Consider the following 121896-nt stretch of genomic DNA (forward strand, 5'->3'; position numbering starts at 1 on the left):
CGATTCGGGAAATTATTACTGCTTGATACATACGAAGAAAAGAGGTTCGATCGGCGCCCCAAGATGCTCTTAAAAGTACCTTCAAAATATTCAAAGACTTCTCACACTTCTTCCGCAAATATAAGATACGAGGAAGAAAGGTGAGCTCCCGATCGAGAATCTCTCCCAAAAACCGTACTTCGTTCACCACGGGGATTTGAATATTCCGAATACATATATTTGGATCAAGGTGAAGCTTTCTTTTCCGACAGAAATCGGCACATCGCCTCTTTACCGGACAGATAGTGTGCCCATTGTTATCGCACCAATCTACCAATTTATCCACCTCGGTTTGTAAATACTGTTCAATTGTATTCATGCTACTTCGTTCGCATGAATTCTGCAGATCACGACTCGCAAGTAAATATGAAGGTAAAATTATTAAAATCTGACTGAGATGGGTGATAAAAAGCGCAACACTGAGACGCTTCCTTGTGGAATTCCCTCAGCTTCAATAAAATGATTCGAGTAAAGGCTCTCTACACATACTCTAAATGTCTGATGAGATAAGAAGTACTGTAAAAATATGGGTATGTTTCCCTTAAAACCAAATTTAAAAAGTGTTGAAAATATTCCAGCGCCACGCACGGTCATATGCTTTCTCAATATTAAAGAATGTGGAAACAAGGTTGTTCCTATTGACAAATGCATTGCGGATTTGGGTTTTCAGTAAAACGAGATTATCGAAAGTAGAGCAACCCCTATGGAAACCACTCTGCCTGGGAAGATGTCTCCTTTTTCTCCAATTCATATACGAGACGAGCAATGACAATACGCTCAATAGTCTTTTAAAAGGAACTCGTCAGAGGATTTGATTGTTCCTTATCCAGTTTTAAGATTGGAATCACAATAGCGTAGCGCTTTTTGTACTTCTGTTGTGTCCAGATTTTATTGAACAGAAACAGATTGGAAATTTATGTTTCATTCAAATGGCTGGGCATGTTATATGTCTTTGCATCTGACCCGGGACTTCTATCATTAGCCTGACACAAGGCTATTTCCAATTCAAACATTACATGAAACATACTTCGGTCATTAAAATGCAGCGGGAACTGTCAACTAATTACCAGAAATTGGGGAATGTAAGGTTCTAATGTGTAAATGTTTGTAAAGACACTTGTGTAAATGTTTCGCCAAGAATATTAGCTGCAACTAATAGATAGGAACGCCTCTCCTTTCCTTCAGTTAAAACTGAAATGAGACATTCACTATAAATCCCATTGGCAACCATTTCTTACCACCACAAAGTTTTACTGGAAGTATAGAATGTTACAGAGGAAACAAATTATATCCACGATTCCCTCCAACTACGACAGCGAATGCGAAGAGCGACCTCTGATTCTTTTAAGAGGTACACGGTTTTCTATTGTTGAGTACCTTCTAAATCTATAGCAAAAAATTCCGTTTTCGACTGTCAGTGCAGTCGTTATTCCACCACGGTCTTTGAAACCTTCGTAGACGTGTGGATGATTTTGTTATTGCGTTGTTAGCGGCATTCATTATGGTATTAACGGCATGTTGTACTGCTTCCGAGACGCGATGTATCGACAATTAGAAGAGTGACATCTGCTAACTGCGGAAAAAACTGTCCAATCTGCCCGCTGTAATAGGAAATGCGAGATATAAATAGTCACACTACCACTATCAGCATGGGAGACAATAGGAAAGTTATCACTATTATATAAATTGTTAGCAATTGCTGAAGTTCAGGAGAACTTTGCCAAGTCAAGACAGGAATGCACCTGTGGACTCGTGAAAGTAGGTCATTTCACCATTATTGAACGGGCAGGGGCTATTAGAAATAAACTGCTCGATTTGCTATTTACGACAGTTTGTAGTACTCAAATCCCACAAAGTATAATACCCGTTGAAGTCGCCAAGTAGAATAAAAGGTAAAGGAAGCTGGTCCATTAGGTTGACTAGAACGTGCTGACGAAGGACATCATGAAGAGGTAAGTAAATACAGCAGATTGATTAATGTCCATGCGTGAACTTGTACAGCCACAGCCTTTAGAGAGGTTTGTAAATGCTGAGATAAGCTCGGATAGAGATTTGAATTAATACACTTCCAGAACTGATATCCTGTGCCTGCATCTTTCCAAACATAATTGTAGCCACATAATTTTATGAGAATGTTAGGTGTCAAGAAAGTTTCTTGAACACCGGAGCAGACCATATAAAATTTATTGAAAATGGACTGTCTTTCAATTTGGACAGAATGCCGCGATAATTATCCACTAAAGGGAGCAGTTTTACGTCTACCCATACGACATTGTTTACAATTCAGATCCGTCAGGATTCCGTCACCACGGAGTCCAACGAAGAAAGGCAGCCACCGGCACTGGCCATTCCCAGCCTCGGCGCTTACCTTAGTGCTAGCAGGAACCTATACTCTCAGAGTTATCCCCGGGGACAGTGACCACCCTTAACGCCAAGCCCAAGGAGTGACCCCTTCGCTTGATCCCAGCAGACTAGCCGATTGATACACCGGTAACCACAGTGCACCGCCGTCTAATGGGTCGCCACGCACGGCAAACACGCGGAGATATTTGCTGTCCATGAGAAGCAGGAAGCAAACAGAGCGGTGACAGCTTCTCTTGGAGAGCTCCCTCGCCTACCCTAAAGGTAAAGAATGAAATTTAAAAGCAGAAGATTAAGTTGGAGTATCTGGAAGGCAGACCAAATCACTAAGACACTCCAGGTCGTGAAGCCCGTCACACCTAATTAAGGTGGCCCCCTGAAAGGCAGGGGCATTCTATTAAAATGTGTTATTCGTAAAATCAACATTACACTTTGGCACACTGATGCCCTTCAGCCAAAAATGAAATGCTTGTGTGGTAAACGAGTATGTCCTATACGGACGCAAGTCAGTTTGACATCATCCTCTCGTGTAGGTAGAACCGGCTACAAACCAATGATCGGCTTTGTAGAATGAAATTCGTTGATGACACGCAGTTCCCAAATTTTTTGCCAAGTATAAATATTATTAATAAAAGATTTTTTAACATCTTGGAATGGATACGACTCAAATCCGAAGACGCAGATTTCGCAGCCGAATCGGCCATTTCATTGCCAGTCGACCAGTATACCAGCGTTACGGTTTCCTTGCTACGTTCAAGCTGAAACGTAATTTTACCCCAAAATAAACCTAAATGCGAACCAGATTTCCAAGAAACCGATGGATTGGAGTTCTTTCTATATTTATCACAAATGGTAAGTTAGTTTCGATGAAGGATGACACTTCCCTTTTGTGAGGCATAGGCTCATGAACTGTAAGTGGAACAGAAAGCATTTCCAGTACTCTAAATTGCGATCTATTGCTGGCAGTTTCTCTTCAAACCCTTGTCAATTGCTATTTATAATGAATTAGTCCAAGCAATAACGCAATTTTTTAGATCCAGAATTCAATAAACAATCAAATCTTCAACATGATTTTGAGGGAAAACTGCAAATATTTTATTAACTCCTACCTGACCAATTTTTATTAGATTTTATCAAAATGTATTACGACATCAGGGAATGTTTTTTATTGTCTTGGGTGCTGCGTCTGTCCCAGACATATTACCGTTATATTTGCACTGGTCTTGTATTCGGAATGATCTTTGGCTTTCAGTATTTTATATCCCATACGGTACTGAATATTAGCGCAACTCTGACTAGTTGAATAATAATTTAAGAACTAAGCAGTTTCAGAAAAATATTTTTTACGAGTTAAGAGACGGGCAAGGGGCGGAAATGCAGTCAATTTGTCAGAAGTGACTCCATAATTTCTTATTTATCTCATTTTCAACTTTTTTAATACACTCACTCACCTGCTAAAATTGAAAATCATCCGCCAACTCATCAGAGCCAGGTTATATAAGTTACAATCTTCTCTTTTTCCCGTTTGAGTCAGCAAGCATTAGCAAACTTTTCAAAAGGACACTAAAAATGAAGAATTTATATAATTCAATGCTGAGGGTCAAAATCCTATTAACTTAAAATTTCTTAGTCAGAAAAATTAGATTCTAGGAATACAAACAGCAATAGAATAGTTGAAAAATTGCAAGCATTCGTTTCATTAAAAATTAAGAAAAATTGTTGTATGGTATTAGTTTACAATTTCATTTTCCAATTTTTACTTTAAAAATTTGAAAGTTAAATAAAATTAATATAATATAACATTTCAAAACTTACGAGTTAAACTGCTGTAAAACTGCCCTTAACTCGCAAATAATCAGAAAACATGAATATCCTTAAAGTACGTGGCAGGAATATTTAGACAGAGCAAGTCTAACGATACAAAATACCCTATAGTTACAAAGTGAAGAGGTTGATTAATCCATAATATTACTTATCATGATCTGACTCCATGTAAGGATTTAGAAGCAATCACTCTACATTTTATCAAAAATATAATTTTATTCCCCAATCAACATCGTGCCTTGTCGTTTGGGAGTTACTCTGCATGTATTCTTCCGCTCTCTCCGAGTGTCGGGAATAGTAAGCCCTAATGCGATGTGATGATTAAATGAAACGAAACACGTCACACTTTGACACGCTCTCCGCGAGAATTAGAACGAATGCTGCAAAAGCAATGGTGGAAACTGACGCCATTATCCCCATCCGTGATTCGCATCTAATTAAATAACTATTATGAGATAGGAAGGGATTATCTTACATAGAAGACAAGAACCCCAGTAGCTAACAAAAAATATAGAATATAGTTTTCAAAAATATTGAAGCAAAACAGTAAATACTAAAAGTGTTATGCAGTGCGAAATAGCTCCAATGGCTTCAATAAATCTAAAGAATTTGCATGCTGATTCAACGACTTACTACAAATATAAAATTCCTAAATAAAAAAAAAATAAAAAAAAAAAACCAGGCAAATTTTCAAGCTAATGAATGTTTCCTGTACTTTTTGCATACTTATTATTTAAACCTCTAATCAAGTGAACTCGACATATCAAATTCACAAATGTCGTTTGCTTTTCTAGTGAATCTGGGTTTACATGTTGGACTCTTCATTGCTGATAGTTTATGCCTCACCATATGCTTATTTACTGTCAATTATTGGATATATTGGCCATCAACTAGTTGACAGAGCAGGGTTAATCTCTATAGGGATCCTCTTGGGCAATGAAATTTTGTGGTCACCTTTTCTGTTCCAAATTCGAATATTGAATTTATTTTTCTAAGCATTTTAAGAAAAAAATACTAAACTTTAAATTATAAGTTAATTTCAGTTTTTCTCGAAATTAAGATATCGAATATAAGCTTACAAGTAAACTAAGATAAAAAATTTAAATAATCTTAAAACATTAAATACTCAGCCACAGGGTTTCTAGTTGCTGTTGAATTAGTCTACCAATTAAAAATGAATATTTCCTATATAAAACACAAGAAATACAGTTTTGAAATTTGAACACTATTCCATTTCAGCCTGAATAATTGATTTTAGAATTCTTTAAAATCTTTAATTCTTTAAATTTTTTAAATCCCATTTTAAAAAAAGGCGATATCTTGGACCTCCAAGCCACTGTTGTTTTGCCTATGCAATTTTCTGGCGATGTACGATATAACTATGAATTTCCTAGCCCTATTGACTAATATTGTCTAATACTTCATCCATTGCCGGAGCTATTTTGAATATATTTGAAAATATTCACTTTTGAATATTGCATAAAAAGAAATGCTATAAATTAGATTAAAAATAAAAAATGGCGCAACTTCCAATACTCGCAAGTATAATTATTAATATATAAGAAAATAAAATTCATTTTATATTCTAAAAAATCGGTTCAATATGCAACTAATAGTGGAAGACTTTTTGTACCAGCTTTAAAGATATTAACATCAATATTTTAATAATTAAATAGAAATTAATAAATTGAACAGAATTCAATTGCAAAACATTAAAATAAAACTTCCTACCTTGTTACTATCAGCAATTCAAACAAACACAAAAGCTCCTTTCCCAGTGTTCATTGAATAATAAAATATTCTATGGCGCCCAAATGCACATATATTAAGAATATTATGAGTATCAAACAATGGCGAATGAGAAAAAAGATAAATCGGCAAACGCAGGTGGCAGAAGAAATTCTCAATTGAAAGTACAAACCCTGTTAATGCATAGATAACGACTTCATCCGTCCGCCGTTCAGTTCTTCCAAAAATTTCTAGAAAATAATAATTCGCAAGTCATAGAGATTAAAAATATTACAGAGCTCAACATTCGGGTTCGAATATAAAATGATTATATGCTACAACATCTTGGAGATTTCGAATGGCATGGAAAAAAATTGAAAATATTTAAAAAATATTTCATTTATAAAATTCAAAGAAATAGATTACTTTTAAATATCTTTTCCAGATACTGGAAAATGTAGAGGGCAATGTGGCATGGTGATAAAGTGCCTGGTTTCAGTATTCGAGGATTCCAAATCTGAACTAATTTCTGTTGTTTATAATGGCACTTGCCATTTTAAGCCAAGGGAGCGTCTTTTGTTTCAGTAGCGCCAACTAGGGCCAAGAGTACGTCTTAGCTACTCGCGCATCACACTCGCTTGCACAACCCCTTTTTACAGGGGGGCACATTCACACATCTTACAGATAGAACAGATAAAGAACAACCATGCCCGAACCGGGTCTCGGACCCAGGACGCCCAGATCACGGGGAAGACGCGCTACCCCTATGCCAAGACGCCGGCGAATTAATTTCTTGAGAATTGTATGTAACCCTGATAGATGCTGAATAGGATTCCGAGATTCAAATGTCATTCTACTGGTGAAGTGCAGAAACACAGAAACAGTGCCATCATCGTCATCTTACCATAGTTGAAAATGAGAAGTCCAGTTCCAAAATCTTAAAAATGGGATGTTTATTTAACTAATACATAATTGTCTTTCATTCAACATTAATAAAGTTAATAATTATATGTTATTATAACTGTTGTGGTGAATTGCATATAAGCCAGTAACAGCGCTTCTACCCGAACAGCTGTTTTGGCATAATCGGATCGTTATTGGACTGCTAACCAAAAGGTCCCATACCTCTTCATTGGTGACCTCGGACGCTGAACCTTCAACCTTCGTACAGCTGTTGTGGCTCCATCTACCCGCAACTAAAGTCGCCAGGCTCATTTGGCGCAGCAAAGTCGCCAAACTCACTTGGCGCAGCAAAGTCGTCAGACTCACGTGACGCAGCAACCCTAAGTCGCCAGACACACTTGACGCATTAGCACCCACAAACGCTCGCCATAACGCTTGGCGCTAATCAACTGGGTAGGCCCATTAAAACAACAGCTACTACTACTAAATACGTCACCACTCAACGCCATATCGTTCGTCTCTCATTCGACTCACTGGAGGGAGAGTACTGTGGTGAATTGCATATAAGCCAATAACAGCGCTTCTATCTGAACAGCTGTTTTGGCATAATCGGATCGTTACTGGACTGCTAACCGAAAGGTCCCAGGTTCTATCCTCCTGCGTCCCTCACCTCTTCACTGTCATCTGGCTTTTCTTTTCTTTTAGACATCCTAAAAGACTCTTTCACATCAGCACAGAAGTAAATGAAGAATTTTTTGAAAGGACCAGATGCAGAATGCCTTATTCCAACTAATCTGTAATGCTTGTCTTGAAATATGTAAATCGGATATTATTTGAAATCTTAAAAGACCAGGTATGTAGTTCTACATTTTTAATGATTGCCATGCTGTTCTTTATTTATCACTTTTTTGCTTTCTTGAGGATCATTTGAATCTTGATTTTATGATTAGTAGATCCTGTCTTGGTGTTCATTGAAAATGTTCTACTTGCACAGAAATTTAACGAGGTTTTATGAAGGCATAGAGTTTTTTAGTTTAGTTTAGTTATATTAACGTCCCGTTTGAAGCAACACTAGGGCTATTTTGGGACGGACCTCGTCATATTGAACCACGGTCAGATGACGAGGACGACACCTGAGCTGGCACCCCCCTCTCCACACCACACCACATCAGCGGGAGGACGTTTGTTCAGGACGGATTTAACGTGCAACAGACCCCCTTACACGACGGTTCTTCGGTGGAATCGGGTCTCGAACCTGAAACCCTCCGGTTCCGAAGCCGAGACCTTACCACCAGGCCACCGCGGCCCCGTTTTATGAAGGCATAGAAGTTTGAGGTGTGGAATGGATATGAAACAGGAATCAAAAGAATGTAAATTCTATCTTTCTTTGTGTTTCTAATCAACATTATATAAAAAATAGAAGAGTTAATTTTTCTAAAATCATTATGATATTATTCATAGTAAAACTAAAAAAAATGATAAAATAATATCATATTTTCTCACTTCTGATTGGAATAAACGTAGAAAAATTGCAGACGCAACGCAAAATATGTCTAAAAACAGTTTGGTCAAAAATTAAAATATTAGCAGAGACTTAATGATGTAGATAAAATGCTAACACACTATAAAAGTAAATAGGATAGAATCTTAATAAAGAAATGCATTGCATCTTCCTTTTGAAGGTTAAAAAAAACTAAAGAAACAATAAGAGAAAAAGAAAAATACAGTACTGAAAAGATATGATGAAAGGATGCAAGTCTGTTACAAGTTTATTATTTCATTGGAATAACGCATCAACTTTTTTTCATAATTTCTACGCTTTCAAAAATGCTTTACTTCAATAAATAAATGGTTTAAAGAAATTAAAAAAATAAATGCAAGAATTTAGCTTATGTAGATAAAGTAAGTAAACCATTTTGCTGTTGTTGCTCTTGTTTCTAAGGGCACTTGACATGGACAAGCCAAGGTGCGTCTCTTGTTTTAGTAGCGCCAACTAAGATCAAGAATACGTCTTAGCTACTGAAGCAACACAACTCTTTTTTACAGGGGGAGTATATTCACACATCTCACAGGTAGAACAGATGAAGAATAACCATGCACAAACCGGGACTCGAACCCAGGACGTCCCGATCCCGGGGAAGATACGCTACCCCTGTGCCAGGACACCGGCAATCGTTTTACTTAAATTAATAAATGAAGAATTAATTACAATTAATAACTTTAATTACTAATAATAATTATAACGTCACCATGCTGATCTGCTCAATTATAGGCTGCATTTTCGTTGTGACGTCGGATCTTTCAACATTTAGCTAAGTCTGGAGGTCAGTAGAAAATGCTTTTTCCCAGTTTAAAGAAATACAGATAGAATCGGGAAAACATATCCATTTCATTTTTACTTGACTCTTCTTTAATATTGTTACGAAATTTCCGGGGTTCGTTTGGATAGTGGGAGTTATATGGTGTGGAGAACACTCAATCAGCAGGCGGCAGTAGAAAATGAAACAACGACGTTTATTTGCACGAAGACACACAGGGCAACACAAAGACGACAACTATATACAGCACACAATTATCTTCAGCCGAGACGTGCAGACAACAGCACACAACAGACTCTAATGCAGACCGTAGCGCACAACTTAATTCAGCACTCACTTGACTCCGTCGCTGCTCCGCTAATCTCTGGAAAGCCAGTTCTTACTGTCGATTCCGATTACTCTTCGACTCCACTGGTCCATAACTACGACTCCGATCTGGTTCACAACGACGACTACTCTTCGACTCCACTGGTACGCAACTCAATTCAAGACCCTGGATTCACGACGATAACTACTCTTTCGCTTCCGACTATTCTTGCACTCCACTGGCTCGCGACTCAATTCCCCGTCACTCCCCGGCAGCTGCAGCTCCTTTTATAGCTCTCAGGAGGTGGGGCTAGAAGCCTCTCAACCAATAAGGAACGTTTTAGGCGTATGTCGGTTCATACTGGAAGGATCGGGAAAATTCTTGCTGTTTCGGGTATAATTTTTTTGGCGCCAAAGTCACCAAATTCGTCGCCAAGTCGCCAAATGTTTGCCAAGTTTGTCGCCAAGCTCCGGGACCTCCTATGGAACCCACTATGCTGGGAAGCAGCATCACAGGTTCGTAACAATATCATTTAGTGACTCACTATTAATGAATTATTTGAGAGTTTTTACTTAAATTAATTTTTGAACAAAAGTTTAGAACTTTCTAATTTAATAATTTTTGTGGACTTCAGTTAGAGAATATATTGAATGATTCAAGCTTCCAAAAATAAAAATGATGCAAAATGTTTATAATGCTCTTAATAAGGTTATTTTTTTATTTATTTTTTTAACGAAAACACACCAGAATTAGTTAATGCCAATAAAATTCATTTTTGCTTTCTTGTAAATGCAATTTTTAAAAAGAACAAATCACCAAAAAAATTTGGGTTTTTTTTTTCTCAATCTCCATGATTAAATCTCTGAATAACATATTGTTGGAATTATGTTCGTGAATACGATATTTGCAAAAGGCTTTGAACTGGAATGTCTTAACCTTAAATTTGCAGATTTGTACCAAAGTTTGAATAAAATCTATTTACACGGATTATTTTTTCCCAGTCTGAAGTCAAATGAACAGGATAATTTTTAGAACACATAACACCACACTGGTAAAATTTAGATATATCTTTAACATCTAAAGTATAGATCCATATCAAAATGTTGAACCAAATCCACCAGTGAGTTCACCATGTGGCGGTCTTTATGTTCGCATGCATGTAAATACTGTAACAGAAAAATGCAACGATGTAGATAAATGAAATTTGGTATTAATCTTGTTTCTAAAATTGTAATTACAATTTCGGATTGTCTTTTTACTCTACTGGGCTTCCGAAAATAAAAATCTGCATCTTAGCTTTCACAGCCTTGTTCAAGAGTGTATTAAACCATTTTTTCAAATGTATAAGTATCAAACTATTTTTTACAAATGTATCAGTATCAAACCATTTTTGCAAATGTATCAGTATCAAACTATTTTTTTACAAATGTATCAGTATCACACTGTTTTTACAAATGTATCAGTATCAAACTATTTTTTTTACGAATGTATCAGTATCAAACTATTTCTTTTACAAATGTATCAGTATCAAACTATTTTTACAAATGTATCAGTGTCAAACTATTTTTACGAATTGATCAGTGTATAACCATTAAGCATATCAGAAGAATAAAAGACCCACTTTTGTTTTTTATGCATCTGATATAAATGTCTAATACCTAATTTTTACAAATGTATCAGTATCAAACTATTTTTTCAAATGTATCAGTATCAGACCATTTTTACAAATGTATCAGTATGAAACTATTTTTTCAAATGTATCAGTATCAAACTATTTCTTTTATAAATGTATCAGTATCAAACTATTTCTTTTACAAATATATCAGTATCAAACTATTTTTTTTACAAATGTATCAGTGTCAAACTATTTTTTTTTCTTCAAATGTATCAGTATCGAACTATTTTTTTTAATGTATCAGTATTAAACTATTTTTTTTAAATGTATCAGTATATAACCATTATGTATATCAGAAGCATAAAAGACCCACTTTTGTTTTTTTATGCATCTGATATAAATGTCTCATACCTTAACTCATAGAAAAAAAAATTGCTGAAATTGAATATAAAGTTAGAGCATTTGTTCAACAAGCTATAAACTTTCCATTATTAACAAAATCTGATAAATTAAGAAACGTTATTGGTGAAAAAAAATTGAAAATGTTTTGGAAAATTTCTAAAGAAACCTTTTATTTACATATTTAATAAAATTAGCATAACCTTTATACTTAAGATTTATTTACTTATATTCCTTACCTTTGTCAAGAAATTGGAATGTTAATGAAGAGCAATATAACTTTTTTCTTACACTGCGTATTGCTTAATTAAATAATTTAAGATAGGTGATGAAAATTTTAATAAGATTTTTCGAACAAAACTTGTAAAAAAACATTTTTAATAACTTCATTGTTGGTGAAATATATTCAGTAATTCTTAATACTATTTATACTTATATCTGTATAAAATGGTAAACTTACGTAGTTAATAATCAACTGAATTTATATCATTGAAAGTTTTATTATAAAAAAATACTATATTAAGCTTGTTTATTTTTCCTCAGAAGTTGCTTAAAAAAGTACTTATAAAGTGTTTATTTTTTAAGATAGTTTGAACACCCTGATTTTGCTAAATTTATCAATATTTACCATCTCTGTTTATAATTACTATTTTTTTTATAAATTAAGAAGCACATAATTATTACTAATCATATATTACATTTTTAGATATTTATTTAAGCATCATTTAATAATATTTTATATTTTGAGATAGTATAGTGGTACTTCCTGGAGCTGGAAAAGTTCTTTTTATATATTTTTTTAAAGAAATAAAATAAACAAATTAGGAACCTAGATTTAAGTCATTAGCTAATAATTAACCAATCATATTAATTTAAAAATCAAACTAATTTTATATAATAAGCTGAAGGAATATATAGAGTGTTCATTAATTATTGTCAGGGTTTCCGTACCTCATAACTTTCGAATAAAAAATATTACGCAAAAACCGATTACGTATTCGTAAATGACAACTCAAAGAATTTTATTAATGATATTAAAGTGTAAAGCTTGCACAATTTGCACTTTGTAGGCATTCAGCTGAAGGCGATTATGTATTCGTAAATTCACTGAACAAATTTTGACTTTTGATAATCGTGCGGGTTCTCCGAGCCCCATATTCTACAGTTATGTTTATTCACTTTTTCTGACACATGAAAAGTGGATTCGTCACTGAAGAACCATTTCCGAAGGTAATTTTCATCATCCTCAATTCGAGTCAAAATTTGTTCAGCGAATTTACGAATACATAATCGCCTTCAGCTGAATGCCTACAAAGTGCAAATTGTGCAAGCTTTACACTTTAATATCATTAATAAAATTCTTTGAGTTATAATTTACGAATACGTAATCGGTTTTTGCGTAATATTTTTTATTCGAAAGTTATGAGGTACGGAAACCCCGACAATAATTAATGAACACCCTGTATATTAATAGCATTAATTTACAAATCACATTAATTACAATCTATTATTAAAGTTATATAATAAGCTTAGTGATTTTTTTCTTCTTTAAATGCATTTTAATCGATTTTTTTTGTATACCATTATAAGAAAAAAAAAATAGCCTTTTAAAGGTTTCGTTTCAAATTAAATGCTCTTTTTGCCTATCATACAAATTACTGTTCAAAGGAATCCCTCATATTGAAATTAAATAGGTAACAATAAAAAAAATGACACCAGTAAATAGGTGCTTTATTAATATTTTAATTCCTATTTGAAACATTTAATTAATAAAAAAATATAAATTATGACTAAACCGGCTTGAGGGAGTTGAAATTAGTTGCTTTCTAAAACAGTGCATAAATATGATCTTATTAAATTATTAAAGCATAATTTATAATAGTTTTGAGAAATAAATAAAACCAGTGGGAGTAGTTTTATTCCTTATATACTCAAAACATGCTCACATATTCTCTATTAAATGTATAATAGAAATTTAAACAAAATGTAAGAATTCAACGCAATTACAAAAATACAAAAAAAAAGTTTATTAACTAAAGTTGCTAAAAAGATGGATAAAACAAAATTGCAAACAAAAAGTACAAATTCTTGTTTTCAACACAAAACAAAGTGTCTAAATAATCATTGTGTGGATTGTGCTAAAATGTCTATTATAGGAGACCTGCAGCGTGGCCGAGCTGATAAAACAGTGACTCCGGATTTTCCAGCAGTTCGTCTGGACTTCCATCTTCCTCAATGCTGCCTTTGTCCATCACAAGGATCCTGGGGAAGACAGGAAAGTAAATTTAAATATTCTGCAGGTGTCAGAGAAAACATACTCAAAAAAAGGTGAATATATCAACATAAATGGTTTCATTTGCTTTAATTGTTTTTCAGCGGAAATTTTTTTTAAAAGGGTAGAAAACCTCTGAGAAAAGAAAAAAAAAATTATTTACATTTTTTTACTCCACATACAAACTTATATGAGTTGTGATAAACCTCCTTTCATGTAGATAGAAAATAACTGGAGGAGCATAACTCTACCAGCGGCAGGTTTTTCTCAAAAATTTCTCATATACTCCTTTAAAAAAAATGTTAAGCCCTCCCTCCCCCCTCCCATGAAAACTATGTACTTGAGGAAGGCTGTGCATTAGGGTGGAACTGAAAAAACAATTTTTGATTTGTAATAGTGCGGAAAAATTGCCTTTTGGTGTAGATAAAATAACTTATAAATATAAAAAATGTTGAAGTAGGTGTTGAGGTGTTTCAAAGACGTTAAAATTTCATAAAATTGAAAATTTTTACTACATTTTAAAGTTTTTTTTAAAGAAATAATCAACTTTTGAATTTTAATTTGTAGTAGCGCGGAAAAGTTGCTTTTTGGTGTATATAAAATAAATAGAAATTATAAAAAAATATGAGAGTATATCTTGAGTTGTCGCTTCCTTGTCACATGTATGCTGTGACAAGGAAGATCTGTGAGACTGCAACCAGAATTTTTAAAAATTCTCTTTGAACCTAAAAGCTAACTTTTCACTACTATTGCTAAACTAAAATATAGGAAAATTTTTTAAAGGACCTTTTTAAAAATTTCTATTTTTTCAATTTTTTTTTTCTTTTTTTTGCAAATTTTAAGCTCTTTGCAGCACCTCAAAATAATGTAATATTGCAAGTAAATTTTTAAATATTGTTTTTGAACCTAAAAGGCAACTTTTCCGCACTATTACTAAACTGAAATCTAAAAAAAAAAGTCATTTTCGTTCCACCTTACTGTGTATATCAAGAGCACATAGGTTTTTATTTTCCTAGACTGAGATAAGGAGGAAGTGCAACAACACACGGAGGATGCTAATCTTTTCCTCTCTGACCCTTATATAGAATGACAGATAGAATATATACAAATGTTAAAACATCTGTCAAAAGACATCTGTACTTCATGACAGTATATTTTTTATTTTCCAATGTAATACGAAATCTAATATTTTTCCCTTGCATCAGATCTCGTACTCTACAGCTGACCACTGTTCGAGTTTTTAAGATCTGTCCCAAAATAGTCTCTCGACAAATTTATATAAGAAAATAATTTGAAGAATCTAAACGAGTTTCGTTTATATTATAAAAATTTAAAATAGTTCAATCTTTTAATTGCTTTTAAAAAGGAATTTGGATTTAGTGTCTTTATTAAATCAAATTAAGAAACATGTGAAGATTCTAAATAATTATCAAAAATGTATTTTATTATACTACTGTTTAGTCTGTAATATATATTAGGCAACATTACTATAATTACTATGGAATTAGTAAACATTTTTTCTTCACTCTCAAATGGCTCTACTGAAATGGAATCAATATTTAACCCTTTGTTGTTGAATGTCTTCTTTCAGCCGCCATTCGAAAGGATGCGTCATTTTGACATTTGATTTATTTATTTAATTTTAATTGTAAAAATACCTACAGAATATTAAAATGATGTAGATTCATTTTTCAGGGAAACTCAACCTAAAGCAGTTGCATGTATTTATTTTTTTTGGTCCTTGTATTAAATGAATAATTATGCATCGAATTATCTTTCCGACTGCAAACGGTTAATTAAAATTTATCGGTTAGTTAAAATTTTAAAGTACTTTAATCCATAAGGTATTCTTATATATCAATGGGAACAATTTTAATGAATTAAAAATGAATGACAATTTTATAAAATTCCATCTTTTTAAATGCATAAAATAAAGACAATCATTGAAAAGTAATATTTGCCTGAAAACAGCCTCGCATTCTGCTAAAAACATTCTGCATACAATTCAATTTGAAGTTCAGGTTGTTTCAACTCACCTGTCATAATCCAGAACTGTGTACAATCTGTGAGCTATTGTGAAGACAGTACAGTCCCAGAATTCCTGTCTTATGGTCCTCTGAATGAGCTTATCGGTTTCTAAATCTACTGCCGCTGTGGCTTCGTCCAAAACGAGGATTTTGGTCTTTTTCAGTAGAGCACGAGCAAGGCACAGTTGCTGTCTCTGGCCAACACTGCAGAGAATATGTTTATATAAATAAGGAGATATAATTCGAAAATAAGGAAACTGTGCGTGTAAAGTGAAGAAAAGAATTATTTTTAAAATACAAAACAATGCAGGTTGTAACATTCCCCGTTTCCCAGGACTGATAAGACATTGTGTTGTACTGATTCATTCTGCCGTCGCTGTTATTTACTAAACTCCTCGAGATATCCAGGTGGCCAGATAGATTCACCTGGGTGGTCTCGCATCTGTTCATTAGCGACTACAATGAAAGACCACATATGGAATTCCTCGTCCCAGAGGTATTGATAGTACCTTTAAAGAGAAAGAGGTGTCCAAACATCTGGATGATAGATGTTTCTCTTTGTGAAAGGACCCTCCCACGACCCACTGGCGCCGCTGAGAGAGCATATAGCTGAACCCCTATAGACCGAAAGAGAGCTCAAATGACCAATGTAAATAAACAGGTGATATTGTCGCCGAAATAAAGTGCGGAGATTTTTTTTAGGGAGAGAAGAAACGAATGGCAGGAACTGTTGGACTACGCCCACGAGTTCGTAGTCTGAGAAACTATCCCTGAAATGGTCGTGTTGACGAGATGAAGAACTGAGTTTCAAGAAAAACCTTCGACTTTGACTGTTGTATCTCCTCTTACAGGTGTAAATAACTATTTATTTAACCAAGATTAGAACAAGTTGTTCTTTTGTATATATAGGGCTGTAAAATAAAGAATTGTCTGGAAATTCTGCTTCGTTATTTGATCAGTCTAGATCAGGACATTACACTATAAACATTTAGAATGTTTTGTGCCTCGCAATATAGTGGAGAAAGTGAGTATGGGACATCTTTTTTTTCTATGGAATAAAAACAAAATTTGATACAAATCTATAATTGTAGAAACCCAAATATTAAATTTCATTAATCTAAGTTGTTGTTATTTCGAATTGCTGCGTTTGCTTACCCACGAAAGCAAAGACTGAAAGACATCTGCTGCAAAATGTGATTGAGATACAAAATTGTAATAGTGACAATATATTGTTGTTTGTTTGTTTCTTATGGCACTTGCCACTGACAAGCCCGCTGTTACGAAGACAGCGATTTAAGCCTGAGGGGGACGTCTCTTATTTTTTATAGCAGCGCCAACTAGGGCCAAGAGTCCGACTTTGCTACTCACGCATCACTCATTCGCTTGCACAACCCCTTTTTACAGGAGGGCACATTCACACATCTCACAGATAGAACATCAGAAGAACAACCATGCCCAAACTGGGACTCGAACCCGGGACGCCCAGATCACGGGGAAGACGCGCTACCCCTATGCCAGGACGCCGGCGTGACAATATATGGGAACATTATGGTGACCTGTACAGAACATATAGGAAAACTGAGTATGGATTTTGATCATTCCACAGATTGTAGTTCTATTTAAACATTGTACTCAATGTTGTTGACAAAACTGCCTACGATATTTCGTTTTTAGTTTCTGGTATATGTCATATAGATAAAGTATAGTAATTGTTACAAATTTGAACTCGTGATTTTGACGAATCTCCGCACTTTATACCTCCCCGTGCTCGAAAAACACATTTTTGGAAAATGTCCATCCGTCTGTCTATATGTGACAAATGTAACTAAAAGAGGCTTCGAACTAGACAGCTGAAATTTGGTATAAGATTTTTAAGATCTGTTCAGGGGAAGTTCCGATTGTCCGGCTGCTGAAATAAGTTAACACTATAACTACAAAACGAAGAGAGCTAGATGGATAAGATTCGGTATACGGATTTAACATTCACAGTGTAGATAGATGCCTTTCAGATTTTGAGCAAAATCTAACATTGTGTGGATTGTCTGTCGGTCTGTAGCTTCAGAAGCATGTAATCGCAATCATTTAAAAACGCATTGATTTAAATATATGAAATTTTGTGACTACAAGCGAGGTTTTGTGTCAAATCTGTGTTTCAATCGGTTGAGAAAAACGTATCTAAAGCATAATTTCGATTTTCGGATACTTTTAACGGCATATCAGGGATTTATCGCCAAAACACTCGCCAAGGATGATCCAAATAATCGGCAAAATGGGCTCATTTCACGCCAAAAGTTAATATTTCGTAACCCTGGTTCGCCAGTGTTGTGGAATGCGTTGTCTGACATGATGAGTTTATTAGAATATACGAAAACATTTTGGAAGGACTACTCCCGCTGATTCTGAATTCTTATCTTCCTAAGTTACATCTTTCACATATTTATAAATTTACAAACAGACAGATGATAAATTTTTTATCTATAATTTGATAAAAATCTTAGATTCTAGAAATAAATCGATGTGTCACTGACCATTCATTTATTTATTTGAACATTGAGTCTTTGTAGTTTCGTTTAGTTATATTAAAGTCCCAATTTTAGGACTATTTTGGGACGAACCTTGTAATTTTCAACCGCAATCAGATGACGAGGATGACACCTGAGCTCCAAACTTCCACACCACAGCAATGGGAGGACGTTTGGCCCCGATCGATTTAATGTGCACCAGACCCGCTTACATGATGGGTATTCGGTGGAATCGGATCTCGAACCTGGGTTGAGTCTTTCTGCAGATTTTATGCAAGAAATAAAAAAAAAGTTCTCAAACCTTAAATTTTCGCCCCCTTCCGAAATTTGGTGATCCAACCCAGCTTCTAAGGAGAGCACAAAATTCTTCAAGTGTGATTGTTCAATCGCCTTCCATAAGTCTTCATCCGAGTGAACTTCGAGAGGATCCAGATTGCGTCTGAGAGTTCCACTGAACACCACGGGATCCTGAAAGAATAGAATGCTAATTCATAATCATAACCATAATAAAATATTGTTAATATTTTATTATGTTATGATCATGACGTATTATTGTTACATTACATATATATTATGATCATGTATTATTGTTAATATTTTATTAATAATAATTTGTCTCTCATATTTTTTTTCTATTTTTTCAAAACTGGTTTACAATGTGGATTCGTCGTAAATGAGAGCAGGTGTATCTTAAATATCAAATCGAGATCAGAAAACCATCCAATAAGAATAGAATTAAAATTTAACCTATTCTTATGAATCTAATAAAAAAAATAGAAAAGAATTTCTTCTTTAAACTACAACGTCAAAAATAAGTGCTAAACGAGTGGTAAAATAACTCTTAAGCAAGTTAGGATTTTTATAGCAGTAATCAATTTCATTTAATTATTAATGCAACTTTAGTACTTTTCTTCTGTGTAATATTTACTGCGGTTTAATATCTTTAAAGAATTATTTTAATCGCCTCTTGATTTAGTTTCGTTTCGATTTTCCATATTTACGATTGAAAAAATTTTTTTTTTCTTTTCGCGACAATTATAAAAGCATGTTACAAAAGTTTTATTATTAGTTAACTAATTCTAACATTTTAATATTTTCTTATTTCTTTCTAATAAATATTATAGAATCTCTTAATGAATGTTTTATGAAATACAGTATTACTTGGTGCAACTTAAACAAAATTAAAATTGATCCGTAACTGGAGAAAGGAGTGAAAGTGACTCCGCGTTGTTCATTAGCTCTGATTATCGCGTGGTATTTTGTCCTCGAAATACAATCATTTCCTTAGTATCTTCAAGTTGTTCGTTTCAGCAGTATGTTGGCAACAGTCTAAGTAAGAACACGCGCGTATAACCGAGTTATACTTTTTTCAAAGTGTTTGTTGTTATTTATGGAGTCACTGACTACATGGCTCCGAAACTGCTTTTAATTTGAATAATGTAAAAATAATAAAGAGATATTCTTGAAATAATATTTTAAAATATTATATTCTACATTTTTGTTTGTTAAATTCTAACAGTTATTAACATTAGTGTAATTCCTAATATCTAAACGAAGTAAAAACTTGTTAAAATTTTGGTTTTTCCTATAACATCTTTCCCTCATTTAATATTATTGCATTTAACATTTTTAATATTAATATTTTTGGTAACTACATGATTTCTAGAACGTATTGTGTTTCCAAAATAAATTCCAATGCTGTTTACAAAAGACAAAAAAAGAAAAATAACAATGTAGTCATTTTGACTCCATTGTTATTTTCTTTCTTTCTTTCTTTTTTTTTTTTTTTTTTTTTTTTTGTCTTTTCATTTCATCATTTTGACTCCATACGTGACGCATGATGAAATTCATGTCTCCAGTTACGGGTTAATCGATTAATTGATAAATCACTTTTTAAAATACTAAAATAATGTGTTCTCACTCGGAACCTAAAGCTCTGCACATTTTTTAGAACTCTAATATATTAAGAAGGAAATGAAAAACATTTCCAAATTAACCCTTTCTAAGGCCGTGGGAAGTATGCTTCCCACCAAATTTATCAATCTTCGTATGAAATTATGTAGGCTGGCATGAGTTCTGACAAATCTTTTTAGAAAGACAGAAACTTAGATGCTTCAGTTCTTTATCTCACACAAAATGTTGTGTCTTGGTTTGTCACTTAATTATTAATTAACCAAATTAATTAAATTAAATTTATCTAATAAGGTAAATGAATCCCTTTTCTTATTATAATTTCAAGACTAAAAATATTTTAACATAATATGACTAGAAAAAAATGGCCCTTTAAAGGGTTAAAACTTGAAACAAAGCTAGAAACACAAAAACATTATAGTTAGTTTTATGGATGTGATACGTACCTGGGGAATGATAGTTATCTTTGACCTAAGGTCGTGAAGTCCAAGCATCGCAATATCAACGCCGTCGATCAGAATGACGCCACTTTCGGGTTCCACTATGCGGAAAAGAGCCAAAGCCAAAGAACTCTTTCCAGCTCCGGTTCTCCCCACTAACCCTACCTGAAAAACATTTCAGATGCGTACCATCCATTTCGTCGCTTTATCAATAATAAATCACATTCTGATTAGTTAGCAGTTACGATAATGTCATCATGTCATATTATTTAATAAATGTTTTTGCATCCGTTCTGTTTAGATTGGCGAAACATCGCCAGATCTGGCGATTTAAAAAAAATTTTCTGTCAACCGACATTCATCCTGAAATTATATGTGGATAGAAAGGAGATTAAAAAACAATTTCTAGTTTCCATCCTGTTCAATGAAACTGAAAAAGTATCTTTTTTTGAATATTTTTTTAAAAAAAACCTATTTTATAAAAGAATAGTTCTGCCTTTCCTTCATTTTAATTTTTAATACAACAATAATTTAGAATTTTGTAGGAATTGAAGACTAACGTTGTTGTTGTTAGCGAACGTTTCTTGTCTTAGTACCGCCAACTAGGGCCAAGAATACGTCTTAGCTACTCACGCATCACATGCGCTTGCACAGCCCCTTTTTACAGGGGGGGGGGCATTCATACATCTCGCAGATAAAACAGATGAAGGACAACCATGCCTGAACCGGGACTCGAACACAAGACGCCCAGATCACGGGAAAGACGCTTCCCCTATGCCAGGACGCCGGCTGAAGACTAATGTTCTATAACTTTGTAAAAATGTATTGTATTTCATTTTAGTAATAAACTGGTAAATTGATTTGTTATAAAATACAGATAATATGACAGAATTGAAGAAAAAGTTCTATCAGTTAATGAAACAATGAGTTTGGTCAAGCCAGAGATGAAATGCGCAGTTACAGAACTAAATTTTTAAAATTCTGTGTTATCCCGGAAGGATGCTCAAAGTTATGAAAAATGACCCCTCTGAAAAAAAAAAAAAAAGCTTTTCCTTGTTGTTGTTGTTCCTTATGGCACTTGCCATGGACAAGCCCGCTGTTCGAAGGCAGCCGATTTAAGCTTAAGGGGCAGCGCTTCTTGTTTTTATCGTAGATCCAACTAGGGCCAAGAGTACGACTTGACTACACACACGTCACAACTCTTTTTACGAGGCGGACTTCACTCTAGCATTTCATTCACTCATACACAGATTGTAATTTCGACCTGAATCAGAGAATGATCACCCCTGATTCAGCGAATCCAACGCTCTACCAACCAGGTTATCCCGGCCCTTTATCTGCAACTAAAATAAGTGAAGCCTACCTTTTGTCCTGGAGGAATACTGATATTTATATCTCGGAGTACTAGCTCTGTTCCAGCTCTGTACCTCATGTTATATTCTCGAAATATCACTTCTCCTCTGGATGGCCAATCATCCCTCGAGAACCGGACGCACTCCGTTTCCCAAGAAGCCTGAAAAGAAATTACTCGTTAGCCTGAAAAGAAATTACTCGTTTTCTATACGAAGTATAGAAAAATTATTGTAACCTTCAAAAAATCTGAATTCGAGATTTTGACGTATCGAGAGTTAGACCTAATTCCACGAATTCGGAAAACACATTTTTGGCATTCTGTTTTTTATCCATCTGTCTGTCTGTGACAAATTTTGTGACTACAATTGTGGTTTTGTGCCAATTTTTGGTTTCATTTGGTTGAGAAAAATGCGTTTAAAACAGAAATTCGATTCTCAGATACAATGAATCGCATGCCATGCGCCAAAAATCTCGCCAAGGATCGTACGCTAGATTCAACAAAAATGCTAAATTTTCGCCAAAGTGTAATAATTCATAACTATGGTTTGCCAATGCCACGCAAGGTGTTTTGTCGGATATCAGAATGCTAGAAAGTTTTGGTAAGAACACTCTTGCTAAATCTATACGGTTCTAAGAAATCATTCTTTCTGAGGGGTGGGTGTACATAGCGCCTATTTGTAAAGACTGTCACGCGCACACACACAAGAAAAATGATTATATAGAATCATTGAAATTTATAACTGTATCTTCAAAATTTTGGGCAATATAAAGGAGCTCTTTAGGGCATGACTAGTTAATGAAGCCACTTAAAACTTTACCTAACAAAATTTAGAATGAACAGCATGCGATCTCTAATAGAAAAAGGTTTTATTTATCATAAAATTTAAATTTAAGAACCGTTTTCTCTTAAAAATGTCACAATTATACACGCGGCTCGAAACACTGAAGCCATATTTAAATTTTGCATCCCTCCTCCCCCAAAAAAACAATGGAAGATCGGGGAATAGTGTCAAATTTAATATCAAATTTAAAAATTCGAATCAAGCTAGTATATATTTTAGCTTATTGAAAATATTTCTTCTAATCATGTCTCGGTTCATGCCTAATCAATTAGAAACAAATCTTAATCAAAACAATCGTTTAATATTGGAATTTCGGGAAATGAATCCAAGGGACAACGCAGTCACACGTTAAAATATTTCTCTAATGCATAATGAATATTTAATGAAAATTATTTTACATAATGCACTTTTTTTTTTACGCAATAAATTTCAAACCAGAATAACATATTTCAGCAGATCGCATGACCTTGAACTGTCACCGAATTTTATACTAATGTCTATGAAAAATAATTTCAATTCAAAAAACAGATTTTTAAGAATCAGTCAAGAATTTCTTATTAGAAAATTTCAAAATCTTTCAATAAAGAGAAATTAATTGTTTTGGGGATGAAAATAAATTACGAAAAGAATGGATTGAATTGTTCGAACGATTTCTCTCCTCTATTTTTTCTGCAGCCTTTCGTATAAGTAACATATTTTAGCCTATATTAGATGTTCACCTACTTTGCATTGAACTTTTCTTATTTAGAAAAGGACTCCAATATTGCGATCTTTATTACCAGTAACTACGCATACTCAGACCGCTCGATCGCTTGTGTATTATTTTCTCTTTTTTTTAGTCTGCACCTGGCCCTTTCACTTATATATAAATTAATGAGTTGCAACAATAGGATTTGGGCATTTTGTGGAAATTCTGTGTTTCAGACACGACAAAAACAGTTTTACTCTCTCATATATGAAGCCTAAAATGGTAATATACTGTAATCGTGAAAATATTCAACCACAAGTTTTTGACGAATTTCCACATTTCATATCTGTTTCCGAAACACACATTTTTTGAGATGTCTATTTGTGAATGGGATAAATCAAAAAGCTTTGAGCTAGACGAAATTTAGCACCAAAAAAATTCTTATTTTATCAAATTTTGAACAAAATTCATTAAGTAAAAGTCTTGTCTCTTTGATTGTCCGAATGCAACAGAACATAACTATAAAAGGAGTTAGACGGATACAATTTAGTACATATATTTACTATCTAAAGTGTAGATATATATCGATATGTATTTACTATGTAATGTGTAGATATGTATCGTATCGATATGTATTTACTATGAAATGTGTAGATATGTATCGTATCGATATGTATTTACTATCTAAAGTGTAGGTATGTATCGTATCGATATGTATTTACTATGAAATGTGTAAATATGTATCGTATTGATATGTATTTACTATGAAATGTGTAGATATGTATTTACTATGTAATGTGCAGATATGTATCGTATCGATATGTATTTACTATGTAATGTGCAGATATGTATCGTATCGATATGTATTTACTATGAAATGTGTAGATATGTATCGTATCGATATGTATTTACTATCTAAAGTGTAGATATGTATCGTATCGATATGTATTTACTATTAAATGTGTAGTTATGTATCGTATCGATATGTATTTACTATCTAAAGTGTAAATATGTATCGTATCGATATGTATTTACTATCTAAAGTGTAGATATGTATCGTATCGATATGTATTTACTATCTAAAGTGTAGATATGTATCGTATCGATATGTATTTACAATGAAATGTGTAGATATGTATCGTATCGATATGTATTTACTATCTAAAGTGTAGATATGTATCGTATCGATATGTATTTACTATGTAATGTGTAAATATGTATCGTATTGATATGTATTTACTATGAAATGTGCAGATATGTATCGTATCGATATGTATTTACTATGTAATGTGTAAATATGTATCGTATTGATATGTATTTACTATGTAATGTGTAGATATGCATCGTATCGATATGTATTTACTATCTAAAGTGTAGATATGTATTGTATCGATATGTATTTACTATGTAATGTGTAGATATGCATCGTATCGATATGTATGTACTATGTAATGTGTAGATATGTATCGTATCGATATGTATTTACTATGAAATGTGTAGATATATATCGTATCGATAAGTATTTACAATGAAATGTGTAGATATGTATCGTATCGATATGTATTTACTATCTAAAGTGTAGATATGTATCGTATCGATATGTATTTACTATGTAATGTGTAAATATGTATCGTATTGATATGTATTTACTATGAAATGTGCAGATATGTATCGTATCGATATGTATTTACTATGTAATGTGTAAATATGTATCGTATTGATATGTATTTACTATGTAATGTGTAGATATGTATCGTATCGATATGTATTTACTATCTAAAGTGTAGATATGTATTGTATCGATATGTATTTACTATGTAATGTGTAGATATGCATCGTATCGATATGTATGTACTATGTAATGTGTAGATATGTATCGTATCGATATGTATTTACTATGAAATGTGTAGATATATATCGTATCGATATGTATTTACTATCTAAAGTGTAGATATATATCGTATCGATATGTATTTACTATCTAAAGTGTAGATATGTATCGTATCGATATGTATTTACTATCTAAAGTGTAGATATGTATCGTATCGATATGTATTTACTATCTAAAGTGTAGATATGTATCGTATCGATATGTATTTACTATGTAATGTGTAGATATGCATCGTAATAAAACACTGCCCATCTGTAAATATATACTTTCAGAAATACGTAAACGTAACTACTCAGAAATGACTTAAATGTAGCATATGATTTTGTGACTATAATTCTGTTTCTGTAGTACTAATAATTACAGGATACACTAGGACTGTAGTTTAAATTGTTACAAAATAATTCGGTTACAAAATTCGGTTTTTCTGTTACTTTTATGGGCATTGAAAATGCACATTCAGTTTTTTAATACTTTCGTTGGTGTCGAAAATACACATTCGATTTCCAGGCACTTTAGTATCAATCACATTCCTACGATTCATCGCCAAGGAACTTTCCTTTACTAGGCGTTGTTCGGTAATGGCATATGGTTAATATACACAAATACATTTATTAGAGAATATGCGAGAAAGTTTCAGGGAGACTGTTTATATGTCTGTCTGCCTGTTTGTGAGAAGCTTCAATGAATATCGTTTCTCTTAGTTCAATAGTTTCTGCGAACAAGAGTTTCGCTTTGTATACTTCCTGCATGAGAAAGCAAAAAGATATGATTGAAAAAAACACAAGTGAAGTAATTATTCTGTAAACCATTTTTAAAGTTTTTAAAATATTTTTAGATACAATGTCAAATAGATTCATATTAGATTAAATGACTAAAAACTGTATTTTTTCCGTTTCAAATTTCAAAACTCATTTTAATATATTCTGTTCTTTTATAGTCTTCTATAAATACTACGAAATATTAAAATTGTACACATTTTACGAAGATTTAGGGTTCAATTAATATAATAATAAAATCATATTAATTATTCAATGATTAATTTCATTTACAGAATATATCCAATTAGCAAAATCTAACAACAGACCTCGGATTGTAGATCAGAGTACTCGTGTATTCTTTCGACGGATATCATCTGACTTTCCACCTGCGTGAAGACCCGCACGAAAGTTGCCAGGTTCTCTGTCACCTGAAAAAGAAGAAAACATTGTGTCAAAATTGTTACATTTCCAAATAAATGTCGATAGCTCAATCTTTTATTTATCAATCTAAAAATCGAATTTAACATGGATTTTTCAATCTAATTCTTTTTTTATGTTTTGCGTGAAATAATCATTATTTCAAACTATTTTTTACACTCGTAATATTTCTTTGTTGAACTGGATTTTAGAAGTTTTATTTATTTTGTTCAATAAATATTTTTCTATATGCATATAAATATTTAATACCACACATTGTAACTGAGACTGTAACTATTTGGTAATAGCGAGGACCGAACTTGTAACCTTATGGTTCGTAGCCGCGTAACATGACCACTAGACAAAAGTGATCACTCCGGTCCAGGAGCTGTTATCTGGCTTATAAAGCTTCACTATAAGACAATTCAAGGTACACCATGGTGACCTAACAAACGTAATTGCGAATGCTATTAAACATCTTGTAGAAAAGGTTTAATAATTACTTATGAATGTTATATGAGAGAACATTTTAATTCCAAATTATATAAAATTATTTTGAAAATGTATTTACATCGAATAGCAATATACAAAGCAAATCTGAATTAAATTATTCCATGTTGAATTGAGTTGTAACTGGTAAGGCGCATACTCTTCTATTTCCACACTGTTTTATATTAAGTAGTGACAGAATGTCCCTTTACCTACAGCAAATGTCCAATTCAAAATCTAAAACTAAATTCAGGACATCTTGGAATATTTTATGCATGGTGTTATAATCTATTACATGAGCATGAATTGATTTCAATTTTATTTGTTGTTTCTTATGGCACTTGCCATGGACAAGCCCCGTTATTCGAAGACAACTGATTTAAGCCTGAGGGAGGAGCGCCTCTTGTTTCTATAGTAGTGCCATCTAGGGCCAAAAGAACGACTTAGCTACACACACGCCACAACCCTTTTTACGGGGTGGACTTCATTTACGCATTTCATTCACTCATCCACCTAAATCAGAGAACGATCACCCCTGATCCAGTACCCCCAGTGATGTTACTCTCGACATGGAACTTTGTGACCACGACGGATTTATACGCGCGCCAGTCACCAAGCAAGCGGGGAATCTTCGGCCGGCGGGGTTCGAACTCGCAACCTAAGGGATGCGAATCCAACGCTCTACCAACCAGGCTATCCCGGCCTTCAATGTTACTTAATGTACACCATTTAACTTTTGTAAAATTCTACATTTGATACGAAAGCTGTTTAATTTCATGGGTATATTTTGGGTTAATGGAAATTTATAAAACATCATATACCTGTAGTATTCCCAGTTATATACTTATTTTTTCATTTGGTAGTTTGATTTACCTGCAACAGTTCAAATGTTTTTATTTTGAAAATGAATATTGATAATGATGATATAAAATGAGTTTTCATCACACTTATTAAACATTTATGCTCATCGGAGTGTAATCATGCTACGGATTACACTAATTAAAATCTTAAAACTTAAGAGTTACTGAACGACCTAAAAACAGAACATTTCCGTTTTAACGGAGACCGAAAAGCGCAAAGGAAAAATTTCGCTAAATTAAAAAAAATATACTCAAGTATCAAGTTATATAATCGCATGCTATATAGTTTGACGATTTAAATCGCGAAATTAATTATTTTGAGGGGCTTTTTGGTCGCCGGTACAAGTGACAAGAACCCTAAAAATTTACGATCTTTCCATAAGCTCTAATCTAATCTTTTTATATACAAATTTTGGAATTGAAGTTTACCATTCTCTCAACTCTCTAATTTAAGATCGATTAATTCACTAATGTGGTGAATTAATCGATTTATGTTGATAGATATCCAAGCTTAATATGTGACATTTTTTTATCTGTCTATTTCGTTTAGCCCTTATCACTGCAACCATCTAATCTAATCTTTTTATAGACAAATTTTGGAATTGAAGTTTACCATTCTCTCAACTCTATAATTTAAGATCGATTAATTCACTAATGTGGTGAATTAATCGATTTATGTTGATAGATATCCAAGCTTAATATGTGACATTTTTTTATCTGTATATTTCGTTTAGCCCTTATCACTGCAACCATCTAATCTAATCTTTTTGTATACAAATTTTGGAATTGAAGTTTACCATTCTCTCAATTCTATAATTTAAGATCGATTAATTCACTAATGTGGTGAATTAATCGATTTATGTTGATAGATATCCAAGCTTAATATGTGACATTTTTTTATCTGTCTATTTCGTTTAGCCCTTATCACTGCAACCATCTAATCTAATATTTTTGTATACAAATTTTGGAATTGAAGTTTACCATTCTCTCAACTCTATAATTTAAGATCGATTAATTCACTAATGTGGTGAATTAATCGATTTATGTTGATAGATATCCAAGCTTAATATGTGACATTTTTTTATCTGTCTATTTCGTTTAGCCCTTATCACTGCAACCATCTAATCTAATCTTTTTGTATACAAATTTTGGAATTGAAGTTTACCATTCTCTCAACTCTATAATTTAAGATCGATTAATTCACTAATGTGGTGAATTAATCGATTTATGTTGATAGATATCCAAGCTTAATACATGACATTTTTTTATCTGTCCATTTCGTTTAGCCCTTACCACTGCAACCATCTAATCTAATCCTTTTATATACAAATTTTGGAATTGAAGTTTACCATTCTCTCAACTCTCTAATTTAAGATCGATTAATTCACTAATGTGGTGAATTAATCGATTTATGTTGATAGATATCCAAGCTTAATATGTGACATTTTTTTATCTGTATATTTCGTTTAGCCCTTATCACTGCAACCATCTAATCTAATCTTTTTGTATACAAATTTTGGAATTGAAGTTTACCATTCTCTCAATTCTATAATTTAAGATCGATTAATTCACTAATGTGGTGAATTAATCGATTTATGTTGATAGATATCCAAGCTTAATATGTGACATTTTTTTATCTGTCTATTTCGTTTAGCCCTTATCACTGCAACCATCTAATCTAATCTTTTTGTATACAAATTTTGGAATTGAAGTTTACCATTCTCTCAACTCTATAATTTAAGATCGATTAATTCACTAATGTGGTGAATTAATCGATTTATGTTGATAGATATCCAAGCTTAATATGTGACATTTTTTTATCTGTCTATTTCGTTTAGCCCTTATCACTGCAACCATCTAATCTAATCTTTTTGTATACAAATTTTGGAATTGAAGTTTACCATTCTCTCAACTCTATAATTTAAGATCGATTAATTCACTAATGTGGTGAATTAATCGATTTATGTTGATAGATATCCAAGCTTAATACATGACATTTTTTTATCTGTCCATTTCGTTTAGCCCTTACCACTGCAACCATCTAATCTAATCCTTTTATATACAAATTTTGGAATTGAAGTTTACCATTCTCTCAACTCTCTAATTTAAGATCGATTAATTCACTAATGTGGTGAATTAATCGATTTATGTTGATAGATATCCAAGCTTAATATGTGACATTTTTTTATCTGTCTATTTCGTTTAGCCCTTATCACTGCAACCATCTAATCTAATCTTTTTGTATACAAATTTTGGAATTGAAGTTTACCATTCTCTCAACTCTATAATTTAAGATCCATTAATTCACTAATGTGGTGAATTAATCGATTTATGTTGATAGATATCCAAGCTTAATACATGACATTTTTTTATTTGTCCATTTCGTTTAGCCCTTACCACTGCAACCATCTAATCTAATCCTTTTATATACAAATTTTGGAATTGAAGTTTACCATTCTCTCAACTCTCTAATTTAAGATCGATTAATTCACTAATGTGGTGAATTAATCGATTTATGTTGATAGATATCCAAGCTTAATATGTGACATTTTTTTATCTGTCTATTTCGTTTAGCCCTTATCACTGCAACCATCTAATCTAATCTTTTTGTATACAAATTTTGGAATTGAAGTTTACCATTCTCTCAACTCTATAATTTAAGATCGATTAATTCACTAATGTGGTGAATTAATCGATTTATGTTGATAGATATCCAAGCTTAATACATGACATTTTTTTATCTGTCCATTTCGTTTAGCCCTTACCACTGCAACCATCTAATCTAATCCTTTTATATACAAATTTTGGAATTGAAGTTTACCATTCTCTCAACTCTCTAATTTAAGATCGATTAATTCACTAATGTGGTGAATTAATCGATTTATGTTGATAGATATCCAAGCTTAATACGTGACATTTTTTTATCTGTCTATTTCGTTTAGCCCTTACCACTGCAACCATCTAATCTAATCTTTTTATAGACAAATTTTGGAATTGAAGTTTACCATTCTCTCAACTCTATAATTTAAGATCGATTAATTCACTAATGTGGTGAATTAATCGATTTATGTTGATAGATATCCAAGCTTAATACGTGACATTTTTTTATCTGTCTATTTCGTTTAGCCCTTACCACTGCAACCATGTATCGAAAAAACAGAGGAAACAAATTTGAATGCTTAATGCATACCATTTATTTGACTTTTATAGCCCCTTTTAAGTTTAACTCGCTTCTTCTCTTCTTAAATCAAGTAGTGATTAAAACTCACAAGGTTAAGAATGGAAATTTTTTTGGAGAATCATTAAGAATTCAGAAACATGACTTACACTTAGAGCATAAGATAGAATCAACCCCACGATTGCGGGAGTGAAAGATCTTCTTTCAATCACAGCGAGCAAAGCCGTAATGAATACAACCGTGTTCCCCAAAAATTGAAGACGTATAGAAAGCCACCTAAAATATAGAAACAAAATCAAACAGACATATAACATAAATTCTTAGATATTTCAGGTTAAATGTAGTTCATATATATTCAAATTTCCAGATAACTGCTTATTAACACCAGTGTTAATGCATTGATTGAAATTTCAGTTATGCGACAGTCGTTGAATTCATTTAGAAACTTTGTATAATTCTTTAATTCAACCAAATTTTCTATACTAACAGTTTTTTCATGTAATCGTTATCTTCTGTCATTCATTAAATACAATTTGCAGCAATAATTTATCTTTAAAGTTGATTGTAATTTTAGAAAAAACACTTAAAAAACATTTGGCCAATCGAGTCTATAACAAATAGAAGGTTACATGTAATGGCAAAAAGGTAAGGTATAAAGTATTGCCTCTTGCATATTTTGTCTCCACGGATCTTTAAATAATTTCCCTACCGATGAACGTTTTCACTATTAAATTCAATTCGCTGGTATAAATCTATTTCCTGTTTGCATATCCCTCTTTACATTATATTTTCTTTACTGTGGATAATTTCATGGTCTTTGCCATTCTTTTACTCTAAATGATAGAGTTTTATTGCATGCAAACAAAGGTTTTTACTAATTTCGACATCATTTCAAGCTAAATTAAAAAATTCTATTAGCTTAATTTTTAATAAAAAATATAATAGAGAATGTTTAACCCTTTCTAGGGTCGTGGGAAGTATGCTTCCCACCAAATTTATCAATCTTTGTATGAAATTTTGGGTTGGCATAAGTTCTAACAAATTTTTTTAGAAAGACAGAAACTTAGATGCTTCAGTTCTTTATCTCACACAAAATGACGTGTCTTGATTTGTTACTTAATTATTAATGAACCAAATTAATTAATGAATCAAATTAAATTTCTTTAATAAGCTAAATGAATCCCTTTTCTTATTCTAATTCCAAGCCTAAAAATATTTTAACATAATATGACTAGAAAAAAATGGCCCTTTAAAGGGTTAATATCATTTAAGCTACAGAAGAGACTTTTTTATAATTTAAATCACTTTTTAAACTGCCTTCATCATATTTTATTCAATGCTTTAATGACTGTTTATAATGTGTATTCTTTGGTTTAATAATAATGTAAAAAGTCATTAAAAATCAAATATGGTTGTGGATAATCGATCTCTGAATGCTCCTTTTCTAGATATATTCCACATTTCTTTCAAATAAGATAAAATTAGCACCATTTGTTTTATTAAAAAACTGTGTGTCTCAAAATTTACGTTCGGAATTCGCTGAGACAAATTTCACATTTCAAAAATCACAAACTGGCATTTAAATAACTTGTATCCCTCTTCTCTGGCATTTCTCACACAGAAATGCAAGTAAAGTAAACCGTCAATACCAAAATAAGAGCACTTTTTAAGGCATCCATTTAAATGTGAAATTTGTATCTATAAAAAACATTTAAATGACTAATAATCTGATAATTTTCGAAGAAAATGAATCGAAAGAAGAAAGAAGGATTTTCTTATCTTTTAAAACATCTACAGTGCACATATAGGATATATCGGATGCAATTTGTTATATCTACTTTTGCGTCAAGAGAGTATTCTTTTATTACAACGATACCAACCAAATTTTAAAAGTTTATTATTTACAAGTCATATGAGGTTACCAGCTGGTTTGCCAGGAATTTTAGTTATATTTAATTTCGGATAAATCGTTTTCATAGAATTTGAAATCCATGATTACGCCAAATTGTCTGTCATTAACAACCTGTTATTTTAATAGCTTTACTGAGTTTTATTTGTTATGTTCATAAACCTTTCTGCCGGCGTCCTGGCAAAGGGGTAGCGCGTCTTCCCCGTGATCTGGGCGTCCTGGGTTCCCCGTGATCTGAGTCCCGATTCGGAAATGGTTGTTCTTCATCTGTTCTGTCTGTGAGATATGAGAATGTGTCCCCCTGTAAAAAGGGGTTGTGCAAGCGAATGTGATGCATAAGTAGCTAAGACGTACTCTTGGCCCTAGTTGGCGCTACTAAAACAAGAGGCGCTCCCTTGGCTTAAAATCGCTGACTTAGTCAGTGAGCTTGTTCATGGCAAGTGCCATTACAAAACAAAAATAATAAACCTTTCTTTCTTTCATCATCATAGAGCTATTATAACGTAAATATATATTATATAATTATCTAATATATAAACGTTCGTCTGTTTTCTAAATTTCGCGATATTGTAACTTCATATTTTTATCCGTCTTATAAACTACACAGATATTAAATAAAATTCTTCTTCTTTGACTTTCAACAACGAGACAGCGTTTTGAATTTCAAAGCAATAATGTAAAATATTGTTGGAAACTAAGCAGAGATATGTTTAAAAGAAATTGCCAAAATTCACTAAAATTTCGCACGACTATTAAACTGGCATCATTAAAAAACATTTTTTTTCAAATTTAAATAATGTAAAAAATATTTTTGTGTTGTAATATTTTTGGAAGTTACCGTGGAAAAACACCATCATTTCGCGTAATTTTAATTAATTATAATTTCAAAAAAAAAATTGCTCTTAAGTATATATTTGCACTTTCCAAGGTATACATGTGCCAAATTTGGTAGCTGTTAGTCAAACGTTTTATAGCCTGTAGAGCGGTAACACACAAACGCACAAGTAAACACATTCATCTTTACAATTGTTAAGGTCGCGGTGGCCTGGTGGTAAGGACTCGACTTGGGAGCCGTAGGGTTTCAGATTCGAGACCCCATTCCACCGAAGAACCGTCGTGTAAGGGGGTCTGTTTCACGTTAAATCCGTCATGCCAAACGTCCTCCCGCTGGTGTGGTGTGAAGAGATGGGTGCCAGCTCAGGTGTCGTCCTCGTTCTCTGACTACCAGGTCAAATTACCAGGTATGTCCCAAAATAGACGTAGTGTTGCTTTACAACGAGACGTTAATATAACTAAACTAAATTATAATTGTTCTTGATTTTACTAGAGTATAAATATCAAATATGTGGCATCGAAATTTTAAATCCAATTCCAAATGATATAAAAAGAAAAAAAAATTTAGAATTTTATATTTTAAATTAAATTTTTGCCGAGAATATTTCTTTCATATCATATCTCATTTCTGAACTGATGATATGCCACTACTGAATGATTTCTTCCTATCTTACCTATTGAGCAAGGTGGACGAGTAAAACGCACGACAGTTTGTGTCGATTTGCTTGTCCTGTCTATCGATGAAGTCGTACTGAGCTGCGAAAGCCCGTATGGTGCTCGCCCCCTGCACCGACTCGGAGAAAAAGCTGAGCATCGGGGACAAGGTCACAGACTGAAGCCTCCTCACCTGACGGGAACAGGCCATGTAGAAACACTGAAAAAAAAATTCAATGTTAAGTATAAGTTCATTTCTACGCGAGACTGTTTTGACAGCGACTGCAAAGTAAGAAGTCGGATTTATATATTTCTCAGCATTATTTCCTTTTTAAACATATTGTTATGAATCTGTGATGGTGCTTCCCAGCATAGTTGGTTCCATCATCAGAAAGACTGTTTTACAGTCATCTGTATTAGACGGAGTCCAGGTGTCGCGTCGGAGGTACTAGAACTTGGCGACCATTTGGCGACTTCGCGACGAATTTGGCGACTATGGCGCCAAAATGGATTATAACGAAACATCGAGTATTTTCTCGTACCGTCCATTGAGAACCGAGATGCTCCTCGGTTCTCAGGAGGTTCCTGATTGGTTGAGAGGCTTCTAGCCCCGCCTCCTGAGACCTATAAAAGAAGGCAATCTGCAGCTGCCGGTAGTAGTCGGAATCGACGGTAAACAACGGGTCTTCTGGAGATTAGCAGAGCAGCGATGGAATCAAGCTAGTGCTGAACTAAGCTGTGAGCTACTATCTGCAGTAGAGTCTTGTTGTGTGCAAGTCTCGACTGAAGTTAATTGTCTTCTCTATGCTGTATATAATTGTCATCTTTGTGCTGTCCTGTGTGTCGTAGTGTCAATAAACGTGTTGTGTGTTCGTCTACTGAAAGGACTGATCATTGTGTTGTGTTATCTTCTTACCATACACAACCACTAAATACACACGAGAAAACGAACCCGACGGATTGATAGTGATGGAGTGAAATCCGTAACAATATTATAACCAGCTGATGTAGTCTCCCCAAAACATTATCGCATATTCTCTAATAAAAGTGTTCTCCCTTCACTTTTCCGCAAAACATTGTGGATTTTGGTTACGGCAGAGAACGCCTTGCATGGTACTGGCGTATAAGAGTTATGAAATATGATCCTTGGCAATGCTTTTGGAGATTACTCCCTGGCATATGGTTAATTGTATCTGAAAATCGAATTTGTATTTTAGAAGCGTTCTTCTCGGCTAATTGAAACCAAAATTTGGCACAGAATTACAATTGTAGGCACAAAATCACATACAAAATTTGCTATGGTTAATTCATTGGGGTTTTCAGTTTCGTGTTTAAATGCTTTTAAAAGTACAAACCAAAGCCAGTCAAAGGATTAGACGGATTTAATTCAAAATTCTACATATCTTTACTTCATATGTTAAATATGTGTATCAAGGTTTATTTATATGCCTTTTCATGTTTTATAATTATCGAATTGACTTAGAACAGCTGGACAGATAGACGTATTCTAAATGGATTTCAATCAAAATTTGATAGAAAGCTTGTAATTGATGTAAAGTGTATATGCTAATTCCGCTATACGTCTAGCTCAAAGCGGTTTTAAATTATCCGTTAACAAATAGACAAAAATTAATTCTAAAAATGTACTTATCGGAAAAAAATGGTCTTAATCGTGAAAATTCGACAAAATTTCGAAATTGAATTAGTTTAGGATTCCAATAGTTCCTCTTTACGTACTTTGTAAACGAGAAAAAAAAATTATTATAATAAACTATATTACCAAATTGTTTTTTAAATTTATTTTGTTCCATTTTATCAACTTCTATGGATGCTTCCGGCATGTTGGTTGGATCTCGCCACCCTGTAGGGTGCACAAATAGGTGGGGGATCTGACTCCTCCCATAGATGACGGGACGTACTTCCTTCGGGGAGGGTTGTACCGTGGCCGGTGATGGTCCTTAGAACTCAACCACAGTTCCCGCCAGCTTTCCTTTTCGGCGGTCTGATCATTCAGCCTTATGGTTTAAATCCGTGTGCCTTCGTGGCGGGTCGGAGGGTCAGTTGGTTGACTTATCAACTTCTTTGTGATGCCTAGAAAAATTGCTACTGAATACTGACAAGTAGAGCTGACGGAACTTCGTCACCGCAATATATCGTCCAACACATATCGATATTTTTCGATATATCGTGATATTATTTATTTATAGCAAATATAAGTTAAAAATAGCATCTCTTAAGATATTGAATAATCAGAACGACTCCAAATAAAAGGAAGTTTCAATTTATATAATAAAAATAATTAGAAAATAATTTTGTTTAAATCCCTTTAATAAAATGTGCCAATGTCAAAGCAATATCTGCATGTTACAATTTATAATATTACGTTTAAAACCAGCATTTTTATCTATTAGAATATGGCAGTATTTATAGAATTACTAACAAAAATTCTGTATGAAGGTCAATAAGAATGAAGAGCAACAAAAATAAGCACTAACCGGTAACCAAAATGAAATCGAAAACGAATATTGAATTATTGTATCGCGAATTATCGTGAGCCGCTACGCAAAAGCGATTTCTTTATGCGAGTACGCTTAAGTGTGAAAATGTGAGCTGCGAATAAAATTGTGAATTTAATCGGAATGAATCCTTTTTGCTTTTATTCCTGAAAGTGAATATTTAGCGGTTAAATAAAGGACAATCAACAAAGTTCTGATAACCGCAATTATTTTTCTGTAATGATATTGAAACATTCCTTGTTTCCTAGTACTGATAAGACATTTACGGTCAGCTGTGTTGTCGCTGTTACTTACTAAACTCCTCTAGATAGCCAGACGTGTATCTTTTCACCTGGGTGGTCTCGGATCTGTTCATTAGCGACAACAGTGAAAGATCACATGTGGAATTCCTCGTCCAAGAGGTATTGATAGTTCCTTCAAAGAGAAAGGGGTGTCCAAACATCTGGATGCTAGATGTTTCTCATTATGAAAGGACCTTCCCACGACCCACTGGCGCCGCTGAGAGAGCATATTGCTGAACCCCGTTGGCCGAAAGAGAGCTTAAATGACCAATGTAAATTAAGAGACGGAGATTGTCACCGAAATAAAGCGCGGAGATTTTTTTTTTTTTTTTAGAGAGGAGAAGAGACGAATTGCAGGAACTGTTGGACTACGCCCACGAGTTCGGAGTCTGAGAAACTACCCCTAGAATGGTCGTGTTCATGAGATAAAGAACTGAGTTTGAAGAAAAACCTTCGATTTTGGCTGTTGTGTTTCCTACTACAGGTGTAAATAACTATTTAGTTAACTAAGATTAGAACAAGTTGTTCTTTGTATATACAAGCCTGTAAAATAAAGAATTGTCTGGAAATTCTGCTTCGTTATTTGATCAGTCTAGATCAGGACATTACAAAATCATTCAGTTAGAGAACAGAAAGCAGTTTATTCCAAAATAACATGCTTAAAATGTACTTCTATATATATTAGAATATGACAGTATTTATAAAAAACATTAGCAAAAATTCTGTATGAAAAAAAATGAAGAACAATAAAAATAAGCACTAACCGGTAACCAAAACGCAAATTAATTGTGAATAACGATTTATTGTATCACGATTTATCGTGAACTATTTATTATTCATGATCATGATTTTGCTAGATCGATATTTTTCGTAAACTGGCATCGAAAAATCGATTTTTTTCTCTATAAATCGAAAATCGAATCAACCCTACTGATAAGATGGGAAAGCTCCATATGCAGTCAAAAGTGGTCAGTGATTTGTTTTTTTTTTTTTTTTTCAAAATGGCCTAAAATTAGTTTGAAAGGAAAGATCCTAAAATTCCACCAATTCACCCATTTAAAAATACATTTCGAGATATTATTCTTCCAGAATTAAAAATTTTGTATTTCATTTACAAATTTACAAGCCCTATAACTAATAGTGTTTATTTTGTGCCAATTTTTCCAAAATTTTCCCTCCATTTTTCTTTTATCTTTTGCAATTGTACGATAGCAAATCTTACAAAAAAAATTATAAAACGATTACCTAATTACCTATCAATTTTACGAAAATTACCTAAAACTAGTTTGATAGGAAAGACCCTAAAATTCCACCAATTCACCCATTTAAAAATACATTTCTGAGATATTCTTCTTCGAGAATTTAAAGTTTTGTATTTCATTTACAAATTTACAAGTCCTATAACTAATAATGTTTATTTTGTGCCAATTTTTCCAGAATTTTCCCTCCATTTTTCTTTTTTATTTTTTGCAATTGTACGATAGCAAATCTTACAAAAAATTATCAAACAATTACCTAATTACCTATCAATTTTAAGAAAATTACCTAAAACTAGTTTGATAGGAAAGACTCTAAAATTCCATCAATTCACACATTTAAAAATACATTTCGAGATATTATTCTTCTAGAATTTAAAATTTTGTATTTCATTTATAAATTTACAAGCCCTATAACTAATAGTGTTTATTTTGTGCCAATTTTTCCAGAATTTTCCCTCCATTTTTATTTTATTTTTTGAAATTTTACGATAGCAAATCTTACAAAAAAAAATATCAAACGATTGCACCAACTTACTTGAACGAAGATGTAGATGACGCAGAGGGGTATCATGACGACCATGAAAATCGGAAGCGTTGACATGATGACCACTAGCGAACCAATGATGGCGACAATAATGGTGGTGACGCTCTGTAGTTTGTTGGGGATGTCTATATCTACGGAGTTGATGTCTTTTCCAAATCTGGAATTTTAAACAAAATCAGCAGGTCTATCCAATTTAGAATTAAAAAAGGGAAAGACGAGAATATGATATTATATTTATAATAAAGAAATCGGGATGTTTAGAAATTTAGTCAAAGCAAGCTCGTGCCATCGCAATCATCACAGCCTATAACTCAAGCCCATCCAGAAGCACACGGAAAAATCTGAATGACTGAACGCCGCGGCAGCATAGGCGGGAACAATGGTTAAAATGTTCTAAAGAAATACTTGATTAAAAGGAATTGAAATATTAATTCATTTTTTTTCTAGGTATTGTATTTATTTACATTCCACATCGGAGTATTAGAATCATCTGAAGAAATACTTGGCTAAAAGGAATTGAAATATAAATTCGTTTTTTCAAGGTTTGACATTTAGTTCGCTTCCACATTAGAATATTAGAATCTTCTAAAAAATGCTTAATTAAAAGGAATTGAAATACGAATTGATCTTTACAAGGTTTCGTATTTATTTCCATTCCACATCAGAGTATTAGAATCATCTGAAGAAATACTTGATTAAAAGGAATTGAAATATAAATTCGTTTTTTCAAGGTTTGACATTTATTTCGCTTCCACATTAGAATTATTAGAATCTTCTAAAAAATGCTCGATTAAAAGGAATTGAAATACCAATTGATCTTTTCAAGGTTTCCTATTTATTTCCATTCCACATCGGAGTATTAGAATCATCTGAAGAAATACTTGATTAACAGAAATTGAAATATAAATTCGTTTTTTCAATGTTTGACATTTATTTCGTTTCCACATTAGAATATTAGAATCTTCTAAAAATTGCTTGATTAAAAGGAATTGAAATATGAATTGATCTTTTCAAGGTTTCGTATTGATTTCCATTCCACATCGGAGTATTAGAATCGTCTGAAGAAATACGTGATTAAAAGGAATTGAAATATAAATTTGTTTTTTTCAAGGTTTGACATTTATTTCGCTCCCACATTAGAATATTAGAATTTTCTAAAAAATGCTTGATTAAAAGGAATTAAAATACGAATTTATCTTTTCAAGGTTTCGTATTTATTTCCATTCCACATCAGAGTATTAGAATCATCTAAAGAAATACTTGGCTAAAAGGAATTGATATATAAATTTGTTTTTTCAAGGTTTGACATTCAGTTCCCTCCCACATTAGAATATTAGAATCTTCTAAAAAATGCTTAATTAAAAAGAAGTGAAATACGAATTGGTCTTTTCAAGGTTTCGTATTGATTTCCATTCCACATCGGAGTATTAGAATCACCCTGAAGAAATACTTGATTAAAAGAAATTGAAATATAAATTCATCTTTCCAAGATTTGGTATTTATTATTTCTGTTTCACATCGGAGTATTATAATCTTCTAAAGAAATATTTCATTAAAAGGATTGGCCCAGCACCAACTTGCAGATAGAAAAGTGAAATTTTTAAACATGTCACTAAACCGCCTAAATCTGAGACTATCTGAATTTTCATTTTATTCAGACGTATCACCTCTTATAATATTTTTACTATGTTGCGCCAAAAGATAAAATAACAGGGAAGTTTATCTAACTTCGTTTATTTTCTTTTTAAAAAATAGTATTTACAAATCTATTTTCCTATTCTCTAAAAAGAAAGTCATTTCACTTCGCGCGATGCTGAAGGTGCTCATGATATCTGAAATTTTATTCCACTCCATTTGTTTGGAATGTGAGATCTGTTTTGATGAAACCGACTTGGACACACCCGTTTCAGCCATAAACACCTGTTGTTTGGTGAACGGTGTCCAACTTGCACCACATTTCAAGTCGTTTTTACCGTCATCCATCTTTTAACAGCGTTATTTCGGAACGTTACACTGAAACATCCTTGACTTGGTAAGGAAAAATCCGGAACATTTTCAAATTTTTAAAAGAAATTGGGTGTTTACATTCTCATCTAATTTTATAATTTTTATATATAACTTTTAATTATACTGTTTGAAAATTTTATTTTTTGTAATACTTAATATCTATACTGTTACACTTTTTCTATATTTAGTTTAAAATCTTTTTACTTTCTTATTTCATGTTTACCGTATGTTAGGCGTAGTATAGCCAAACCTGACTCTTGTGCCATAAATCTTAAACTCAAACTGTTTTATGGTTTCACGCAGTACAGCTGCTATATTTAGTTTGGCAGGGTGTCCACCAGAGCGACGATTGTGTTTTCATGCAGTGATCGTTAAACATAATTCCTTGTAACATTACCCGTTTAACAGTACTGATAAGACATTTATAGCCCGTTGTGTCGTCGCTGTTACTTACTAAACTCCTCGAGATAGCCAGATGGTGGATCTTTTCACCTGGGTGGTTTCGAGTCTGTTCATTAGCGACTACAATGAAAGACCACATGTGGGAATTCCTCGTCCAAGAGATATTGCGAGTACCTTCAAAGAGAAAGGGGTGTCCAAACATCTGGATGCTAAATGTTTCTCATTGTAAAAGGACTATGATAACTCCATGTTCCAGAATAGTCAGTTATGAAAGATGTATCACTAAAAGGACCTTCCCACGACCGACTGGCGCCGCTGAGGGAGCATATTGCTAACCCCGATTGGCCCAAAGAGAGCTCAAATGACCAATGTAAATTAAGAGGTGGAGATTGTCGCTGAAATAAAGTGCGGAGATTTTTTTTTAGGAAAAGGAGAAGAAACGAATTGCAGGCAGACTATTGGACTACGCCCACGAGTTCGGAGTCCGAGAACTACCCCTGGAGTGATCGTGTTGACTAACAACCTGTTAGTTCCCTGTGGTGTTGTTTCTCCGTACTGATGGAGAACTGAGTTTCAAGATAAACCTTCGACTTCGACTGTTGTGTCTCCCCCTATAGGTGTAAATAACTATTTATTTAACCAAGATTAGAACAAATTGTTCTTTTGTATATATAGGGCTGTAAAATAAAGAATTGTCTGGAAATTCTGCTTCGTTATTTGATCAGTCTAGATCAAGACATTACACACTGTTAGTATGACTTAGTTCTGTGATAACTGGCTGTAATTAAAAAAAAGCGACCAGTAAACAAAAACATCTAACATTCAAACCATTTTTCAATAAAATGAATCGTTTCTTCTCTAGCAAATAAGAACAAATGAACAACCGTTAGATTTTTTGTATTTATGTTAAAAGGAAACGAACATTTTATTAAACAGATGTCAGTGAATATTGTTAAACTTAACATGAATATTCCACCATGCATTCGAAGACTTTTTTGTTTTGTTTGTTTGTTTATTTCGAATAGGAATAAGAAAAAAAAACATAGCATCAGATATGATTTTTTAAACAATTAGTTGCATCAGTTTTGTGTATAAGCTCTTATTATTTTCTTTAAAAAAACTATTACATTTTATTACATTACAATATCTAAAATAATTAGGAAAATCATTGTATCAATCATCCAGCTCCACCCACTGGTCCGATTTACGCTATTTTTATATTATATGAAAATTTATTAACCAGTAATGTGTCATCAATGATCGCTTGTTCACCTCTATCCTCCACCGTTTTTCAGAATAGCACATCATAAAATGTCGACACAGTTCCCGGTTTCAACAACTGACAACAATTATTTTCAATACTTTACGTTCATAGTAGGGATGACGAATATTTTAAGAGCGGTTATTACGTAACCAATATCAAAAAGTCACAAATACAAGTGATCAATACTTTTCAAAGAGGGGTGTGATTCAAATCCTTCATACGATCTTCGATCTTACTGATGATATTTCGATTACAAGTTTTGGATCACGATAGAAAGTAACAATCGATACGATATCACTGAAATTTGCAGGGAGCGGTGACTTCACTGGAAAGTAACAATCGATACGATCTGTCCAATGGAAGCTCTCGAAAGAAATCTGTGATTGGATTGAAAAGTGAACGGACCGGTTATTAGAATTATCGTATCGTATCATTGAAATGCATATCACTGAAATTGATCGGAGCGGTAATTTCACCGGAAAGTGCGAGGCTTCACTGCAAAGTGCGAAGTCACCGCTCCACTTTACGGGAGTGACCGATATTTTTATTTAATGATGCACTATTCCATACAGATCATTTTTAATTGCTCGTGACATGATTGACTTTGATTACATGTATTCTGTTTACTGCTGGCGCCATCTATTGGTAGAATATAGGACTAAAGTAAACATTTTAAAGAAATGACATATATTTTTAACTCAACTTTTCCAGAAAATGGTTCGCTCTAATAAATAAATTAAATAGTTTTGAGAAAAAAAAAATTAAGAAGTAAGCTTAAACAGATAAATGAATTCAATCACACATTACTTAAATTAGTAAATTAAGTATTAATTACAATGAATAAATTTTATATTTAATATTAAGAAATAATTTTTAATTAATAATATGATTGAAATAACAGATATTTGGAACGCATATTTAAAAATAACAATAGCAATATTATTTGTTATTCAAAAAATCGAGGATTATGCATCTCTAGTTCATAGCTAATAAATTAGAAAGCTCAATATTTATTGTGAAAATATAATCAAAGATAGTACTCTCATTTGATGCTATAGAGTATAATCCGTAAAAATCAGTTGACATTTTTAAATTACTGTCATTATATGAAATAAAAGAAATAGAGGTGCACATTCTATATTTTGAAAATATATGTTTCTATCAAAACAAATCATACAATAAAAAGCTGAAATTGAAATGAGTAAATATTGTTACGAATCTGTAATGCTGCTTCCCAGCATAGTTGGTTCCACCATCGGAAAGAATGTTTTACAGTCATCTGTATTGGACGGAGTCCGGTGTCGCGTCGGAGGGTCCCGGAGCTTGGCAACAAACTTGGCGACCATTTGGCGACTTCGCGACGAATTTGGCGACTTTGGAGCCAAAATAGATTATACCCGAAACATCGAGAATTTTCCCGAACCGTCCAGTAGGAACCGAGTTACGCCTCGAACGTTCCTGATTGGTTGAGAAGCTTCTAGCGCCGACTCCTGATGCCTATAAAAGGAAGCAGTCCTGCCGCTGCCGAGCAGTGGTGAACGGACGGTGAATGGAGTCGTGGACCAGTGGAGTCGAAGAGTAGTCGGAATGGACAGAAAGAAATGGCCTTCCAGAGATTAGCGGAGCAGCGACGGAGTCAAGTGACTGCTGAATTAAGTTGTGCGCTACGGTCTGCATTAGAGTCTGTTGTCTGCACGTCTCGGCTGAGGATAATTGTGTGCTGTATATAGTTGTCGCCTTTGTGCTGTCCTGTGTGTTTTCGTGTAAATAAACGTCGTTGTTTCATTTTCTACTGCCGCCTGATGATGGAGCGTTCTTCACACCATATAACCCCCACTATCCAAACGAACCCAGGAAATTTCGTAACAATATTTATAGACAAAAACAGTCGTTTGCTAAAGGTTCTTAGTAAAGATATTAAACAAACGACCAGCAAAAATTTAGTTACCTATTTAGTATCCTACCCATCGGTGTCGTGTCAAAAAATACTGATGGCGATCTCAAGACACTCCACAACATTGTCCTGTGGAAGCGAATGGAAGCACGCGTGGAAGCTACCGCAAGAATAACCGTTGCAATAAGAGTGGAGAGTCCTGGAAGAGAAAAATCGATTACTTTGCTGCACAAATAACTTTTTAAAAATATTATTAATAATATTACTTTTTTTTTATTTGAGAAAAGCTCTTGATTAGTACTTTTTCATTCGAATAACACTTTCCACAATCAGACGTGTTTTCAAATAATGAATGGTAACTACTTTTAGCGACCAACTTGTTCGCCCAAAATACTTACTGTCTATTCTTTCGGTTAAACTATTTAAAATGTCATATTATTTAAACTGCCGGCGTCATTGCATAGGGGTAGCGCCTCTTCCCCGTGATCTGGGCATCCCGGGTTCGAATCCCAGTTCGGGCATGATTGTACTTCATCTGTGTTCTATCTGTGAGGTGTCTGAATGTGCCCTCTGTAAAAAGGGGTTGTGCAAGCGAATGCGTGTGTGTCATCTTCATATGAGCTAGAAGTGAGATTTCTGCCCTCGGGTGCTCAGGGATCTTTACCCTCAGAAGCAACTGCACCCCCTTTCCGTGGTAACGCGGACGCGATACCACCATGTTATTTAAACTTGTTTAATGCATTACCGTTTCGTTGTACATTTTGATCATAGAATTCTGCGTCTTTTATTTTTTTTAATTCTTATGCTAGAAGGCCCTTTTAATATTTTATAATATTTTCTATCTAATCATACGTCTGGCGCAGTATGGCCATTTCTGGCTCGTGCCTTTAAAGCCGATAAACCAAACTAAGATTGTACTGTAGTTAATAGTTTTACTAGTTAGTTTAATATTTAATAGGGGGCCGCGGTGGCCTGGTGGTAAGGTCTCGGCTTTGGAACCGGAGGGTTTCAGGTTCGAGACCCGACTCCACCGAAGAACCGTCGTGTAAGGAGGTCTGTTGCACGTTAAGCCCGTCATGAACAAACCTCCTCCCGCTGGTGTGGTGTAGCGTGGAGAGGGGGATGCCAGCTCAGGTGTTGTCCTCGTCATCTGACTGCGGTTCAAAATGACGAGGTCCGTCCCAAAATAACCCTAGTGTTGCTTCAAACGGGACGTTAATATAACCAAACCAAACTTAATAATTTTTACATTAATAGTTTATATTAATATCGATTAAATTTCATCTTGTTAATTAGTAAGACTTAAATATCTGAATTAAACGGAATCAGTTAAACCAAATTCCTACTAAGACAAATTAAAATGTGTGTATGTTGCCATTAAACTGTGTGGTAAAATCCTAGATGGACCCACCTCTTGGTGACTTCTTTGAAATCTCGCCAAGTTGACTACTGATTGAATAGTTGTTATTATTATTCTTTTTCAATTAAAAAACGATACTTGAAGGCCAGAAATAATAATAAATATAATAAATAAATAAAAAATAAGTATAATAAATAAATAAAATAAAAAATAAATAATAATAAAAATAAAATAAATAAAAAATATAATAAAAAATAAAATTAAATAAAAAAATCCGCCTAGGTAGCCACATTGGCGACGTTATCGTCACATGTTTGGCGAGAATTCAAAAAGACGCCAAGAGGTGGGCTGTGCTAGGATCCACCAAACTGTGTAATTAAGTTATTTCACAGAATTCTTCATCATTTTGGTTTGATGGATAGCACGGTTTATTTGGCGATTTTCAAATTACGCCATGCTCCATCATAAATAAAGCACCCATCTCATATTTATCTTTTACGTGACGTTAGAATCGAGGGCCCTTAAATATTTCATAAGCATCTTTCTTCATAAAATAGCTTATCATGTTGTACGAAATAAAATATTTTATGCTTTGACGATGCAAGTTATAGTGATTGTCTATTTGGGAACGATTAAGCCTCATTTCGAGTTGGATTACACTTTCTATTAGACTCCAGAATCTTGATTTCATCTACAGTTCTTCTCTATTATTGAGTGGAACCTTTGGTGAATCATTTATCATTTTTAATCATATTTTACCGCTCTCTTATTTAAATAAGCGAAGGATCGAATTAAATCCAGCTGTAAAAAATGGTTCTATGAAGTAGCCTGAAATATTCCTATGAGGTTTCTTTACATTTGAGTACTGCCATTTTATCAAAAATAATCAGATCGATTTCCGTACTACGTACGTTAGGGCATTATATGCAAATAGATATTTAGTAACAGATAAAATAACATGCAGGATGCAAGTATCTGTATCAGAATTCACAAATACTTTCCAATATTCAGAGTAATTTTATTTCCAATAAACAAATTTAGCCCTTAATGTCAAATTTAGCTCTTAATGAACATATGTTAAAAACAGTCAACAGAAACAGCAAAACTTCCCTTTAACGACGATCATATGAATGAATGTTCTTTCGATGTTCGCATGTTCTTTCGATCAAGATTATGAAATTTCCAATCATACAGAGCGTTCCGTAAAGATAGCATACAATGTAGAAAGTGAGTTTCATCACTTCGTTACGCATAAAATTTAATCACGGAGAAATAAATTATAATTTATAGTGGTGAAAAAATGGTGATTTGCGTCTCAGTTGCTTTACATTCGAGTCATCAAAATATTAATCAGTTCAAAACAAATATTTCACATCAAATTACTATAAAGTACTCCAGCCGGCGTCCAGGCATAGGGGTAGCCTGTCTTCCTCGTGATCTGGGCGTCCCGGGTTCGAGTTCCGGTTTGGGCATGGCTGTTCTTCCGTTGTTTTATCTGTGAGATGTGTGAATGTGCCCTCCTGTAAAAAGGGATTGTTGAAGCGAATAAGTGATGCTTGAGTAGCTAAGTCGTACTATTGGCACTCGTTGGCGCTACTATGAAAACAAGAGACGCTCCCCCTCAGGCTTAAATCGGCTATTTTCGAACAGCGGGTTTGTTCGTGGCAAGTACCGTAAGAAACAACAACATAAAGTACTCAAAGATTGGAAGTAGGTACTTGTACAGCCAGGTACTCCAGTAATTACAATACACAATGATTTAATGTTTATAAAAGAAGGTACTCAAAAAGATTGTTTCGGACATCGAGTCATGCATACGTTTGCTACAACATCATCTAATAGTATAGTGTCTTCAGATTTCAAATCAAAATGTAGACGAACAATTACGTAATTGCTTTAGTGACTAAATGCTGATATATTAATTTGTGCAAGTTTTGAGGTTCGAACTCGCAACGTTAAGGTTCATAGCCGAGTAACATGACCACTAGACAAAAGCGTACACTCTCTTTCGGAGGTTGTTATCTCTGGCTTATGAAGTTAATACCACAATACTTCCCCACCAGTGAGTCGGTGAAGTTTATCGCACCAGTTATGGCGAGTGACAAACGTGATTATCGCGCCAAGCGTTATGGGGGGCGACGGCGAGCGTGCGTTACTGGTAACTGCCGGTAGATGGAGCCACGATAGCTGAAAGAAGGATGCGGCTGTTCAGGAACAGGGTCACCAATGTGCAAGTTTTGAGGTTCGAACTCGCAACGTTAAGGTTCATAGCCGAGTAACATGACCACTAGACAAAAGTGTACACTCTTTTCAGGAGGTTGTTATCTGGCTTATGAAGTTACCACCACAAATTCTTTCGGATAATCCAAATATGAAAATTCCACAAGATTCAAATCTGATGAACATGGAGAAAATATAACTAATGTTATTTATAGTCATAAGGTCTTAAAGTATTGTAATCTTCAAAAATTCAAACTCGAGATTGTGACGAATTTCCACATTTAGATTTCCCGGAGTAAAAAAAAAACACACACACACATTTTTACTATTATGCATGCAAGTTTGTTTATTTGTTTTATACCCGTCAACCGACCAGGGAAAGTTACAGTGATGAAAATGTCTGTCTGTGACAAAGATAACAGAAGAACATTTTCAACTAGATGGATGAAATATATAAATATAGTCTTTACTCCAAATTTATAGATTTCTATCAATACAGCAAAATTTGTTTTGAGGAAAAATGTCTGTCCGGCTGCTCAAATATGAGTTAACGTGATAACTACAAAACGAAGAGAGTGAGACGGAAAAAATTCAAGATGCAAATTTGAAATCTATAGTGTAAACACGTATCACATTTTCAGCCAATTCTAACAAGGGGCTGAATCTCTTGTAATGTCTTGATCTAGAGTGATCAAATAACGAAGCAGAATTTCCAGTCAATTCTTTATTTTACAGCCCTATATATATAAAAAGAACAACTTGTTCTAATCTTGGTTAAATAAATATTTATTTACACCTGTAGTAGGAGGCAAAACAGTCAAAGTCGAAGGCTTATCCTGAAACTCAGTTGGTTCTCGGATTCCGAACTTGTGGGCGTAGTCCAACAATCCGCTTGCAATTCGTTTCTTCTCTTCTCCTAAAAAAAATTCTCCGCCCTTTATTTCGGCAGACAATTCCCGCCTCTTAATTTACATTGGTCATTTGAGCTCTCTTTCGGCCAATCGGGGTTTAGCAATATGTTCTCTCAGCGGTGCCAGTCGGTCGTGGGAAGGACCTTTCATAACTGACTATTGACTGGAACACGGAGCTATCATAGTCCTTTTACAATGAGAAACATTTAGCATCCAGATGTTTGGACACCCCTGAGTAGTACATGAACACGCCCTTTCATTGTAGTCGCTAATGAACAGATGCGAGACCGCCCAGGTGAAAACATCCACCATCTGGCTATCTTAGTAAGTAACAGCGACGACACAGCTGGCTGTAAATGTCTTATCAGTACTGGGAAACGGGGAATGTTACAATCTGTCTGTCTGCCTGTACTTTCAGAAGCATGTAAACGCGATGACAAATATATCAAATTAGGTATGTGATCTTACAACGGCAACTGTAGTACTGTGTCAAATGTGTTGTTTAAATCGGTTGGGAAAAATCTTTTAAAAGAAATATCAATTTTCATATAATATTAACCGCATGCAAGGTATTAATAATGGAAAAACTAGCCAAACAGCAGACAATTGATTCAGTAAAAATGCTAAATTCACGCCAAAGGTTAATATTTCGTAATTATTGTACACCAATGCCATTCAAAGCGTTCTCTGGAAGAAATCCTGGGCCGCGGTGGCCTGGTGGTAAGGTCTCGGCTTCGGAAACGGAGGGTTTCAGGTTCGAGACCATCGATAACCGTCATGTAAGCAGGTCTGGTGCACGTTAAACGTCCTGGCCAAACGTCCACCCGCTGGTGTGGCGTGGTGTGGAGAAGGGAGTGCCAGCTCAAGTGTCGTCCTCGTCATCTGACCGCGGTGCATCTGATCTGGTGCACGCTAAATGTCCTGGCCAAACGTCCACCCGCTGGTGTGGCGTGGTGTGGAGAAGGGAGTGCCAGCTCAAGTGTCGTCCTCGTCATCTGACCGCGGTTCAAAATAACGAGGTCCGTCCCAAAATAGCCCTAGTGTTGCTTTAAAACAGGACGTTAATATAACTAAACTGGGACAAAACCGTTATTAGAGAGTATGCAAGAAAGTTTTTGGGAGACCATTTCCGCTGTTTTAATTAGTGTTTTGTTGTGCCTATGTTTATACAACTTTTATTTTTATTTACATATTTCTTTTATTCTTTCTACAGCTTCATATGGCTCGCTTTCATGCAGTTTATTTTCAGGTCTCTGAATGTGGCGCCAAATGTTTTCTTTGGTATTTTCTTCGAAAGTGTTATATTGAAGAGACATGATTCAGTTTTCATTTTCTGCATGAGAAATGCAATCCATTTTTACATTTTCTTCTAACGAAAATGTATGAAGTTCTCGAAGAACATTTGCACAAATTCTTGTAAGAGAATGTCGTCTGAAACTATTAGAATTAAAATTTGAATATGTTGCCGAATTATTTTTACTCTTGGCATTCCAGTATTATGACATTACAAAACAAACTATTATACAAATATGTAATGGGGAAAAAAAACACTTTTATAGTCAAAATTTGTTAAGTATTTAAAAAAAAATCTGTCAGCCATCTTTATTTGCACAAAAAATCAACAACAATGTCGCGAATCTTTAGGAGATTATAAAGCATTCAGAATACTGAGAAACAATGTGTAGATATCATGCAATATTTATTGATAATAGAGACACAATATATTTACCTTGACCTAGTCCTAAAAGACCATAGATACCTATTCTTATATTTCGAAGTGGTATGTCTTGTGATCCATCTGGTAAAGGTGCGTCACTGCTCCATTGACTCAGCCATACGTTGGAAGCGATCTGCAAAGATGTTAGCAAATAGGTAGAACCTAACATGGCAAATCCTAAATAAAAACAGTGTATTATTTTGGACTTACCTCAAAGCATTTGAATGCTGTGAATCCTAACATGAAGAAGAAGGCCAAATGTAGTGTAGCATATTTGAAATAGATCCAAAATATACCAGCTTTCACCTACATCAAAATAAAAATGGTGTTTTATCATTTAAAGTTGAAATCTTATTATCTAGATTAGAAATCGTATAGATTTTTGAAATGAAAGAGCAAAATCTAGCTCCTAATAATTTTTAATTATTCTAAAACTTTATATAAAAAATCGTCTGCGATTCAAAAATTCTCTAAACTTTAAATGAAATTCTCGTAGTGCCATCTCTTGGCATGTATCTGATTTACATTCATTTCCTTCTTTCGGACGTTGTTTCTTCTACCATGCACTTTACAGGGCTTGCCTACGAGCATTCGATTAAATTTATTAACGACTATTTTTACAATTACCGCAAATTACAGAGACACAATCGATCTTGATGATTTCCTAATAGTCGAGGTTGTAGCAAATCAATAACAATTTAAAGCTGGATTTTAAAACTAATACCAATAATTTGCCTTCTAAATTTATGTTTAAAACATTCGCATAATAATTTAAATTATTCTAAAACTTTAAACAAAGAATCATCTGAAGTCTCCAAATTCTATAAATTTAAATTAAACCTCGTAGTGCCATCTATAGCCATGTTTCTGATCTATAATCAATTTCTCCTTTTGTACACTATTTCCTCCACCATATTCTTTGAACAGTTTGCCTACTAACATTCGATTAAATTTATTAGCGAATTTTTAAACTACTGCAAATTTCGGTGACTAAACCGATCTCGTTGATTTTAAGCAATAGAAATAATAAACTTTCAACTCCTGAAAAAGTTCCTAATTGTCGACTTGTAGCAAGTCTATAGCAATTTAAAGCTAATACCAATAATTTGTCTTCTAAATTTATGTTTAAAAAATTCACTTAATAATTTTAAATTATTCTAAAACTTTATCTAAATAATCTGATGTCCCAAAATTTTTTGAATTTTAAATAAACTTCTCGTAGTGCCATCTGTCGGCATATATCTGATCTACATTCAATTTCCCCTTTTGAGCGCTGTTTCCTCTACTATATTCTTTAGACAGTTTGCTTACCAACAACCAATTAAATATATTAGCGATGTTTTATAATTACCGCTAATTTTCTCTGACAAAATCGATCTCGTTAATTTTAAGCAATAGAAATGAGAAACTTTCAATTCCTGAAAAAGTTCCTAATTGTCGACTTGTAGCAACTCTATAGCAATTTAAAGCTAATACCAATAATTTGTCTTCTAAATTTATGTTTAAAAAATTCACTTAATAATTTTAAATTATTCTAAAACTTTATCTAAATAATCTGATGTCCGAAATTTTTTGAATTTTAAATAAACTTCTCGTAGTGCCATCTGTCGGCATGTTTCTGATCTACATTCAATTTCCCCTTTTGAGAGCTGTTTCCTCTACTATATTCTTTAGACAGTTTGCTTACCAACAACCGATTAAATATATTAGCGATGTTTTATAATTACCGCTAATTTTCTCTGACAAAATCGATTTCGTTAATTTTAAGCAATAGAAATGATAAACTTTCAATTCAACAATTAAACAAAAAGTTTCTAATTGTTGAATCGATAATAATTGAAAGCTAATAATGTATTTTCTAAATTTAAGTATAAAAAAATTCTAAAATGGAAAAAATGGTATATTTTTGCGTCATCAGTTAAAATGAAATGCGGAAAACTCCTCTTTATCTTCTTACACTAGAAATTTTACTAGATCTGTTGCAAATATGCTCTTGTAAAAATTTATGAACATACTATGGAGGTTTAATTTTTTTTTCAAAATATTTCAGACATATAAAAGCTTTCTCAAAAATTCATTGATTAATGACTTTTTTTTTTTTTTTTGGAGAAGGGGAGGGGTCTTTTGCATAATTCTTGCATAATTTTCCTTTTTAACATATTTCTTAGGTGCTAAGCAAAACACTAAAAATTAACTGCATGTTTAAATTTTAAACTTCGAAAAATTATTTCATATCAGATTCGTGCATTATATAGGAAGTCCAATTATATCGTTATTCACAAATTAATTCCTAAACCGTGAATTATACATTAGGTTGAAAAATGTTTTAAATGACATAAACAATTTTATTTTTTGATGTTTGGATCAATTAATGTATAGCTGAAAAAATCATGAAATCAATTTTTTTTATATAATGCTTTGGCTTTTTTAAGTTATATTTAGTGAAATAGTCTAGTCTTATTACTATTTTTAATTAAAATTTTATACTTTTGCGATCGAAATTGAAGGAGTTAAGAAGCCTTGAATTTCATTATTTCATGTCGCCTCGAGCAAAGGCTTCTCTTTGAATGATTAATTGTCTAAAATAATTATATCTAGTGCTTCATAACTCGGTCAGTTATAATCGCAAAATAGTCTAATCTTTTTACTAAAAAAATTGTAATGTACTAAGAATATTTTAATAATTATAACTAATAGAACTTCAGAATTGTTTAAAAATTTAGAATCGTAATTTTTTTCAACGATACATTTCTTGATTTAAGACATGAAATAACTTTTTTTCCTTTATTTGCAGCGTTTTTCCAACTGGAACTCTACGTCAATCTCGAAAAGTTTAATAATTAGCTATTGGGCTATGACAAAAGAGCAAACTCTACACAATTTATTTTCATTATAAAAAAAAGTGAGTTATTTTAATTCATAATTGAAGCTTTCAGCTATTATTAAATTTAATAAATTTAATCAGCTATTATTAAGTTTCTAAGAGCACTTCTATCATATGACTGTTTAAACAATTAAAATCAATTATTAGAATCATTACCAGATATATGAAATCGGGCTTAATATTATTTTTAAAATAGGCCTTATTACTTAACCCTTTAAAGGGCCATTATTTTTCTAGTCATATTATGTTAAAATATTTTTAGGCTTGAAATTAGAATAAGAAATAGGATTCATTAGTTTATTAGATAACTTTAATTTGATTCATTAATTAATTGGGTTAATTAATAATTAGGTAACAAATCAAGACACATCATTTTGATTAAGATAAAGAACTCAAGCATCTAAATTTCTGTCTTTCTAAAAAAATTTGTGACAACTGATGCCAACTTAAAAAATTTCATACAAAGATTGATAAATTTTGTGGGAAGCATACTTCCCACCGCCCAAAAAAGGGTTAATATATTTAATACAATTTGACCATCAATTTGATAATATCAGTTATTGGAAAACAGGTATTTATTTGAAAATCAATAGCTATATATTTTTTTTATTTTATTTTATTGTTTTATTTATTGTTTTATTTATTTTTTATTTATTTTTATTTATTTATTTATTTATTTTTGCTTTATCATAATTTTGAAAATTATTTGTTCTTTTAAAAGATTTTTAAACTCATTTCAATATAAGATTTCACAGGCAGCGTAGCTTTCAAATGTTCAACCATTTACTTTTTAATATAGTTGGCTTAAATTAATAAAGATAATAAATTATTTGATTCAATATCAAAAATTTAATATCCTCTATACAAATAAGTTCAAAATATGATGGGAAAAGACAATTGTTCAGATCGATACGGAACATTCAACTTACCCTGCCGACTTCCATTTTCTCAGTTTCTATGAACTTCACTTTCTTTTTCTCCGGTTCTTCCATCGAGCTAGTTCTGGACAGAGTCCTGGAAAGTGTCCTCGACAAACGGGCTCCCATTCGCTGCATTTGAGCTTTTAGTTCTTCTGTTGATAACTTTTTGGCCTCAATCTCCTTCGAATCTTTTGCACTGGAAAATACGATGCCATTGAGATATCTTTGTATTGAATATGTATTAATATTATATATATTGTTACGAAATTTCCGGGGTTCGTTTGGATAGTGGGGGTTATATGGTGTGAAGAACGCTCAATCAGCAGGCGGCAGTAGAAAATGAAACAACGACGTTTATTTACACGAAAACACACAGGACGGCACAAAGACGGCAACTATATACAGCACAGAAGACGATTATCTTCAGCCGAGACCTGCAGCATACAACAGCATACACAGCAGCAGCATACAACAGACTCTACTGCAGACAGTAGCACACAGCTTAGTTCTGCACTAGCTTTACTCCGTCGCTGCTCCGCTTACCTCTGGAAGGCCAGTTCTTTACCGTCGGTTCCGACTACTCTTCGACACCACCGGTCCACGACTGCTCTTCGAATACTCAATTCACCACCACCACCCGGCAGCTTCAGATACCTTTTATAGGTCTTAGGAGACGGGGCTAGAAGCCTCTCAACCAATCAGGAACGTTCGAGGCGTATCTCCGTTCCTACTGGACGGATCGGGAAAATGGTGTTTCGGGTCAAATCTATTTTGGCGCCAAAGTCGCCAAATTCGTCGCCAAGCTCTGGGACCTCTTATGGAACCAGCTATGCTGGGAAGCAGCATCACAGATTCGTAACAATATTAATTTTTTGAATCATGCTAAATTTTTGTAGGTAGTCATAGCTTAAATTTTCAACGTAGGGAAATATATGTGTTCAATAATAAGCAGATTTATTCCAAAATAATTCAGAAATATTATCCTGATGTGATTAATTTTCGCCAATACACTTATTTACTTCAAAATAATCCTGATCATAATGCTGATATGATTTGTAATTGATATATTTTAAAAAAATAAGCACCAAAAACTTTTAATCCATAATATATTTAGCAAAAACCCGTTTACAAATTTTAAATATGGCCGTAAGATCCATATAAATAAGCATCACATCCATCAGAAACAAGAAGTGACTAGTGGTCAAGTAAATTTAAGTGATGTTTCCAGTCATCAGTGACTAAGCAATTGTAAATTGTGTTCAAAACGTGATAATTTTTCATTTCTCGTTAAATTTGACTTTGAATAATGACGTAATCTCTCTCTAGTGCTTCGTTTTCATAGCGGCCGGAGTAATTTTCAGCTCTCTAACCCACCATCATTACTTCACTGGTGGTGCCACTTGTAGTTTTAATTATTAAGCTTTAACAAATACTAACATGGGCAATTCCCCTTTTCAAATTTTACAAATGGGAAGATTTAATTTTTAGCAACAAATAACAAATATTTCTGAATTTTTTTAAAATTTTCATATCTGAAATGAATATTGTTACAAAACTTTTTCTACTACAAATACCGCTAATCAATTGTAATAACGCAGTGCACTTAATCGCTAATTCAGCAGCTTGCTTGCTGTCTAATCCTCTCCAAAATCTTATTTTGTCGGCGTCTCCGACTCCTCTCACACACGACTTCAGACGATACACACACTTCTCTGCAGCTTCAAAGTGCCCGTCTTTTATAGTTCCGGGAGGCGGGGCTGGAATCTTCTGACTAATCAGGGCGTCTCTGGATGTATCTCCGTTCCAACTGGATGGATCGTGAAACTTCTCGAACTTTCCAGTATGATCCATTTTGTCGCCAAATTCGTCGCTAAGTCGCCAAATGACCGCCAAGCTCTCAGGTCATTGACGCACAGGACATATCTTACAAAGGGTTTTACGGTTTTTCCCAGGATGACACTATTCGTACCGGGTAGCAAAATTACAGATTTGAAACAATATGCAGTCACATGCTGATACTCACAATTCTGAAATATTCGTTATCAGTTTCAAAAAAATTAAGTTTTCTTTTGTCTTTGCATATGGAATACCAACCTTTCTTCTTCTTCTTCTTCTTCTTCTTCTTCCTCGCCAGTTTTGCTCTCTTCTACCTTTTTCAAATTCTCTTCCACTAATCTTGCGAACTCTCCTTTCTGATCTAGAAGCTCAGAATAAGTACCCGATTCCAGTATCTTGCCATCAGACAGGAAATAAATTCTGTCCACCTCTTGTAAAATTCCAAAGTCGTTGGTGGCTAGAATTCTAGTCTAGAAAAAGAGATTAGATAGCATTAATAAAAGCAATTAATTCAAAATGCTGTCACATTTTTTATTACAATACAGGTTGACAACGAACTCCTGCAACAATAAAAATGCTGTTAAACACATTTGTACAATGGAATCTTCTCTTTATTTGGTCTTTTGATTTAGTCTCAATTCATTCCTTTATGTTTTAGTGCTTAAAAATTCTCTACGGCGTCTTAAATTTTCTATACTGCAGCCAACTTCTAACTGATCTTTTCATTTTAAGATAAAATAGAAAATATTTCAATAAAACCAGCTAAAATGCTGGATTTTATGTTACAGGACTCGACATTTTCTCAATCTTATTTAGAATAATAAATAGAAAACTGACTTATGAGAGTAAATAAAGTTTCTTTAATTATTGACAGGGAAAAAATACTGCAGCTTAGTCTTTGTTAGAAGAGACATCCAAGCCTCTTGGGAGCCAGCCGTAGTTTCAAAGAATGGGCGTTTGGGGCCTTTCACGATTAATAGAATTAAAGAGGTAATGCTGTAATATGAAATTAATCTCTTACCTTATTTTGGAGCACTCCGTCTGGTCCTATGACGTGATGGAAAATGTGCGCCCCGACATGTGAATCTACTGCACTCAGTGGGTCATCCAGTAAGTAAATGTCGGCGTCCTGGTAAACAGCCCTGGCTATACTCACTCTCTGCTTCTGTCCACCACTCAGATTTACACCCTAATACAAAATAAATAAATAGCTAATAAAAATATAAATTCTAAATAAGCAAATAACCAAAACAAAATTCTTACTGTCTTTGCCAGTCTTATAAATTTCCAACACAGTTCCAAAGACTGTCGTATTCTAATTTAAAAATAAATCAAAAGAAATAACTCTGGCATTAAGTAAAAACGGAATATGTACATTTTTCTTCAATTTCGTGGTTCATGAAAAGGAGGAAAAGGGATGTTTTGGAGCTTCTGTCTTTCAAGGGTTGCATACAAATCAAGTATCACCAAATCGCATTTTTCTTCGTTGAATTTTTGTCAAATACGCACAAATAAATGGCTTTTGCGTATTTGATATTTTGCTTCGGAGCAGACATAGAAATAAGTAATTCCTTTCGAATAAATTTAATTAGCATTAATTTCAGTTTTCATCAAATTTGTATCTTCAAATCTTATCAAACATAAAAGGTATAGTTTTGAATAGTTTTTCGTATTAATTGTTAAACAGCTAAGAAAGCAATTTCAAAATTGTTAAAAGTATTTATCTTTCTTGCGTACAAATACAATATTGTATTCCAAATACAATCTGCGAAAAATTCCGTCCTATGAAGTATACATTATGATACCTCTACATTGATCTGAGTTAAGGTTTTAGCATATTTTTAACTAACCATTTGCATGTGGACGCGCTTTTCCACGTTTTTAAACGTTTAGAGGGCAAATTCAGTTTTGAAGTGTGTTAGTCAATTTGATAACATAGAATAAATAAAACAGAAATAATTACTCTTGATAAACAGAAATTATTCCTAAATGGTAAAAGTGCATGTAATTTTTAATATAAAGTGTCTTTGGGCAAATTACCTATTTCTTTGTTTGCCCGTTTACATGAAAACAATTGCTCAAAAACACAACAAAAAAGATAAATTAAATTTAGAATGGGACCTTGATATAAATATTGTAGATTCTGTAACGTTTCCCCCTTTTCCTCACATGATAATTTGCATTCCGACCAGATGTAACGTCACCCGTTTTCCCACACATAGTGAAGTGCATATGGACCTCCAAGATGTGGATTCTTCACTAGGAGAGTCATTGTGTCTGGTGATTTGTTACTATCCAGGTGTAGGAACATAGATGTGTGCCCAGTTGTTTCAAACAGATCCATCATGTCTTCAGGGGAGAATAAATCCAGATGCTAAACTTTTTTCCCTTATGAACTCCTTAAGTCACCAAGAAATGATCAATCACCAGCAACCACCGTCATTAAGTGTCAACTCAGGTGCACTTCACCTGGCGTTACTTCGGTTCGCCAGAAAGATGGATCTTTAACAAATACTCCCTCGATCGAGTGGAGGCTATTAAAGAAGTATTGCCGAGCAGCTATTGGATGATGGAAAACTCAAGTTCACCAATGGAAAAACCAGTGGCGGATATCTGATGGAAATAAAATGCTGTATTTTTGCATTTTTTTATATCAGAGAAGAAGAGAGAAAAGGTTTGAATTGGAATTTGGTGAAACGTCTGTGTGGGGAGAAGTTCACGATTTTTTGAGAAGCTCCGAGTGATTCTGTTTTATGTGTTAGGATCCACCCGATAAACATCGGTGGATTTCTGGAGTGGCCCTGGAGTAGCCGTTCAGAGCTAATAGCCTGTTAGCGGTTTTTTGATAACTTATTCTCCTATTTGATCGAGGAACTACTTCTTGATTGAACTGTTATTTGATTTTTGTAAATAATATTAACCTAGATAAGAACAAGTTTTTTTTTGTACATATATAAGGCTGTAAATAAAAGAATTATTTTGTTACGTTACTCCCTTATTTGATCGGGATTAATCAAGATATTACAATTCTTTTCAAAATTTAGAACCTAAGCAGTCAAAGGGAAAAAATCTATCTAAAATGCACAATCGATTCTGCTTGCAAAATCTGTAAATCGCACGTACAACCGTGCAATAATTATCAGTAAAAATCGAGGTAAGAACTTCTTTTTGATTTCTCACACTAGGCAGAAATATGTTCAAAAGATCCTTTAAAAAATGAATAATAAGAAAACTACAGAAGGAGATAAAAAAAAGTGAGAACTTACTTTCTCGCCGATTTCAGTATAATCTCCTCCTGGGAGCACGTTGAGGTCGGGTCTGAGACAGCACCTGCTGATGGTGGCTTCGTAGCGCGATTTGTCCATTGGCTTCACGAACAAGATGTTTTCACGGAGGGTTGAGTTCTGAATCCACGGTTGCTGAGGAACGTAAGCTAGACGACCTCCCTAGGATTTAAGAAACCGTTCGTGACATCATTAATTCTTGGGGAAAACAAGACCTGTCTAATGACATTAAACAAAAATGTTCCTTCTTATAAAGAAAACGAAAGAGAAGAAATGAAGAGAGTGAATTTAACTTTGTATATGAAGAAAATGTTGTCCAAATGCTAAACCTAGGAACCTCGAGAGCTGAAGGTGCTTGAAGAGACATCTTTAAATTCAAAGGGAAAAAAGAAACTTTTTGAATTTCGATCTGTCTCTTACGAATAACGATAACGTCTCTTATGCGCAGTAGGACAATTTGAATGCTATTGAGGGCAAACTAAACTGAATATTTTCTACATGCTGATTCATTTTACGCCATATTTATGATACATTTGCTCTTGATTTTTGAAAAATAAGACTTGTCTAATGATACTAAACAAAAGTATTCTCATCTTTAGAGAAAATGAAATGAAAGAAATTAAGAGAGCGATTTTAAATTTGGACATGAAGAAACTGTTGGATAAGTGCTAAATATAGACTGCTGAGGATGCTGTCCGAGTCACCTTTACATTCAAAGAAAATAAACAATTTTTTTTTGAATTTCGATCTGTTACTTAGTAATGCGCAATAAGCGAATCTTAATGCTATTGAGAGCAAATTGACGCGCAACCCGAATCTAACTATTTTCTACATGTTCATATGTTTTGTGTCCTTTCTTCTTTAATTTTCATTTTTATTTTTTTGTCAGATTCATTGCTTATCTCATTTAAGAGCGAAAAAATAATTAAATAAAATTAAAAACAAGAGAGCAAAATTTTAAGATAACATTAAGGAAGAATGTAATTCTTCTGCCATGATGAAAGATACACCATTGTTCCAGTTATATATATATATATATATATATATATATATATATATATATATATATATATATATATATATATATATATATATATATATATATATATAAGATTTCATGTAGGCGATCTCTCTTTATATATATATATATATATATATACTAGCCGCCTTTGGCGACCAGCCGGTTCGCCAATTTTAATGTTCGTTAAAATTTTGATAATTAAATATTTTATGCAATTTCTACTTTAATAGCTTCTTCATCAAAATATTTTAAAATTTCAAATTTTGATTATCATATAATTCATTCATAATATTATAAAGGCCTTCAGTCATAACGTAATATGTATCTCTCTCATTTTCTGTTAGCACCCGTAGAATTTATGCTTTAAATTAAAGTGGAAAGAATTAATCTGCAATTAATATAATAATACTTTTTTACTGAAACAAAGCATTTTTTTTATAATCTGATTACTGAAAATAGAGTCACTAAGCGTTTAAACTTTATGGGCACTAAAGAATATCCTTTTTAATTTATGTAATATCTCAAGAGGTGGTCAACAAAATTTTCTTAGATTCATTATGAGCAGATCGATTCATTAACAATGTTTAAATTTAAATGCATCAAACACTAAGAAAATGAAACGAATCGTTTAAAATAAACGTTTGAAAACAGGTTTTAAAAAAACTACTTAAAAAACGATGTACTTAAAACTATAAACATATACAAAAAATATATAACTAACATAAATACAATTTACTTACAAAAGCATGCAACTAACCCAAAAATAATTTAAATCATCCATTGATAACGGTTGTCATGGCAACAATCAGAACAGAATGCGCATGCGTGAATTTTCTTCGCCGGTTACGTAACGCAAATACGTGATTTTTTCTACGCCAGTTGGGGTAACGCTATGCGGATTAGAAATTTTTAATTTCCTTTATTCTGTTTTATTTTAATTCAAAAGTACTTCAGAATGAATCTGAAAGATCGATTCATTAACAATGTTTAATTTTAAAGGCATCAAACATTAAGAAAATAAACAGAATCGATTGAAATAATCCGCCGAAAAATTTTAACCCTAGCCTCATTACTGTTGGGAGAAAAAAAAAACTGAAGCCTTTCTCGTTTGGCGCTGGGGATGATGGAAGATTTTTTTGGCGGAAAAGTTGGCGGTGGGGAAAATGGAAGATTTTTTTGGCGGGAAAGTTAGTTTTTAATTATTAATTAAAATTCTAATTAAAAATTCGAAAAAAGGAACCCCAGGTGCACATTCCCAACCTCCAATGTATACATGTACCAAATTTGGTAGCTGTATGTCAAACGGTCTGGCCTGTAGAGCGCCAACACACACACACACACACACATTGAGCTTTATTATAAGTATAGATATATATATATACTAAAACTGTAGTGTATGACAGAATAAATTACGATTTCCTGTTTGTCTCTTAAATTCTTTCTTGCTATATTATACAACATTTGAATTCCTCTAAAATTTTTCTACATAAATCCTTCAATCAGAAGCATAGCCACTTGTAATTTGTTCTTAAGTTGTAGTAATTCATTCATTTCTATGTCATATCTGGTTTAAAAATTGAAACGTATCCATTACTGTTTTGTTTCGGCGTTTCCTTGGCAACCATGGCATATATATAAAATGTTATGTATAAAATAATTATATATATAAACAATTCGAGCAGTTACTACGCCACTGCCTGTTCTTCATTCAATATTCAACATCGGACGACTCACCTTCATGATCCGCACAGCACCCTCAGTGGCGTGCATTTCCCCCAGAATGGCAGAGAAGAGGGCGCTCTTTCCAGCTCCCACTCGCCCTACGACGGCTACCAAACTTCCGCGGGGCACCGAAAGAGTGATGTCACGCAGGAAAGGAGGCTCACCATTGGTCCAACAGAAAGTACCACCGTCGATCTCAATTGCGTTGCCTATGAAAGGGAAAAACACGTTATAAACGCATTGACAATGATGTCACGCAAGAAAGGAGGCTCACCATTGGTCCAACCGTCGATTTCAACTGCGTTGCCTAAGAAAGAAAAAAAAACACGTTATAAACGCACTGACAATGATGTCACGCAAGAAAGGAGGCTCACCATTGGTCCAACCGTCGATTTCAACTGCGTTACCTAAGAAACGGAAAAACACGTTATAAACGCAATAACAATGGTGTCACGCAAGAAAGGAGGCTCATCATTAGTTCAACCGTCGATTTCAACTGCGTTGTCTAACAAAGGGAAAAACACGTTATACACGCACTCTGACAATAATGTCACGCAAGAAAGGAGGCTCACCATTAGTCCAACCGTCGATTTCAAATACGCTGCTTAAGAAAGAGTAAAACACGTTATAAACGCACTGACAATGATGTCACGCAAGAAAGGAGGCTCACCATTGGTCCAACCGTTGCCTAAGAAAGGGAAAAACACGTTATAACTTGAGTTCTGAATAGGAATTCAATGGAAACCAGCATTTTTCATAATAAGCGTTTTTTTTAACATTAATTAAAACAAAAAAGTCTTCAAAGATTCTTTTATTTTTATACAAAAAAAAGTGGGAAATTTTTTAAAAAAAAATTTCCTCTTAGAAAATGTTGAAACATAAGGAGTAATAACAATATCTTCTGCGTAATGGAATTATACTCAAAGTTATATATTTTAATTTCCTAATAGTACTAGTTTCAATCGCCATACTTTTATGAATTAATTTTAGTAGTAATAGAAAGTTCATTTTCATTTTAAATAGATTAATAAAAGCTGGTTATCTTAAAATTTTCAATTTCCATTTTATTTTTTGGCCTATAACCAATTTGAAAATTCCATATTATGATTAGAAACGTTTTAATTTTTTCTCTGATTTAATACCACGTGGTGTCTCTCAAAATTATTTAAAGGTAGTTAATTAATTGTATTAAAATTTTAATATTTTAAAACATTAAAACAATGGGTTGTGCAAATATGCAATGCTTTCACAAATTCAGTTAATGCATTGTATGGAATATTGTACCAAAATACAAGTTTCCAAACTTGTAAGCTTTATATCAGAAAATCAGGGGAAACAATGGTTAAAAAATTTCATCGTTAGAACATGAAACAATTCTAGTTGTATAAAAGCTCATGAGGAAACATGGAAATGAAATAGATCATGTCTGTGTTATAACATGACTGAAATCCCCACATCTTATACATCAAAATATTCGTTTTGACATATTCTACCCGAATCTCTAAATATTAGTAGTTGCATACCTTTTGGGACACCCTGTATAAACTACCCTCTGGACATATATACTATATTTTTTTTGCCCTTTCATCATAATTTTCTTCAAAAAGGAATATCAATCCACACAAATTTGACTTTCATGGCGCTTTCTAAGATTGCTACCCAGACATTTATATTTCCCTCCCCCCTCCCCCCAGAGGAATGACAAGGACAACACATGATGACGATTGAGGCCGTTCATAGCGCTGCTAAGAAAATACATTATAACATTTTCTTGAATGGTTACCGATTGGTTCAACACTGGAGGGTGAATACATGCAAACTTCCTGATGTCTGCAGTGGAAAATTGCAATTTTCAGATAAACTAAGTTTTGAGTAATTTCTTGTTTCTGAAACCCATTCTAATTCATTTAACTAAGGGTTTGGGGTAGCGCCGATATTCTGTTTTTATGAGTGCATTTTCTCACAATTATCGGCTTGAATCTGCGTATTTGCTATCTACCAACAAAATGATTTGGTATTATGTCCCAATACAAAAAACATTGAAAGTAAGCTGAAAAGAATAATATTACACATTATGAAGATAAAACATATACATTATATACTTACAGATTGCAGTGTCATCATCTACAGGTCTCTCTTCCAGTTCCTCGCTGAGAAGGAAAGCAGTCACTCTCTTGAATGCGACTCGACTCTGAAATGAATGTTTCGTTAAAATCATACATTTTAACACTACGGATATAACGCCACCCCCCAATATGTATATAAAAGTGATTCCGAATTCATATAAGGGCCGCGGTGGCCTGGTGGTAAGGGCTCAGTTTCAGAACCGGAGAGCTTCAGGTTGGAGACCCGATCCCGATTCTACCGAAGAACCGTCGTGTATGCTGGTCTAGTGCACGCTAAATCCGTCTGGACCATACGTCTTTTCCCTGGTTGGTGTGGAAATTTGGAGAGGGGATGCCAGATCAGGTGTCGTCCTTGTCATCTGACCACTAATCAAAATTACGAAGTAAATCCGAAAATAGCCCTAGTGTTGCTTTAAAACGGGTTATATAACTAAGCTAAACCAAGCTTGGAATTCTTGGTAACTTTAAAGACTGGGGAGGGATATTGTAACAATCGTTTATTGTCTAGGAATGAAGTAATGACAATGCGTTGATAAAAACTAATCTTTTTCACGCCTTCATAACATGCTCGTGAAGGTTAAATTTTATTTACATTTTGTGAGAAATAAATTTTTGCAAAATATGATTACAACATTTTTTAAAAAAAACATTAAAATAGAAGCTAAATTTACAAATTAAAACACTGATGCATTGGAAAGGTTATTTTTTAACCTTAAGGTGTTTTAACCTTAAGTTCTGTGCTGCAATATTTTTGGAAGCTAACTAAAAAAAAATGTTGTTTGTGGGAAAAGATACTGATTTTGATGTTATTTTACATCTTTAATTTTTTTTTCTCAAATTCTAATCCTTGATAGAATTTTCTTACTAAAAACTCATGAATTAAAATCTGATGTACAATTTTTGCTAAAATTTCCTACAATAACTTCTCAATGCGTTCTGCAGTTCCTGAACTAGAGAATAAATAATCTTTTCATTTAGAAATATTTTATAATTGATTTTATGCTTCACACCGTGAAAAAAAAATTTAAATCTTGTATCAAACTTTAATATTTAAAGAATGAATAGAAATACAGCTTATTTTTTAATTCCGGGACAACCTGCAAAATAGTAATCAAACTTTTTAATAAACTTCGAAATTAGAAGATTTTTGTTTCATATTTCTTTTTAGCCAAAGAAACGCACTTTTTCCAATTTTTAAAAACTTCTCACATCTTAACTGGTATATTTTGGTTTCATAGACATTTTTCAATCTTTTTTATGCAAATATTCAAAAATATAACTATTTTCGAATGTTTTTTCATAAAATTCTTCCCAAACATAACTATCTTCCTTATATTTCATATTTTTAGCGTGAGATGGCGCTACGAGCGGCTATTAGAAAGAGAAACTTCAAGGTCCGATACGACTACATTCAATCGGTTTCCTGCTGAGATGACAACAATGCAACAATAATGCATTGTATAATTGAATTTGCTAAAAATGAATCTATTATCATTGTTCAAAGATCATTTCGTCACATTTTTTTTCTTTCTTTTTTTGCATCTCTATCATCTGAAATTGTTGAACTGAAAATGAGGGGAATTTGCCTCCATTTAAACTTTAATACTAGTTTCCTTTCATTAGTGTTTCTGATGGTGCTCTCAATGAACATTTATAACTTTATGCTATTAGTAAATGTACAACGTTATTTTTTATTTCTTTTTCCCAAAATGCGTGCATTTTTGTAGATTTGTAAGTATAGCTCTTCAAACTTGGGATGTTTATCTGAAATCATTCCATATTTTTAAGCTTGGAATTCTGAAATAAATACAATTCGTACTATTTTAGGAAATTTACTTTTTATTTTGCTATGGTATTCTTATATTTTTTGCCATTTCGAATGACATTTGTTCTTTAACTTTGAAAAAGGCCGTGATTAAGATTCACTACATTTAGTAGCACACTGGCCGTATCAAAACTGTTCATAAACAAACGGCGGTCTCGACAAAACTTTCTCGCATTATCTCCAAAAGAAGGTGTTTTAAAGGTTTGGCATTTTTACTGGATCTATTGTGTTATCCTTGGCGCGTTTTTTTTTGGCGATTGATCCTTGACATGCGGTTAAAAATATCCGAAAATGGATTTTGTGTTTTAGACACCATTTTTCCAACCAATTGAAACACAAATTTCAAATTTGATACAAAACCACACTTATAGTCTCAAAATCTAGTCTTTTTGTGAATATATATATATATAGTCTTTTTTGAGCAAATTAATACACTTAAGTCATTTTTTTTTAATTATTGTGTTTAGACATTCTTTTATAAGTACAGACGGTCAGTTCCTTGATGGATTTGGCTCACAATTTGACAAATGTCTGTAATATAAATATTAAATCTTGTGTCCTAAATTCTATCCATCTAGCCTTCTTCGTTTGTTGTTATCGTGTTAAATTATATTGGAACACCCGGATAAACAGATTTGCTCAAAATTTTGGTAAGGAATCTACAGATTTGGTGTGCTAAAACTCGGTTTAGTTAAGTTTAGTTATATTAACGTCCCGTTGTAAAGCAACACTAGGGCTATTTTGGGACGGACCTCGTCATCTTGAACCGCGGTCAGATGACGAGGACGACACCTGAGCTGGCACCCTCCTCCTCACACCAGCGAGAGGACGTTTAGCATGACGGATTTAACGTGCAACAGACCCCCTTACACGACGGTTCTTCGGTGAAATCGGGTCTCGAACCTGAAACCCTATGGCTTACAAGCCGAGACCTTACCACCAGGCCACCGCGGCCGTGCTAAAACTCGGATGATGCTCGGAAAGATGCTAAATTTCATAAACCGTTTTTGAGTTACATTTGTCACAGAAAGACAGACGGACAATTTCCAAAATTGTGTTTATCGAACTCAGGGGTGTCTGAAGTGTGGAGATTCCTCACAATCCCGATTTCGAACTTTTTAACGATTACAATACTTTATACTAAATACAAAACAAAGTAAAAATATAAAAACAGAAAGAAGAAGAATTCATTTTTAAAATTCTGCAGAATATATTTCAGGATTTAGGTAATATATCTGATGGTTATAAAATAATTATTCTTTTGATTTATTAAAAAGAAATATTCAGTGTACGACAGTAAGAAAACGAAACGCCAAGCTAAAAAGTAGTGATACTCCAATCTCTTTTAAAAATAAGCGAGCATTAAATTATATCCATCAGTGCTTATTTTTGAAGTTAAACTTTAATTGTAACTGCCGCAATATTTACAAATTTAATTATAAACATTAAGTTCTTGGCGACTATCCATTCTATGGAGAGAGAGAGTACATATGTTTAAATGAAACGCACAATATTATCACGTATTTATTCTTATGCGTTTAGTTTTTTCTTATCGTTCTCAACATTTTTTCATGGTTCCCTGAGATTTAAATTCTGTTGTTGTTACTTATGGCACTTGCCACGGACAAGCCCGCTGTTCGAAGACAGCCGATTTAAGCTTAAGGGGCAGCGCGTCTTGTTTTTATTGTAGAGCCAACTAGGGCCAAGAGTACGACTTTGCTACTCACGCGTCACAACCCTTTTTACAGGGCGGACTTCATTCTCGCATTACATTCACTTATCCACAGATCGTCATTTAGACCTGAATCAGAGAACGATCACCCCTGATCCAGTACCCACAGTGGTATTACTCTCGACATGGAGGACTTTGTGACCCTGACAGATTTATACGTGCTCCAGCCACCATACACACGGAGAGTCTTCGGCCGGCGGGGTTCGAACTCGCAACCGAAAGGACGCTCTACCAACCAGGCTATCCCGACCTGAATTAAATGTTAATATATGTAAATAGGTTTCCCCGATTTTCATTTTCTTACGGTTTATAAGATTATTCCTCTGGACCCTTGAAGAATGCTAAAGAGATGTTAATATTTAATTTTATATCTCATATTTTTGGTAAAGTAATTTGTATCATTCGAGAAGAGTCAACACATTGTTTCATTTAGTTATGGAACAACAGCAGCAGTGGTAACTAATCCATTAAAACTGCAGGACTGGGACACGGCCTGTAATTATCAATACAACAAAATCATATACTGTTTCCAAATTAAGAATTTATACTATTTATAAATAAAATAATAATTTTCACTTTCTCGTATACGTATTAAAGTGAAAAATATAGTAATCGTCAAAAATTCAAATTTTTGAAATGTCCGTCTGTCTGTGACAAAGATAACTTAAAAAAACGCTTTGAAATAGGAGGTTTAAATTTGATATACGGTCTTAATACTAAACTCGCAGATTTCTATTAAATTTTGTGCAAAATCTGTTCAGAGGAAGTCCGTTTGTCCGGCTGTTCGAATATAACATGATAATGCCAAAACGAAAAGAGCTATATAGATAAGATTTGGTAACACAGACTTAACACATGTAGTGTCGATTTTAAATCTACACTATAGATTTCTAGCCAAAACTAACAACGGATTGACTGTCTGTCGGTCTGTATTTTCAGAAATGTGTAAATGCGATCATTCTAAAACACATTGGCTTGAATATGTCACATTAGTAAGGAATAGTGTTGCTATAAGTGTATTTTTTGTGTCAAATCTTTGTTTCAATCGATTGAGAAAAACATTTCTAAAGCATAAATTCGATTTTCGGATATTATTAACCGCATGCAATGGATTAATCGCCAAAAACCTCGCCAAGGATGATATGATAAATTCAGTAAAAATGCCAAATTCACGAAAAAAAAAGTTAATATTTCGTATCTATTATACGCCAGTACCATGCAAGATGTTCTCTGACGTCACAAGTTTATTAGAGAGTGTGCGAGAAAATATTGAGGAGACCACTTAAAAAACGCAATCTTTTGCTAAACATTTTTTTGCAGAACTGTTAATTTCTGCATTCATGACAACAAAATAGCAACTATGAATGGCAAGAATCAAATGGGCTCTTAATGCAGACACGTAGCAGCGTCAAAATGTTTATCTATTTAAAGTGAGTTGATCTCGAGTCTTAGAGAACTGATAGCGGATAAAGTAGACAAACAATCTCACCTGTACCAGCTGCGCTATCAGCTGCGGTATGGTGGCCATGTTGGTGCGGAGGGTGTTGAAAAGGGTGAGGGAGACAAAGGCGGTGCTGGGGTCTAGAACATTCTTTTCGTCCAAGAGAACGTAAGTCACAAAACAGCTGATAGCAACCTGCAAAACAATTGCATTGAATTGAAAGAAGGAATCGTTATAAATTCAATATATTTATGCGAAATGACTACATATTAACAATTATAAAAAAATAAGAAAAATTAATCGAATCTAATTTAATCACATAAACTGGAATCAAAAACGATTTTCATATTTCTGATAATATCTGATATTAATCCTTTTTCTTTAATGCAAAATAAAATTCATTTCCCTTGTATTTAAGAAAAAAAGAAAAGAAAAAACTTTCATACTTCTGATAGTATCTGATAGTGATCATTTTTCTTTAATGCAAAATAAAATTCATTTCCCTTGTATTTAAGAAAAAAAGAAAAAAAAACTTTCATACTTCTGATAGTATCTGATAGTGATCATTTTTCTTTAATGCAAAATAAAATTCATTTCCCTTGTATTTAAGAAAAAAAGAAAAAAAAACTTTCATACTTCTGATAGTATCTGATAGTGATCATTTTTCTTTAATGCAAAATAAAATTCATTTCCCTTGTATTTAAGAAAAAAAGAAAAAAAAACTTTCATACTTCTGATAGTATCTGATAGTGATCATTTTTCTTTAATGCAAAATAAAATTCATTTCCCTTGTATTTAAGAAAAAAAGAAAAAAAAACTTTCATACTTCTGATAGTATCTGATAGTGATCATTTTTCTTTAATGCAAAATAAAATTCATTTCCCTTGTATTTAAGAAAAAAAGAAAAAAAATTGACTTATTTTACCTTTTTCTCTGCTTAAATCTGCTTTAAATTCATTTAAATCAGATTTACAAACTACTTTAAATGAATTCCTACTACTTATTTTTATCTCGTATAGTTTGACTTGAAAACAATAGTTTATAATACATTTTTATTTGACATGGCTTGCTTCATGTTTGTAAGGACGAAATATTTAATTCATTTTTCCACTTCATGATCTGTTAGTGTTATGTTTTACCACCTATTATGACCTATTGTGTTACTATTGATAAAGACCTATATAATATTTCCAGAATTTAATCAAATCACTATTCCATGAAAATTGGCACCCATAGTAAATTTGAGAGAAAATTCCGTAATATTATTTACAAATTTCTATATATAATATTAATATTATATTTCCTTGCTGATTTCATAATATTTTATGCTAATAAATTAATGAAAAAAGCACAAAGTAGAAAGATATATACATTTTAGTACGCTAATAAACGTACTTTAAAAATAAAAAAAAACGTGTTTTTTTAAGCATATTCATTATAATTTTTGTTCATTTTGTTGGAATATAAAGGTAGGCAAGCAAATGAAGAAGTTATGAAATATAAATGCAGGTAAAGTTTGAGAACAAAGAACGAAAAAAATGATATTGTCATTAAAATAACAAAAATAAAATTAAAGTTATTTATAATTTAATTCAATTTTTTATTAGCATCCTTCAAACTATGCCATTTTCTTGCACATAATCTTTATCTGAATATTTGAACGAAATATCCTTCAACTACGTGTACGCCTCGCTTCTAGCCCTTTTGGCCAAGATCAAAATGTAGTAACTTCGTGTACGTGCAGCTCAAGTACTTCGCATGACGGGCAAAATAAAATGTCAAAAAGTTACTCGATGAACGAGCGATGTTTCGCATAATGTGAGCGATGAGCACCATAACGTCACATACTGAATTGGCTTGTATCATTGTATGTTGAACACTTATTTGAAAAGAACACATTCGCTCTATTGAAGAAGTTTTGGCCGAATAGCGTTGTCGAACGTGATTCCAAGGGGTTTAAATAAGGAGTCTGAGGAGCCTTAATAAATGAGATTTTGTCTCTGGCTAAGAGTTTGAGGCGGACAGCAATGACATCGATGAGCTGGCAGGGAATTACAGTCAGAATTACCGAATAGCTTATGGAGCTACATTTTATGCTACAATAAAAAGCTGTGGGAGAAACTGAATCAGGAGAAGAAGAATTAATAGGTTCAACACGACAACAACTTTCCAGTAAATTAAGGAACACGCTGAAAGTATAGTAAGTTATTGCATCCTATGTTGAGAAACATAATGTTACGAATCTGCCATGCTTCTTCCCAGCATAATTGGTTGCATCATCAGAAAGGTTGTTTTACAGTCATCTGTATTGGACGGAGTCCGGGTGTCCCGTCGGAAATCCCAGAGCTTGGCGACAAACTTGGCGACTTTGGCGCCAAAATAGAGTATACCCGAAACATCGAGAATTTTCCCGATCCGTCCGAGCAGCGATGGAGTCAAGCTAGTGCTGAACTAAGCTGTGCGCTACTGTCTGCAGTAGAGTCTTGTTGTGAGCTGCTGTGTGTACGTTTCGGCTGAAGATAATTGTCTTCTCTATGCTGTATATAGTTGTCGTCTTTGTGCTGTCCTGTGTGTCGTAGTGTCAATAAACGTGTTCTGTGTTCGTCTACTGAAAGGACTGATCATTGTGTTGTGTTCATCTTCATACCATACACAACCACTAAATACACGCGAGTAAACGAACCAGACGGATTGATAATGATAGAGGGAAATCCGTAACAGTAACCTTGATAAGGCTTCACTATGCGCACTAAGAATTCATTTAACGACAATACAGAGTCTCATTTTTCGGCAAAAATTTGCAGCGTAGCCTAAAACAAATGTCTTTAGACAATTTTCTTCTAAAAAATGCAGGAATTTTAAATAATAAATTACATTATTATAAATTTGTTTGAGAATTTTTTTTTCGGAATGGAACTTAATGTTCTATTTTGCATGAATCCTTATAGATTTTTTTTTTTCGTTTAATGAGTGTTGCGCGTTGCAAGTAAGATCCGGAAACGAATTATGCGCATTATGCGAGGTTCCAGTGTATTTTATATTGTCCTTTCTCAATTAAGTGTGTCTTGTATTTGTAAATAATGAAGTTTCCATGTTTTCTCACCAGGAAGGGTGCGCATATCCAAAGGAAGACGACGGATCCGTTGACGAATGCCAACTTTCTCAGAGTTTTGGCTTCCTTTTCTCTCAGTGCACTGATACTTTTCATGAATGGGATCTCCCAAGCAAACAATTTCAACACCTGCAAAATAAACACGAATAGCATTCCTTCATTAGAATTAAACTTGCATTTTTATCTAAAGGCACAGAGATGGAAGAAAAACTACGTTTTAAATCAGTGTCCATGTTAAAAATCTATGTTATCAGTTAAATCAATATTAAAAACCAGCGTCTTGTTTCTTACCTTTATTCTTTTTTTTAAATTTTTTTATTGAATATTTATAAAAACTCCATGCACCACAAAGTATCACACGGGGCTTACAGAAGTAAATATATAACACATAACAAAAAGAAAAAGAAGAAAATTTAACAGTTATGAAGGATTACAGATGTCAACAATAAATTTACAGAAATTTTGAAAAGCACTTCTAGTGGAAATAAGTTGGTGAAACTCTGTAGGCTAATTTAAATTCATGTGCTTAAGAGCCAGTCTCAGGATCTGTCTTTCTTTGACAAACTTGGAACATAAAAGGAGCACATGTTCAACATTTTCCTCCCCACTAATATCACAATCGCAGGAAGATGACGAAAACAAATTAAATTTGTACAAGTAACTTTTAAAGTTACCATGACCAGTTAGAAATTGGGTTATTTTGTAATTAGTATAAAAATGATGGCATGACAGTCTCTTATTAATGGATGGAAAACATTTCTTTGTTAAGCTCCCTTTATTTGAAAGGAGGTATTCTTGATTCCAAGACTCCACCATTTTCTCTCGTAATCTTCTTGTAAAAGGATTTAGGAATATTAACGTCAATGTCGATTTTGCGCTTAGTGGCAGCTTTTGCAAGCCAATCGGCCCGTTCATTTCCATAAATGCCCGTGTGTCCACGAACAAATGCAAAAACTATTGATATATTTTTATCTTTCAGGCTTTTAATTTGCTTTTGGATTTCAACGATTATGTTGTTAGACGAAGAAATACACTTCAGAGAATCCAAGGACGATAGAGAATCGGTACAAATACGATAGTCTGGGATTACACTATTTTGTCTTACCTTTATTCCGCTGAGGATTTCCGCCATCTGACGCAGTCTTGAATCTTTCCATCCCATTTGTCTCTTCTAATAAAGGAAATAAAAACTAGCATAAAGGCAAGATAAATAAATTTTTAAAGATAGAAATATGGATCATTCGAAGTCTATCCAAAGAGATAGTCAGTCTTAAAATGAAAATGTTTATGTCTCAATGCAATGACTCGCTTTAGCGATGATGTATCGATTTAATTTTAAGGTTGCATTTTTTAGAGAAAGCCAAGTTGTTTTTGTAATATAAGGGGGTACAGTGAATCAATACTTCGCACATTCAGCTAATATTCACATTTTTAAAATGAATGGGCAAATGAATTTGTGTAAAACTGTGTGCAAATTTTGCAAAAACACTTCAGTGAAAAAACTTTACATTTTAAATGAGACAACTAACTTATGCAAAAGATTTCAGTACCAGGTCCCATTGCTGTGAATTCTAATTTTCATTTTTTGTCGAAAACTGCGCGGCATTCCCCATAAACCCTCCATTTTTTGGTAGAGGAAGTAAATGTTTTAACCCTTTAAAGGGCCATTTTTTTCTAGTCATATTATTTTTAAATATTTTTAGGCTTGAAATTAGAATAAGAAAAGGGATTCATTAAGCTTATTAGATAAATTTAATTTGATTCATTCATTAATTTGGTTCATTATTAATTAAGTAACAAATCAAGACACATCATTTTGTGTGAGATAAAGAACTGACGCATTTAAGTTTCTGACTTACTAAAAAAATGTGTCAGAACTTATGCCAACCTACATAATTTCATACAAAGGTTGATAAATTTGGTGGGAAGCATACTTCCCACGGTCTTAGAAAGGGTTAACTAAATATCGTTTAAATATCTACGAGATAGTTGGAGATCTAAGTATTATTAAAAAAAAAAAACATTTCATGTAATTTTGAGCAATAATATGAGGAGGCACAGCATTATAGTAAATTTTTTCATGATGGACAGAACAGAAACCGTTGCAAGAAAATGAATCATACAGATGATTAGAAGCAGTTGAATCATTCAAAGGTGGGTCAAATTTTCATATATAATTCTCTAGCTCCTATAACTTAGAAGAGGTTAAACGAATTGCAATAGAAACAAACAAAGTAAATGAAAGGAAAAAAGAACACTTTATGCTAAACATTAAATTCGTAATTATTTTTATGTACTATTTAATTAGAAAACAAACAAAATTTAAAAATAGATTTTTCAGAAAAATGGCCTTAACGTTGGTAGCATATTAACTTAAGTATGGGAAAAGCCTTTCCAATTCTAAACTTAATATTAAGAGTAGATGGCCATATTTAGAAGAGGCGGCTTTCTCTCTGGATTATCTCTATAAATAATAAAGAAAAATGTGTGTCCCTGTATATATGCGTTGAAGATCAAGACTTTTTGACATATAGTTACCAAATTTGGCACTAAAATACCTTTGTGGGTGCAATGTGCATTTTGAAGAGATTGTCTCATTTTTTTTATTTTTTTTTGAAATTTTAATTAATCAAACGTTAGGCATAATTTTGGATTCTTTTCCACGATAATTTCTAAAAATTATTATTGCACAAAACTAAACGTTTTTATCATTTTAAAATTCAAAAGATCTGTCTTTTAATGACAATAATTCAATTGTCACGTTGGCAAATTTTGGTGAGTTATAAAAAATGCATTTTTGCATAATATTTAAAAATAGATATCATTGCTCTGTTGAAGTTCCAGCTGTTTTTATTGTTCCATCAAATACTTAAATGCGCCAATTTCTTCCATTTACTAAAAACTAAGGAAGAAGGATTGTGTTTAATATCTGTGTAGTTTTCATTAGGATTAGATACAAATATAAATTAAAACTTTTCTATAAACGTTTGTTTCAGCTTTTAAAAATGTTCAAGTTTGATTCATTTTTAGTAGATATATCCACTATCCATATTTATCCACTGGAATTTAATTTTGCGCAATGTGATTTGTATATACTCACAAAATATCAAACACCCAACTCCTGCTTTAGGCAAGCGTTTAGAGCATTACGTGAGCATATACAGTCATTCATTAATAATTCATATAATAGATTATCTCACCTGCAGTTTGTGAGACATGGAGGCCAACTTGGCGCTGATTGGCATGATGAGCAGCATGACGCCGACGCCAGCGAGGCAGGCTATTCCAAGATACTGCCACAGAAGAGCTATCACCAAAATGATTCGCATAGGGCAACTCCAGAGAGAATTCAAGCTCCAGATCAGTTCGAAAATCCATTGGCAGTCCACGGCTACCATGTTACAGATTTCGCCAACGGTGAAACGACTCCTCGAACTGCTGCTCAGCCGCAAAACCTGAAAAAAATGAATAGAAATTAGAAATAAATAGAGTTCCTAGTCCGTAACTTTCGTTTAATGAAAATATTTCAAAAGTTGCTATAGAATTATGATGATAGAAACATAAAGAATTTTCTCACGCGATCATTTTTGCTGTGATATTCATTTGCAATAGAAAGAAGTCAAAGTCCACTATTTTTACATAGGGGTGTCCTATATTAGAGAGATGCTTGGAAATTTTAAGGAAACTACAAGATTCAGTTCTTTTTTTTTCGGAACAATTATCGTCAATATCACTTTATCCATTGATCAGCTTTTCATATTATTTTTCTGAAACGATTTATGAAAGGTGATATAAAGTTTCATTTGCGATGTTCAATTATACCTTCCTTTACTGCGAAAATATAATTTATTCGAACTCAGATCTTCTTTCATTCGAATACCAAAGCTTATTGTTTATATAACAAGGCACTCATCTTGGAAAGAAAGCGTTTTCAAACTTTTGTTCATATTCATGGCCAATTTGTGCTTTTTCATACAGGAAGTATTGAAAAAGTGTAGCGAATTGATATGTGCGTGGATAGAACCTGGGACCTTCTGGTTCGTAGCCAAGTAACATGACCACGATACAAAAGCAATTGCTCGGGTAGGGTAGCTGCTAACTGGCTTATAAGCTTTTACCACAGACTCTCCCACCAGTGAGTCGGAGGTCAGACGAACAATATGGCTGTTGAGTGGTGATGTATTAGCTTTTGATTCTAATGCGCCTGTATCCATTTGAGTAGCACCGAGCGTTATAGCGAGCGTGTGTGGTTGCTGATGCTGCGTCAAGTGAGTATGACGACTTTGGGTTGCTGCGGCCTTTTTTTGTGCTGCTGCGTCAAGTGAATCTGACGACTTTGGTTGCGGGTAGATGGCGCCACAACAGCAGTACGAAGGTTGAAGGTTCATCGTCCAAGGTCACTAATGTGGCGAATTTGCGATGAACGAGGATAGAACCTGGGACCTTGTGGTTCGCAGCCCAGTAACATGACCACGATACAAAAGCAATTGCTCTGGTAGCGTAACTGTTAACTGGCTTATAAGCTTTCACCACAAAAGTATTGTAATCGTAAAACAATTCGTATATATGATTTTTATGAATATCCGCATTTTAGACCTTCTGAGTTCGAAAAACACGTTTTTGGAAAATGTCTGTCTGTCTGTCTGTGACAAATTTAACTGAAAAACGCTTTGAACTAGACGATGAAATTTTGGTGTGTGATTTTGGTGTCTTAACAACAAAGTTATTGATTTCTGTCACATTTTGAGCAGTCTTTTCAAAGGAAGTCTGTCTGTCCGACTGTTCGAATATAAATAAACATAACTACAAAACGAAGAGGAGCTAGTTAGATAAAATTCGGTACACAGATTCATTATCCATAGTATAGATATCTATAAAATTATGAGTCAAATCCAACAAGGGTTGACTGTTTGTTGGTACGCATTTTCCGAAGCATATAAACGAGATAACTAAAAAGAGCAATTATTTAAATATATCAGAATTTGAATGTGATTTTATAATGCAATTGAAGTTCTGTGTCAAATTTTGGCTTGAATTGATCCCGAAAAACGCATACAAAACAGAAATTCACATTTATTAAAGGATTTGCCAGAACATTTTGGGGATCAACTCGGGCTGGTTTCAGATCAGTACCTTTAAAATCAATTTTTTAATGGCAAGTGTGCCATTTCTATGAATCCAAAAACTTCCAAAAAATCGATGAACAAAATTGGATCCTATAATACGTCATCTTTGGTAAAACCCAAACAATCAAGAGCAGGGAAGAGGGATACCTGGTCAGCATTGCATGTTTGGCGGTATGTTATGCACGGGGATAGAACCTGGGACCTTGTGGTTCGCAGTCCAGTAACATAACCAGGATACAAAAGCAATTGCTCATGCAGCGTAGTTGTTAACTGGATTATATGCTATTCACCACAGACTCTCCCTCCAGTGAATCGGAGGTGAGACGAACGATATGGCTGTTGAGTGGTGATGCATTAAGTTGTTGTCTAATGGGTTTGTACCTAGTTGAGTAGCGCCAAGCGTTATGGCGAGCGTTTGTTGTTGTTGATGCTGCTGCGCCAAGTGAGTCCGGCGACTTTGGTTGCTGCGTCAAGTGAATCTGACGACTTTGGTTTGCTGTGGGTGGATGGCACCACAACAGCTGTTACGAAGGTTGAAGGTTCATCGTCTGAGGTCACCAATTTAGCGGTATGCAATGCGCGAGGATAGAACCTGGGATCTTGTGGTTCGCAGTCCAGTAACATAACCAGGATACAAAAGCAATTGCTCATGCAGCGTAGTTGGTAACTGGATTATATGCTATTCACCACAGACTCTCCCTCCAGTGAATCGGAGGTGAGACGAACGATATGGCTGTTGAGTGGTGATGCATTAAGTTGTTGTCTAATGGGTTTGTACCTAGTTGAGTAGCGCCAAGCGTTATGGCGAGCGTTTGTTGTTGCTGATGCTGCTGCGCCAAGTGAGTCCGGCGACTTTGGTTGCTGCGTCAAGTGAATCTGACGACTTTGGTTTGCTGTGGGTAGATGGCACCACAACAGCTGTTACGAAGGTTGAAGGTTCATCGTCTGAGGTCACCAATTTAGCGGTATGCAATGCGCGAGGATAGAACCTGGGACCTTGTGGTTCGCAGTCCAGTAACATAACCATTATGCAAAAGCAATTGCTCGTTCACCGTAGTTGTTAACTGGATTATATGCTATTCACCACACATGCAAACATTCAGGAGAGAGTTCTGTTCTCTCTGGTACGTTACCGCATTAGTGTGACCACTAATAAATGCATAGTTATGTCATTGAAAATAATACTAAGAGAGTTACCATTGCAATACAGAGATTATAACTGAACTGTCGAACGGGGTATCTTCTTAGACTTTGAAAACTACCTGAATTACTTGCACGATGACTGATACAATATATGAATTTGGAAAAGAATGATTCATAGTAGCGGAGAAGGAGCAGCTTCAGTTGGTTCGAGAGACTTCGGATACCAGAAGAAAAAGGCCGACTTAGCCTCAAGTGCCTGTTCGCTTTAACTGGGCAAAGAAGAATTGCATTCACGCTTTGGGTAACTCAAACAGAGTATATACTCCTGACATACTTCGCCCATTCCGCCATGAGTCATAGTTATTACTAAATGAAAAAAAATTGAGATGTATAAAAATTATGAGTTTGTGGTGAAAGCTTATAAGCCAGTTAACAGCTACAAAACATGGGCAATTGCTTTTGTATTGTGGTCTTGTTACTCGGCTGCGTACCACAAGGTCCCAGGTTCTATCCTCGCTCATATCAAACCGCTACAAGTTCGTCAGTCCTTAAAAGCACTACAAAGTGACATGAAACTCACCTTCCTGTAGAATGCGGCATCCACTCCCGTGCGCGGAATGATGGAGGCGGTTATGAGGAGATTCTGGTTGTGGACAAACAGCATGGTGGAGAAGCAGGCCGTGAGGAAGAGGACGGAAGCATACACATAGCCATGCCACGAAGGCTCATTGTTCCCAATGAAGGTGATAAGGTAACTGCAAACAAATAGCAATTACTATTCCTTGAAACTACAAGATACTTTGTCTACAAACATCCAAAATTAAAGGCTTATGATGAAAGAGCCTCACACGAATGATAGTGAAAGTGAAACACCGCTTATAAAGCCTATTATCTAAATTTTCTATCAATGGTCCCGCTAATTGGCAATACATGGTTTGAACCGCTTTTTGAAGCAAGACTCATTCAGGCTATAAGACACATTGTAAACGGCAGTGACTAATCCATCAAGTCTTAGAACTTCAAACAGTTGGTCTTTGATTACTTTCAAAAATTCTTTTTTGGAGTAACACCATAAATATCTGACATATATTTACTTTTCGCTGTACTGTAGATTGAATTCTATAAATCTGCATTGAATTCTCTCTCTCTCTATCATATATATATATATATATATATATATATATATATATATATATATATATATATATATATATATTATTTACAAGAAGGCTCGGACATGACACGTCCGCCACAGCGTAGCACAAAAGCAGAGCTAGGGAAGAAGCGAGAAATACATTATCCCTCGTCTTATATAACCTGAGATTTGGATATGGAAAATGTTATTTTACAGTGCTAATATATTATTAAGATTCTGATAGGGATTTCTGACGTATGTCAATCACAAGTAAAGGAAACACAGGGATCTTTTAAAAAGAGTGTGCTTACTTGTTAGAGTTTTGACTCCCTCCGGTGGAGAAAAGGGGAAATTCTGTTCCCCTAACCAGATGTATTCGAGGCGCCGACGCGGCGACATGTACATACTCTCTCTCCCGTCTTTGTGTTGTGATGTGTTTGTGTGGCAGCTTAGAAATGTCCGTGTCCATATATGTGTGAAAATAAACCTATGAAAGTTTCAACTCCTGCTTCGTCATTAATGGAATTGTCATGCACTGACTGAACATTACTGGATAGTTTTTACCCCTTCACGCCGAGTGTGTGAAAGTATCGGCGTTCAGCCGATTCGACAATTTTATAAAGCTTCTCTTGAATTAATTAAATAGAGAAAGTGGAATTGGATCACGAAATAAGAGAATATTTTAGAATGAAGTTACTATAGGCTAAATTGAGATAAAATCTTGGAAATTAATTAAATTAAAATTAGAGTTGAAATATCATAACATATTATATATATATATATATATATATATCTGTCCCTTTCTCTCTCTCTCTCTGTGTGTATGTGTGCGTGTAAACAAGAAAAATTCGAATTTTCCCATTTATTTTATCTACGGAAAGATATGGATGGTACACGGGGAAGAGTGATAAGATGACATATCTATCAAATAGCAACACCAGAGCAAAGTGAGAGAAGTTCTGCCCTCCTTGCTTTTGCAAAGATATTTTGATAGGGATTTGTTCGACGCCTCGAAAGGGTATCTTAGGTATTAGGGACTTTTATCCCTTCCCCCGTGGTGTGACAAATTCCAAATTCAGCAACTTTTTAGAGCGCGTGTTAGAAATAATTAAATTTAAAAAAGTGGGATTTGGATCAAGAAATAAGAACTCATTTTAGAATAAAATAATATGGGTTCAATTTAAAAAAAATCATTATTAATAATAATATGGTAATTAATAATAATAACAGTGGTATAATATATCTTAATTAATTCATCAGGATTTAAAATTACATTAAGAGATATCATTTCATATACATACATAAATTAAGATTCATCGAACCCTTTAATAAATGACAGCAACGTTGTATCTTATTAGAATTTATTCGGCAAATGTTTCCAAATGAATGTTTATAAAAGTGATGGCTCAAATTGAGAAAATACCTCATACTTACGCGTATTTATTTTCATTAATTTAAATTTCAGTTGTATTAAAAAATGCAACACTCCAGATTTATGGTAGCAACAAAATTAAATATTAGGACATGTTGGTGTGCAATACATTCTTTCTTTAAATGCAAAATTCAAAATTCCGAGTTGTATGAACTGTTTCAGGTAATATTATTACTTACGTCTAATGATAATTTAACATACGTGTTTTGTAGGCCTTGTTAAAGATGCATTATTGGAATTAAAGATATATTATTGAATTATATCATGTTTGGCACACATACAGGATAATCTAAAGTAAATTTACAGCTAGTAAATAAAATTAATTGGGATTTTAAGCCTTTCCTACATCACATCTTCATCAATGATCCAGCCAAGAAAATTTTACAAGGGTGAAAATTTTATAAGTCAATGATATAATTATTAAGTATTTTTTTACTATAACGCAATAATTTATTCATGTAATAATATTGGCTTACTTTTGCAAATTTTTTAACATTAGCAGAGCTTCTGAATTTTGAGAATAAGTGAAAATTAGGGAATCCGTTCATTGCAATAGAAATTGATGTTCATAAATCATAATTCAATTGAATTAAAAAAATAATTGATATTTTCAAAAGGTTAAAAAATAAAGTATATTTTTTTAATAATATCATTGCATAATATTATAGTATAATACAAAATATATTCCAGATAATAAGATAATAATTACTAGTAAAGTTAGTTGGCAGACAAATTATGATAATATATTTGAAAAACCAATAAATAATGAATATAACATCTAAATAGTATAATCATATATATTATCATCTATAATATTTTATAGAATGTGATGAGTTTAGAAAAATATTATACTTTATTATAATATTTAAAAATTTCATTTCCTTTTCTAAGAGGTCACGCTAACATATGTAGAAATTCTTTTTGATTGTTGTCGCCAATTTTGTATTTGAGTCACAACATTGTGAACGAATTTTGCACCAGTCAATCAAAAAATACAAAATGAAATAATTTTGAATCAACACAGATAAAAAACATACATTCTTGCTCTAGCCTGTTTTTCACCAATTATGGGTAATTTTTTTTACATAAATATTGAAACATGAAAATATTAAACTTTTCAATATTCTATAATAATTAAAATTTAAATAAATCTTAATAATTGCGACTTTTAGAAATGATCCGCTTCATGAAACCATAATTTTTCTGTAGTATTTTTAGAAAGATTTAACTTAGAAACAAAAGACATATTAGAGGTTGCTAATTATGTACATATGATAGCGGCATTAAATCCAGAAATATATTTTATCCTAATATTTATAAAATATTAAGCAATAAATTAATTAAGTAATGCAAAAATTAATTGAATAATAATTAAGTAATGCAAAGATTAATTGAACTGAAGAACAAATGAACATAATAGAAGACAACAAGAAACAATTTTTAGGAAACTGAAGAGAAATTATAATCGCAAATGTTTATGGAGAGATGCTATGGTCACTACTAAACAATACAAATGTTATAAATGAAATAATGCGTTTAATTCCTATTTTATTTTAATGTATTTTTGTAAAGTAATTTTTTATTTGTGAATATATTTTTACAAATTTGCAACAAATCACAATTTACAATAAATTGATTAAAATATAATATTATATATATATATATATATATATATATATAATTCAAATACAACAAATTGAAAACAATATTCGGCGGATATAAATGTCAAAAATTTTTCTCATTAAATAGGTTTTGATACCTACAAAATTGATTCGAAGGTGGTGGATTTAGAGTAGAGACATCAAAATAAGTCCGAGAACAATGCCTCTGAAAGTGCGTTAACTTTAACTATAACTGACACTGAACTGTAAGCGAGAGAGATGTTTTGTCTTTCGCCTTTATTTTGAGTAAAAAAAATCATTTGGTTGGAACACTGGATTTCTATTATTATTTTAATCTTTTCGTGAGGATGTATACGTTTCATGGTTCATTACATACAATGATTGCAATACAGACGTCATAAATTATATCTTTTGGATGCGTTAACTCATGAATCAGCGATACTTTGTTTCAAAAAAAAAAAAAAAAATAATAATATGCATGCGAGTTTTACAACTGCTCGAAGTTGATGTCTTTTTTCTTTTTTTCCCCCTGGTATACCGCTGTCGCGACCTTGAATGGCTTGCAATTCTTTTTCTGTTCTACAAGGCCAGCGGAAGAATGCGGTTGAAACTGAAGAGCGAAAGTACTTCGTTCATTTTTACATTTTGTACGAATGATTTTCATGTCGCTATTACAGATTGAATATTTTATTTTCTTCATTTTTTTAAATTCATTTGGAGTTTTGCTTCAGGCAGCAGGCATTGAAGCAGTTTATTACTTTCTGGTATTCGGAATATACAAAAAGTGATTCAAATTTCCGAAAAATTTGAACGCGAGCATTAGACGAATCTTCACGCCTCAGACCTCCCTGCTTTCGAAAACCACATTCTCACTTTCTCATATACTAGGGGTGGGCATTAAGTCGATCGTGATCGATCGGTGAATCGTCAAGACATTTGGGGGTGACCGCCTTTATTAAGATCAAAGACGCGCATACTAAGAGAAAGAATTTATGGAACACCGACGACTATTATTATTATTTTATATCTTGCTATTATTATTATGTTTGTAACTATGTAGGTAAGTACATTTTCCGCATTAATTATTAATAAATATTTTTGAACTTTTTTTTAGCTCACCACATCTACGCCACTACGCCACCTTGAAAAAATTAGAAGTAGCCCGAACCCTGGAAAAGTCTGTCCACCCCTATCATATACGAAATATGGAGAAAGTACTTTTATTGAAAAAAAAATGGAACTCGAGATTTTAGCGAATCCCCATGTTTTAACCCCCTTGAGTTTGAAAAGCAAATATTTGAAAAATATCTGTCTGTCTCCGACAAGTATAACTAGAAAACGATTTAAGCTAGACGGATGAAATTTGGTGTATGATCTTTACACCAAATTTGTAGAGTTCAATCAAATTTTGAGCAAAATCTATAGACTGAAGAAGTCTGTCTGTCCGGCTGTTCGAATATAATTAATTTAACGCGATAACTACAATACAAAGAAAGTTACATCAATAATTTTCGGTACATAGATTTAACATCTATAAAATTTTGGCTATTAAATAATGATACCTATTAAAGTTTTAGCCAAATCCAAAAGGGGATTGAATTGCTATCAATCTCTATTTTTAGATATATGTTAATACGGTACTTTTCCGTTAGCTGGGCGCAAGCGAAAAATCGCCAAATAATGTAGAATTCCGCCAATTTCGCGTTTTGTTCACAAACCGTTAGCCGTACGCAAGCGAAAAATCGCCAAATAATATAGAATTCCGCCAAAATCGCGTTTTGTTCAGAGTCTAATGCAATTAATTATTATTTTCAACGTCGTACAACTTTGCACCAGGCCCGCTTCTGTTGATATACAAACATACTTACTCCAGTAAAATGGGTGGTAGCAAAACAACAAAATTATATATGAATTCCATGACAGCCGCGGCTAGCAGATACGGCCACAGAGCCTTGATGATTGCCAGAAGGAGAGAAGGGCCGCGTTGGCAGCACTTTTTCTTCTGGATGACACCAGTCTTATCTTCTTCAATCCTAGAACAAAGAGAGAGAATTATATATATATATAGAGAGAGAGAGAGAGAGAGCTACCAAATTTGGTACATGTATACCTTGGAGGTCGGGAATGTGCACCTGGGGTCCCTTTTTTGAATTTTTAATTAGAATTTTAATTATTAATTAAAAACTAACTTTCCCACCAAAAAATATTTATTTTCCCCACCGCCAAATGAGTAAGGCTTCAGTTGTTTTTTTTTCCCTAACAGTAATGAGGCTAGGCTTAAGATTTTTCGGATGATTATTTCAAACGATTCTGTTTATTTTCTTAATGTTTGATGTATTTAAAATTAAACATTGTTAATGAATCGATCTTTCAGATTCATTCTGAAGTACTTTTAAATTAAAATAAAACAGAATAAAGGAAATTAAAAATATAGCGTTACCCCAACTGACGTAGAAAACCTCACGCATTTGCGTTAACGTAACTGGCGTTGAAAATTCAAGCATGCGCATTGTGTTCTGATTGTTGACATGACAACCATTATCAACGGATGATTTAAATTATTTTTAGGTTAGTTGCATGCTTTTGTAATTAAGTTGTATTTATGTTAGTTATATATTTTTTGTATATGCTTATAGTTTTAAGTACATCGTTTTTTAAGTAGTTTTTTTAAACCTGTTTTCGACCAATTATTTTAAACGATTCGTTTTATTTTCTTAGTGTTTGATGCATTTAAAATGAAACATAGTTAATGATTCGATATGGTCATGATGATTCTGAGAAAGTTTTGTTGACAAATTCTTGAAATATTACATAAATTAAAAAAAGATATTCTTTAGTGCCCATAAAGTTTAAACGCTCAGTGACTGTTTTCAGTAATCATTTTACAAAAAAATACTTTGTTTCGGTAAAAAATATTATTATATTAATTGCAGATTAATCCTTCCCACCTTAATTTAAAGTATAAATTCTACGGGAGCTAACAGAAAATGAGAGAGATACATATTACGTTATGACTGAAGGCGTTTATAATATTATAAGTGAATTATATATCAAAATTTGAAGTTTTAAAATATTTTGATGAAGAAGCTATTAAAGTAGGAAATGCATAAAATATTTAATTATTAAAATTTTAATGAACATTAAAATTGGCGAACCGGCTGGTCATCAAAGGCGGCTAGTATATATATATATATAGCGAGAGAGTGTGTGTCCACTCTAATTGTGGCACTCAGAGCTTTGAGCTACACAGACGAAATTAAATATTTGGTTTTTAATCAAATTTTTAGATTTTTTTGATTAAAAAATAGTTTATAAAATTATCATACAATTCTTTTGCTCTATTTTCTTCTTTGATCCACTGACTTTGCAGTTTTTGATGAACATACGCCGTTCTCATTTTCGGCGTCAACACATCTAGTTTATCCACCTCGAACACATTTCGGTATCCGTGCCATATGATTCTGCAACAAATAAAGAATAAAGTCTTAGATAACAGTAAAATTATTATTTCAATTGAATAATTGAATGTAGAATGTTTATAAATCAATATCCCAATCAAAAACAAATTAACGCCTTGTTGTTTATTGGAAATCGAAAATAACAGTTCAAAATATAAATTCAATACATTTATAAGCGTTCAATGGGAGCCCCTCCAGAAATATGAATGATATGGAAGCAATAAAATAAGTCATCCTACAAATATTTCTGCATATTTGGTGTGAAACTTTCAAAAACTACAGATCAGCGTGTATGACGATACTTTATTTTTTTTTCTGTGGCAGCATCAAACAAACGTTTGGACTCCCTCTACCAACTGACATTGACGTGCTTAAGACATGCATATCTGCAAGTTTAGAAAGCATCACATCATGAAAAGATTACGATATGAATCATCGTATCGCTTGGATATCATTCATATACAGGGAGTCTCAAAAACCTTGACGGCGGCTTTTATTCCTTAAATATTGATCATAGACATATAAATTACAAAGTTGTGTACAAACAAGTGCAAAATGTTATGAAATCGATTAAAACTTTCAGGAAATTAAATTTTAAAAATACAAAATTTAAATTTTTATACGGACCCCGTACAAACAATTCCCAGTGAATAAAATGTGCCCCATTCTTTAATAAGGTCATGTACAAAATTTCAGAATTTTATCATGAAAACTATTAAAGATATGTTAAAACAAAGTTGGTGAAGGGGCAATCGCAAATTAAAATGCAAATGTTTACAGTTTCACTGCAGATGACGCGACGCAGGAATGTATCATAAGGATATAAAATATGCTTTATATCTTTAGTTTTAAAAACAAATTTTAAAATCTATGCTTCCTGAAAAATACTTTAAAATTTTATATCATGAATTACAGAATATAACTTAAATGAACACCAGTCAATGAACTTGTAAAAAAACTTATGTTATCTTTCCTTTAAGTTATTATTTCTACACATTTTTAATATTTTTGAACCAAAAAAATAGAAAAATTATTATTTATTTATTCAATTATTTCTTTCTTTGTTAATTTGTGTACGACCCTTAAAACACGAACATCCAACATGATTTTTCCTGTTTGCGAACTCATATCCAGACATCGAAAAGTGGTTTAAGTCAGCATTTATGTAATTTCATATCTTTGAGACTTTTTGTGATAAAGTGCTGAAATTTTGTACATGATCTTATTAGAGGATGGGGCAAATTTTACTCACTGAGAATTTTTTTGTAAGGGGTCCGTATAAAAATTTAAATTTTGCATTTTTTTGAGTTTAACCCCCTGAAAATTTTAATCGATTTCATAACATTTTGCACCTTTTTTTACGCAACTTTGTAATTTACAGTATATGTCTATGATCAATATTTAAAGAATAAAAGCCGCGATCGAGGTTTTTGAAACACCCTGTATATGGAGATGCTTACAATCAACACTTATTGGTATTGAATTTAAATTTTGAACGGTTATTTCCAAATTCTAAGCAACTAGGTTATATTTTGTTTCCTTTTATTATAAAATTCTTGCAAAGTTGAAATATTCTTTATAAACACCTTATATGACAAAAGATAAATATTTATCGAGGAAGAAACGTAAATGCTTATTCTACGGTCGTAAAATTTAAGCGTTTCATTTCAATTTTAATTTAAATGTTTGTGTTGCCTTTTGCTGAATTTGCGCGAATATTCGCAAATATATTAACTATGCCAATAAGAATTTTCTACTTCCATTTAAACTATTTTATTCTAGATTACATAAATATAGACCCGGATTTAAGTTGTCCCTTTATGTATGGTAGAATTGAAAAGCTATAGTACAGAAGGAGAAGATTGTAGTTTTTCGATTCCACAGTTCCTTTTCGAGTTAATTAACTAATCTAAATAAATTTAGTAATAATTTTCATTACTAAAAGTAACCAGAATAGTTTTCATTATTAAAGTTACGTAATTTTCAAACTTTATCCACCTTTTAATAATTAATGGTATTAATTCTGAGCTTCGCTTAGTTTGATGATGATGTCGTGTCCGCGTTACAACGGAAAAGGGGTGCAGTAGCTTCTGAGGGTAAAGACCCCTGAGCACCCAAGGGCAGAAGTCTGACTTCTAGCTCATGAAACTCACACCCATTCGCTTGCACAACCCCTTTTTACAGGGGGGGCACATTCACACACCTCACAGATAGAACACAGATGAAGAACAACCATGCCCGAACCGGGATTCGAACCCGGGACGCCCAGATCACGAGGAAGACGCGCTACCCCTATGCCAGGACGTCGGCTTCGTTTAGTTTAGTTTACTTATATTAACGTCTTGTTTTTAAAACACCACACATGGCCTATTTGTAGATTAAACTCGTTATTTTGAATCGCGGTCAGATGACGAATACGACACCTAAGTTGGAACCCCATTTCCACACTTCCATGCCGCACCAACGAAAGGATATTTGGTTCCGATGGACTGTACCAGAACCGTTTACACGGCGATTCTTTAGTACAATTAGGTCTCAAAGTAAGAATCTTCCGGTTCCGAAGCTTGAATCTTCGCCGCGGCCATCTCTATATCTATTAACGCTTGGCAATAGCAGAAGAAAATACATTTTAGCTACTCATGGAAGATAGGAGCAAGTATTCTAAAATTAAAAAATGATATTTCAAATGGATAACTTCTGAATGAGAATGTATTCCTTTTGTTACGATTTATAGATCAAACATATTAATTCGGCTTTCAACATAAACTAATGAACGCCGAATTAGTTTTTAAACCATATTAAATAGAGTGTTTATAATAAGTATATTGGAAATAAATCATTTAATGACTACTATTAGGGAAAAAAATGTCATGTCTGCATTATAAAAAATACTCTTTAAACAATTTCAGTCGGTTTTTTTTTCAGTTATTGAAATGAATACTGAATATATATAAAAATATTTTTGGGCGAGGTAAATAAAAGTTTCCTGATTTGACTACCTGCTCATCCAAGAGAAAAACAGCCGAGACAATAATGGTTGATGCTTCATGATAAATTCATCCTGAAAAGAGAAACATAATCTTATCACACAGAATAAATCTCTATGGTTAGAATGGCAAACTTTTAAAGATTCTCCTTTCGACTTTCGTAAATTCAACATAGAAACGGAATTCTAATATTTTGTCAAACATTATTTTCATTATGCATGATGCAAGACTTTTTCTTGGGCATTGTTAATAATACCCATATATTTTTTTTAAATCACCTTTTCCGCAGGTAGGTTGTTACTGGTAATTCTAAGATATCACTGGTAATTCTGAGAAACTTCCCCCCAAAAAATTAAACATAGGATGAGACTTTCACATCGTAAAACAATCCTGAAATTAGTTCTTCACTAATAACTAGAATCACCTTTTCCGCAGACAGGTTGTTACTGATAATTCTAAGATAACTTCAAAAAAAAATTAAACATAGGATGAGACGTTCACATCCTAAAACAATACGGAAATTAGTTCTTCACTAATAACTAGAATCACCTTTTCCGCAGACAGGTTGTTACTGGTAATTCTGAGATAACTTCCAAAATAATTAAACATATGATGAGACTTTCACATCCTACAACAATCCAGAAATTAGTTCTTCACTAATAACTAGAATCACCTTTTTAAATCACCGTTTCAGCAGACAAGTTGTTACTGGTAATTCTAAGGTAACTTCCAAAACAAAAATTAAACATTGGATAAGATTTTCAGATCATAAAAAATCCAGAAATTAGTTCTTCACTAATAACTAGAATCACCTTTTTAAATCACCTTTACAGCAGACAGGTTGTTACTGGTAATTTTAAGATAATTTCCAAAACAAAAATTAAACATAGGATGAGATTTTCACATCATAAAAAAATCCTGCAATTAGTTCTTCACTAATAACTAGAATCACCTTTTTAAATTACCTTTTCCGCAGATAGGTTGTTACTGGTAATTCTAAGATGTCACTGGTAATTCTGAGATAACTTCCAAAAGAAAAATTAAACATTGGATGAGATTTTCACATCCTAAAACAATCCTGAAATTATTTCTTCTGTATTGACTAGAATCACCTTTCAGCAGACAGGTTGTTACTGGTAATTCTGAGATAACTTCCAAAAAAAAAAATTAAACATAGGAATTTTCACATTATAAAAATATCCTGAAATTAGTTCTTCACTAATAATTAAAGGGAGGGTTCTTCCAAAAACTTCTTCAATAGTTCTCTAATAAAAGTGAATTTGTACTATCGACGCGTTTCCCCCCAAACCATTGAAAGCAAAATTTAACAAATAAATACAATTTTAGTCAAAAAATCACATATCAAATTTCATATATTTAAGTCACTGCGTTTTTGATTTATCGCGTTTACATGCCTGTGAAAGCACAGACCGACAGACGGTCAATCCCTCTTTGAAGTTGGCTAAAAGAATGAAAGATGTCTGCACTATCGAATTGGTACCGAATTTCATCCATCTAGCTCTCTTTGTTTTTTAGTTATCGTGTTAACTTATATTCGAGCAGCCGGCTCGAATTTTGTCAGAAGTTCATATATTTGATACAAAAGGACAATACAACAAAAATGTCAAGAGTTAAATCAAAGAATTCTTATCTTTATTACAGGTGGACAGACGGACACACAGACATAATGCCAAAAATTTGGCTTTCAATCTCCGACTTGCTTCACCGAAGTAAATATGTTTTTATCTCGAGGTTGCTAACGACGAGGTAATATTGCCTGACTTTAGTCCTTCTGAGGTAAATGAACATACACGTACATATATGCATACATACATATATATGCATGGATATACATACATATATATATGCAGGGATATGCATACATATATATATGCATGGATATGCATACATATATATATGCATGGATATACATACATATATATATGCATGGATATACATACATATATATATGCATGGATATGCATACATATATATATGCATGGATATGCATACATATATATATATATATATATATATATGCATGGATATACTTACATATATATATATGCATGGATATACATACATATATATATATATATATATATATGCATGGATATACATACATAAATATGCATGTACATACATAAATATGCATGGATATACATACATACATATATATATATATACATGCATACACACACATACATAAATACATATATAAACATGCATACACACACATACATACATATATATACATGCATACACACACATACATATATATATGCATACACACATACATACATATATATACATGCATACACACATACATACATACAAATATATACATGCATACACACATACATACATACATATATATACATGCATACACACATACATACATATATATACATGCATACACACATACATACATACAAATATATACGTGCATACACACATACATACATACATATATATACATGCATACACACATACATACATACATATATATACATGCATACACACACACATACATATATATACATGCATACACACATACATACATACATACATATATATACATGCATACACACACACACACATACATATATATACATGCATACACACATACATACATATAATATTATTTATATATATATATATATATATATATATATATATATATATATATATATATATATATTAGCAGCTTTATACCATTCTAGTGCTATGATTGCCCCAATGTTTTGTATATTTTTTGATCCATCTATTTATATCATAGGAAATAGCAGCAGTGTTAAAGCATGTACCAAACGTTTTAACCGTTGCTTAGTTTTGAAGTTAAACAAAAATATATATGGGACAAGTTTGGTATTTCTAGGTTAAAGGGTTTGTCCTATAGAGACGCCAACACACACACACACACACACACACACGCACACGCACACACCCGCGCACACACACACACACACACACACACACACACACACACACACACACACACACTTCCATCTTTATTATTAACAGAAATATTTTTATTCGAAATAAGCAGTATAGGAATCGAAATAATACAAATCCTTTGATAAAATTACAATGTCTATGAAATTATATATATATATATTTCATTTTTGCTTAGAACTTTGTACTGGTTTGTGGCAACACAATTCACTCATGGTTTTGAAATGAATCTTTCAATGTTTTAAGCTGGTGACTACATTGAAAAGTCAATTTTCTGCGGAAAGAATCTTTTTCTTCCTTTAATATGTTTAATGTAAGAACAGTTTTCGTCATAAAACTGTTTCGATTTTGTTTCCAAGTCCAGTTTTTGGGAAGTGATATTGGGTTTTTTTCCCATTAATGCTATTTTACATCTTTAAATACTATTTTCTGAAATTTTAATGTTTAGTAGAATTTTCTTACGAAAATCATCATAAATTAAAACATAATGAATGTTTTTGTCCAAATTTAGTATAATAATTTCTTACTATATTTTGCAGTTCCTTAACTAGAGAATAAATAATCCATTTATTCAGTAGTATTTTATAGTCGTTTTAATGCTCGACAATACGAAAAAAATTGAAAATTTCATGTTATTTTTCCTGCGAAATCCAAAAATGAAAGATTAAATAGATAAATGGCTTGTTTTTATTTCAGGAATAAGATAATATATTTCTTAAACTATTTGCAAAATTTTAGGTGAACTATTTGATAAACATTTAAATTAAAAGATTTTTGTTTCATAATCTTTTTTGAGTCAAAAAAGTCCTTATTTCCAATTAAAAAAACTTTTAGCATTTAAATGGTACATATCGATTTCATAGATGTTTTCTCGATCCTTTTCATAAAAATTTCAAAAACATAACTATTTTTAGAACGTTTTTGCAAAATGTGCATCCCGAGCGTAGTCACGTATCTTAATGAAAGAAAATATCAATTTTTGACTCTGAAAATAATAAAAGTTTGTAGCATCTGACATTATGATAAGTACTACCTTAGCGTATATTTAAATAGACGTAAAGTAAGTGATAAGACTGATAAATTGAGAGAGATAAGGTTTCGGAGGCCCTTCTAAAACTCAAGTACTACAAAATAGATTAAAAATGGATCTCTGATATACATTTCACGAAAGTTCCAGCAAAACACTTAAAGTAATGGTCTTTAAAACCACAGAAAATGCCTTTGGTTAATTTACAATTAACTTTATTTTTAAAAAAAATACTGAACGAGTAAAAAACTGAATAATATTAAAAAATTCATTTTATTTCCAGTAAAGGTTAATTCCCATTGGATTAATACATCAAAGTATCTGAGGCCAAATTCCTTCATTACAGTATTATTTCGAAAGCAATTTTTGTGTCATCTTAGGTTTTCAGAACATTGTCAACTGTCTATGTGCTTTCTCATATTTTACGCATTCCACAGATATGTCACTATTCCTATGTCTATTAACCCTAGATAGCATAACTTTTTATTTTTTTACAAAAAATATGCGTGTTTTAAATAGTTGCATATAATTTTGAAAAATTGTTAAAAAATGTTTAAATTAATTTTTAGAGAAATTAAAAAGTATGTGCTAAATGGCTGCATTATAAATTAAACAATATCCCAGTGACACAAATCATATTAAAAAAATTCTTCAAACAAATTAATAATAATGAAAGTCCCTTTTTACCAATATATTTTTTACTGTCCAGAACAATAATTTGATAGTATTTTTCATGGTGGAACTATTCATACAACAGCCATCTTAGTATTTTTCCAAGTTTCCAGTTTAAATCTATTTTTTGTAACTCTATAGCTATATATCGGTCGGTCTCTTCTACAAATGTTTCTCAAAAAGCAGTTTCCATTAGAGATGCATAATCCCCGATTTTTTGAATAACAAATAATATTGCTATTGTTATTTTTAAATATGCGTTCCAAATATCTGTTATTTCAATCATATCATTAATTAAAAATTATTACTTAATATTAAATATAAAATTTATTAATTGTAATTAATACTTAATTTACTAATTTAAGTAACGTGTGATTGAATTAATTAAACTTAAAACTATTTATTTATTAGAGTGAACCATTTTCTGGAAAAGATGTTAAAAATATATGTCATTTCTTTAAAATGTTTACTTTAGTCCTATATTCTACCACTAGATGGCTCCAGCAGTAAACAGAGTACATGTAATCAAACTCAATCATGTCACGAGCAATTAAAAATGATCTGTATGGAATAGTGCATCATCAAATACGAATATCGGTCACTCCCGTAAAGTGGAGTGGTGACTTCACACTTCCCAGTGAAGCCTCGCACTTTCCGGCGAAATCACCGCTCCGATACATTTCAGTGATATGCAATTCAATGATACGATACGATAATTCCAATAATCGGTCCGTTCACTTTTCAATCCAATCACAGATTTCTTTCGAGAGCTTCCATTGGACAGATCGTATCGTCACCGCTCCGGCAAATTTCAGTGATATCGTATCGATTGTTACTTTCTATCGTGATCCAAAACCTGTAATCGAAATATCATCAGTAAGATCGTATCAAGGATTTGAATCACACCCCTCTTTGAAAAGTATTGATCGCTGGTATTTGTGACTTTTTGATATTGGTTACGTAATAACCGCTCGTAAAATATTCGTCATCCCTAGTTAAAAGTGGATTTAAAAACACTTATTGTTGCCTTTTGGAACAGTCATGTGAAGCTTATAAATGGAAATAAAAGCATATTGCCAAATGGCTATACGACGTACTGTAGGGTTAAAAAGTGTAAAAGAGGAATAAATAATGAATTTGGTGATTGTCATTTTTCTCCAGCAATACTACTAATAAAATTGAATATGCTTTTGTTTATTTGTGTGAGTGTAGGCACTGTGCACGTCAGACTGTTTCACCAAAAGCTACCAATTGAAATGCGTCAAAATTAAGCATAATACTGACGTTTTTCTGCGATAACTTCAGGAAACTTTATTACACAAAACTCACATTTTAATGTCTTTTTTGTTCACATTTTAAATTTTAAACTCACATCTCCTTGCACATTTTAAATTTTAAAAATTTGTCATTAAAGTCTTTGGCACCAAGTCTTTTTAATGACATCATTTTAACTGTAAATATGCCATATTCAAGAAATTTAAGAACTGTATCTGATAAAGCATGAATGGAGACTTTAAGCTATCTCGTGACACATGCCAATTGCATCTTGACACTTTAATTTCAGAATTTAAAAAAGAAAAATACAGGACGTCATAGTAAATGATTGGACAGTGTGAGGGTATATTTTAGATGATGCGCGCAGAGGCGTATATACAGTGTCATGTTTAATCCAATCCAATCCATTCTTTCATTTCACATAAAATTATATATCAAATTTCTACCCAACGAAATCAGTGATCTACAGGGGGGGGAAATAAAAAATTTCGATATGCAGAAACATATAAGGCAAATATATATCATTTCCTTACTAAAAGCACCATTAATAATTAATTTTTAGGGTTCAAAGAGCCTTTAAAAATAACTTATCACAGAAATTAATTTAAGAAAAGTGCAAATATATCTAATTTGCCGATTTGCAAACAATATGTTACACAATGTAAGTTTGCCTGAAAATAAATGAAACTAATATTTCAATTCGCTTTTAGATAAATCTTTAATGTCTGTTTTTAATGTCTTTCTTAAACTTGGAAATTTTTGTTTAGGGGACATATTCGCTATAAGAAATTTAAAGCTCCACTGAATTGATCAAAATATTTTGCCTAAATAGAACAGAAGCAAAGAATATGACATCACTCCCAAGAAAGTTTTTTTTTAAAGAAAATTTTCTTAAAGAAACTTAAAAGTTTTTCTTTGAGAAAACTTAAAGTTTCTTCGAAGTTTCTTAAGTATTATTTACCATTGTATTCTAAAACCCTCCGAGCTTTTGCGCATTTGTTAAGATGGGTTTAAGGCGGCAAACCAAGGAAAGATGAAAAGTGGAGATGTTTACATTTAGCAATAAATTTAATTCCGGAAATGCGCGCATCCTTCCGCAGTGAGATAGAATCGTCGAAAAGTGATCGTCTCAGGATACTGAAACGAACAATAACTTCTTAAGAAACTTCGTTGCCTTTTCATAAGCAACTTCTCGGTGGTATCTGAATTTCCGTTGCAGAAAGAATCTGTGAAACAGTTTTCTTTTATTTAATTTATACTCTTTTTTTTAGAAACTAAGTGCACTACTTGGCATAAAATATGTATACATAATTTTTACTTGAAAATTTTGCAAAAGTTTCAAATATATGAATTTTTATTTAGAATTATGTTTTAAGAAAAGGTCTTTTAATATGAAAGTTCTATCTTGAAAATGATAAGTTGAGGTGTATGTACACACTTGAAACTTCGAAAATCGTTCAAAATATCGAATATTTTTTTATTGCTTAATAATGTTCTCTGATTCTTTAGCTTTCAAACGATACCAAGATGTTGTCAATATTCGAAATATTTCTCGAATTATAATTATTTTTCTTGAGGTGCTTTCATTAAAAACTCTAGTTATACGGTGTTTTTAAACTCATTTTATGAAGAATGATATTTTTTCACTATGTTCCTTCAATCAAACAATCATAACTCAACAAGAAATGAACCAAATACAGTTATTTATATATCAAAATAATCTGTATGAAAGAGCGGATGTTTTGAGCCTCCATCAAAGTTATATTTATAGAAATAAATTTTTAATAGCTGTTTAAAAGTTAAAATTACAGAAAAAATCTCGCTTTTTCTATTCATCGTTGATGAAAAAATTGTTTAAAAAAAACTATATATTTTTATAACTTGATTGAGGCAGACAACATGAAGACAAATATTAGGCATCATTTCCAACAAGAATTGTGTGTCTGTACAAATTGGAATTTAAGATATCATGTTTCAAAAAATAGGCTAATTAGCTCATTAAATATCATTTAATTAATTAATAATGAGTGTAATATGGCTTTTTCTCACTGAAATGAGTTTAAACAAATATTAATGACCTACTATGAAAAAACTGTATTTTTAAAGTTAAAATTTAAAAAAAAAATCTTCTAGTGTGTAGGTACACCTTAAAGAAATTGAATATTAAAAGTGTAGAAATAATTAGTTACTTTCTTTCAACTAATAAAATATAATTAAAAATTTTCTACCTTTCAAAGAATGTTCTGTTGAATAATTCCTTTCTAGAGTTTTTCAACTTACCGTAACGAACTTTTCTTTAATATTGCTTCGTTTATTTTTGCTTTTTTTATACAAATTATGCAAAGAGAAAATACTGTAATCGTCAACAAATTCGAATTAGATATTTGGAAGAATCTGTACGTTTCAGATCTCCTTGAATCCGGAGAAAACTGGAACTATGTCTATTTATCTGTAAACATTATACATTAAGCGCTTTGTCAAGAAAGACGAAATTTAGTATCTAGCTTGTACTCCGAATATATATGTTCCTGACAAATTTTAAACGAAGTCCATTCGGAGGAAATCTATCTGTCCAGTTTCCTCGTCCAGAGAACACGATAATTGTAAAAAGTAAAAGAATATAAACAAATAGAATTTGACACATCGTTTTATCCACTATATTCATATGAAATATTGAATAAAATCTGTCGAAGATCTAACCTTTCCCAGTTCAAAATACCTGTAATCGCAACAATTCTAAACCTTTAAAACTAGGATAAATAAAATTTTGTTAACAATTTCATCTAAAATAGATTTTTTTAATCAAATTTCAATCAAATATCAAAAAATTGTTAGTCTGTACTTTCGCAAGCAAGTAAATAGGATAATTCAAAAAAGCATTGTCTTAAATTGAATTTGTATGTGATTTCATGGTCACAGTTGTAGTTCTATGTCAAATTTAAATCGGTCTGGAAAAAACATGAAAAATCAAAATTTAATTTTCAGGTACGCTTATATTAACCGCATACCAACTTTTTAACCGTAAAAAAAATTGCTTTCTTGACTCAGCAAATTAACATCGAAGATCAATATTTCGTAATTATTATCCGTCAATTCCATGCAATTAATACACAAATACCGAGTTTCTACATTATATAATAAAGTACATGTCTCATGTGTGGGACTCTGAAAATAAAAATCTGAACATCTGAAGTGCTCACGGATTTGCCTCAAGTCCATAATTTTATGCAATCTGAGTAGGGAGAAATAACATGTTCATTAAAGAGTATGCGAGAAATTTTGGGAGGCCACCACCGTTGATCTGGAAATTAATTCAGGCATATTTATTTTTTAATAGCATATTTCATATATTTTGAACACAAAAATGCTTTAGCCTACCTTCTCGGCGTCCCAAAAGATATTATATTGTGGGTCTGTGAAAAGTGACAACACAGCTTCAGCCACTAGAACAGTAAATGTTATAACTCCAAAAATGAAAAGTGAAGGATCGATGAAGCCATTCAGGGAGACCTGGAAAAGAAAATTGCACGTAAAAATTTATTTTAACCTTGAAATTTTTTCTCAACCTTAAGAATTTTATTTTAAAGTTGAAAAATTTATTTTAACCTTGAAAATTTTACTTTAACCTTGAAAAATTTATTTTATCCTTGATCATTTATTTTAACCTTGAAAAATTTATTTGTACTCGCCAACAAGCAAGCTCAAAACATCACAACCATATTAAAATACGTGAAATATGTTCAGGGTGAATTTTGTTTTCGAAAAACTCTCTAAAATAGTTGCATTTTTGAATTTTTGCATAAAAAAATATTTGAAAATATCCATGAAAGCAATATATACGAGCTAAATGATTTTTTTTTAAAAAATCTCAAAAAGGATTTTTTTACAGGGCCTAAAAGAGATTCAAAATTAGCATAAAGCAAAAATCTTTTAGTTCAGAAGTTTATCAAATGATTTACTTAAAATTTTGCAGATAACTTAAAATATACATTATCTAGATCTCGAGCTAAAAAAATGCTGTATTTCTAACCATATAGCACCTCTTTTTCGCCTTGAGCAGAGAGTGCCCCCTTGTAACGTTTTACAGAAGACAACCAGTTGAATGGCTGACCTGCATCCTGAGGACGACTTTTTCCCTATGCGCAATCTTATGCTAATGCCAAATGCTTTCAGCTGGAAACCGTGGAATACCTCCACCAAACTGTTTTCTTTAACCTAATTTTCTATGTGTGTCTATAATAATAAGTGTTTGTAAATTTTGTAGTGTAGCAGTGTTTGTTGAAATTAAAATAGTGTATTTAAAACCGGGCAATTCCTTAGAAAATCACAACACCCCCACTATAACCATTCTTTAAATATTGGGTTTTGACTGATAAATAACATGAAATTTTCTATTTTATTCTCTAGCTCGATAACTGCAAAACAATATTGAGATATTATTATGCAGAATATAAACAAAAATATTATTAGATTTCAATTTTTGAAGCTTTCCGTAAGAAAATTCTATCTAAGATTAGAATGGGAGAAAATAGCTTTTAGTGATTGTTATGGCGGTAGGCCTAATTCTGGGGTATGCCAGCAAGTAATAAATTCGTCGATAGTGAACAATTAGAAAATAATGGACTTAATCCATATTAATAATAAAAAAATAAATTTATTTCTATTAACTCTTATAATAAAGGATCAACAATTACAAGGAAAGTAATAGCATGTCTACTCTATATGAGTAGGACTGGTGAAGTGGCGTAATTTCTAACACGATATAGGGGGCGACACATTGAAACAGGAAGTAGAAGTTGGTACAGTGATATAAAATAACATTAAAACGTACGTAAATGAAAACATAAAAATTAGTCTAACATCTCCAAAAACAGACACAAGAATCAGACGGGTTTTATAAAGAAAATTGTTCCAATTTTAAAAGTATTAAATAAACAATACAATATTTTTTGGGGAAAAAATCAACTTTTCATTGTTATTTCCTTCCTTGAAACTCATTCATAGTGTTACGAATCTGTAATGCTGCTTCCAAGCATAGTTGGTTCCACCATCGGAAAGAATGTTTTACAGTCATCAGTACTGGGCGGAGTCCGGTGTCGCGTCGGAGGGTCCCGGAGCTTGGCGACAAAGCTTGGCGACGAATTTGGCGACTTTGGCGCCAAAATAGATTATACCCGAAACATCGAGAATTTTCCCGATCCATCCAGTAGGAATGGAGATACGCCTCGAACGTTCCTGATTGGTTGAGAGGCGTCTAACCCCGCCTCCTGAGACCTCTAAAAGGAAGCGGCCGCAGCTGCTAGGGCAGAGTAGTCGGAATCGACGTTAAAGAAATGGCCTTCCAGAGATTAGCGGAGCAGCGATGGAGTCAAGTGAGTGCTGAATTAAGTTGTGCGCTACGGTCTGCATTAGAGTCTGTTGTGTGCTGTTGTCTGCACGTCTCGGCTGAAGATAATTGTGTGTTGTATATAGTTGTCGTCTTTGTGTTGTCCTGTGTGTCTTCGTGTCAATAAACGTCGTTGTTTCATTTTCTACTGCCGCCTGCTGATTGAGTGTTCTCCACACCATATAACTCCCTCTATCCAAATGAACCCCGGAAATTTTGTAACAATAGTTTAAAACTGTGAAAGAAAATGTGAGGGTAAAATAAAAATCAGACTTACGCTGAGGACATCGAGATACGGGGAAGTGAAAAAATTGCAGATAGAAAATAATATCCAGAAGAGGGACAAAGTGTAGGAGTTCAAATCCCCTTCCTTTTTCTGTGCATATTGGAGATAAATGGCCAGGATCTAAGAAACAGAAGAATGTCAGAATTAATAACGTTTAACAATCAACAATCATTACTGCAAGTCACGAGAATTTTTCTGAAGGGTGATTGAAAATTCAACGTACTAACTGCCTAAAAGAGGTGAAAATCATAAAATATCCAGAAACAATTTCCGGATCAACTAGATGTCATTGTTTAGTAGCTCAATTACTGGATTTTCAGTGTTAGTCCTTGCACACGGAGTAAAAATAACAATTGATAAATGTGAAATGGTGGATACACCGATTATGCGGATAGATTATTAAAAGCTGTTGTTAACGTTATTGAAAAAGATAGCATTATACTACCTCGAGGCACATTCCCACCCCCGAAGGTGCCAAATTTTGTATCTGTTGGTCAAAGAGCCTGGTCTGTAGAGTGCCATTACCTAAATACACTAAAAATGACTCATGTTTATATTTCTACATACACTAAATATGACTACTAATACATACTATGACTACTAATAATACTATAAATACACTAAATACATAATATGACTACTAATACTACTAATATATAATATGACTAATACTACTATATGATAGACTATAATATGACTATAGACTATAAGATAACTACTAATAAGATACTACTAATATATAATATGACTAATATATAATGACTAATGACTAATATGACTATGACTAATATATAAAGACTAATGACTAATATGACTATGACTAATATATAATATACATAGACTATAGACTATAATATGACTAATGTATAATATGGCTAATACTACTATTTGATAGACTATAATATGACTATAGAATATAAGATAACTACTAATAAGATACTACTAATATATAATGACTAATATGACTAATATATAATATACATAGACTATAGACTATAATATGACTAATATATATGACTAATACTACTAATATATAATATGACTACTAATACTACTATAAATACACTAAATATATAATATGATTACTAATACTACTAATATATAATATGACTATAGACTATGATATGACTATAGATTATAACTACTAATATATAATATGACTAATATATAATATGCCTATAGACTCTGATATGACTATAGATTATAACTACTAATATATAATATGACTAATATATAATGACTATGACTAATAAATAATGACTAATATAATATGACTAATATATAATAAGACTAATGACTAATATGACTATGACTAATATATAATGACTAATATAATATGATTAATATATAATAAGACTAATGACTAATATGACTATGACTAATATATAATATACATAGACTATAGACTATAATATGACTAATACTACTAATATATAATATGACTACTAATACTACTATAAATACACTAAATATGACTCATATTTGTATTTATAACAATGATATAAGCACATTAAAATTTTAAAGGACATTCGAACTTAAAAAATCAGTCCTAAAATCATAGCATAATGGTGTTAGGCATAATTAATCAATCTTAGTTTTATTTTTAATAAGTGTTCTTACTTGCAGTATAAAAGAAATAATGCGTGTACATAAAAGAAGGAATCCGATAACGCTGCAGTGCGTGCGACTATAAATACAGCGAAAGCCTCGCCACCTAAACTTTCTCATGCGAAAAAAGTTTGTTCTAAACTTTCTCGCATTGTTTTAACCCTTTAACGGGCCATTTTTTTCTAGTCATATTATGTTAAAATATTTTTAGTCTTGCAATTAGAATAAGAAAAGGGATTCATTTAGCTTATTAGATAAATTTAATTTGATTCACTCATTAATTTGGTTAATTAATAATTAAGTAACAAATCAAGACACATCATTTTGTGTAAAATAAAGAACTGAATCATCTAAGTTTCTGACTTACTAAAAAATGTGTCAGAACTGATGCCAACCTACATAATTTCATACAAAGATTGATAAATTTGGTGGGAAGCATACTTCCTACGGCCCTAGAAAGGGTTAACAAAGGTTTTATCCCAATGATCGCCTGGCGTGACATTGGCATACAATAGTTACGAAATATTAAACAAAATATTAATTATTAACGGCGTACAATATTACGAAATATTAATTTTGCATTTTTGACAAGCCAGAAAAAAAAGTAAAACTTCTTCCGCAGATCCCCTTTTTCTGAAACAGTTTTTATGATCAGTAAAAAATGTCTTTAAACTCATCAAGAAAATAATTTATTAAAAATTAAAGGAAAAGGAATTTTGATCGTCTAAGTTTTAAACTAGAGAGAATAAATTTGAATAAGAAACTCAAAATATTTGATAGTAATAAATGAATTAGAACATCGGATGTATTTTGAATACCACATTAGTACTAATGAATTTTAATTAAAAAAATTTTGCAGAAAAAGTAATTTATTTAACAAAAATTTGAAAATTTAATAAATTACATTCGAAGTACAAAACAAATGTCTTTAGAGTGACAACTGCATGTGATATTCGATGGTCCATTTATTTTTCGACAATTTTTAGAAACTACATGCAATTAATGATTGAAAACAATACAAAAAAATTAGTAAACATTTCTACAGTTTAAAATTCGAGCTTTCAATTGCACTGGATTACTACTACGACTATCTGTATGCCAAATTCCATGGCCATAAGTGTGATATTTTTATCTGGACTCTACAAACAATTAAGTGCCTTTGCAGGAGCATAAACACCTTCTCTTGTAAGTATAGATGCATAATATTTCACACTATAACAATGCAAAGATAATTGATTCAAAATCTACTTGATTTTATTTATTGTCTAAATTTATCTTATCTCTCACTCGGCAAACTATTAATATTTACGTTTCATTCAAAACAATAAAAATTTATTTTATTTTATTTTGTTCACTAAATTTGAAAGCGTAAGATTTCTATCGCAAAGATAAACTATATGAATGATGTAGATTGCTGATAATAACTTTATAGATACTTTTAAGGTGTTAAAAATGAAAAAATTATTAAAGTCTAAGTAAAAGCATATATCTAAAATTTTCAACGAGATATTTAGTTATGATATAGAAAAAGGGATAATATCATAAGAAATTGGTAAATTTAAATAAGTAAGAGGATGCTTTTTGAAACTTTTTATACACCAATATTTTAGTACATATTATTTCCAACAGAATCCTTTACAGTTTCAAAATATGATGATGGAAGAAAAATATAATCCGTTTCTTTAGTGTTTTTCCACCAGTGTGCTTAATTATGATCTCTATAGTAAGATAATGTTTAAAAATGTATAATATTAAGTTTAATTTAAAGTAAATATTGTTACGAATCTGTGATGCGGCTTTCCAGCACAGTTGGTTCCATGGAAGGTCCTAGAACTTGGCGACCATTTGGCGACTTGGCGACGAATTTGGCAACTTTGGCGCCAAAATAGATTATACTCGAAACATCTAGAATTTTCCCGACTGTCCAGTAGGAACCGAGTTACATATGAAACGTTCCTGATTGGTTGAGAAGCTTCTAGCCCCGCCTCCTGATGCCTATAAAAGGAAGTAGTCCTGCCGCTGCCGAGCAGCACCTCTGCCATAGCCCAACCCTCCAGCCGATCCAAGACGACCTCGCCGACAGACGGAAGCCTCCCATTGGACGAGAGACGGTTCAAGCAAGAACTACATAAGACGCTGCTCCCTGCCACCAACCTCTTTCAAGACCTTTTCCCACTCCTGTTAAAACCATCATCGCAATGCTCCAAGCCACAGCCGATCGGAGATGGCGCCCTACGGGCGCTGGCGCTCCTAAACAATTCCTTGTGTCCTTGTGCTGCCGAGCAATGGTGAACGGACGGTGAATGGAGTCGTGGACCAGTGGAGTCGAAGAGTAGTCGGAATCGACAGTGAGAACTGGCCTTCCAGAGATTAGCGGAGCAGCGACGGAGTCAAGTGAGTGCTGAATTAAGTTGTGCGCTACGGTCTGCATTAAAGTCTGTTGTGTGCTGTTGTCTGCACGTCTCGGCTGAAGATAATTGTATGCTGTATATAGTTGTCGTCTTTGTGCTGTCCTGTGTGTCTTCGTGTAAATAAACGTCGTTGTTTCATTTTCTACTGCCGCCTGCTGATTGAGTGTTCTCCACACCATATAACTCCCACTATGCAAACGAACCCCGGAAATTTCGTAACAATATAAAAGAAATAATGACATACAAACGTGGAATAATATAGTCGGCAATTCAAAGAAATTATTTGCAGAAAGTGCATCGAATTGAAGAAGAATAGAAATTCTGGAAGATTGATAGCATTCTAATTATATACATTGAGCATTTTACAACTCACAGTAGAGATTAATTTTTCTTTCAAAAATAGAGTATATTTTATGAACTGATTTATTTTTAAGCATTAGTTTAATGTGAGACTACAAGACTTTTAAAATACAATGAAACACACAAATTTATATGAAACTTATTCTAATAATGAATATGAATGTGTGCTTTATCATTTACAGTAAAATTTCTAAATTAGCAAAGAATCAAGTAAAAAAAGTATACTTCATAGACTAATATTGAATTCTGCTCAACACAATATGTATAATATTATTTAAAGATCAAAAACAATTAAAAAGGTAATTGTATACAGTTTTGAATAATTTTATTCCTGCGAAAGATTATTGTTGAATCTATCGAAAAGTATAACATTAAAAATTTAAAGGGATTAATGAACTGTCATGGCTGAAAATGTCCACATTATCATAGATTTAAAATATCACAGCATTTGCAAAAAAAAAAAAAAAAGAAAAAGAAATCCATAAGATTTATATATTAAAAAAAGCTTTATTATAGATTAATATGTTAGCAATTTTTCATTCACTTAAAAGAAAGCTCATAAGAGAATTAAAATACGTATATGTTATGTTAAATGTGATAAATCTGGTTATTATGTATAATTACCACTGATTATTCATAATCACCACTAAACTTGATAAATGGGATAAATCTGGTTATTATGTATAAGTACCACCGATTATTCATAATCACCACTAGATAAATGAGATAAATCTGGTTATTATGTGTAATTACCACCGATTATTCATAATCACCACTAAACTTGATAAATGGGATAAATCTGGTTATTATGTATAATTACCACCGATTATTCATAATCGCCACAAGATAAATGGGATAAATCTGGTTATTATGTATAATTACCACCGATGTTCATAATCACCCCTAAACTTGATAAATGGGATAAATTTGGCTATTATGTATAATTACCACTGATTGTTCATAATCACCACTAAACTTGATAAATGTGATAAATCTCGTTATTATGTATAATTACCACTGATTATTCATAATTACCCCTAAACTTAATAAATGTGATAAATTATTGAACTATGCTCTTATTATTTATCGCATTTCGAACTCAGGGATTTCTTCTTAAGAAAACAATCAGTTTCTTGTAGAGAATCTACTCGGAACTGAAGCTTTTTCACCTCTATTTCTTCTCAGAACCCTTACGTTCAGAGAACTAGCGATGTTGCCTCTGCTAGCGAAGTTGCAGGACATTTTTTTTAAAGTAAAAAATTCTGCCCGATGCCTTTTTGAGTAAAAAGATTTTTTTAGTTCTTCTTTTGTTTCAGAGTTCCGAAGAAGATTCTGCAGCTGTGACCCATAAATAAACAAAAACATGTCTTCTTATATAACACAATCATGATCAATAAAGTTCAGAATTTTAATAAAAAAAAGTTGGTATAATTGTTTTATAGTATTGTTTATTTGATCAATCATCTTGATTGGAAACTTGCTGCTTTTGGCACTCTTGACAAGGTAAAAGAGCACATTAAACTACGATTTAACCAAAATTTCTAATAAATTTGCTATTCTATAAAATAGTTTGGCCGCGGTGGCCTGGTGGTAAGGTCTCGGCTTGAGAGCCGTATGGTTTCAGGTTCGAGACCCGATTCCACCGAAGAACCGTCGTGTAATGGGGTCTGTAGTATGTTAAATACATCAAGCCAAACGTCCTCCTGCTGGTGTGGCGTGGCGTGGAGAGGGGGTGCCAGCTCAGGTGTCGTCCTCGTCATCTGATCGCAGTTCAAAATGACGAGGTCCGTCCCAAAATAGTCCTAGTGTTGCTTTACAATGAGACGTTAATATATCTAAACTAAACTATATATTAGTTAAGCAAAGTGTTGAATTCAACATAACTGTAAAAACATTCAATGAATCAATCGAAAAGTGACATGATAGTTTGTTTACATTTAATTGTTGCTGTCAGAAAATAAGTAATAAATGTGAATTCTGTGCTATATACGTTAGCGTTTTATATATTTAAATTTTATTGACGTTGTTAATAACAATGAATTTCATTGATTGCTTTGTTATGTTTGAAAGTATTCAGTTGCTAATAATCTATTACTTTAATGAAATATGGTAATAATTAGTGGTTTCAGTTTAAAAATGCAACCGAATCAGCAAGTGGTTGCCAAGGCAACTGATCAGTTACATTATGCTGATCAATAAGAGTGGAACTATGTGGTAAATATGCTTTTTTATTTTTTAATATCTATTTCAATAAACTGATATTCAATCAACTTTATGAGTATGTATGTTCCAATAAAAATTTAAAAAGGACTTACAAAAGTAAGAATGCGAAATCCTACAGAGAAATAATTGACCTTCGTAATGTGTTTATATGGTAGACTGTCTTCATATATCAGATATATTGCTTCAGCTATGCTACAGAGGATTAGTGTGGTCGTCAGCGTCTGAAAGAAAAGACGGAATAAAAAAAAAATGTTTCAGAAACCGAAAAATAATAAATAATGACAAATCATATTCTGATTGAAAGCTTTAAAACGCAGTTGCTATAGAAAGGATTTTGATTTAAAAATAGGCAATATTTCCATCATTTGAAATCAATAATTTTCGAATTTGAGAAACGCAATTTCATTCATTTGTTTAGGTACAAATATATCAGCCAGTGATTGATTGAATGGATGATATTATGGCAGAATATTAAGTTCTAAACATTGATAATATAGATGCTAGGTGGAATGCGAAACAAAAATAATTATTATGAAAACATAATTATTATTAAAACATAATTATTATCAGAAACATAATTATTATCAAAAACATAATCATTATCAGAAACATAATAAACTTATCAAGGCAATATCTACCACCTGGGGGAACCTTAGAAATGAGAATAAGAAGCTTACGACATGGTGGTTGGTTCTCGCCATTCTGGTGGATACAGAAATGATGAGGGATTGACTATCCCTTACCAATGACGAGGCGTATTTCCCACGGGAAGGGTTGTACCATGGCTTGTGAAAACCCTTAGGATTCACATACCCGCCAATGCTGCTACTGCGGTCCGGTCATTCAAAGTAATCCGAATGTCTGTATTAGACCGAACAGGGTAGCCAGTGTAGTTATCAAGATTATATGCCTCTGAGGTTTTAGGGACAGAAATTCCTTTATAAATACAATTAATAAAGATAAAAAATGTTTTCTATAATAGTTAGAGAGTTTATATAAAGTTTCAACATCGAATGAATCATTTTCTTCCTATTTCTTATTTCTAACATTTAAAAAATATTTTCCAAAGTATATTATTATCCATTACTTGAAGGCAGAAGTGGAGGAAATTGACTACATCAAAATATTTTGCAAAATATCTGCACTTTTAAAATCATGCATAAAAAAATATTAAACTTTAGAACACAAACTCTGCGAAGCTGGGTAACAGGAAAACAAGTCGAATTCAGAAAAGAATGTTTGAAATGAAATGCTACTCAGATGAAATAGATGGTATTTGAATATACAGAATGACAAGCTAATACCAAGTAGAAATCCCCGAGGTGGCCTGGTGGTAAGATCTCGGCTTGTGAGCCGTAGGGTTTCAGGTTCGAGACCCGATTCCACCGAAGAACCTCGTGTAAGGGGGTCTGTTGCACGTTAAATCCGTCATGCCAAACGTCCTCCTGCTGGTGTGGTGTGGTGTGGAGAGAGGGGTGCCATCTCAGGTGTCGTCCTCGTCATCTGACCGCAGTTCAGAATGACGAGGTCTGTCCCAAAATAGTCCTAGTGTTGCTTTACAACGGGACGTTAATATATAACTAAACTAAACTGAGACGACGATACTTTACACATAGATAGATGGCATCATATATCTCTGAAAGAAATGTATGACGCCACGAAAAAGTTTTGCGTTCATATAAGTTTCTGTGCAAACGATAATACGGCACACGTCTATTTGGATACCGTTCTCATGCAATTATTCTCTGGTTCATGGTGTTTATATTGCCTTCACCCATTCCACACTTAGGGACCCATACATATTGAAAATAAACCTTTATTGTCATTTTAACTTAAAAATGGATATGACTTCCACCTCATAATGTTACCATGCCTCACTACAATTTTATTACATACATTTCTGGACCCACTAATTCGAATCTTTTGGATACGGTCAGGCATATCAGTAAGAAACAAGAAAAAAAGCCGGCGTTCTCGCATAGGGGTAGCGCGTCTTCCCCGTGATCTGAGCGTCCTGGGTTCGAGTCCCGGTTTGGGCATGGTTGTTCTTCTTGTTATATCTGTGAGATGTGTGAATGTGCCCTCCTGTAAAAAGGGGTTGTGCAAGCGAATGCGTGAGTAGCAAAGTCGTGCTCTTGGCCCTAGTTGGCGCTATTATAAAAACAAGAGACGCTCTCCCACCGGCTTAAATCGCTGTCTTAGTTACAGAGGCCTTGTCCATAGCAAGTGCCATAAGAAACAACAACAACAGGAAAAAAAGACATACGAAAAATCTCGAAGTCGCTATTCTGAAAGACTTCCACAAGAAGCTCTCAACACGCTTCTTTGAATAAATCGACAAAAGTGATAACATCGCATTTAAAGAAATTGAAATATACAACCCATCGTTTCCAAAGAATGCTAAGCGACCTCGTCATCTCTTACATGTCTAAGACATCACCTAAACTTTCACTCTGGGCCGAATTTGCCGAAATTCATTTATGTAATTCTTCTTTTCTTCAATTTGCATTTTTCATCTCGATTTTTAATTAATTGCTATCTCACCGGCGTCCTGACATAGGGGTAGCGCGTCTTCCCCGTGATCTGGGCGTCCCCGGTTCGAGTACCGGTCTGGACATGGTTGTTCTTCCGTTGTTCTATGTGTGAGATGTGTGAATGTGCCCTACTGTAAAAAGGGGTTGTGCAAACGAATGAGTGATGCATGAGTAGCTAAGTCGTGCAATTGTCCCTAGTTGGCGCTACTATAAAAACAAGAGACGCTCTCCCTCCGGCTTAAAATCGTTGTCTTCGAACAGCGGACTTTTCAGGGGCAAGTGCTATAAGACAAAACAACAACATTGTTATCTTACAAGTAAATCCTTATTTTATCTTGAACCACCACATATTAAGTAATCTCATTGCCATGTCATTACTCTATTCATCTGTTATCCGGAATAGAATAATGGCAAGACATTCATCTGCTATCTATTCATCTGGAGGTTAAGAACATGGAGTTTAAGCACTCCGTAACACACCTCTAAAAATCAGTGGCCGCGGTAGTCTGGTGGTAAGGTCTCGGTTTCGGAACCGGAAGATTTGAAGTTCAAGACCCGATTCCACCGAAGAACCGTTGTGTAAGCGGGTCTGGTGCACGTTAAAACCGTCGGGGCCAGAAGTCCTCCCGCTGGTTTGGTGTCGAAGTTTGGGGTTGAAGGATGCCAGCTCAGGTGCCATCCTCATCATCTGGCTGTGATTCAAAATTACGAGATACATCCCAATATAGCCCAAGTGTTGCTTTAAAACGGGACATTAATATAACTAACTAAATTAAACCCCTTAAATCGAATCTTTTGGATAAAAAAAAGTTTTACTGTGACCCCTTGAGGCCTCAACTTGGTTCAGTTCCAATGTATAAATTTATACAAATACATAAAAGTTCTTACCAATTTAGCAATAGTGAGCAGTGTCCACGGACTTGGTCCATGCTTAAGTTGAAAATTCTCTGATCTGCCGTATCTTTCACGACAACAATTGAAGATGCTAGCAATCCATAGGAATGCGCAGGGCACGAACACCAACACGGAATGGCGGAAGCAGCTGGTTAGAATTGGAACATCCGAATTCCATAAGGAATCCCAGTTCTGAAAGAAATAATCAAAACTTTATTAAAATAGAATCAGTTAATATAGCAAGCATTACTAATAAAACTGAATTATTTTTTATGATATTTATAATAAAAAGTGAATCAATGAAAAATAAATCATTAAACCTTTTTTCTGTTTTAGAATTTGTCTACAAAGCATGAAATATCTCTGATATAATACATCCGAAACAGATATCCAATCAGTTGTCGAATATTACGTGGTGCGAAAACGATATGTAAGAGAGCAAAAATATATTTAACAATAGTACTCGACACCAAAGCACATGTAAAGAAAAAGGATTTTTTTTAAACCAGTTGGAGGGGTCACCCCAAAACTTTTTAGCAGAGTCCCTAATTATGGCGAACTTTTCAGCATAATCCCTAATTATGGTGAACTTTTTAGCATAGGCCCTCATTATGGTGAACTGGTGTTTTGGTCGCATTTTCTCCCAACAGATTGAAATCAAAATTTGATACAAAACTAGAACAGCATTCCCTAACCGAAATCCATATTTAATATATTAATTTATTGGGTTTTGATTTATCGCATTCACATGCTTTGGAAAGTACTGTCATACAGTCAGTGAATCCCTTGTGGGAATGGGATCAAAATGTGATAAATGATGTGAACCTGTAAACACTATAGTTACTTAATCTGTGTACCGTATTTTATCCGTCTAGCTCTCTTTGTTTTGTAGTTATTGAGTTAGCTTATATTCGGACAAAATTCCTTGAACAGATTTTGCTCAAAAATAGATAAATAAAGATACAATTTTGGGTGAAGACAATATACCAAATTTCACCCATCTAGCTCAAAGCGTTTTTGAGTTATCTTTGTCCCGGACAAACAGACATTTTCTCAAGATGAGGTTTTCAAAATCAGATATGTCAAAAAAAGTCGACATTAGACAAAATTTGGAGTTAGAATTACTTGATGATTACAATACTTTCTTCATACTTCGTACACGAGAAAATAAAAATATATTTTAAAAGTACTTAAATAATTAAAAAACGTAAACTTTTTTATCGTCTGCAATTTTATTTTTAATTAAATTTAGAACATCTCTTGCAATAAACAATTTTCAGATTCTTTAAGGCGGCATCCTGGCAAGGGGTAGCGCATCTTCCCCGTGATCTGGGCTTCCCGGGTTCGAGTCCCGGTTCAGGCATGGTTGTTCTTCATTTGTTCTATCTGTGAGGTGTGTGAATGTGCCCCCACTGTAAAAAGGGGGCTGTGCAAGCGAATGTGTTGCGTGAGTAGCCAAGACGTTCTCTTGGCCCTAGTTGGTGCTACTAAAAAAGAAGAGACACATCCTCGGCTTAAATTCGCTGATTTCGTCAGTGAGCTTGTCCATGCAAGTGCCCTTAGAAACAATAACGGATTCTTCAAAAAATACAGAATTTACTAAATGTGTTTTAAAAACCACAAAAAGCTAATCTTGTTCCCGTAAGTTATAAATAGTTTTGTAAAGATATTACAGAATTAGATAGCACGGTTGAAGCAGCAACTAGGAGGAAATTATGATGTTTCATAATATCTATAAGGCTATCATTTGAAATGTCGACACAAAAGACAGAAACAAATCTTTCTTTATAGTATAAAAACATAACACCAGAATATACTTGTTGAATTTAAATTTAAATATTTAATCAATTGTCAATTAACCTTTTATATATTTTAACACTAGGCTTACCATGAGTTGCCATACACCTATTTCTACCAAAGGGGAATATATTTTTTCCTAATTAAATTCCTTTCGGTATTTAATTAGAACAAATCTAAATTGATCTATCTATTATGAAGTTAAAGTAGAAACAAACTTTTATATTTTCAATAAATTTGTTGAGCTGTGGGTCGATGAAAAGGCAGTTCTTCTGTGTTTATTTTCTAATCTAGGTCTTCAAGATCATCTGTTCTTCTACCACCATCTACCAAAATATTGACTCACACGTCTTCTTACTAATAACATATAATAACTTCTATCTGACTGACTTTCAGTTTCGTCTTCTTGCTTCTTATATACGCACATTTTACTAACACATACTTATTTCTATATTTATACCTATATACGCGTCCCTATTAAGTCGTCACATATTTAAATATAAATGTATGTATTCTCAACAATATTTATTCGAATGGTCAAAATGACCCCTTCGATAAAAGTAGGTATACTATATACATTCCACTGAAACGAAAAAAAGCAAAAGATAATATTTGCGATAATATGTCTTATAAATGTAAGTAAAAATTAATTAAAATATTCTCAAAAAATACGGCAATAATTTTCTTAAGGAAAATTAACGAAAAGCTTTCTCAGAGGGGTCAAAATGACACCTCGGTAAATCTAGTGTTAAATTATTGCAGAGCAAAATTTGCAGAAAATGTGTTTTCAGCGTCTATAACCTATAATGGCTTTCACTTTTATAAATACAGAGTATAAACGAGAGCGCTCATAATATGTTAACACGCACTGAAATGCAAGCTAGTGCTTTGCACACATTGCAAGCTTTAGTGTATTTTAGCTTTAGTGAAGCAAGCTTTAGTGAAGAGTATTTTTCACCTACTCGGAACTAAGAGGCTGCATCGGAATCTTTAAGTCGCTTTAAGATGAAAAATGCATTATTATTTGCTTAAATAAGCACAATGCTCTAGAGAAGCGATACAAATTCCTACAGGTCATGAACCTTTCGCAATCTATCGGAAACAATTTAAAAATTCATTCCAACAACAGGCAAATGTAGATGTAGTGAGAAGGAAGACCCCCCCCCCCTGCATTATGCAAGAAACTGACCCCTCATAGTCTCCTTCAACAGCAAAAAAAAAAAAAAAAAAAAACTAAATGACCCCTTTATGGTGGAAGCAAGCCTTTGTCTAATAAGAAAACAAAAAAATAAAATATCATTTCTCGTTCCTCAAAGCCCAGCCTTCAGGAACTGCCTGGGCCGAGGTGGCCAGATGGTAAGGTCTCGGCCTCTGTCTCGGAGGGTTTCAGGTTCAAGACCCGATTCCACTGAAGAACCATCCTTTAAGAATGTCTGGTGCACGCTAAATCCGTCGGGGCCAAACGTCCTCCCACTGGTGTGGTGCGGAAATTTGGAGAGGGGATGTCAGCTCAGGTGTCGTTCTCGTCAAGTGACCATGGTTCAAAATTACCAGGTCCTTCCCAAAATTGCCCTAGTGTTGCTTTAAAGCTGGCCGTTAATATAACCAAATCAATTCAGGAATTGCCGCGAAAAAGATCCTATGACTCTACCCTTAACCCTTCGCACTCGGAAAACTAATTCGATGCATAATTCTTCACTGGATTCAAGGATTTGTTTATTAATTTCTCCACAATTTTTTATATATATTGTTTACACATAGATTCTAAAATCCAACGTGCTTTTGCGCATGCTTTAGAATGGCTCTGATTCCTCAAAATAGAGGCGAGAAGAAAGATGAAAGAAGATGTTTACATTTAACAATAAAGTAAATTCAGATTACTCGCGGACTTATAATTCATAAACAATGCAGATAATTCGCAATAATGCCGCAAAAAGATACTAATTCACCATAAAATATTTCAGAGCAATTTTTATTTACTGTATGGAGCATAAAAATTTAAGTATAAATTACAATTAATAAATGGAAGATGTCTGTTCTTAAAATTTGGTAAATCACTTTTTTGCAAAATAGTAATAATTTTTTTTATGTAAAAATGCTTTTTTTTTATATTTTATTGAATTTTTGAGAATATTTTGAGTTTAACAACGATGGATAATCGAGAATTTATTCCATTAAAAACATTTTATCTTCAATTAAGCAATTGCTGTCAATACGGAACGTCTTAATAATATTATAAATATTATTTTTAAAATGTCTAGTATTTTTAAAATATATGGTACGGTAATAGTAGTTTAATATCTTTAAAAATATTTTTAATAACGATTCTTTTACTTAAAAATATTATTTGAAATATATTACATGACATATTTTGCAACATTTGAACTAACTCTTAATTTAGCCATATAAACAATCGATACGCAATTCTGAATTAAAATAAAATAATGCGGCCAAAACCGACGTATAAGTGAAACACAAACAGTGTCAAATAATCCAGAAATCAAGGTCAAACAATGACGAATTCCGGAAATGCGCGCATTCTCTCACATCTCACCCCTTAGTGAGATAGGATAGTCTAAAAGTGATAGCTTCAGGATACTGAAACGAACAGTATATAAATTAATCTGTATATTCTTATCACTCAGTAAATATTTTTAACTATCTAAATTAATCCATTAGCTGCTACGATCTTTATTTAGAGATTTGTAAATTTTAAGCAAGTCATTTCACGTCAAAAATATATATGTTAAGCCTGACAGTTTAATTAATTTTTTATCTATGAATCAATATTGTGTGCAGCAGAAAATGTATATTCTGTGCTTCGTTTTGTTTACAAGCGAACAAATTTAAAATTCGTCTGCAAGTTGAATGCGCCAGAATTGTCATATTTGAAGCATTATATTTTTGGACTGGTTTTTTTTTATTACAATGCAATTCCGTACATAAATTTGTAATTTAGAGGTCATGGTAAAGATCATTTATTTAATAAGGCTTTTAGTTTTTTACTGAAATGATTTTATTGATCATTTTATAACGCTAACCCTTTTCGAAACTATTTAATACTTTCCAAACAAAATATAATTTGAATATAATTATACTATTACACAAATTTTTATGCATACATATAATTTATCTGGCTAAAAATTTAAAAAGATAGCAGTTAATGAGTACTATATGAAACGTCAAAATGATCCATGAAATGCGTCTGAGAAAAGACATACGATTACAAACAATTAATACAAGGTCATCATTAAGATTATGAATGGATACATCTGTGTTCTCGAGTCTTCCCATACATTAAAAATTATCTGTCAAATATATATATATATTTTAAGAATTTTAATTTTTACATAGGATATTTACTATATATCCAACAAAAATTTTGTCTTAAATATCAATGTATATTTATTTTCAAAAAACAATTACTTTAGTTCATAAAAATGCGCGTAAATCAAATATAGAAAAAAAAGACTCTTTCGATGATTGTTTTTACAAAAGACATTCTCTGTAGACCGAAAGACTGATTATGAAAAGGTTGCCGATTAGCTAAGGAAAATTTCAGCTCCCATTCTTTTATGAACCAGATAATCATTTTTTAAAAAAAATCTACAGCTAAATTGAATTTACTGCGAATAAACTCTTAAAAAGAAACCTGCAAGTTTGAAAAGGAAATACAGCTTTATAAAAGACACACTAGAGCAGGATGGAAAATAAAGATGCAGCAAAAAATTATGAAATTAAAAAAAAAGGTAATATACTGACAATTTTGAAAAGTCATTGCTAATAATATACATAAAAAAATCAAAATAATTAAAATAAAATTAATTTTTATCGGATCATTCTAATTCTTAATTATTAAATTATAAACAAAATTATTTGATTAGTTCAATTCTTTTATGCTTTCTTTAATCCTAAAAATCTAAATTTTCTGAAATAATTTTGAAAGAATGCAATAAAAAAGTTGCAGTATTTATTGCACGCTGACACTTTAATATATCCAAATTTATAAAAACCGATTTTTCCGAGAAATGTTCGATTTTTAGAGATTCGATATACAATGGATGTTATATAAATTATCTATAAATAAATTTGGTAGAATCCTAATTTAGTATGCCCCTTTATTTCGTCAAGCATGCCAACAATAAAAATTCGTCCATCAAGATGGCTGACTATTTAAACAATACAGAGAAACAGTTACAGTTACTCACCATTTATATTAAAATTACTAGATTTATTGATCACGATTATTTTATCTAAGAACACTTCTTGAACTTTTATAGGGTCACAATTGCTGAATCTCCTCAGAATTATGAAATAACGAGCTTTTGCAAACTGGTTTGCGCCGATCAGAACTTTAAATAATAGAATTTGAATACGAGATGACTTCGGCATCTGAAGTCCCCGGACAGAATTTTTTAACTTAAAAAAAACATCCTAGGGCTTTCTTAGCAGTTGGAGCGGAAATCTGGTAGCTTCGCTAGCAAATTGACATTGGATTTTTTTTTTTGAATAACTCAAAACAAATGGAATAAATCCGGCATGCAAAGCCTTCGGCATCTGAAGAAGGAACATGGCATAGTTTTTTTTTTTTATCTAAAAAATATCCTACGGGTTCGCTAGCCGTGGGAGAGAAACCTAGTAGCTTCGTTAGTTCATTAAACTTACGGATTCTGAGAACAATAAGAACAACACTAGGAAAAAATGAAAACATCCGTTCCTAATAGCTTCGCCTCTAGAGACTGGTGCTTTTTCTTATGAAGAAAGTTGAAGGAATAAATATACTTAGTCGATTCAATTAATTCGCCATTTGGGCAGGAAACGATTTCCGATTTCTACTTTTCAGTGATACAAACGCCATTCTGTCGGCACCATATATATTACGAAATGGAAACATTGAATTCACAAATACAATATCCCTCATAATATTGGCGATCATATTATTTCTGATTGTCTCAATCATCAGACATCGGATTATTGATCACACATAAGCTCAATAAAGCTCGGAAAATGCACGAAAAGAACAACAAATCGCAATTAGAATTTTAAGACGAAAAACTGAGAATAAAGACAAATATTGCTTAGATTAAATTTTTGGGGTAACGGATAGGCGACAAATTCGGAAGCACACTAAACTAGGATTCAACCATAAATTTTACGTGGAAAAAAATCATTGAATTAGTAGATGAATTTGATAGATTTTATAAAATGTTCGATATCGAAATAAATCGGTTTTATATAACACTATTTGGTATTTATAAATACAAAAAATTACGTTCTTTAATCCACAGTTCTTTTTCTAAAGAACTGCATTCCTAATCTTTACCTCTAATGAATATTAGAAAATATTTTTATATGGGAAATTAAAACCTTAAATTCTACGCCTTTTGTTGATTTATATTATTGCATAACTGTGAATAACTGCATTATTTACTTTTCATTATCACCAAAGAAAAAAAAAAGAAGAAGAATGAAAATGGTATTTCAAAACGATCACTTACCCAAAACTCAGAATCGCAAAAATATACCATTCCAGCTGTCACACTCGACTGGTTGTCTTTAATTAGGCAAAACAAAAGAGCGTTAAAAATAACATCACACGTTGGAGTTCAAGGCGACATTGACTGGAAAAGACGAATATGTCCAAACGGATCTACTCGAGCGGTTGGATCTGTCACTGCTCTAGTCCAGATAATGGATAAAGTTTAAGAAGTTTGTTTTTGCGTGTCCCTTGTCGTTCCTCTTTTTGTCATTCACTTCATAGGAGAATCTTGGTAAAGCGAGTTTCCTCTTCAGTTGTACTTATCTCAAAAACTGATAATTTTCGAGTGGAAATTGAGTTGTGCAACAATCGGTTACTTCCTTAAGAAAAAGTTTGTTGCTGGTCACATGGATTTGAATTCTGATATACATACATTTATAACAACAATGTCAAAATTATTGAGCTTATGATTGAAAAGTTGTAATGTCAATCCTAAGGGGACAGTGATCTTTGAAATAAGCAAAAATAAAAAAGTTTTTTTAAAGGAATTCGATATATTTATATTTTAATACATATACATAAAAAATTTCATAACTCTAAGTGAATAATCCAAAAAAAAAAAAAAAGGCCAAATAGAGTCAACTATCCCTAATATTTTAAAAGTTTTGAAAATTCCTATTAAACAGTATTTTCATCTTAAGTACTCTTTAATATTGATATAAATTTTTTGAAATTACTTTATATCTTACCATTGTCATTCTTTTCATTTCATAGATATTATAAAAAAAAAACATTACACAGCTACTTTCTAAATTTTTCAATATTTTTTTTTATTTTAGGTTAATATTCACTATTTTTTATAAAGTAAATATTTAAGTCTGTACTAACAGTTTTAAAATAAAGCTATAGAAAATATTTCCTCTATTAAATATCAGGAAATAGACAAAAATAGAAATTTATTATTTTTTTACATACAAATTTTAAAACTTCTCGCAAAAGGTTTGCTGATATTTTACTTAATATCGTTAATGTTTGTTTTTTTACTTTTAAATTCCAATAAATCATTAATAATAAATATATTTTCGAAGAAGAACCATCTGTCTACATCAGTGGTTCTTAACCTTTTTAAGCCGCGACCCAAATTTGAGAAATATGTTCATGTCGCGACCCCAAAAAAAGTCAAATTTTTTTCATTGCTTTATTTTAGATCGTATTTTTAAAAAATATTCAATCCTACGATGATGATTTTTTTTAACTTACAAATTTTTTATTTATTTTTTTAATAATAAAGATAAACAAAAGTACTTTTCGATCCAAGGAAAATTTAATTAATAATCAAGTGTTTTTAATAATTTTTATTGACCAAATTAAAATATATTTAACTTTTTGAAAATAATTGACATTTTAACTTATTCCTAAAAAAAAGAAATATCAATACATATGTTAAGTCTTTTAAATTTTAAATGCAAGTCATACAGTTTTAATGAGAACCTTGTGCTTGAATACATTTTGAAAGATCTTTAAACCTCGGTTGAATGTTTGTCAAGGAGCACCTTATATCTATTTCAGGATTTAACTTGTTCCGGTAATTGTTTTTGATTACACGCACAGCCGAAAAAACAGCCTCACACATATATGTTGTTGCAAAGGTATCTTAAATTTTTTGGATATTTTTTGATCTTCTTAATCACATTCATTTTCGATTGTTGATATTTATTCAAGTCGTCATTTCTAAAATGTCTGAAATTTGGTGCATTACTAACTTTTTTGGTTCGACTCAGCGCGACCCAAGAAATATGCTTCGCGACTCAATTTTGGGTCGCGACCCATAGGTTAAGAACCGCTGGTCTACATCAAAGTTTCATCGATTATTCTTTCACCGGCAGACGATAATTTTCTGTCTCAAAAAATCAAACAGAAATTAAATTGAAAATGATGCATTAATTATTGACATAACAGCAGAAGTTAAATTAAAAAATATATATATTTGGCAGTTTTGTATAAAAAGTCTTAAGATAGATTAAGATTAAAATTAATTAAAGATACTTTTTTTTTCTTTAATTTCGTTGACAAACTTTTTCGAATATTTCATGGTTAGCTCTTAAAGAAGAATGCATTAATCCTAATTCTAAATGCTCAATTTCTAATGCTGAAAAAATGTGGGTAATCTCTTAAATCTCTTCAAAAACTTGTCTGCTTTTAAAGTATTTGTCAGACATTTAAAATTTAATTCTGGCATCACAGCAATGGAGTAATGAACTATGATTTTTAATCAACTTTAACAAATTAACATCAATATTTAAGTAGAATATTATAATTCTATGTATGTATGTATTCAAAAATAATTAGAATATTATAATTCTAGCCATTTTTCGGTAATCTTTTAATAATCTTCAAAAAGAAGCATCATCATTTCTTTTAGGAAACTACATAGTTTGTTATTAGTAATGCTTTGGTTTTTATTGATTTGTATCAAAATAAAATGACTATCAGCGTATTACATTTAATTATAGATATACATTTTCTGTATTATAATAATGAATAAAATTTCTTTTTAAACAAATGATTTAATTTTTTTTTTAAGAAACAAACATAACTTTCTGAATTAGATTTTTTTCTCCCTAAGTTAAAATGTATAACTTTGAGAAATATGATAATTCTAGCTTAAAAATATGCAACTGCCAGAAATTTATTTTAAATTATTAGTGCAATATGAGATGTTTCACAATATTCAATTCATGTAACCATTTCTGTAAAAATGAAATTAAGCAGAAAAAAAGAAAAGTAAAATACCCTTTCAGAGAGGAAAAACAAGACACATATCCGCATATTCCCCTTTTTCACACGTTTAGAATTTCGCTTTTGCCAAATATTTTTGACAGACTATTAATTCCTCGCTGAGTTCTAGGCATTTTAGCGATTCTTTCTCAAACTAAAAATCCCAGACCATACTTGTCCGGTATCTAAAACAGTGCACTGTTTCAAACTGTGGAACCTGCTTTTAAGACTAAACCATACTTGTCCGATATCTAAAAACAGTGCACTGTTTCAAACTGTGGAACCTACTTTTAAGACTAAGTTTATTTGCTTAGTACAGCGCCATCTGTCTTTCTCAATTATAGTTATACTCTCAGTTTAGCAGTTGCAATATCAGGTGCTTCGCGCATATTTATCTGTTCTGTTGCCGCATTTATGCATATTTTTTATTTCCAGACAGAATGCCTTTAAGTATCAACTCCATATGAATGAAATGTTAGGATTATTAAATG

The 121896-nt window shown here is 32.7% G+C and overlaps 1 protein-coding gene across 1 annotated transcript; it reads right to left on the reverse strand.

Annotated features, from left to right (window-relative positions):
- Positions 1 to 13506: 13506 nt before the first annotated feature.
- Positions 13507 to 121640, reverse strand: LOC129957036 (multidrug resistance-associated protein 1-like). The gene is made up of 32 exons (XM_056069155.1): positions 121421 to 121640; positions 118647 to 119007; positions 111346 to 111543; positions 108016 to 108144; positions 101313 to 101441; positions 99028 to 99159; positions 89733 to 89794; positions 86602 to 86736; positions 85144 to 85308; positions 79667 to 79841; positions 76018 to 76272; positions 73923 to 73988; positions 72809 to 72946; positions 69754 to 69900; positions 64688 to 64772; positions 62594 to 62790; positions 59821 to 60000; positions 57576 to 57743; positions 56813 to 57024; positions 54728 to 54914; positions 51125 to 51220; positions 50927 to 51047; positions 44761 to 44905; positions 39131 to 39296; positions 34560 to 34759; positions 31292 to 31418; positions 26525 to 26626; positions 22030 to 22179; positions 20673 to 20831; positions 18617 to 18783; positions 15803 to 15997; positions 13507 to 13756 (listed from the first exon to the last, which is right to left on the reverse strand). Exons 2-32 carry the CDS (start codon positions 118674 to 118676, stop codon positions 13645 to 13647), a joined length of 4530 nt encoding a protein of 1509 aa, XP_055925130.1. The 5' UTR covers positions 118677 to 119007; positions 121421 to 121640; the 3' UTR covers positions 13507 to 13644.
- Positions 121641 to 121896: the final 256 nt, after the last annotated feature.

The sequence above is a fragment of the Argiope bruennichi genome, chromosome 11 (assembly GCF_947563725.1).
Source record: "Argiope bruennichi chromosome 11, qqArgBrue1.1, whole genome shotgun sequence".
Taxonomy (NCBI): domain Eukaryota; kingdom Metazoa; phylum Arthropoda; class Arachnida; order Araneae; family Araneidae; genus Argiope; species Argiope bruennichi.

Bases quoted from the DNA above. Each gene is read 5' to 3' on its own strand.
- LOC129957036 (XM_056069155.1), bottom strand. From the start codon at position 118,676: ATGGTATATTTTTGCGATTCTGAGTTTTGG. The intron at 69,901-72,808 runs GTGAGAAAACAT...ATTGTTTTGCAG, and splicing joins GGATATGCGCACCCTTCCTG to GTTGCTATCAGCTGTTTTGT. The intron at 44,906-50,926 runs GTAAATATATTG...TTTCTCTTCCAG, and splicing joins TCTTTTAGGACTAGGTCAAG to GACTCTCCACTCTTATTGCA.